We start from the raw sequence: 144,179 nt of genomic DNA, 5'->3' as shown, positions 1-144,179 counted from the left end.
AAAACTAAATTAGGGGCGCCTGGGTGGCTCAGTCATTAAGCGTCTGCCTTCGGCTCAGGTCATGAGCCCAGGGTCCTGGGATCGAGCCCCACATCGGGCTCCCTGCTCGGCGGGAAGCCTGCTTCTCCCTCTCCCACTCCCCCTGCTTGTGTTCCCTCTCGCTGTCTCTGTCAAACAAATACATAAAATCTTTAAAGATTTTTTTTTTTTTAATTTACTTATTTGAGACAGAGAGAATGAGAGAGAGAGAGAGCACATGAGAGGGGGGAGGGTCAGAGGCAGAAGCAGACTCCCTGCCGAGCAGGGAGCCCGATGCAGGACTCGATCCAGGGACTCCAGGATCATGACCTGAGCCGAAGGCAGTTGCTTAACCAACTGAGCCACCCAGGTGCCCAAAATACATAAAATCTTTAAAAAAAAAACCTCTAAATTAAAATCTTTAAAAAGATACACATACAATATACTATTAGAATATAATGTCTTGAGTGACCAGGTGACAGTGTCTGTGCAGAAAGGGAGAGATGAATTCTGCTCTTTGTGTGATCTGGACGGGAACTTACCCTGAAGGGAGGGCAAAGGCCATCTTGGAGAGAAACAGGAGGGTGGGAGGGGGTGGCATTCCCAGCAGGAGATGGGCGGGACCTGCCCCCCCAGGAGGGTGGGGCTGGCAGGAGCCCAGGACAGGGCCTGACGGGGAGGGGAGGGTGAATGGAGGGGCGCCTGGGGTCTGCAGAGCCAACTTGGCTGAGCTCCTGAAACACAGGGGAAGTTTCACCATAGCTGTTTCTGGGCTCCTTCCCCAGAGAGTTTAATTTAGTAAGTCTGAAGTTGGAAACAGGAACCTGTATTTATAATAAAATACAACATTTTAATTTTTTAATTTTTTTTTTAAGATTTTATTTATTCATTTGAGATACAGAGATAGAGAGAGCACAAGCAGGGAGAGTGGGAGAGGGAGAAGCAGGCTCCCCAATGTGGGGCTCGATCCCAGGACCCTGAGATCATGACCTGAGCCGAAGGCAGACGCTTGACTGAGCCACCCAGGCGCCCCTAAAATACAACATTTTAAAAAGCTCTCTAGTGATTAATCTTTTGGGAAACTATTAATTTCTCGGTGAGTCTTTCCCACTTAGGGAAGGGTCTTTCAGGGATTTCCCCCCCAGCCTTACTGAAGTATAGCTGACAAATTAAAACTGTGCATATTTAGGGTATACATGTGATGATCTGACACATTGTGAAATGATCACCACCATCAAGCTCATTACCACACCCCTCACCCCACAGGGTCACTGTGCATCCCTAGGGCGGATTCCTCGCAGCTGAATTTTGTACGCTGTGCCCACCAGCTCCCATTTCCCTCTCCCCCTAGTCCCTGGCAATCACCCTTCCATCCTCTGCTTCTCTTATTTCAACATTTTCAGATTCCACATATAAGTGACATCATACAGAGTTTATCTTCCTGTGTTTGGCTAATTCCACTTAGCGTAACATTCTCCGGGTCCATCCATGTTGCTGCAAATGGCAGGATTTCCTTCTTTTTTATGGTTGAATAACATACATATATGATATGTATATAATACACCTAATATGAATAATAGTATATGAAATTCCATCATTTTATATATGTATAATATATGTATAATGGAATATTATACACACACACACTTTATTCATCTGTTGACAGACACTTTGGTTGTTTCCATATCTTTCCTATTGTGAGTAAGGTTCTTTAGTTTTATGCTGATGCTACTTTAGAATTACTAATTTTGGGGTGAAAGAGGCTTCACTATGCTCTGTTTACTTTAAAAACAGGGAAGGCATACTAATTCACGAGATTTTCTAGAAAAGATTTTTGCTTAACCTGCATCTATATGGAAAGTTCAATTAACCAGAAAAGCAAATTTTCCAAATGTTAAACATTTAAAATGTGTGGAAACCTGTATCTTTAAAAATAAAACGCTTCAATTGTCCAAGTGACACAAAAAGGAAAATAAAATACATAAAAATAAAGATAATATAGAAAACGATCCTAGGAAACTAAAAGGTGGTCCCTTCCACGTTCAGTACGTATTAGGCCTTTAAAGTGCCCCATCATTTTCTGTAACTGTGAGAGCATTCCCTAAATAGTATCACCAAACACAAATGTTCTAGGAGCGTCATGTCTTTACTCTCTTATTATTCGAAGTCCGTCTTAAGTACAAATATTAGGCAACAAGAATAATCATGCTAAAAATGTGGAATAAATTACATTTTTCACTTTCAACACCTGTTGTCACCAGCATAACACAGCACAGGGCTCCTGCAGGCTCTGAGCCGGGTGTGCCCCGCGTAGTGGCGGCCGACGGGCCTCCATGGGGGAGGGAAGCCCAGGGGCCTGGTTCACACCCTGCAGAAGCATGATTTAACCACTCCCTCAGGCGGCTGAATTCCCAGGAATCACCCAGGGTTAAAGGACAGTCTTTAGGCTTGTTTTTAACTTTGACCACAATGATGCAAGGGAAAGACTGGAGTGAAGTAAACCTGAAGGGCTTTTGCTCTCTCTGTAATGTTCCACAAGTGATCGCCTGGGCACTTCCCCTCCCCCGTCCTGTGGCCCTGTATGTCTACTCCCCAAATTCACAGTGATTGGCCTGTGTGAGCCACAGGCAGAAACTCAGACTCGACTCTTCTGAATGTGTTGTCTACAGCCACATAACCCGCAGGATCAGTGATCTTGTTTAGATTGGCTTGCTGATGCCAGGCCTGAAACTAAAAAACACCAAATCTCCGTGAAAACATCATTCTTTAAAGTCACTGGTGTTCAGGTCAGACTTCAAACAAAGGGGGGACGTCAGGAAGGAGAAGCCATCCTTCAGAGGCCCTGACTAAGGATCACAGCGTTGACCGCCAAGAGGGATTGGCTAGAATTGTGAAGGCTGGTGCAGTCCAGCCGCCCGAGCCGAGGAACCTTCCATTGCCCCTTGTGTGAGATAAAATGGAAGGGATTGGTACAACGTGAGCCTGTGTTTTTAAAACGAGGTAACTGCCCAGCAGCTCTTTGTTTCCTGCAAAACTCTCTCTGCGGAAGCTGGTTTCTCACCACTGAGGTCCACGAACCAATCTGAACAATACGGAATGGGAAAGCAGCCCCTGCGGCGGCCCCGTGCGTGCCCGTACCTGGGAGGCACCACACCACCCGGTGCCCCAAGCCCTCCTTCTTCCCACCCTGACCGCTCCCGGGTATTGATAACAAGGTCCCTTAATTTATCATCTTGGATGGCCACCTCCTAAATGGTCTCACTGCCCCTCGGCTTGCCCTCCCCCACCCTCCCCGCAGGCGTGTGCAGAACTGTGCCCTCCCCGTTCCCGGCCTGGGCTCTGGGGGGCACCCTGTCAGACGGCCCCATCGATCCTGTCCCCCTGTGATCATGTCCTTGTGTGATTCCTGCCCCCTGCGCAAAGGCCCAGTTTAGTGACTTGCTTCAAGGGAACACAATACAGAGGATGCGATGGGCTGTGACTTCTGAGGTGAGGTTATGAAAACTGTGGCTTCCGTCGGGGGGCTCTCTGGTGCATTCTCTCCCTCAAACCCCTCGCCGTGATGGAGGCCAGCTGCCATGCTATCAGACTCTCTGAGGAGACACCCATGCGAGCGGAACTGAGGTCTCTGCCCAGAGCTGGAAAGGGCCCAGGGCCTGCTGGCTATCACGTGCGCGAGATCCTCCCCCAGTCAGTCTGGAGAAGAGCAAAACCCGGCCAACACCCTTCCTCACTGCAGCCTTCTAAGACCCCGAAGCCATACAGCCAAACAGCTCCCAGGTTCTCACCAGCAGAAACCGGGCAATAATGCATGTTGTCCGCACTCACTGATACTGCGGGTCATTTGTTACGTGGCTGTAGACAACACATTCAGAAGAGTCAAGTCTGAGTTTCTGCCTGTGGCTCACGCAGGCCAATCACTGTCCAGCCCCATTTTTCTCTTCGGCCACATGTAGGCCACGCCTTATACTGCTCTGTGGCAGGTGTCATCTGTCCCCTTCTTCACTCATAAAGCTGCCCTGAAGCAACTTCTTCCTTCCTCAACATGCTGCCTGGCAAAATCCTACTCATCCTTCAAGGTATCCAGGTCACTTCAAACGTCATCTCCCCTGTGCAGTCCTCCCTCATGAGCAGAACTGCTTCCGCCACTGAGTCCTCAGAGTGTACCTCCTTGCTTTCCGGCACAAGAGGTTCTCATCTTGGACGTTCTCTGCCCCAGGCCTGGAACTGGCCATTTCCCCAAGGAGCTCTGTTCCTACCTGCGGTGGGAAATGGTATTTAGAAGCCAAGATCTGCGTGTGAAGTGTGCCTGTTGGTCCTGTGGTGTTATTTGCCCAGACTCCCTCAGCGGAATACATACATGTCTATCTACATATATAAACATAGAAACACACACACACATAAATACATACATACATATTTACATCAGTGTGTACTGAAAACCATGAGTTCACATCCACACACCTGACCTGATTCATAGCACAGGGTTCAACCTAATTCTCGAAATTTCTGTACTGGCAACTCCCTTCAACAGCAGCAAACTGACTCACATTATCTTTAGTACAGTTAATTATGTGGTCAATCTTTGCACATGTAACTAATTTCCAAATTCAGTGACAACCATCTCGCCTGCAGGTAAGCCGTCCTCTTGCCACTCAGGCTCGGACACGCCACATCAAGAAGACCCACTGAAAGGAGAGCCTACTCGCCGCACTCAGCCTGGGACTCCCCACGCCAGATGCAAGGCGTGTAGACAGTGACTTCATCTCCTTACGTGAGGAGCTGCAAAGCTGCAATGCACAGGAGCACTCACGAGAGCACGGAAAGAGTTGGGGGCCACCAGGCTCCTGTGTTGCTGCTAGCATGTGGCTTCCGTTCTCAAGGTCCTCTAACGCGAAAAGATGGCTGGCAGTCCGTTGGCCATAATGTCTTCATGCACAGGAGTGGGAAGCATGAAGGGCAGGGTGAGGAACAGGACCGACTGCCAGGTGACTCGGGCTCCTTCCTTTGCAAAACTTCCCAGAAGTCCCACAGATTTCTGCATCCTGTCCTTGACCATAACTCAAGGCACACTGGCACTCTGAATAGAACTGCGGATCAGTAACTAAGGAAGGAGAGACTGGATATTGGGTAGTGACCACAATTTCTGCCACTCCTACTTCTTTACTTACTGGCCGATATCCTGCTTTCAGGAATAACTGAAGACCTTGAAGCATTGTCGACTCTCACCTATCGCTAGGTTTTTAAATTCCCACAGTGAGTCATCCTAAGGGCAGGAACTCTTAGAGAAGCTTAAATGGTGCTCAGCTGCTGTATCACTACTTCTCTATTAATCTAAACATCCCATATGTGAGAAAATGGTGCAAGGGGCCTTTACGAGAGCTTGCTGACACTCCAAGAAAACCACCACCTCTGAGGACATTTATAGCCCTTTACCTGTGTAAGAACACTATGCAAGGAGTAGATCAAAACTCCAACCCCAACCAGCACACGGTTCAAGAGAGATGCGGGCAGAGAGAAGTGAAACCAGTCCAAGCTCTCTGCCAAGCCAAAGGAAAGGGAAAAAGAAAAAGGGGGAAATAATACAGTGGGAGATAACCTCAGAAATGGGGGGGGGGCTGACACATGAGAACCACTCTTTTGAAAGTCCTAGGGAGACTTATTTTGTAAAATCACCCAGGAGGTAAGCCTTGATACACTGCAGATGAATTCATCTGAATCAATGCCGTTTCTCTGCAAGGAAGACCCGAGGACTGCTATTTAATGGAAAGGCACTGCATAATTTTTTCTATTTATAAATTATATAGCAGTGTAATTTCTTGATATTGTTCCAACATCCTTCAGATCATAGATGTACAGTGTTATTTCTGGAAGCAGGAGAAAGCATGGTGTATGAGGAACACATATACTTCTGAAATAGATGCATTTCACCTCACGGTCAGGTAAACCCCTGCTACCTTTTAGCTATGTGACCTGTTCAAGGTGTTTCATTTCTGTGAACCTCAGTTACATCACCTAAAAAATGGGGAGAATAATGCCCACCTCAAGGGTTAATATATGAGGATTATATGAAATAACGTATATAAAAATTCTGCCACACAGTGACTTAGTAAGTATTAGTCCCCTTCCAAGAGAAGGGCAAATCACAGAATTACTCTAAGGACTAAACAACAGAATGTATCACAGATATAAAAGTGCCTGGCATGTAGTTTGTATGTCCAATAAATGTTACTTCCTTTTTACTCATCCACACAAAAAGCCATGTTTTCTAGCATGATTGAATGGTGTTCTTGATAAGGAAGTTTAACCTTTTATGCACGGAAAATAATTGTATAAACCCTCACTGCGTTAGTAAACACTGTAGACTAAAAATGACGCAGCACCTCCTTGTTCATTGCAGCATTATTCACAAGAGCAAAGAAGCGGAAGTAACCCAAGTGTCCATCAATAGATGACTGGATAAATAAAATGTGGTATCTATATGCAATATTCAGCCTTAAAAAGGAAAGAAATGCTGTCACATGCTACAAAATGGACAAGCCTTAGGGACCTTACACTAAATAAAATAAGCCAGTCACAAAAAGAAAAATACTGTATGATTCCACTTACATGAGGCACCTAGAAGAGTCAAATTCACAGAGACAGAAAGTAGAATGTGGTTGCGAGGAGCTGGGGGAGGGGGGTTGCTGTCTAATAGGCTCACAGTTTCAGTTTTGCAGGAGGAGGCAGTTGTGGAGGTGTGTTGTACAACATTGTGAATATACTTAACTCTACCTAACTGTACACATAAAAATGGTTACGGTGGTAAATTTTGCTATTTTTGTATCACAATAAAAAAATAAAATTATCTTTTAGGTGATATGACTTGTAAGCTTTCCTCATCATGCAGGATCATCATACTGATTAATGACAGACTATGCTACAGATAAATCTATGCAGAGACGACTCCATATCAAGCCTCAGGAGTTACTCTAGAGTCTGCTTTCTTAAATAAATATCTGGGATTTGTTAGGATTTAGCTGCTAAAGGAAAAAGTGAAACTCGACATCTTTCGGTATATAACATGTGGTTATTACCGTCAGAGAATTTCAAGATGTGAAAGCTGGAAAGAACTTTCAAAATTACATTTTAAAGGTGAAGAAGTGAAATCTAGGCTGTAATCATACTAAATGATTCGCCTAAGGTCGTACAGGTAACAATTATGAACAGAGCCGGAAAGACAACATCTCCTGATGCCCCCGACAATCCTCTTGTACAACTAGGACTCGGCTCTCCAGAATGCCTCACCTCTGAACGGCACCGTTTAATACGCTGCCACCAGGGGGCAGCACGTGTATTAGTCTGGTATTCTGAAACCCCAACTTAAGGCCCCAATACATGTCTATTGCCCCTTCCTCCACTCCCCCAGTACATATGCGCATTTATAGCACTTTATTAATACCAACAGGGATAAAGTTTAAACAACATCTATAATAAGTTTTTAAACAAAACAAAGACTTAGGTCCAATGAAGGTTAACAACCTTCCTATTCTTTCACTATTTTTAATTTATTCCAATCCCAATTAACGTAAGGGTCAATTACTGTAAATTTTAAACCAAAAATGAATTAGCCATGGAAACCCTCCCATTCTTTACATTTTGAACCAAATTTTCCTAACACTTGGCCTCTTAGGCTTCGTACCACAACAACATCAAGCCCATCGGCAACTTGTCCTCCATCTTCCTTTGTCAGGCTTAGTTTTTCTTTCTAACGCCCCTGTGTTACAGAGGAAGCTCTCTCAATAGGCCTAACTCTTCAGCAACTTTTCAGAAGTCGAAGAGAGATTCTAGATGACGGTAATTTCCACTCTGTTTTTAAATGATACTACCAACTGGAAGCTCAAACCATAGCAGCTGATGGGTGAGACGTGACAGGGCCGTCCCTCAGCAACGACCCTGTCCACCCTGAGACTTCCACAGTTTCATCTAATTCGAGAAGGGAGGGACAACAACATTAGCAATGACATTTAGGTAATTAATCCTGGAGGCAACTCCACACTTTCAGGCAATAGCGACCAGTGAGACCATCCAAAGAGAGGACCATGATCTTTATTTCACAAACAAATTTCAAATGGTTTTCTTCCTTGAGCTCTCTGCTTATATCCAGCTGCTCTCATGTAATTTACTATTCACAGATCAATCTTTTTCTTTTTTTAATAAAGTTGCTGTTGTTGTTGTTTTTAGAGGCAGGGGTGGGGGGAGAGCAGGGGCAGAGGGGGAGAGAGAGAGAGAATCTTAAGCAGGCTCCACGCCCAGCACAAAGCTCAATGTGGGGCTCCATCTCACCACCCTGAGATCATGACTTGAGATGAAATCAAGAATCAGCTTAACTGGCTGAGCCACCCAGGAGCCCCCCGTCCCTGATCAATCTGACCTAACAGAAAACTGGGAAAAGCAGTTATGGCACTATTGGTTACCAATGATAAAATAGAAATGAGACATGCACAAGATGCATATAATGAATGGATCACTGCAAAATGTATTCAGATACTATTCTGTAATCCTCTGCCAAATACGATGTGTCAACTGGTGAGACTTAAAGTCTCCTCTCTAAATAACATTCTGATTTTAATATTTTCCATATAGAATATTTACCATATTTAAATATGGAATATCACCAGAAAACCAGAAATAGTTTTTATAACAGGTATATAAAGTAAATTTAATTCAGTAATTTATTCAAGAGTTATTAACTTTTCATAATACTCAAAAAACTGAAATCAGATAATTAAAAAAAAAACACATCTATTAGGAGGGCTTAAATTAAAAAAACCTGACAATATCAAGTGCTAACAAAAATACGGAGCAACTGGAACTCTCGTACATTGTTAGTTGAGATGCAAAATGATGGGATACAGGCACTCTGGAAAAGTTTGGCAGTTTCTCAAAAAGTTAAGCATACGCTTACCATATGACCCAGCCATTTTGCTCCTGGGAATCTGCTCTAAAAAGATGAAAAATTTCGATCACATAAAAACCTATATACCAATGTTTGTAACAGCTCTATCCATAATCCCCCCCAAACTGTAAAGGATCTGATGTTCTTCAACAGTACATGGATCCATAAACTGGGGTATGCCCATAAGATGGAATACACTCCTCAGCAATAAAAAAGAATACACACATGAAAGAATCTCAAAGATGTTGTCTGAGTGAAAGAAGCCAGTCTCAAAGGTTGCATACTATTTAATTTCATTTATGTGACATGTGAAAAGGCAAAACTTTTCTAGACGGAGACAGATCCGGGTACCTAGGTGGCTCAGTTGGTTAGATATCTGACTACTGATTTCAGCTCAGATCACGGTCTCAGGGTCCTGGGATCAAGCCCCACGTTGGAATCCGCACTCAGTGTGGAATCTGCTTGGGATTCTCTCTCCTTCTCCCTCTGACCTGCCCCCCGACCTCATGCTCTCTCTCCGCCCCCCTCAAATAAATAAATAAGTAAATAAACAAATATTTAAAAAAAAAAAAAAGATGGAGACCAGGTCAAGGGTTGTCAGCAATTAGGGGAAGGGTTTGACTTACAATGGGACAGAATGAGGGAGGGCTTGGTATTTTCTGGTTTTGTTTTCTGGCTTTTTTTGGTGGTAGAACTGTTCTGTAAAAGAACTGTGATGAGGGTTACATCAATCAATTTTAAAACTTGCAGAATTATACAAGAAAAAAGGCCAATTTTACTTTATATAAATTCTAGTAATAATGAAAATATGAGAGTATGTAACTACTCTAAACAGTTAAAAATAAGAGGTAAAAGTAAGAATAAGAGAACTCTGAATTAAGCTAATGCCTGGCATACATCAATATTTATTATTAAAAGAGACTTAGGAGATGTAAAAACCAAATATAATGAATGGGCTTTGTTTTGACTCTGGTTTGAATAAACCAACTGCACAGACCTTTTTAGGCAAATGGGGATATTTGAATATAGTATTAGATGATATTAAGGATGTTTCATTCATTGTTAGGTAGAACTATAGTTACGTAAAAAACTAAACATTAAAAAAATTCATACTAAAATATTTAGTAATAAAATGACATGATTTCTAGCATTTGCTTCAAAATTCTCCAGAAGCAAGCAAAAAAAAACCTCAAAAAAAAAAAAAAAACCCTCAAAAAAACAAAGGGAGAAGGGCAAATGGAACAGTGTGGCAAAGCCAGCATGGTGCATGGATTTCTGATGCTGTGTGGGTTCATGAAGGTTTAAGGTTTACTGTTCTCTCCTTTTGAGTACGTTCATAATAAATGCTGAGAGAGAAAAAAACAGTGACTTAATCTTCATAAATACTCCCCAAAATGCCCTAACTGTTCTTTATTCATATATAAGATACACTACAGTTGACCCTTGAACAACACTGGGGTTGGGGGCACCAATACCCTGCATTCGAAAAATCTCAGTATAACGTCTGACTCCCCCAAAACTTAACTACTAAGAGCTTATTGGTGACCAGAAGCCCTAGTTGTAACATGTATGTCAAATAATGCATATTTTGTATGCTATATGTATCCTATACTGTATTTTTACAGTAAAGTAAGCTAGAGAAGAGATGTTATTTAAAAAATCATGGGGAAGAAAAGTACATTTACAAATACTGTATCAAAAAACAAAAGCTGCATATAAGTGGGCTCACAAAGTTCAAACCTGTGTTGTTCAAGGGTCAATTGTGATTTCCCCTTATAGTTTTTACTAGGCTTTTATACTCTGTATTTAACTTCACAGAAAGCCAAGTTGAGGGAGAGAGTCCAGGCAGTTGTGATTCTTCTCACAATTAAGGGCTTCATGATGGTGCAAGTAATGGCTTAAAGAATGCTTCTCAAATCTCATTTAATGCTCATAAATTAGTAGAATCACCATGAGTTGAAGAAATACTAATAATTTTCATTAACTAACCTGCTGCGTACTCCTAAGTGCAGGTGACAACATCAGAAGAGGTAACTAACACTCACAAGTTTAAAGATAGATGCAGTAATATGAACACATGGAGGAGAGGACAGCATAATAGGAGAAGTCTAATTTACTCTTTGTCACTCTAATTTATTCTGACTTAACTCAAAATATCAGAGTTCCAATAACACTCTCAACCAACTGGAAATATCTTTCTTACTGGTGGCCTATTAAGTGGAAGATGCTATGTGGGAATCAAAATGAGGTTCTCATCTAATGCTAAATAGTTTAGCATGAATTTTGTTTGAAATAGTCCAGCGGCGTTTAAGGCTAGTGTGCAAAAACAACTACACAGGCAAAAATAGCAGAGAAAAGTAAAAGGCCACAAGCCACAAGCAACAATGGCCCCATCGGGGCGCAGAGGCAGGAGTGACCCGTGGGGAGGATGGGGCACAGGAGTGAGTCAAGGGTTCTGACTGCTGTTCAGTGGAGCTCATCTGTCTCCTTCACCCAGAGGCCTCTCTTCCCAGTGCTGAAGGAGAGTACCCAAGCCTCTAGAGTCACCGTGTCAGCAGGGACGAGCTGAGGCACCACACCCTGGGGATTACTAGTGCCTGGTAAGAACTATCTGACGGTCCCAAATGTCTGGAGCGCTGCCCTGATCCTGCAGCAGCTACAGCAGCATAAGGTGAGGTGACTAAATGAAGGCCTCCCAAAGATCCCCGGAACCTGTGACCATGTTACCTTGCATGGCATAAGGGATGTGATTAATGTTAAGGGCCTTAAAATGCAGAAATCAGCTTGGATTATCCAAATGGGCCCGATCTAACCACATGAGGCCTCCAAAGTGCAGCAGCTTTCCTGGCTGGGGGCAGAGAGAGCTGTAACCATGGCAGAAGGGCAAGGGGACAAAATGCCATCTGTCAAGGTGGAGGGAGGGGGCCATGAACCAAGGAATGCCGGTGGCCTCTCCAAGTGGGAAAAGGCGAGAAAACAGATTCTCCCCCAGGGCCTCCGGAGGGGACACAGCCTCACTGACGCCCTGATTTCAGCCAGTGAGACCCGTGTTGGCTTCTGCCCTAGAGAACCGTAGGACGAGTAAGTGTGTGTGTTGTTTAAGCCTTGTTCTGGCAGCACCAGGCAGTCCTGCTCCTGGTCTCTGGGCCTCTGCATGCGCCTGCACCCCCTTCTCTCACCTCACCAAGCAAGCGTATTTTCCTTGGAATTAAAAGACAAGATCTTCCACATCTCACATCTCTGCTCAAAGGTCTTTTCCCCTGAAAAGTTCTCCCAAACCTACTTACCCAGGACAGGTCATGACCCCCCACTCCATACACTCACTCGGCACCTACACCTCTCCAGCTCAGTGCTTGCTTGACTGCAGCTATTCTCTCCTTCAGAGCTTACGTTTATTGAGCATTTACTAAGTACTAAGTACCTAAAGAAGGATTTTTCATGGGTTTTCTCATTCAATCCTCCCAACAAGCCTATCAGGTAGACATAATTATTATCCCTTATTTTTTTTAATTAGAAAGGTCAAAATCACCCAGCTGGTAGGTGGCAGAGCCAGGATCTGAAGCCAGGTGGTCTGACAAAGGAGTTGTTGCCCTTAACCGAGCATTAACACCTGTCCCCCATGTGAGAAATCTAAGTTCCAAGATCCTGTGCATTTCTTAACACAACAGCTCCAGTGTTCAACGCAGAGAAGCTTCATAGTTGCTGAATATGAACAAATGGGACAAAGATGGTTTTCCCCCTACTATTCTTTTTTTTTTTTTTTTTAAAGATTTTATTTATTTATTCATGAGAGACAGAGAGAGAGACAGAGGCAGAGGGAGAAGCAGGCTCCCCGCAGAGCAGGGAGCCCGATGCGGGACTCAATCCCAGGACTCTGGGACCATGACCTGAGCCGAAGGCAGACGCTTAACCGACTGAGCCACCCAGGCGTCCCTACTCTTTTTTTTTTTAAGAAAAACTTTTTTATTATGGAAAGTCAAATCTATACAGAGGTGATGATAGAATGATCCTCCAGGCGCCTGGGTGGCTCAGTTGGTTAAGCGACTGCCTTCAGCTCAGGTCGTGATCCCAGGGTCCTGGGATCGAGTCCCACATCGGGCTCCCTGCTCTGCGGGAAGCCCGCTTCTCCCTCTCCCACTCCCCCTGCTTGTGTTCCCTCTCTCGCTGTGTCTCTCTCTGTCAAATAAATAAATAAAAATCTTAAAAAAAAAAAAAAAAAAGAATGATCCTCCAAACACCCAAATCCCAACTTCAACACTTATCAATGTAGGGTGATACTTAACACCAACATTTAATCAATTCAGTATTATATGATCTAGTAGAAAGAGCCCGCCTTCAATATTCTTTTTTTAAAGATTTACTTATTTATTTTAGAGAGAGAGGGAGGGAGAGAGTGCAAGCGGAGGGGAGGGAGAGAAAAACTCAAGCAGACTCCACACAGAGGGTGGAGCCCAATGTGGGGCTTGATCTCATGACGCTGAGATCATGACCTGAGCTGAAACCAAGAGCCAGATGCTTAACTAACTGAGCCACCCAGGTGCCCCTCAATATTCTTCTTTTACAGAATCACATGTTCCTGGTTCTCATCACATATTCATTTACCTGTGTTATTAATTCTTTCAAAAAAAAAACAATCTTGAAATGGACAAGTCTTTCTAAGCAAAACATAAATTGAGGGAACTATAAAGGGGAAACTGGAATTTTTTTCCCTATATAAAGTTAAATTTTCTGCACAGCATAAATATTGTAAACAAAGTTAAAAAATGGGGGAAACGGTTGTAACACATATGACAAAATATTAGTATCTCCAGTGTATAAAGAATTCTTACAAATCAATAAGAAAAAGATCAGTAACATGTTATCTGGAAAAATGAGTACAGGGATGAACAGTTTCACCTTTAACCTTAAACAACAGAGAGACAAGGACTTCCACAAGTGACACGGTACTTTGTCACCTTTGTCAAGGTACTTCCTCTGGTGCTCCAGGATTTAGGAGGAAGACACTAGGACAGAAGAAAAAACAATTCTTACCCGTAAACTTGTTTCTCCAAAACTGGGTCGCCCTGCAATCCAGCACCATAGGAAGTGTGAAAGCTTACAAAGCCTTTGACTTCAGAATCCTTGCCAAATGGGACAGCAGGGTAAGTTACTCACACCTCACGGCGTGACCAGTAGACCACGGACCGGGTATCCAGCTCTCAGTCCTGACGGGGGATGAAGAGGAGGGCAAGTGAAGAGAGTTGAGTGTTTCAGAGACCAGGGGCATCAAAACCAAACCAAACCACCAGCCCCTGCTGGATGGCATCTGAAACCCTGGGCCTGGGCCCAGGAAGGAAGGTATTTCCATTCAGTGGGAAAATGTGGTCCACCATCCGAGGGGCCACAGGGTGGCTTGAACAGAGCAGAGCTACCACTGACCTAGCGGAGGGGTTCAAAGTTCTCAACTTGAGAACCTGCCTTGAGAAACAGCAACCATATCCTCTCCTTCAAGTAAGGAAAATAAAATGAGAAAGAAAAAAGTGTATTTTCAGCCATCAGGCAAAGCCCATTTCAGGAATATTGAGCCTCTTGGATGAGGGTTTCTGAGTCTTTTAAAGTCATAAATTTATATTAAAAAACAATTCAAATCACCTGCCAAAAATGGAGAAACCAAACCTAGTTAACCTAAACCTTTAGATCTAACGTCCAGCTTAGAGGAAATATAGGGGATAGAGGAGCAATCTAAACCATACTATACAAAAAGCCAAATAAATCCAGAATGTGAGGCATTTATAGGCAACCAAGGGCCACCAGTAAATCATTGGCATTAAAGAACTCACTGGGACTGTGATAGACCAGGGTCAGCAAACCCCGGCCCTCAAACAAGTCCAGCCTACCGGTGGAGTTTAAACCAAAAAGCCTTGAAAACAAAACTGTATTGGGACACAGCCACGCTCATTCACGTCCATATCATCTATAGCTACTTTTTGCAGGAACGCACAGTTGAGTAGTTGCAACTGAGACCACCAGACAGCAAAGCCTGTGGGAGTTAGTGTCTGGAGCTTTTCACAAAGTCTGCCAAACCCCTGTCCTAGATTAAAAGAGGTAACAGCTACTCAACAAAATACCCCGTGTGGACCTTGTTTGGATTCCAAATCACACAAACCAATTGTTAAAGTGCATTTTTGAGGCGATCAAGGAACTTTGTGGACTGGGTCTTAGAAAACATTATGGAATTACTGTCAATACAATCAGGAGATGACAATGGTATTAGGGCTATATGAGAAAAAGACCTTTTGTTAGAAGCACATACTGCACTAAGGGCGACGTGATACGGCATCTGGAATTTAAACTGCTTCCACAACAAAAAAGATGAAGCAGATAATGGCCAAAGAAATTGTTTTAACAAACTGTTCGATCTATTTGTGGAAATATAATGGGGAGGTTCATTGTACTATTTCCTCTGCTTTTGCATTTGCTTTAATAAAAAGGAAAAAAACCCCAAACCTTGATCAAAAAGTAGAGCTCATAAGGATGCCTGGGTGGCTCAATGGGTTAAGCGTCCGACTCTTGATTTTGGCTCAGGTCCTGATCTCAGGGCTGTGACATCAAGCCCTGTGTCTGGGTCCATGCCTACTGTGGAGCCTGCTTAAGATTCTCTCTCTCCCTATTCCTCTGCCCCACCCCTTCTTTAAAAAAAAAAAAAGTAGGGTTTACAGCCAAACAGGCTTTCTCTTCAGGCGGGCCTCCCACCTCACCCATTCTGACATGGAGTCCGGCCTCAGCACACCCTTTGCTCCTCTATCTCTGAACATAGTTACATTTTAAGCTCCTTACTTCTGTTCATGGTGTCTGCCACCAGGAATGCCCCATTCCACTCCTTAGCCCATCAAAATTCTACTCCCTGCTCAAAGTCCAGCCCAAATGTGACCCCAGCCAGGTCCTCCAGTGACAATTCATCTCGCTGTGCCCCAACAGACCATTGCCTCTTTGAAATTTCTTTCATCCTTAACATTTCAACTCCTTACTGTGTCTGTTACCTCAAAATGGCATACAAACCCCAAGACTCCTAGCAACTGGGTCGTTTCTGTAATTCCACTGCAGGAGTTATAATAACACCCTGTGCACAGTAAGCTCTGCCTATACAGCTCTCAGGTCCAAGGCCAGGTCCAACCTAAACAAAGCTATCCTGCCCTGAGCAGCTTCACTGACAAGAGTGAGACCTTCAATTAAAGAATGAATTTCTGTTAAATAAGAGGCTGGTCATGTTTACCTGGTGCTCTCTTAATAAAATCTCTAATTGCTAAGGTTTGCCCCTTAATAGAGAATGTTCTAGAGAAGAATGCTAAGATTGCTTGAATGTGTCCTCTTATCATCGCCTCTCCTTGGGACCCGTCCCTCTGCAAACAAACAATGCTTCATCCCCCTCCATACCAGTCTGCAGGGGGCCCTACCCCCTGGTAAAACACCTGGCTAACTGTGGGTACAAAGCCTTCCAGCGACTCCACTTAGAAGAGCTGACACAGGCTGGAACTTTCAAGAGATCTCACTAGATTAAAAAAAAAAAATGAACAGATAATTTTAAAAACGGTTAGCTTCTCTGTTCTCTTGTACTTCCTGCTGCCCAATAGCTAAGGCCAGCATGAATAACCACCCTCTCTAGGTCTGATGCTAACGGTTAAGACACGCGTTGGCAAGGTCAACTAGTCCAAAATATTTCTGAACAAAAATCCACCAATTAGAAATTAATTTAACTTTACAAATTCAGCTTTTGAAATACAAATGCTCTACCAGGGTTGTCTGCTTATTCAGGAACTTCTGGCTTCTCCTGGGAGTCATTTCAGGAAAACAAGGCATTTTGGGAAAATGAGGGCAAACTGCAGGAGCTCTCCATACTAGCATTTCAATAAATTGAATGAGACCAGGGAGAATAGTCTTCTGTTATAGGAAAAAGTACATAAAGACAGTGTGAGACCTACTTTATATAGGTCAGTCCAACAGATTTAGAGGTGTCCTTTAGTTTTGTTTTGCTTTTTTTATGGGGGGGAGGGGCAGAGGGCGAGGAAGAGGGAGAATCTTAAGCAGGCTCCACGTTTGGGGCTCGTTCACAAAACCCTGAGATCATGACCTCAGCGGAAATCAAGAGTCTGATGCATAACCCACTGAGCCACCCAGGCATCCCTGTCCTTTAGTTTTTAATACACGATTTCTCCCTAGGACATTTGGCAAAAAGAATGATCTGCTTCTTAAAAAGTGGCTACAGGGGGCACCTGGGTGGCTCAGTCGGTTAAGCGGCTGCCTTCGGCTCAGGTCATGATCCCAGGGTCCTGGGATCGAGCCCCACGTCAGGCTCCCTGCTCCGTGGAGAGCCTGCTTCTTCCTCTCCCTCTCCCTGCTGTTCTGCCTACTTGTGCTCTCTCTCTGTCAAATAAATAAAATCCTTAAAAAAAAAAAAAAAAAGTGGCTACAGGGGTGCCTGGGGGGCTCAGACGGTTGGGCGTCTGCTTGGGCTCCGGTCCTGGCCTCCGGGTCCTGGGATGGATCCCCCGGTGGGGCTGCCGGCTCAGCTGAGAGCCTCTGCCTCTCCCCCTGCTTGTGCTCTCTCTCAAATGAATAAATAAAAAATCTAAAAAAAAAGCGGCTACAAGTCTCATGCATTTTCTCATCAGTTATTTAATAAGGCAAGCTTGGAGTCAAGAAGGTACGTTTAAAAAAACTGTGCACTGACAGGGTTTCACGGGCCATCACCGAGTTATCTTCGGCCAACGGAGTGAAAGCGCAATAACCAGACGTGCTCATTAGGGCAGCAAGAGACATTTCGCCCCATGATTCAGACATGACGTGTCCCTAACAGCTCCAGAGAAACCTCAGGTCATAAACTGACAAATGCCACTTTTGGATTTCTTTGGCAGCTTTTGGCTTCCTCACAAACAGGAATCTCCGGAATTAAAGACCGAATTTCCGAGAAGTGCTGCCCCCGTCCACCGGAGAGCTCGTCTTTTAAAACTACCTACTGGATAATCACCACTGTTTTCCGGCTGGTCCCGCAGGCCGCCCGCGGCCCCTTCGCGGCCAGGCTCGGTCCCGGCCTCCGCGTTCCCTCCCCGGCTCCCGCGGCCGCCGCCGCTCTGGGGGCGAACGCAACGCGCCGCGCAGGGACGGGCGCCCCGAGTCCCCCGCGTCCCCAAAGCCCCCGCGCGGAGGGAGCGGGGACAGGAGCCCCGCTCGGCCCGCGCCCAGCGCCTCACCTGCCGCAGAGCGCGGCGCGGTCGGGGACAGCCTGCCGGGCAGCGGGCGGAAATCTGCGGCGAGACTGGCGCACGCGCCCCCGGAGGCCGCCCCCGGCGGCGCCCCCTGCAGGCGAGACGCGGCACCCGCCCGCCCGGGGCCCGAGCACACACCTGGGCACGCGCCAGGGTCCACGCCGCCGCGCACGCCTGGGGCGCCCCGCCACCCACGGTTAAGACACGCGTTGGCAAGGTCAACTAGTCCAAAATATTTCTGGACGCTCCGCTCGAATGCGTGCCGCCTGGGGCCTCATGGCAGCCTTGGCTCTGTGTGGGACCCAGACACACCCGGGGGCACCCCGCGGATACACACGCAGAAATGAGCGCGCCCCTGAGCATGCGTCCGGGAGGACAGGTACACACATCACCAAAGGCGCACCCTAGAGCAGCCACACTCAGCGCTGGTATCATACTGGATACACGGAATCCTATAGTCGATACCAACACATATTCTCCTAGTCTCCCTTTTTATTTTTATTGTTTTAATTTTATTTTACTATGTTAGGTTAAGCACCATGCATTACATCATTAGTGTTTGATGCAGTGTTCCATGATTCGTTGTTTGCGTATAACACCCAGCGCTCCATGCAACACGTGCCCTCTTTAATGCCCATCACCGGGCGAACCCATCCCCCCACCCCCTCCCCTCTAGAACCTTCAGTTTGTTTCTCAGAGTCCAAAGTCTCTCATGGTTCGTCTCCGCCTCTGATATCCTCCCTTTTTAAAAAAGCAGTGGTTTTGTGCTCTCTCTCCCTCTCTCTGTCTCTGTCAAATAAATAAGTAAAATCTTTAAGGGGCGCCTGGGTGGCTCAGTTGGTTAAGCGACTGCCTTCGGCTCAGGTCATGATCCTGGAGTCCCGGGATCGAGTCCCGCATCGGGCTCCCTGCTCAGCGGAGAGCCTGCTTCTGCCTCTCTCTCTGCCTGCCTCTCTGCCCACTTGTGCTTTCTCTCTGTGTGTCAAATAAATAAATAAAATCTTAAAAAATAAATAAAATAAAATAAATAAAATAAATAAAATAAAAAAGCAGTGGTTGTAGGGGACAATGAAAGAAATGACTTCCCGTGGGTTCCCTGGCTCCTAGGACTAAACTTGAACCCCAGAAATTAGAAGAGTGAAGACCAAAAGCTGAAGGAGAATTTTTCTCTAGAGACTTTGTTCATTCTGGGTTTAAGCAGTGCTCCTTTTGGGACCCAGGTGACCAAGAAGGGCACAGAGATAGAGGTCCACTTCTCCTCAAAGACACAAATATATAAGTAGTTACTGGAATAGCGATAATCCCCCTTAATCTTCTTCTGCACCTTCCATTTTTTCATGTATGTGGACAAGTTGAAATTTTATTATGATTTGATTTTTAGCCAAACATTTCCGATAATGTAGATGTGGTTGTGTTTTGAATGGATGTACAATTCCAAAAGAAATCTAAAAGGTCAGATTCATAAGCCATAATTTATTTCATAGAGTTCTTTCTTGTCTTGAGAAGTTCATAATTACATTGAAATATTTAAAAAAATCTTGTCTAGCATATATTTTTAAAAACTTATTTAAAGAGTAGCAGTAATCACCTTAATTTTTTTATTTTTTATTTTTTATTTATTTATTTTTTTTAAAGATTTTATTTATTTATTTGACAGAGAGAGAGAGAGCGAGAGCAGGAACAGAAGCAGGGGGAGTGGGAGAGGGAGAAGCAGGCTTCCCGCGGAGCAGGGAGCCCGATGTGGGACTCGATCCCAGGACCCTGGGACCATGACCTGAGCCGAAGGCAGACGCCTAACGACTGAGCCACCCAGGCGCCCATCACCTTAATTTTTTTAAATGAAAAATAATTCCTTTCTTTTCTTTTTTGAGGGAGGACGAATTATGTTGGCAAAAGAAAACGAGCCAAATACATGAATAAATAATACCTCTGGTGAAGGAAAATTAAAGTTGGTGACAAGGTGAGCATTCAGTTGCATTTATTACCAGGTAAGGCTAAGGAATCTGATTCAACATAGATTAGGCTCTGTGGGATGAAGTCTTCAGCTAACTCTCAAAAACTCATAGACAAATAGTTTAAAGCAGTAGTTTTCCAAATGTGAAAAATGCAAAATGTGTAAATGCAAAAGGTGCAAAAATGCTGGACTCCAGTCAGCAATATCAAAGCACCTAGGAATTTAGAAATGCAAAATCTCAGGGCACACCGCAGACATTCTGAATCACCAATTCCAGGAGTGGGGCCTAGCCCTTTAATGTTTATGATGTACTTTCAAGTTTGAGAACCATGATTTAGTGAAGATTTGCTCTAGTGCTTCTCGGACTGAAATGTGCATGTGAATCAACTGAAGATCTTGGTTAAAAATGCAGACTCTGGTTCAGGTAGACTGGAATAGGATCTAGATTCCCAGGATTTCCTTGTGTATGAGCACACACACAGGGACACAGTGTGAATACAACTGCCCAGCAAAGGCAACGGTGTGGACTGCCTTTAGAAAGATGAGAGTCACATAGTTTTTCAAGGAAACTGAGTGGTCAGTTATGAGTCCATGGCTTGTCAGTTTAGTATTGGTGGGTTACACGAGAGTGCTTTACAAGCCAACTGCTCTGACAGGTTTAGGAACAGAGTTGACCGGTGGAGGCTATCAGGTTGCATCCAAATTGTAGAGGTGAGTCACTGGCCGAAAAGGGTTCACCTACCATCAGCTGTTTTTGTGCTCATTCTGGTCCATTACTTTGCCATCTAAAATCTCCCATATCCTCCAGGCTCAGGGTCAAGCCTGCAAATGACTTACGTAGGTTTAAAGCTCAGCAGACATTTCCTTCATCAACTCAAATGATTTAAACCAAGAAATTATCTTTAATTGGAATTATCCAGTTTGACCATTGTTGTTATCTAAATCCAAGCAGGTAACTGCCAAGCTTTGTTTTCCAGACTTCCGTGCAATAAGGTAGATAAGGTAGATGCCTGATTTATATTTATATTTGACTAAATACACTGCTACTTTATGTGAAAGGGGCTGGCCCCATGTCCTTCGCCCCTCCCACACGCCTCCAGCATTGCAAGTAACATACTACAGATAGGAACACATCTTCATCTTTTGAAACTGTAGTATAATGTGAAATAAATTACAGAGCAAGGAGACTATATAAGGAGCTTGAAATTTAAATAACACTACAAAATCTACTGAAATACTACCAAATTATTCTAGTAAATCATTTTAAAAAGTCATCCTTGGCCCCAAATAACCTGCAACATAAATCCAACACTTGTTTTTGTATGGCCCATGAGCTAATGAGTTTTGCATTTTTTAATGTTTGAAAAGAAAAAAGAATACTTTGTGACACATGAAAGTTACATGCTATTAACAGTTCAGTATTCATAAATAAACTTTTACTGAAAACATAGTCACGCTCATTCAATCGTGGACTCTGTGGCCCACAAAGCCTGAAGGATTTACCATCTGCCCTTTTATAGAAAGAGTTTATCTACCTTGCCCTATAGTTTTTTGCTCCAGCCTCTGTTACAATGCCTACCCCTCTCTTCTGTAATAGTTGATTTATACAACCGACTCCCTACTGGACTGAGTTTCACGAGGGCAGACTTGTATCCTTTGTATGAGTTTCCAGCACTTGCCACTGTGGTGCACAGAGTTAGGTATTCAATAATATTTATTTAAGTGAACTTTACTTTTTGATCATTTTCCCACTATGAACTTAATAAAAAGCTTTGTAGTTCAACACAGGATCCATTAATTAGACTAATTTAGAAAATTTGTGTGCAAAAAGTAGAAACAAATACATTCTGCAAATAATTGGATTCCTTGCTTCCTTTTCTAAACCTGGCTCTAAAAAACTGCTGTTAAATTTGAAAGTAGCAGGGTTATTTTTTCCTTCTTTTCATTCTGTCAAGTTATTTTACTTAGTACCAGAGATCTCACTGCTAAACAATCCCCATGGCAAAGAAATTAACGAACAGAGAAAACCAACCTCATGAAGCTACTTTCATTCACATTAAATTCAATCTTGGTATTTCTGGAATTAATGATTAATGTTTTAAAGATGATGTGCATTGCTGTCAGGTTTTTTTTTTTTTTTTTTTTGAGGGAGAGAGAATGCACACCAGCAGGGTGGGGAGGGGCAGAGAGAGAATCCCAAGCAGGCTCCATGCCCATCGCAGAGCCCCATGAGGGGCTCGATCTCATGACCCTGAGATCATGACCCGAGCTGAAATCAAGAGTCAAACACTCAACTGACCCAGCCACCCAGGTGCCCCTTGCTGTCAGATATTTAAAAATAAGGTGTTGACTTTTTCTCCACAAAAGAAATGCAGTATCTTTTCTAAAAAGTTTATGGACTATTCCAGGCAACTGGAATTGAAATGGTTTATGCTATTCTTGCCCAGCTTCTGTACTTCTAGGATAACAGGCAAAGACTAAAGAGATTATATATGTAAGATTATTTCATTAGTTTTGGTGAATAAATCCCTAATCATGAATTGGAAAATAATTGTAAGAACTCCCAGAAAAAGTAATTTGACCAATGAAATATGCCATCCATCATGATGGAAGCTAAGAACCATTGTTAGGCCACAAACCAATCTCTGAGCATATAATACTGCTGCCACTGTTCTTCCGAAAACCATAATCAAGCAATTTGGTCCTGCTCTCCAAACAGTAACTTTTTTTTTTTAAGATTTTATTTATTCATTTGAGAGCGAGTGAGAGCGAGAGAGATCACAGAGGGAGAGGGAGAAGCAGACTCACTGCAGAGCCGGGAGCCCGACGCAGGGCTCAATCCCAGGGCCCCACGATCATGACCCGAGCTGAGATCATGACCCGAGCTGAAGGCAGACACTTAGCCAACTGAGCCACCCAGATGCCCCCAAACAGTAACTTTTTAAAGGAAATAATGCTCACCTGGTGCCTAGAAATGTAGACATTACAAAATAAAATGTAGCTTGGGTTGACCAAAGTCAACCCAAGCTACATTACTTGGTGAGCCCCAACCCATGCTCTGTAATACGAGGCTAAAATAGGGAAGCTGGGTAGTATACACTGAGATGTATGTCGCCTGGGCTAATGGTTTCTTTTATATTTGAACCTTGTTGTGGGGCGCCTGGGTGGCTCAGTCGTTAAGCGTCTGCCTTTGGCTCAGGTCATGATCCCAGGGTCCTGGGATCGAGCCCCGCATTGGGCTCCCTGCTCAGCGGGGAGCCTGCTTCTCCCTCTCCCACTCCCCCTGCTTGTGTTCCTGCTCTCCCTATCTCTCTCTCTCTCTTTCTCTCTCTCTCTGTCAAATAAATAAATAAAATCTTTAAATTAAAATGAACCTTGTTGTTAAAAGTACTAATTCCAATGAACAACCCTGTATGTATAGTTCCAACCATGAAGAGCTTTCATATACATGATTATGCTGGAGGCTTACTCCTGCATTGGATGATAAAGACCAGGTAGAGAATTTCCTCTACAGATGAAGTAGAGAGCTTACGTCGCTTGCCCATTCTTACTGATGATTTCAAACAGCAATGTTTCTTATACTCAGAGCTTTTCCAGAACAAATTCTTAGTAAGAAAGCAGTCACCCACTGAAGGGGGCTATCTGACGTATCACTTCAGTGTATCCATGGGAGGAATGGGAAAGTTTCCTGTTTACTTCGCAGCTAATATACTCTGTGCTATCTCAGCCTGATGAATGGCAGAGGAGAATTTTCCTTTTTCAGTCTCAAGTATGTTTTGCCTTCAAAATATTTTGGAGGACTAGAAACCTTGCAAATATTTTACTTCCACAAAGGCGTTGGTATTTCAAACGTTCTTATGTTTCACAAGAAATTTTTAAATGACCATTTATATCAGCATCTGAAGCAGCTCACTTTTATAACTTTTTATGGTAGACTTCTTGATAAGATTTAGGTTTTTTAGGAAAAAGGGTTAAGCATCTGGGGATGTTTGAAGACCACTGGCATAGCCCAACCCTCTTATTTCATAGAGGAGGAATTAACAACAAAGCAGTAAACACCACTACCACCCCTAATTGTATTAGAAGCACCTTAGACATGACGTAAGTAATTAAGCGGCTCATTCCAGGTTCCTGGTAACAAGTGGCAAGTTGGAAGTGTTTGTAACTAACAAAAAAATGACTTATGCCTTCAACTTGGCCCTAGGATAATCTCACACTCCTGGTCTCTGTTCTTTCCACTTTATCATCTTGTTTGCTGATGTCTGTAGATTCCTAGACTAGTACTCTAAAAGCCATCATCCATTTACTTTATCAGAAAGTTCTAGAAATGAGTAGTTTTGATTTTCTTTGAGACAAATCTCAAGTCCAGCCATCAAAATTAGTGCTGTAGAAATGTAGCTGCTGAGGGGCGCCTGGGTGGCTCAGTTGGTTGAGCAACTGCCTTCGGCTCAGGTCATGATCCTGGAGTACCGGGGTCGAGTCCCGCATCGGGCTCCCTGCTCGGCAGGGAGTCTGCTTCTCCCTCTGACCCTCCTCCCTCTCATGCTCTCTGTCTCTCATTCTCTCTCTCAAATAAATAAATCTTTAAAAAAAAAAAAGAAAGAAATGTAGCTGCTGAGACGAATCTGTTTTTAAAAGATGGCTAAAAGTGCAATTGACATCTACAAGGAATAATATTTTCTCAAACACTTATCACAAGTTGGAAGCAGAAAGCTTTATTGGTCCTTGAAAGATGCCACGTATTTAAAAATAAAATTATTAGAAATGCAGGATGCTCAAGACAGTTTTGATAAAGAATGTAACATTTAAAGTACTTGCGGGGCACCTGGGTGGCTCAGTCGGTTAAGCATCTGACTCTTGATTTCGGCTCAGGTCATGATCTAAGGGTCATGAGATTGAGCCCCATGTCAGGCTCTGTGCTGGGCGTGGAGCCTGCTTGGGATTCTCTCTCTCTCTCTCTCCCTCTGGCCCTCCTTCCCCCCATCCCTGCCCCCCCTGGGCCTGTGCACACACATGCACTCTCTCTCTCTTTAAAAAATAATAATAAAGTACTTGCTAAACGAATCAGACTCAGAACATAGTGCTAAAAATATAAATCTGAGATTGTTTCTGGACATTTAATTACAGGAGAAAAAACTTCAAGGAAAGTGAGGGTTATCCCCCTTCGATTATTTATTGAATATTATTATGTGCCAAACACTGGTCTAGGGCTTTACATACCCTTTCTCCTTTAAAACTCCCAATAATTCTGTGAAAACAAGTAGTATTACCCCCCATTTTATAGACAAGAAAGCCAAATTGCTGAAAGACTAGGTTACTTGCTGAACTAGTTTCCTGGGCTGCCATAAATTACCAGGAAGCCTGGGGGCTTTAAACAAGAGATGTTGCCCTGGAGGCCAGAAGTCTGTACTCACTCACTCTGAAGGTTCTAGAAGGGATCCTTCTTTTCTCTTCAGCTTCTCGTGGCTCCAGGCCTTCCTTGGCTTGTGGCTGCATCACTCCCACCTCTGCCTCTATCCTCCCATGGCCTTTCCTCCGTGTGTCTCTCGGGGACCTCTCCTCTCATGAAGACACCAGTCTTTGGACTTAGGGCCTGCCATAAATCCAAGATGATTTCATTTCAAGATGGTTAACTGTATCTGTAAAGACCCTCTTTCCAAATGAGGTCACATTCTGAGGTTCCTAGTGGACATGAATTTTGGGGTGATGCTGTTCAACCCATTGCACTTGCCTAAGGTCATATGACTGATAAATGGAAGAATGGGATTCAAACCCAGATGTAACACATTTTCCTCTCACATGCAAGCTTTATGCACCCACATGCCAGCTATTTCCAGACAACCATGAAGACAGTCACACAGCATCTAGAATCTAGCAATGATGTAAATGGTTCAGAGAAAAGCCTACATTGCACACCTGTGGTTCAGCCGGTGATCGGGAAAATGCTGCCTCCCAAGTTTTTGCCACTCAGCATTGCTCTGGAGCCCCCAGTCTCCCCAGAACCTCTCTTGTCTGTTGGGCAAAGCAATTTAGTAACCATCTTGGTTGCTAAAGTTTCCCTTATGGTGTCTCCTTCCCACCTGTGCCCCACCAATGCCCACAGCTTTATTACAAACACATCCGTGGTTCTCTTAAGGATTTCCCTGTGAAGCCACACATGCAGTTCCTTTATTTGGAAGGAAAAATTATTTCAAATGATGCAGATATTTACAAAGTAGAAGGTGAAAAGTCTCTTTTGTTCCTACTTCTTATTACTCAGAATTGGCCAATGTTAAGATAAATTGTAATTCCTATGAAAGTTTAAAGAGATTGGGAAATGAAAGAAGCTGAGAGCCTTAATATTTAGTATCTTCTTTTGGCTTCTATCCCCACCATTATCTTTCCTTGTCTCCTTCATTCCAACCACGCTGTCCCACACGGGACTTTTGCTCCTTCTACTTTGAACTAGACACCAGCTTCCAATTTGTGTTTTATGGGGAGCATTATCTTAAAAGAGGCCATAGCCTAAATTAATGTCTTCTTGGTAGAATTTTAGAGGTGAGAGAGGTCATTCAAGACTCTGGGATTTTAAAATGAAGCTGTAATATTCAATAATCATGTTTGGTATTTATTAATGAACACTTCAAGTAATATGAAGCACCTCACTTTACTGAAAACCAGGGTTACTCAACTCTGGGGATCCTTCTGTTTGGGCCAGTATGGTAAGGGCATCCCCTTATCCATGTACAATATGGCTGACCCTCAATGGAGTTTATGCCTCAGTGTCCTCTTCACCGGGATGGCCAGTGAAGCTTTCACTATAAATATGAGGCCCAAAGGAGAAGGCAGAGGTGATTGAACCAATATCTGTTCCTGTGAAATAGAAAATTCAACTTGATTTTAAGTTTCATTGCCTCCAGGAAAAACAGATTCACCAACTGCTGGAGAATTTTGAACACGGAAGGAAAGAAAATGCCCTGGCAACGTGTGACTCGGACAGCTGCAGATATAGAAGACACGAATGCCTGACTGAAGGGCCTGGGGACTCCCTAGGAGAAGCCCCTGGAAAGGGGGCTGGTAACAGTGCTTAAGGCTGAGGTAACATAGACCGAATCTCCACAGGGGCGGGAATCCCCTCTGTTTGCACTTTCCATGGTATCCCCAGCAGCTGGTACAGATGATGCTCAAGAAAATATTTTGGTGGTCGTGGGGGGTGCCTGAGTGGCTCAGTCGGTTGAGTGTCCGACTCTTGATTTCGACTCATGATCTCAGGGACATGAGATTGAGCGCCACGTCAGGCTCCTGGCTCAGCAGGGAGTCTGCTTGAGATTCTCTCTCTCCCTCTGCCCCTCCCCCTTCTCTAAAATAAATAAATAAATCTTAAAAAAAAAAACCCTTAAGAATATTTTGGGAAAAGTAATGTAAGAATAGCACCAGAAATCCTCGTGGTGGGATTGTTCTATATTTTGACTGTGGTGACCACACAACTCACACATGGTAACATCTCATAGAGCTAAATATGCAAATGAGTACATATAAAACTGATGAAATCTCAATAAGGTTGGTAGATGTATCAGTATCGAACTGTTACCATTGGAGGAAACTGGGTGTAGAGTATTGGGAGCTCTGTATTATTTCTTACAACTGCACATGGATCGACAGCGACCTCCCAATAAAAAGTAGTAATGTGAAAAAAAAATAGTAATGTGAGAGTAAAACAATCTCAGGTGACAGCAATCCCAAATGTAGTAGAATGTGAGTCAAGATAGACTGGCTTTGAAAAGCTAAACCCTGTTTTTTTTTAAATTCCAGTCAGTTAACATAAGGTAAACCCTGTTTAAAAGGGAGAGGGCCCTGAGGGAGGAGACATACCAGTCCAAAAGACAGACACATGGATGGAAATCTAAAGGTGGAAGCTCCCCAGAAGGGGAGAAAGAGAAATGGAGAGCTGTGAGTTTAGTGCTAGAAATGCATGATGGATCCCAAAATACAAATCACCAAATTGGGACCAATGCCATGTAGAGTGAAGGGGGCTCCGGTGACCTGAACATCTGTTGGACATCATATTTGGCAGAGCCTCTGTGAAGATTCGGGCTGGCCTTGCTGATGCTTTTCATTCCCAAACTGGGGTTTGGCCAACCATACAAATGTCCAGATGTGTCTACATCTGTCACTATGTGGAACTTGTAACATACAGGGACTTTATTTCCTCTTCTCTAGAGCTATACTCCAACCAGGTTTGGGTCCTAACTCTTGGCTTTTATCAATCTATGTTTAACCGTACGGGAACACTACCATTCCCTCACCCACCACCTCCCGTCCATCACCAAGTGACTCCTAAGCATTTTTAGATCAGTTCGCATGTCTCCAACTTCACTGCCACTTGGTTACAGCAAGCCCTGATCCTTCCCCTGGACACATGGAGCGGTCTCTTCACTCCAATTCCTCCCCCACTGACAGCCCAAGCCATCTTTTCAAAACAGAAATCCCATCGTGTTGCCCCCCTGCTTTGCAGCCTTCCGTGGTTAAGGACGGCTTGGTCTGCAAACCCTGGCAAACCTGGCTCTAGTTACCTTTACCTGCTCCAGCGAGTGTCCTCCCCCGCCTCCTTAGACTTTGTTCGGCAAGGACGCTAGCTTTCTCACTGAAGGGCCTTTGCATGTGGGGTTTCTTATGCACGCAGTCCAGGTGTTCTCAGCCTTGGCCCTGCTGGCACTCGGGGCCAGACCATTTTCTTTGGGGGGGCTATCGTGTGCATCGTAGAATGCGCACTTGTAGCATCCTCCCACCCACCGTCCGTCGGGACAGGCACTGCCGGCTGTCACCTGGGGCCCAATCTCCCCTGGGCGGGAACTACTGGCCTAGAGTGAACTCATTCCTCTCTGCCTAGCAAATCTCAGTTCAGAAGCCCCCTTCTCAGGGATCCCCTCCAGGCAAGATTCAGTCTCCCTCGTCTCGCTCCCTCTTTTTTAAAGATTTTATATATTTGACAGAGAGAGACACAGCGAGAGAGGGAACCAAGCAGGGGGAGTGGGAGAGGGAGAAGCAGGCTTCCCGCCGAGCAGGGAGCCCGATGCGGGGCTCGATCCCAGGACCCTGGGATCATACCTGAGCCGAAGGCAGACGCTCAATGACTGAGCCACCCAGGAGCCCCATCCCTCTTCTCTTATTATCTATTTGATAATTATTGTCTCTCACGGTACTATCCCCTACCTGAGGGCAAGGGGCCATGTCCGCTTCCACTCACCACTGTATTCCCAGTGTCTAGGAGAGTATCTGGCACACAGCCAGTACTTAGATGCATTGAATGAGCAAATGAGTGCGTTTAAGGTCAAATCTGTTTGCTGCAAAATCTACACCCTCCTCCAAAAATCCAAACTATTATTTATTGAGGGTCTACTGGGTCAAGTACTTCATGACCATGAGGGAGGCCTTATTATCCCCATTTTACAGGTGAGATACTGAGGCTTAAGCAATGCTAAATGGCTTGCCTATAACATCACAGTGGGAGAACCCAGACCCAAATCTAGGTTTTCTCACCCCAAAGTCTAAGCTGATAGATGTGAATACAGACATGGATGTCCAATGCTTTCCTGCGGGGCTCAGGCTTTTATTCTGTGGGATATTTAAAGTCAGTAATTTGAAATAAATATAAAGACCATGCTTAAGAAATAGGATAGAATCAGAATCCCAAGGAGCCCCATCAAGGCAGCAGGCTAAGTCTAATGATGAAACTTTTAAGAGAACTACTTATAAGATGCATGTCAACAGGGAAGAAATGTAGCAAACAGACAATTACTGCAAAATGCTTTTCAGGATTTTGCCATTTCACCATCAGGGAGGTGCAGGATGAGGATCAGGACTCTGAGATTTCTCAAACTGGAAACTTCCCCCATGTCTGTCTGGACAAACCCCCATCCTACCCCCTATCAGCAATAAAAACATTAAAATAAAATAAGGGGGAACCAGGACACAGCGTCCTGCTTCTGGTGGCCGGTGGAATGTTGGGATAGAATCCCAAGAAGTAGAGGGTGGCCGCCACCAAAGGGTGGAGAAAGAAGGAAGAGTGCTCAGCTCTGCAGAGACAGAAGACTGCCTGAAGTATCAATCAAATTAATGACTGTTTTCTCTGGAAAGAAGACAGCCGTGATGGAAATCCCGAGAGATGGAGCGGTGACAGCTAAGGGGATTCCTCCTGCAGGCAAGGGTCCCAGATGTGCGTGTCTTGATTTGACACAAAAGTTTTAGTATCGGTAGAAAAAAAAAATCCTGAAGGAGCTTTCACAAGAAATATTTTTCTTTACTCTCAAAAGGCAAGCACTGTTTTAAAGAAAGAAATTTGCTTTAAAAACAAAAAAGACCAACAAGCCTGTAGTGCATCTGTTATCTGCCGAGCTGAGTACTGTAGGAACATAAATAAGAATAAGACAGCTTCTGCCCCCGAGAGATCTATAAATTGTTACTGTTATTTTGGGACCTTTTAAGAAATGTTTGAAACTTCCTTTTCTGATGTATGTCAAACACCAGGACTTTCTTTCCTGATGTACCTTAAACCATCCTAAGTTACAATTTCTAAATGGCAATTCTACGCAGATCTGCCCCCCAAAATGTGAGTGTAGAGAATTAAATACATCTCATTGTGGATCTGTTCATCCCATTCTCTAAACCTGGATAACTCCAGAGTGCAATCCTATTGCATGGTCCCTGACACCAAAGGGAAGCCACATACCAGAAGGACGAATTGGCCACTTCATTTTAAAGGGAAAGGAAGACAAAGTTCACTAACTCGAAAATCATCTATTAAGAGGGCAACACGCCATTTTTATACCAGTTTGTGTAATAATTTTACTGCATAAGAAATTAGAGAGATTGCATAAATCATTAGGTCAACAGCATATACAGAAGAATAAAACAAAGCAGACATGATTATTCTGATCCAGTAAGACAGGAAAAATTTCAATTCTTAAAATTATCACAAACACCCCAAATGTGGCTCCTTTTAAGAGAAAATTTAGCTCTTGCATTTTCTGGATATAGTAATGACTGTAGTTCCATTAAGCCAAATGGAAAACTGCTTCACAGCTAAAAACATAAAAAAGCAACTTACATAGATATGTAGCCCTCTTAATACTGGATGTAACAAAAAGACATCAGGCTGCCTGCTTTTGCCTAAAGCATGGCTTGAATTTTCTATTAATAATAACAGCTTATACAGAATACAAATACAACGTAATTTCCTATGTTATGAAGCTGAAATTGGGAGAATCCAAAAATTATTGCAGGAGTGAGTGTCTTCCAATGGGGAAAAAAGTATATAAATATACTAGATGTTAAAATTTCCTTTCTTCATTCAATTTTTTGCCCTGTTCAAAACATAAGAATACAAATAAATATATGTCCTTACAAGTGAAGTTCCTAGTGCACTGTTTAAAAAAAGATTAAAAAAAAAAATCTTAATTTACTCTTTCTTGTCATTAAATAAAAATTCTAATATACAGACACATTCGATATTTATATAAATTGTAGGAGTCAGTTTGTCATTTCTTGCTCACGACTGACATACAATAGTGTTAGTCCCTATACAACATGGCTCACACCCCAGATGCAGGTTTCATCCTACTGCAAGTCGCTCCAGAGAATTTTTTTTCTTTTTTCTTTTTAATTAAAAAAGATTTCATTCTTGGAATTTTAGAATTTACATTTGAGTCGTCTGAAAAAATACAATTTCAATGCAAAAACCACATCAAGCTTTCAAGAGTATACTGCTGGTGCTGTAATCTTTTTGCATGTCTTTGTTTTCACAGAAAAAAAAACAGAATAAAAAAAACAACATGTAAGACTTTTAAATGGTTAAACATAACCACATAATATTAATGATATGCCTCATGCACACAAACAAAAAATGCAAGAAAAAAGGATCAGACGTCTTTCTTTTGCATTTGTTCCAGCTTTCTTCTTAACAGACCATAATTCTCCTTAGTTCCTGATGCAGTGGGGTCAAGCTGCAGAGAGATTTCATAGTGTTTTTTGGCCAAATTGAGATGTCCCCAGCGATGATAAAGCACAGCTGAAACAGCAAGAGATGGATTTCATTGGAAATGCTTCTGAATACCTTGAAGTATTCCCAACCACTTATAAAAAAAAAAAAAAATATGACAGCACCTCTGCAAACAGTTTTCAAAAATCATTGTTTAAAATAATATTGTTTGTACCACAAACTTTATTTATCATAACCACACTCCCTGGTGATTATCCGTTTAACCATCTCCAGTTACTCCTGGGATTCTGCATATCAACAGACATGACCCATCTCCCTACAACAACATTATTACATAAAGAAGTAAAAGGAAGAGTACACTAAGGTTGCCAGGAAATTTCCAGAAAGTCAGGCTGCATAGGGCTGGGCTCCATCACTGCTCAGAGCCCTGCAGAAGTCCAGCATCTGAATAAAGATGCCCCTACATCTTTTGGCAAAATAATAGCTTGTTTGTTGCTAGCTGGAAATAAGGGCTCTAACATTAAGATCTGACCAGAGAAGGGTAACTAAAATCTAATTATTAGGATGGTAAAGCATCTGATTATTATTGTGATTTTGTAAGTAAAAGTAACTTTTTACATGGGCAGAAGGGCAACTGTTGCTGCTTCGTGATTTTCACAACGAGAAGCTACAGCGTCGGTAGAGAACAGATCTGGTAAAAACATATTCACATGTGGAGCATTCTAAACATTGACACTGTAACGCTCTAAAAATCTTAATTATTGAGATGTAAAAATGGAAGAAAGGAATTCTAAGGCATAGATTATTGTAGATGCACGTTTAGCCAAGACACGAGAGAATATAAGAACACAGAGGAGGTCAGTTATAACGGAAGGCCCACTAGGGAAGAAGGGAAAGGATGTAAATTAGACCAGAGACTTCCAAAGTACCTCTCAGTTTGACATTCTAGGATCTTTCAAAGGAAGAAAATCAAAGTAGATCATAAGAAGGGGATAAACTGAGTGGGGGATTATTGGGGTTGGTCTGGTCATACAATTATGATTTGTAAATATGACTATTATATACCTACCTTTTTAATGTGTTAATTTCTTAAAAAAAAAAAAAAAAACACATCTCAGAACCAGATTATAAAGGCTAATACAGGCTAGGCTTGAAAAAACCATTCTTCCAATATCGATTTTACAGAAATGCACCCATTTCTTTCAACTCACACAGAATTTCAACAGGATCCAAATGGAAAAATTTCCTTACCCAAATTGCCATGGTAACTTGCAGCATTTGGATGAGCTTTAATTGCTTTGAGGAATAAAGCTTCAGATTCCTGGAGAATGATATAAAAAATAAGGTATTACACTACGCAAAAGCCACACACAGTTTTGCTGCTTACGGTTTTCAAACTTTTAATGTCCTTGTTGTGTACCACTGTGTCCTTCTCCCAGCAACATCTGGGAAGGCCAGCGGGACCACACCCTGTTAAGAGGTTCTGAAGGGCAGGCAGGGAAGTGTGCGACAGGGAAAGGTGACAGGGTAGCAGTGAGGGGAAGATGGGGGGCGGGTGGAAAGCAGTGGGGGCAGCAGAGAGAGGGTGGATATGCTAAGGAGCTCTGTTACCCGCCTCCCAGAAAGGGATGGAATTTTGCAACTTGAAGTAAGTAGCTCTGTTCAGGGTGCAGTGAAGGATAAGCCAAAGTCAAATGGCCAGGAAAGGGCTGGGTGATTGAGGACACCCACAAAATCGTTATTTTCAGTCAGCCTCAATGAGCTCATTTCCAGGATTCTCAAGGTAGGAGCCGGGGCCAATTTAACCTCCCCCAAGAACTCACAACCCTCTCAGCAATCCATAAGTAGCCCATTCATCTGGAAAAAATAAGCAGAGAGAATGAGGGAGGGATGGCCATCTGCCATCTAAGCGGTCACAGTACTGTGTATGACCACGACCAAATGCCCCTGATGGGTGTGAACTGATTCTTGTATAGACTTGCATTTCCTCCAAATAGTGCTCATTTCCAATCGGGTTGCTATGAGGCAGGACCAAGTGTCTTCTCACCTTATCATTACTGGACCATGGCTTCCTGGATGGTCCCATTCGACCATAATACCAGGAAATAAAGATGCCTAACTGTTCTTTGCTGACACCTGCCGGGGTAGCTATTCATACCATATACATTCGTGTTCCCGAAGGGACACACATGTGTTAGTGAGTATCAAACACTAAGCTGAAACACTGAAGTTGTTGGTTCGGGATGCGTTTGCTCCTTCTAGCTGCACCTTCTGTGAGTTTTCCAAGCGGGCTTCCCACATCTAGGATCACACATTTTATAAAGTATAGGAAGACAGATTCTTTGTCCTGAGATGGCCTGTGGTACTCCTGAGAAGCAGGCTGGGCATTTGGGCAAACATCTCTGAAACCACAACCTTTTAGAGAGAGCTGGCAGAGAAAAACTTGTATTTTGGAAATGTCATCCAAAAAGGACTGAATGAAGACATCCGGGTAACATACAAGATGTCAGCAAACATCACTTCCAGAACTCAGAGTCAGTGTCTATGTGCCAAGTTAGAGTAGCTGAAACTCCTTCAAGGTAGTGTTAAGGTTCTCCTGCCATGTTAGGTGCATTGGAAAACACATCAAATGGATTGTATAGCTTTGTAGCTATGCTCTAAGTAGCTATGCTTTCTGACGACTTTCAAACACTACCATTTAGCTTGAGGAATAGGAAGGCCAGGGAATTTAAATCGACTTTAAAATTTCTCCTCTTTCCTTATCTTAGACTCAGCACCCTGGCCTAGACAATTAGGATGCAAAATGTATAGAAAAATAGGAAACCCACTTCTCCGTTCTGCTCTATGGAGTATTTTCTACTTTATCTGGGGAAAAAAAGAACAATGTGAACTGGAAGCCAAATATACCGTGGGTTCTGTCCCCTTAATAGAATTCTAGTTTATATAGACTGTGGGATGATAGAAAAATCAATACAGTGGTTACATAAGCTGTTTCTTGAAAATGACCAGCTGTAGCCGGTGGTCGCTGGATGCTCTAGAGCTGTCCCAGGCTGATGGAGAAGGCTGGAGAAGTCGAGAGACGGGAAAACCACAAACCTTACCTTCTTCCCCCAGCTCTACACAGGTAAACCCATAAAAAATAAAAATTAACCCCCTCAAAAACCATCCTCTGGAGCAAAAGCTAGAAATGTTAAAACATATACTGAAGCTATTAAACTCTCTGATATTTATTTTATTTTTTTAATTTTTAATTTTTTTAAACTCCCTGATATTTGAAAATGAGAGATGTGCATGCAATATCTTACTGTTATTGTGGAAAACTATGCTGATAATGATATCTGATGAGCAGAAGAGAAGTAAATACGTGGGACAAACATGAATTAATCACCTCCTTAGGCCTCATGTGATCAAAATCAGACATAGCTCTCGATTCCGAAAGAAAATCCTTCTGTCACGAAGGATTAAGGTCCTGCTTCTGGAAGTGTGTTTTCTGTAACATCTGCGTTAGAAACCCAGGATGCTAGTTAAAAGTGCACCATGCCTGACTTTACCCCGCCAACTGAGACAGCACCTCTTGTGGGGAGGCATCTGGGCCAGCTGCATCTAACACACTCCCTCCCTGGCTCTGACACATAAATTTAAAGTTTGAGATCACGGGTGTTAGGAACCCTGAGTCCCCTTAGGGACACAGGGCATCATGCCCCTTTTGATTCATAGTCCACTCCTGGCCAGTCCTGGGAGCCAGGTCAGAGAGAGCCCGGATCTCGTATCTTGTGGTTCCGTTGGTCAGCCTTTCCAGGGCCTTGCGGATGACCTACGACATAACTCTAGATGTGGAGAAACCTGGAGGCAGCAAGCACTAGTCCTGTATTCCCCATGGGCTGTTGTTCCTTTAGTGCAGAAACTGGCAGGCGCCAGGGTGGGGGCTGGGGCAGCTGCTAGGATGAGCTGTCACTGCCTCTTCTTTGGGGCTTCTCCTCCCCTCCCCACGTTTGCGCAACGGTAATGAACGCTGATGAGAAAGGACATGAAGTCTGACCCTGCAAATCCATCTTTTGGGCGGCTTCTCCAGAAAGCAAATTGACCAAGTCACACTGGTGCACGGCTCTCACTGTTTTGGCCTAATTCTGAATTTAACTGGGCAGAAATAACATTTATGGCTTCTGTCAGATGCTGGCATTGATCGCAAGAAATCGCGGCCTCCGGTTTACACACCTTGTATTTCTGGGACTTCCCCAGCACGTTTGCCAACGAGAACATCAGAGAGTGATCATTAGGTATTAATTCCAGTGCCTCTCTTCCAACTGCTTCAGCTTGGGCTAAATTACCTGCAAGGAAAACACAGAAACACTTAAGAAAACATGTTAACATTGTACTGGTATTTCATTCTAACAGTGCTTAATGTGCATTGTATACAATGATTAGGAATAACTCCTTAAGAAAATCAATGAAGAATGCGTAACATGGGGCGCCTGGGTGGCTCAGTCGTTAGGCGTCTGCCTTCGGCTCAGCTCGTGATCTGTCAGGGTCCTGGGATCGAGCCCCACATCAGGCTCCCTGCTCGGCAGGAAGCCTGTTTCCCCCTCTCCCACTCCCCCTGCTTGTGTTCCCTCTCTCGCTGTGTCTCCGTCAAATAAATAAATAAAATCTTAAAAAAAAAAAAAAAGAATGCATAACACATGTACACATACAGTATCTACACAACGTACATATGCACATACAACACACACATGCACGATACACCTATCCACACATACACACAAAATACACGTATATACACAACACACATACATGACGTGATCAGTTGCAAAACCACTGCAGTCCAGCACAATTCTGATATAATATACAAACAGCCTTTGATTAAATTCTGTAAAAGCACATAAAACCTAATTTTAATTTTTCCCCAGATACCAGTTACACCTAAATTGGAGAAAGCCAGTCTGTAGAATAACAGTATCCATAGTAACACTTTAATAACTGAGTATTTATCATGTTGAAGTACACATTTTATACCTTCATGAGAAGCAAGTGTGTATCTCTTTTCCACACTGCTTAGACGGCTCACTGGCTTGAAATTCTGCCAAATTAAAACTATTATTTCTTATGGGATGCTTGGATTTTCAAAAGTAGGGGAGCGGAGTAACTCCCAGTTGATGGGGCTAAGATCCTGGCTGAGAAACCACACTGTCAAGTCTGTTAGCATTATATCTCAACTAAGAATCCATGGCTCTGAGTGTAGGTTTGAGGGCATCTCCTTTAAGAAGAGTCCATGAACTGTAGAGCATGGACCTTGCATTTATTAACCCCAAAGCCATTATTGTTCACTTTTGGGTACCTCCAGCAGCCTAGACGACGGACAATGCTAGATTACAGGCTCCAGAAGAAATGAGATATTAGCGCCCATCTTCCCCTATGGCTCAGCACTAATTCTAAGTGTCATTTCCCCCAAACATACATATTTCAATATGTCAAAGGAAACTCTATTTTCTATAAGAATAATTTTTGTCATGTAAAATATTAGCCCATATTAATTTTTTTTTTTAACTCATACACACTAGAGAAAAAAAGCACATATAATCTGTTTCCTACTTATCCAGTGGCATGGTACTGTGGCGTCTTGTCCTCTGATGTATGCAAGGCGCCTTTCTGTACCTGTGTTATCGAGGAGTATGATCATGTTGTTCCAAGCCAAACTGTGTTCCGGCTTCAGCACAGTCGCATTCCTCCACGCGTTCAGGGCATCCACGTGGCGGTTTAGATCTGCATACTGAAAATAAAGCACGGCCCTGAAAAATCAATATTCCAATGTCGTTGCTTCATCTAAGACATACCCAAAACCAAACCCCAAACTAAACAAAGCCTAACTAGTGCTTACTGAGCTTCTAAGTTTTCACAGTAACTCATTTGATCCTCAAAATATCTCACTGAAGTAGATAACCATCCCCATTGTACAGATGGAACAACGGAGGCACAGAGAAATTAAGTTAATTTCTCAAAGTTACATGTTGCTCAAAGTTACGTGTCTAGAAATGGTAAACAGGAATGAGCATCAGGTGGTCTAGTTCCTGAGCCTACAACCTCTTGACTGTAATTCATAATTTAGCGATTCTAGGCGTCAACTAATATTTAAGACTCCTGGAGAGACATGAATTAAAAACCTAATCATTACTCTTTTTCTAGAAAGACTTCACATAGTGTATCTTTGGTAAGGTATTATTTAAAGCAGTAAATAAAATATTTAATGTAACAGCTACATATGTCAAATTCACCTTGTGAAGGATGCTTTAGTAGGCTCTTCCTGCCTACATCTAAGCTACATACAAAGTGATGAGTGTGTCAGACATATTAGTGAAGTCCTTGGAAAAGTCTTAAGTGGCAACATGAAACCCCTTGGCGATTTTTTTTTTAAAGATTTTATTTTTAAGTAATCTCTACACCCAACGTGGAGCTTGAACTCACAACCCCGAGATCAAGAGTTGTGTGCTCTACGGACTGAGCCAGCCAGGCGCCCTGCTTTGGCAATTTGAAGCCTGTTTGCCTCCTTTAGGAAGGAGAGAATTATCTGTTGCTTTCTTTTGAGAGGGCGTGTTGTTTAACACTGAAAACACCACAAAATGTGGGGCTCTCAATGTGCATGGTTAATAAGAGCATTCCGAGGGAGAAAGTGATGGGTTTTTTCTAGCAGGTGATCCTCTCGCCCTCTTTAACTCAGTTCAAATGCCCATCTTATTTGAATGAACTTAGTTCCTTTACCTCTGCAAAAACTACAAATGATAACAATTTATCCAAGTTTAAGGCAATTCCTTCCTAACTGGCAAGTCTTTTTATTAGACAACAGAAACATTTTGACTTTATGACCCACCCACCCACAGCAAACTGGTGGCATATTAGGTAAGGAAAATAAGGGTTTAATTATGGAAAACCTATGAATATCCATTTGCTGATGATGTTGTCAGATTTCCCATGAGACTCAGAAAACTCCAGTCACAATATTTCACCCTGTAAGTAAGGAAATGATGTGAAAAGTTCAAAAAGTAAAATAATTAAGGGTGTTAATTATACCAATATTTAATTGCTTGTATCGGAGTTTCCATTGATTTCTTGGTCAAGTCTCTCTAGTGAGTGACATGCATTTGAGGCAGTTGGACAAAATCTGTGGTGACATTCTTAATACATAGGCAAACCAACAAAACTTCATTTACACAACAACAAAATTCTTCACATATTTTATTATTTCTTCTTCTTATTACTATTTACTGAAGAACAACAGACTGAATCAGGTAAAATTTACTGTACTTTTATTTTGTCTCAACTCTCCCCTTCTTATAGCATCTATATGAAGTGAACCAGCACTTTAAGGGAAGCAGAGAAAAATGGTGATTTGGCCAGAACTACTCACCCAGACAGGGGACAGGTAATGCACACATTATTTACCCATGAGCTTTATGCCCATCCTTCCGTACTCTGCAAAACACATTTCTCAGAGTCCTTTGCCACTTGGCTCCTTGCTAGGTTTCTGCCAGCAGGAGTCATGGGTGACATCAGATGGTTGCAAGAGGGGCCCTTTCCCTCACTCTCACACTGTCCCTCCTTCTCCTTGGCCGTGCATCTGAAGGGGCTATGTCTCCCCCTCCACTGCCAGGCTGGAAGCAGTGGTCCTCCTTCATGATTTTAGCTCTTGAGATTATGGTGGCTCCTGAGATGGCAGCCCCTTTATATTCTAGTAGTGCCATTTCCTCCTGTTTGTTCATGTAACCCTACAGGGTTTCCTTATACTCTCAGAGTTAACATCATCTTTCCATTTCTGTCATCCAGCCTTCCAACAATTGTTTAAACAATTCCCTACATAGAATCTTCTCTATTTAAAATACTTAGCATGGGGGCACCTGGATGCCTCAGTCCAAAGAGCATGCGACCCCTGATCTTGGGGTTGTAAGTTTGAGCCTCAGGCTGGGTATAGAGATTACTATAAATAAATAAATAAATAAACAAACAAACAAACAAACAAACTAAATACAATACAATAATTGGCATGGTTTCTGTTTTTCTGAATGGCTCCTAACTGATACGATCAGTCATTGCATAATGAATCGTCTCTAGTTAATATCTCCAGTCACTATTACTGAAATTCTCTAATGGTAACATGTCGCAAATAATCCAGCTTTTCCCAATTTTCTATTTCACAAGGAAACTGCATTATATTCCCTTCTTATAAGGGTGCAGAATTCAAAGCACATTTCTGTCTCTCATTACTAAAGAGTGACTAGGAGGATTTTTAAAAAGAAAAATTTATGTTACTAAGTTCATCTTATTCACCAATATATAAATGTGTTGGTTGAGCTGTTAAAGATTAAGCTCTCAGTGCTTTTAAGCTGTCAGGCAGGCAAAAGCTGGATAATTAAACAACAATGGAGAGCAAAATCTTTAAATAAGAACAGTTGGCAGAAGGGAACACAGGAAGATCATTTCATGGTAGCATAATTAGTAAACAATATACACAAAGAGTGCTACAAAGTCTAATATACTTAATACTACAGATGATCCTCTACATGAATGTGGGAATGAATTCCAAGGACTGGAGCACATGGATAAAATCCTGACTTTTACAGTCTGTTTTCTTTTCTTTGGATCCAACTCTTACAAAGGGCTTATTTAGCATAAATTCTCTATTTTCCAAACCCCAAGGAACTGCAGTGATAGGCAGTTACTAGGGGAAGGAAAAATACTGCCAAGTATTAGAGCCTTAAGTGTAACCTGGAAGACTGTAGGCAGATACACTCTGCAAATAGTAATCTAAAAAACTACCTCCAGAACAGAAGAAAAAATGGAAGAATTCATATGGATATCAACTATAATGTCGTGCAAGTCTTAGTGTACTAGACACAGTAAATAGAAACAGTCATCCCTGCAAGTGTTCAGATAATACCCAATTTGCTCCCATCCCCCATTTTCACTTCATTGACTTTGCAAGGATCCACCCTGCCTTGTATGTGATTGAAGTTTTTGGTCTCTACTTGTATCATTATGGTGAGGTTTTACTGTCTTCTCACCCTCATCCCCACAGAGAACAATACAGAGGATCAAAATATGCCATCCCAAATATACCACTCAGATGTAAGGATTATTGCACTAAAGACATTTGAGATTTGACAGATGCAGAAAGAAGCCTTCCTGGAACTTCCCTTATCTGACTAAAAGCAGAAACACAGACATAAGGACTGCCATAAATCCCCCTCTCCTGGGGACGTTTTATGGCCATGAAGAAGGACCCACACAAACCTTCGTTAGTTTCCACCCGTATTTACCTTCTGACAATGTGCCACCCTTAGAAGCCTAAAACCTCTTCCTTTCTCTTGTCACTTCTCTACGAAGTTATTGTTCTTTGTTAAGATGCTATATAAGCCCAAGTTCTAACCACCTCTTTGAGTTACTCATCACTGAGTTTTTCCCATGTGTACGCACAATGCATGTCTGGATAAACTCTTTTTTTTTTTCTCTTGTTAATCTGTCTGTAGTCAGTCTAAGTTGCAGGGCCCCAAAGACAGAACCTAAGAGGGTAGAGGAAAGTTTTTTTTAATCTGCCTTCAACAGCTTCTCACTAGAATAATTTAAGCTCTCCTTGAATCTTCAGGTTTCACAGAGAAAGCTGTTTCAACATCCATGTATGTAACTAGATCGTAAGGCACAGAATTATAAAATGTAAAAAGAAACAGAAATGTGGGAAAGGCCAAGTGGCTCTAGAGAAAGTTATGTGGGACAACAGGAATTGCCTGCTATCAATTTTCCTTGTTTAAACATCTTGCTGTTACATGGATTCAGTCATATTACTGCCACCTTCCTCCAAGTCCAGGGAGAAACAATTCCTCTTTTCCACACTAGAGCATGCATATAGAGACAGTATCTTCCCAGGATACATCATACGTGAAACACGTTTTCTATTCTTTGAATAATAAACACAAAGCCACTTCACTTTAAAATTTATAACACATGCAGTACCTGCTCATTTAAAGGGACATATGCATAGTGGGAGAAGTAAAATTTCACCATCATTAGCCACACGTTCCTGTCACTTAGTTTCCTCCATTCATAAAATTCTGCCTCCACAACATGCAATATCACTGCTACCCAATCCAGAAACAAAGAAGTTTAGACCAAACACATTCCCATCATGCTAAGAACTGAAGCTTGGATTTTCAATAATCCTTAAAGCAACTCATGTTTTCTAGGCTGCCTTCCTCAAACAGTCTCTTCTGCTCTGAGCTGGTCAGTCTGTCTTCTCAGTGCTCAGATAGATCTGCTTCCCAAATGCAGGGCCAACAACAGGGTATTGGAATGACTGGAGAATTTTGTTGGTTTGTTTTGTAAATACAGATCATCTATGGGGCCTATAATTTCATAAATCTAAGATGGGGTGGGAGGACTTGGATATTCAACCAGTTTGGGGAACCACTCGTTTTGATAACACAAGGACTCCATAAAACCAAGAAGTCTCCAGACCCTTAAAGTGAGGATAAACAGGCATCTCTTTAAAACAACTTTGATGTCATCGTACCTGTGAGGCTAGGCTGGATGAAATCTGAAAAATTATATCTTAAACTTCTTTTAAAAGTCACATCATGGGCGCCTGGGTGGCTCAGTTGGTTAAGTGACTGCCTTCGGCTCAGGTCATGATCCTGGAGTCCCGGGATCGAGTCCCACATCGGGCTCCCTGCTCGGTGGAGAGTCCGCTTCTCCCTCTGACCCTCCTCCCTCACATGCTCTCTGTCTCTCATTCTCTCTCTCAAATAAATAAATAAAATCTTTAAAAAAAAAAGAAAGTCACATCACTATATGTGTATTCCACATATAGTGTGGCTAAATGAGCAAAACCTTTTCCCCTTAACAATTTCATTTAATCAAACTGAATATATTAGGAACCTATGTAGTTAGTTTCTTGAAACCAAATTAAAGGCTTAACTCAAGGGAGAATATAATCATTCTTATTTAAGGAATTTTGCTGTTTGTGGGTAAGTCTGTTTTCCCCCAGCCTTACAGAGATATAATTGGCGTAGAACCTTCATAAGTTTAAAGTGTACAACGTGATGATGTGATACCTGTGTATATATCACAATAAGGTTAGTTCTAACGCCTCCATCACCTCACATCATTGTGTGGCTGGTTCTTTTCTTCATTAAGAAAATCCAGAGCTGGGGCGCCTGGGTGGCTCAGTTGGTTAAGCGGCTGCCTTCGGCTCAGGTCATGATCCTGGAGTCCCGGGATCGAGTCCCGCATCGGGCTCCCTGCTCGGCAGGGAGCCTGCTTCTCCCTCTGACCCTCCCCCCTCTCGTGTGCTTGCTCTCTGTCTCTCTCATTCTCTCTGTCTCAAATAAATAAAAAAAAAAAAAAAAGAAAGAAAATCCAGAGCTATAAGGATTGAGCTGTGCATCCTCATGGAGGTTTTTCAGAAGCAATGACAGAATCCATGTCACCACCATTTACCAATACATGCTTTCACATTTTAAGATTACTGAACTTATTGTATTAACTACTGTTGCAATATTTATTTGAATAAAGAAATAAAGTGTAAGAAAGGAAAATCAAGAGCAATTAGATCTTTAGTCAGTAACTAAGAAAAGAAAGTCACTATGGAACACACTCTTTCCTATTTCCATTGGACAATCTCAAAACAGTTTCAAATAAATCCCCCCGAGCCTTCTGTTACAGAAAGAACAGTTAGTACGAACGTCTGGAGATGCAGGGAGCGGTCTTTGGAGGAGGAATATGGAAGCTCAGAAACCATATTATGGATTTGTTTTTTTATCTCAGCTTTTATTTGTGTTTTTGAAACAGAGAAACTGATGTTTATCAGGAAGTGACCCTCAGAGTACTGTTTTACAGAGCACAAGGGACTTAAAAAATTCGAATTTATTCCTTGGTTTAACCTGTGGCCTTGGAGAGAACTTACACTTGGCTAATTCAAGTTGAACTGCTCTCTACTTGGAGCTTAGAAAGTTACAGACGAGGAAATCAAACAGCTACCTTCAAGCGAGGAGCATATGCGAAAGAACTTTTCAAGGTGCAGGGTGCTAGCGTGAGTGGTGCTTCTACCATTTTATTATAAAAAGGGAAAAACCAAGCTTTTCTTCTGCAGCCTCTGGACACTTTACACTTACCAGCCGCCCGAGGTTGTAGTAACAATCTGGGTACTTCCTTCTGTGTTTGATTGCTGTCCGGTAACTCTGCTCAGCAGCTTCAAACCGTTTCAGGCTGTTCTGAACTATGCCTAAATTCATCCACGCGGCAGCAAAGTCTGGCCTGGAAAAGCATTTTTTAAAAAGAGAAACAAGGAGAAGAAAGGCTCAGACCCCAGAATGCCGGAGCTCCTCTCTTTGCCACTGGCGTAATTCTACAAACCCATGCTTACTGTATTTGTACAGCTAATGAGAGCAGCTCTTCCGCTTCCTGTAGCTCATTCCTCTCTTTTAAGATGTTTCCAAGATTATTCATGGCATGAACATACTTGGGATTTAGTCTGCAAGCGGAGAGAGAAACCAAACCGTCTGTTAACGCTCAGTGGCCTTCACTAAACTGTCAGGAATTGGCAAAGATATCTTAAAGTTGGGGTCTTTTTTTTAATCCTCGACAGTTAAAACAATACATGGATATGAATGAGACAAGACGCTTGCAGTACCTCACAGCTTCCCGGTAATATCTGATGGCGGCTGTCTGATTGCCTTTATCGGCCAGGTTCTTGCCAACATTGTAGTGAACCTGAAAATACAGAGACAAACTTGGCCATCAGCTGATAGGCTTCTTTGTTCAGAGCAGGGATACATATCGCAGCTTCTCATGGAAAACAAGAGTGAAAGGTAAAAAACAAAATAAAACAAATAACCCACGCCACTAGAACTTTGGCTAAATCCCTACAGAGGGCAGGCCAGGGTCATGCTTTAATCCCCCATCCTGTAAGAAAAGATGGGAAGGACAGGGTGCAACAAGCAGATGATATCACTTAGGTACAACAGAAAGATACTTACCTAAAGAAACCTTGAAAATTACAAAGTGGGATTAGTGCGTGCTCGCTTCGGCAGTACATATACAAAGTGGGATTAGTGCTAAACCCTCAGCTCCCCTCCTGCCCCATTAGGGCTGAGATGCAAAATCCAACCACACATGGCTGTGAGAGGGAGCAATGAGGATTCTGCATTTTAACAACTACAGCCCTTTCTTACAGGACACCTTTCTTCTGTAGCATTGCAAACATTCTAGTTTATGCTAATGAAATTCTCCCTCCCTCATTCCTTCAGCCCTGGCACTGCTGGAAGTTAGAGACACCGTGGCCAGCAAACCTGTCGGACCCCTGGCTCCTGAAGCCCCGGCTGTGAGTCCAATGACCCTGTTGGAAAGTGTGTCACTAGAAGGCACCCCGGGCTGTGGAGGACGGTGGGTCCCCAGGATGGCACCTGGTCCAGGCAGGGGGAGGGTTGTCCTGAGGAAGGGCCCTCCCTCCAGTGGAGATCTGCAGGGGGTCACTAGTTAAAGGGGCTGGAGTAAGCATGCCGGGCAGAGTGGGCAATGGGCAGGCTCTAGGGCTGGAGGAAGCCCAGTGTGTTTGCTTGAGCGACTACAAGATGCCCAATATCACTGGAATGCAGAGGGCAAGGGAGAGCAGGCCAGAGGGTGTGCGGAGCATGCTACACAGGGAACCCCAAGTGGTGACAGGTCTGGTTTGGTCTTTGCCCAGAAGCAGAAAAGGCCAGCACAAGGTCTGTAAGTGTGTGAGTTTCCTAGGGCCGCCATAACAAAATACCACAAGCTAGGGGGAGGGATGTGTGTGTGTGTGGCTAAGACAACAGAAACATATTTCCTCACAGTTCTGGAGGCAAAGATTAAGGGGCAGCAAGGTTGGTTTCTACTGGAGGTTCTGAGGGAGAAAGCTTCTCTCCTGTCTTCTGATGGTCACCAGCGATCCTTGGCTTACAGCTGTTTGGCTCCAATCTCTGCCTGTCTTCACATCGCCTTCTCCCTGTGTGTCTGTTTCTCTTTATAAGGATATCAGTCATATCGGATTAAGGGCCCACCCTGTACCAAGGCCCCCATTCATAAGTACCAGGGGTGAGGATCTGAACATGTCCTTTTTGGGGGCACAATTCAACCTATAACAAAAGCCAGGCGTAGGAGGATGGCCAAAAGTCATAATCAGAGTTGTAACAAGTTAGTCACACTGCGGGGGCGCCTGCGTGGCTCAGTTGGTTAAGCAACTGCCTTCGGCTCAGGTCATGATCCTGGAGTCCTGGGATCGAGTCCCGCATCGGGCTCCCTGCTTGGCAGGGAGTCTGCTTCTCCTGCTGACCCTCACCCCTCTCATGCTCTCTCTCTCATTCTCTCTCTCAAATAAATAAATAAAATCTTAAAAAAAAAAAAAAAGTCACACTGTGGGAAATGTGAGTGGGGAAGAAGCAGATGTCAGAGGTCCAGGGACAGCCTGAGGCTGCAGGCCCAGCAGGGAAGGGAGGACAGCAGACTGAACGAGGGTGGTGGTGAACGAGCAGAAGAACTGGAAGAACACTGTGGAAGCAAAAAGCACAGAAATTGCTGATGGATTGATAAGAGTGGGGAAGCATGTCAAGAATGAACTCGAGGTTTCTAACTTCCAGAACTGAATGGATGTGATGGCTTTGCAGGGAGATACGACAGGTTGGCTGGGCTTGCTTGGGGGGATATGCATCAGGCTGATTTTGACATCCTTGGAGAACCCAAGTAGAGAGACCAAGGTGGCCACCTGAGCTCAGGAGAGGAGCAGGCTGGGGATGCCAACGTGGCAGGAGGCCGAGGCGGTACAGCCACGGGTCCTGGGATCATGCAGAGCAAGCCAGCCAGGGGAGGAAAAGATCCTGTAAGACTTTCTTGTTTCAACCTCGCTAATCAAACTATCAGCTGGAGAAACCACCAGGGGATAATGTAGCAAAAGACAGAGAACCAGGTGATAAAATGTTCCAGAACTAGAGAGAAGTGCGGGTCTGGCCACATTGTGAACACTCTACATGTCACTGACTTGTTCTCTTTAAAATAGTTAATTTAAAAAGGTATTCAATAATGATTTTATTCTGAAAATCAATTTTTAGTTGTGGTAAAATAAAGTTACCATTTTAACCGTTAAGAACATTGTTTTTATTTGAGCACACAATGTTTCATTAGTTTTGGGTGATTATAGTTCAGTAGGGTTGAGTGCATTCACACTGTTGTGCAACCAACCTCCAGAACTCTCCCCATCTTGCATATTTGAAAGTCTGTACCCATTCCACAGTAACTCTCCCTTTCCCCTTCTCTCTGCATCTGGCAGCTACCATTTTACTTTCTGTTTCTATGAATTTGATGACGCTAGATACCTTACAGAAGTGTAAGCACACAGTGTTTGTCTTTGTGACTGGCTTGTTTCACCTAGCATAATGTCCTCAAGGTTCATGCATGTTGTAGCAGGAGCCAGAATCTCCTTCCTTTTCAAGGCTGAGTAATATTCCACTGCATGCTTATACTACATTTCGTTCATCCATTCATCTGTCGATGGACAGACGCTTCGGTGCTTCCACCGTTTGGCTACTGTGAACAATGCTGCTATGAACATGAGTGTTCACACATCTCTTTGAAATCCTGCTTTCAATTCTTTGGGGTATCTATCCAGAAGTGGAATTGCTGGGTCATGTGGTAATTATATGTTTAATTTTTTGAAGACCTAGAATGGTTAACTTTGTTATGAGAATTTTGCCTCCATGTCAAGAAGAGAGGAAGAGAGAACAAGGAGAGCATTTTTAATGATTGAAGAGGATGGTAAAGTTGACTAGAAGAAACTGGACTCAGAGTTGCAAAGCTACCAGAAATTCTCAGGTCAGCTTCACCTGAGGGCACCAGGGAGGTCGACCTATGGGCATTTTCTCAACTGTACATGGGCTCAGAAAAAGTTACAAGGAAAGGGGCTGGGACCCAAAATGACCCCGGGGCAGAACTGTAGAATCACAAGGACTATCATCAGAAGTATTTATGAGGCTTCTTTTTAGAGGCTTACGATGCTTAGGCCAATCGTAATCTCAGACGAGATGATCTCACAGAAATGTATTCAAATCGGGTGTGTTCAGCGTAGCTCCTGATAACAGTAATCCTGGTGGCTGGCGAGTGCCGAGGGTTGCCATGAGCCTGGGTGGGGCCGGCACCATATACGTATATGACTTCTCTGCATGGCGGCCCTGTCCTGTGGCTACTATCACCCACCCTCCCGAGTTGGGGGACAGCTGCAGCATCATTAAGCATCTCACCCAAAGGGGGTGGTGCTGCATTCGAAGCCAGGCTCCAAAACCTGTGTTTTTCTCACTATATCACACCCATATCCGAGGGCGCTGGCTGAGGATGGGGCCGGTTGCTTGAGGTGATTTCTAGACCCACTCATTCACGCCATCTGTTATTTTTCTTCAAGTAAATAATGTTCTTTGTTGCATGTTAATGGCTGAATTGTACCCCCACCCCCGAAATTCATCTGCTGATGTCCTGACCCCCAGCACCTCAGAATGTGACTGTATTTGGAGACAGGACCTTTAAAGAGGAAATTAAGCTAACCTGAGGCCATCGGGGTGGGCCCTGATCCTATCTGACCGGCGTCCTTGTAAGAAGAGGAGCTCTGCACACAGAGAGAGACACCAAGGTTGCCCGTGCACAGAGGACAGATCAGGTGAGGGTACCGTGAGGAGGCGGCCATCTGCAGGCCTCAGGAGAAGCCAACCCTGCTGACACCTTGATCTTGGACTTCTGGCCTCCAGAACTGTGAGAAGATAAACGTCTCTCATCTAAGCCCCCAGTTAATATATCATGAACTATGGTAATGGTTTAAGCACATTTCAAGTAGCATTACATCATATAGTTCAGAAACCCTTCTGAAAATATAACCACCTCCTGCCTTATCGATCTTCACCTAGAGTTACAGCTTGTCTTCAAAAATACTAGTATTTTTGGGAACATACAGGGAACAGTGCGACATTCTTTTAAGCACACAGGTACCAGAGATTTAACTGCCAATTTTAAAGTCTACACATTTATTTTTATCTAATCCGACAAAAGGAATCACAAGCAGGGCATAGAAATGTATAGTACTGAGCGGCACAGAGTGTACTTTAAACTTCCCGAACCATATTATCGTCCCTTCCTAGGCATCCGCATCTTCGGATTACAGCGAATGCCACGGGTACAGCACGTGCTCTGCAAAGTGTGCTCTGGACGGTTTCATTTGGTGCCTCCCCCAGCCCCAGTCTGGGTGTGCCATCTCACCTCCCGTGCCGCGCACAGAAGAACCCAAACTGGAGAATCCAACTGGTGAGCGATGCGCTTGTGGTCCCCCGAATACAAATTCAGCTTCTGCTCAACACACGACTCCCGCCTCTGCCACCCTTTTTTATGGGCAAATTCTGTTTTCTCAATAAAAAGCTCAGACAAAGAGATCAACTGCCCTCTGCAGTAGACACGGTGTTCTGTTAGACGCCCAGAAGGGCAGCAACCAGATCAGGGAGAAAGACGGAGCCCTCCGGGGGTTGAGACTGTGCTTATTTCCATGGAACGCGTTACAGATCTGATACAGCCCTAGAAGGCAAGCTGTCCGTAATTAAGAACCGAGATAAACAGGCTCACCCAGAGGCCGGCCTCATCCTATGGGTTATAGGGAGGGAAGTATCTGAATGGAAAACAGCTGTCTAGATAACCCATTGTAAACAAACCAACCCCCAAACCCTCATAAACCCTCGTAAGTTCCCTTATAACAGCATTTAAAGAATGAATGATTTTGTTCCCATACAATGGAAGAGACTGAAAAACCCTGTTTATTCTTGAACTTTCCCTCTAGCCTTTGTGATTCATATGCTGAGGCATCAAACCAGCACAGACACTGCAGACAAAACGACCACCATTGTAGCCCCATGACACGGACGTCAACAATGGAAGGTGCGTTAGCACCAGAGCTAAAGCCGGTTTGTTTCAAATTCTCTGCTCCCGGGCGCCTGCGTGGCTCAGTTGGTTAAGTGACTGCCTTCAGCTCAGGTCATGATCCTGGAGTCCCGGGATCGAGTCCCGCATCGGGCTCCCGGCTCGGCAGGGAGTCTGCTTCTGCCTCTGACCCTCCCCCCTCTCATGTGCTCTCTCATTCTCTCTCTCGCAAAAAAATAAAAATAAAAAATTCTCTGCTCCCATTTGATGTTAAAATGTTTTACACACAAAAATAATCTTATAAACCATTCTGGCTCATCCTTAACGAAATACCTCATTGGGGTATTTGATCCTCTTCCTTGTTAAAAGAACTTAGAATTGTTATCTCAGAGTTGATCCAAAGTGGCACATACTTTAAGCTTTAACAATGAAAAGTGACTGTAAATATAATTAAATACTTGGTATCTCATCCACTGTAGGCTAAAGGAATTTAATTTCCACGCTGCTCAGTTCCATCACTAATACTGAGTGCCCACCATCTGCAAGGCAGTGTGGGTGATCCCACCGTTGACCAGGCACTGGCACCATAATCTTTTGAAAAAGATGAGTCTCAGCTGTAAATCTGAGCCTAATCTAGAGCCAGGTGCCAAATACTTACTTAGTAGTCAATGAATATAAAGTGGAAGCCAATACAGAAAATGTATTTCCTGCAACAGAGCTGAATGAGACCAGTGTCTTCCTAAATGAGGTCTCTTCCCTGAAATGAGCCTTGCTTTTTTCCAAGAAGAAGAAAAAAAGGAAGTAAAGATGATTTAATTATACTGCAATTTATATTGGAAAGGAAAACAAACAAACAAAAACAAAAACAAAAAGCCCCAAGATTCTATCTTGCTCATAGGTAACACTGAAAAAGATTCTTAGAAAGGACTATCACCACTGGGTCCATTTTGAAGATGAGGTCTTGTATGTATGTCTTAAATTTTTTTTTAAAGATTTTATTTATTTATCTGGGAGAGAGAGAGAGTGGGAGGGAGAGGGAGAGAGAATCTGAAGCAGACTCCCTACAGAGCACAGAACCCAATGCAGGGCTCCATCCCAGGGCCGCGAGATCATGACCTGAGTCGAAACCAAGAGTTGGACGCTTAACCAACTGAGCCACCCAGGCGTCCCATGTATGTCTCACATTTAAAAAAGAAAACGACACATGCAGACATATGGTTGTGTGTGTGTCCATGTGTGCACACCTTGTGTTTTCTATCCTATTAACATAAGAAATCACTTCCTAAGGCAGACCTATAGGCTCAAACATCACATATGTCACCCCTCCCCCTCACTTACTGGGCAGCACATCATACCAGGTCTCTACCTACCACCGGAATTACTCATCTAGATAATATCAGTTCCATCCTTCTATGCCTCAGTTTCTCCCATTTGGAAAAATAAAGAAAACCCTCTCTCTCAAAACCTTAGAGGGAGGATAATAGAGATTAATTATAGAGCCTCTACAAAGAAATCGGAGTTCCTTGTGGGAAAGCACTATATAAATAGAAGGGATAATTACTGCTATTCAAACAGAAAAGCAAAAATAAAGCAGATCTATTAACATTTATGAAATTAAATCACAGGCAATTTATTTTTAGTAGCATAAAATAAATGGATACGTCAGCAAATCAAATTAAGAATCAAAGCTTGAAGTAATTCACTCTTTTATCTAAGTCTCTTAACTATAAAACATGAACAAGATCTTTTTTTTTTTTTTAATCCAAGAAAAAGACAAACAAGGAGTTAGCACTTTTTATACTATTCTTTACTTCAGGATCACAATACGATGCCAACTATTCATTAGATTTATTCAAATAATTTTGCCTGAAATCACTTCTTTCTCTTAAATATAGGATATGGAAATGAGAGAGAACTCCAGAGAGCTCTTTTTCTCCCCCTAGAGGATCACATTGAAGCATCCTAGGAACTCCTATTTTGATGACCTGAGAGAGAATATATCATTATTTAGCAGTAATCTATACCAATAGAAAATTCTTCTAACCAAACCCCTTGGCCTCCTATTTTGAGCAAGTAGAATTCTCTTCTTGCCATTTAACAAGAAAACCAAAACCAAAATGAGCCCCAGAAAGCTAACATTTCTTGAGCACCTACTACGTTCTAACTACCATATTAGGGCTCTTTGGATGCCATCTTTCTTTCTTTTTTTTTTTTTTTTAAAGATTTTATTTATTTATTTGAGACAGAGAGCATGAGAGGGAGGAGGGTCAGAGGGAGAAGCAGACTCCCCGCCAAGCAGGGAGCCCGATGCGGGACTCGATCCCAGGACTCCAGGATCATGACCTGAGCCGAAGGCAGTCGCTTAACCAACTGAGCCACCCAGGCGTCCCTGGATGCCATCTTTCTTTAAGGCCTCACAATAAGCCCGAGAGACAGACGTTATCTCCCTTCTATAGATAAGGGCACTGAAAGTTCAAAACAGTTTAGTTTTGCCCCAAAAGGCACAGCGGGTTAAATGAAGAGATTGGATTCATCGAGAATACAAGTGACACAAATTCCTACCGGCCGGCTTCAATGAAAACATTGCCAATTTTGAAGTCTACACGTTTATTTTTACCTAATCTGATGAAAGGAATCGCAAGCCGAGAAACCACAGGTGAGAGCAGTGTGTACTATGAAACAACAGACGGCATAATTTAAACTTCCTGAACCAAAGCGCTGCCCATTCGTTAAGTGGTGTCGTCTTCAAGTTACAGATTGGCGGAGGACTTAATCCCGTGACCCGAGCACAGGTTCCGAGGTGTGCTCTGAAAGGACTGACTCTGCCCCTCCCCCAGCCGCAGTCGGATGTGTGTGGTTACCGCCCTGCCACCATTTCAAAGGGCGGTTGCGTGGACCAACTGAAGACGAGCCAAACCTCATCTCAGTAATCCGAAGTTTCACTGACATTGTCTGGTTGTAATGATTTCTTTTGAATTATTTTGGCCCAGTGGAATTGTAGTAAGTTTTATCAAGATCATTAATAAAACCAAAGGAAAAAACCAAGTATTTGGTCATGGTCTTATGCTAGATTCTGTGTGAAGGTAAACATTTCTCTTACTCAGCTGTTGAACTGAAGTCTTTCTAAAGAAACATGGCAGCCAACATACCTTGGCATTGAGAGGACACACAGACAGGGCACTTCGAAAAAGCTCTTCTTCATTCCGCCACTCGCCACAGCGAATCATGCACCTCAGTATGTTTATGAATAAGATTCCCAGTACGACACCAGCAATCAATTTCTTAGGAATAGAGAGATACAGTAGGTGTCATTAGGAAGATCCGTCCATTCGTCTTGGTTATGAATGGCACCACTCTGGGCCAATACCTTTTTCTTAGTGTGTTTACTGAGAGCTCCAAATCCGAAAGTCAGCAGCAGGCAGTACCCAGCACTGGGGAGGTAGAGGACTCTCTCTGCAACCACGAAGCCCACTCGGAAGAACAAGTTACTTGCAGGAAGAAATGGGATAATGAGAAATCCCAGGCCCAGTGTAAGGATCCTGGAAAATGAGAAGTCATTGAAATGGCTATTTTCAGACCTTTAAAAAAAAATTCCTACTCAACATTAAAATAGTGATAAAAGCCCCCTTTCTTTCACGTCATCAGTTGAGGAAAGGTATCAGCAGTAGCAAAGAAATGTCATCAGTAGGGCCTAGGGCTTAGCCTGGCAGTATTAGGATAAGTCATAAAATCGCACTAACACCAAATGCAGGGATAAGACTTGTAAGTTGTCCCGTCCATATGAGTAAGGTTAGAATGATTACATTTTGTGAGATCTTATTAATTCGCCTACTCTTAACCCCACCTTAAACCATGTAGCGTTGAATAGATCAGTGGGTATATTAGTGCAATATAGTTTTCATGGGGAAAAAAACCGCCCCCGCCGCCCCCAACCTTACCAGGAATAATAATACTTGACTTTATAAACTTTATAAAATCTGCAATAAATGAAATCATTTTGGGGAGCTACATCACCGCAAATGTTAGTCAAGCAAAAAGAAAGCTGAACAACAAAGCACTTGTGGAACGAGGCAACATGTCCAGTGTTCCATGTGACATAAGAACAATTAAGAAGCCAGGTGAAATTTGGTGGCTCATCAGTTAAGCGTCTGCCTTTGGCTCAGGTCGTGATCCTGGGGTCCTGGGATCGAGCCCTGCCTAGGGGTCCCTGCTCAGAGGGAAGCCTCCTTCTCTCTCAACCCGTCCCCCTGCTCATGCTCTCCCCTCCCCCACACGTGCGTGGTCTCTCTCTCAAATAAATCAATAAAATATTTTAAAAAATACTATTGCACGTGTATAAGCGAACTGGGACTAAAGTTAGTTGCCCTTTAGAATTATGAACCAATGTAATAGATAAACTTAAAACCTTATTTATTTTGAGAAATTACTAATCTAATTCCATAAACACTTACGCTTAAAGGGAATCAATCACCTTAAATAGTTTTCGTTCTCATGAAACACATTTGCTTTTCCCCAATTATTTTCTCAATAACCCTCTTTTTCTCTTCTTTTTTCTTTCTTTTTTGGCAAGAAAGAATGGTCTCTTTGGGGCAGCAGTTTATTTTCTACGGAACAACAGAAGGACTCGCTAGGGCATCCACCAGGGCTTTCTGAAGGAGAACCGTGAAACAACGGGCACGGCACACATCAATTACACTCTCTGTTCTGACCATAAATTACTCTTTACCACCTACCTCGAAAAGGATCTCAAGATGCTACTTCGTGGGGCCTGCGGGAGCGGGGGAGAGAGCAGTCATCTGTCCCCCTCCTCCAAGGCCACTCCCCACCAGCTGAAGCCGGCAATGGATTCCAAAGGGACGGAACTCATCCTCGCCGGCAATATGTACGGGAAATAAATGTCCTTGGACCCTACTTCCGCCAAACTGTTAAAATGATCAGTGCTGGCTTGAGCGAGCAGCTCTGACTCGATCCCGTGTGGAAGTTAAAATTCAGTGCTGCCTCTTACCTTCTTTTGTGGCCGTCTTCAGAACACAGGGCTTGGCATAGCAGGCCAATTAGGCACAACCAGAGAGCGGCTGGTGCCGTTACCCTCCAGTCGCCGACGGACTTAATGAGGGGGACACAGCCCATTGACCAATCAAAACACAGCCACCAGGGACACAGCAGCAGCCAAGCGTTCAGTGAATAGTAGTAATTATAGTTTATGGCCTGTCAGTCAAAAGGAAAACAAACATGTACTTGATACAGAACATCTACATGTGTATGTAATACACACACACACACACACACACACACACCTTGAAGTTTCACTTTTGAGGCATCCATAGGCTTCCATTCACGGAGAGCAGTTGTGTAAAATAAAATATTGCCAATTTTGATAGTGGACACGAGGCCATCGTTTGCAACTTATTAAATGCGTTCAGAATGCAATAGACAAAATACAGCGAAGCCACCAGACTCTGCTATATACGTCCGTTATATTTCTGGTCGAAGTATGTCCCATTTACTTAGTGATGCCCAAAGTCTGTGACCCAGGAAATCTGAGGCCCGGGGGTCACCTATGCGTCTCACAATATTAAGAACAGGGCTTTCCCTTCTTTTGATTTCTGTCTCTATGAAATGCACAGCTGAGACTCTGTGGCTTGACACCCTCGCCTTCAGAAAAAGCAAACCTTTACAATAAAGGGAATCTTGATACTGCTGGACGTTTAAAGATATGTAACCGATGTGGTTGTATTTTGTCTTAATCCCGCTATATCAGTTTTCTTTACAACAAAAGTAATGGGGTCAGGGGACACTTTAGTGAGGCTAGCAGGGAACCTGATGTTTGAAAGAACCATTGCTCTTTAATTTTGTTTCGAATGGAAATGCAAAGGGCTTACACCCTGTCCATCCCCTAATAAAACTCGGGTCTCATCCTAGAATATCCTTAGTGAGAGCAAACAAATGTGGAGGTGTTCCGCCAATGGGGGATTTTGTGGGTGTGCTGGGAAGCGAGAAGTGGAGGACAAAGATGGTGGGATTTGGTGGGCAGAGAAGACAATCCAGCGGGGGACAGGCTCAGCACTCACCCTGACCAACATGCTGTCGGCAAAGGAGGCGGGGTTGTCCACCTCGGTGAACGCGGGCGGGCCGGTGCCCATGATTTTCCAGCGCACGTAGAGCATCCCTGCGCCCCCCGAGGCCAGCAGGGTCATTCTGAAGAGGAGGCCCCCGTTCCTGAGCACGCCAAAGTTCTGAAAGGACAACGCCAAGCCCCTGATGGCGCAGATTTTCAAAAGAGAAGTGCAGCCATGCTAGGTACAAACGTACAACAATTCTGCCAGAACTACGCGGACACGGTGGCTTAAAAGGGCCAGCTACTTCAAGATTCAAAACCGCAAGAAATATTTTGAAAATGGCATTTTAAATCAGCTGGTACTTGACATTTTCCATGTCTGGGCTGGAGACAAAAGTCTATACTCACCTCTAATGACTTGTCTTTATGTAGTATCTTCTGGACCACTTCCAGAACATTTAATTTGCCTATCACCAAGATGTCAAAGACTGCATTCAAACCCTGAGGAAGCAAAGCAAGGCAATCAGTAACGGGAGAGCCTCGCTCTGATTAGGCAGCAATTATACTTCACAGTTTTATTACTGAATCTCGACAAGAACTGCAGTGGATAAGATAATCACGGAAGGAGTTTTCATCTCTAAAACAGACACCCCAGTATTGTTCCTATAAAATCAGCTCATGGTAATATCTCAAATTTATTATCTAGTAAATCCCTCTTGGTCATAATTTCAGAGTCTGCCTAGAAGAGTATTAAAAGATTCAGGATGGCTGGACATTTGGGGTTCCCAGAAGAAGTTCTGCAGAGGTCCCTCTTCCCTTGTTTTTCCTTTACTATAGAACAGTCTCTTAGTTGATGTGACAGAGGGGTTACCTGCACCATAATTATGCCTCAGAAGAGAAAGGCAGCCATCAAACTCGACAACCCACCCACGTAAATAATTAATCGCACCCCCAGAGCGCCAAGTGCGTGCCGACTTCAGCAAGTGCAGTAACAGCAGGGGCATGACATACAAAATAATCTCTGAGAGGGCTTCAGAGATCTCTCAGGTTCGGACTCCTAGCCCGTCTGCTGGTTTTCAGTTCTTGCTGGGCACACAGCCAGACCGCACTTCCCAGCCAGTCCTGTAGTTACAAGTGGTCATATGACTGAGTTCCAGCCTCCGGAATGTGGGTAGAAGTGATGACGCACCATTTTGGAGGTTTGGTTATAATCTGGGCACTCCCCGCCTCTTGGTGTCGCCTTGCAGCTGGCTGGGATGGACACCACTGGGTCAACTTTGGAAACTACACTCCCAAGATGGCAGCTAGGTGAGCCTTGGATTCCCTTCTCTCGCGGCAGGCAACGTCATCTTGTGGAACTCCCTGCCCCATCTAGATAATGTAGTCACAATACATATGGCATATATGGTTAAAGTGCCCCCTAAATGACCCTAACCTTTTTAATGTGAGGCTTTGTGGTGAAGAAGATCAGAAATCATCAGAAGCCAGTGGTAACTGGTGGCTTCCAGAGCAAGGATGACATCCCTACTTAACCGTCTCCCATAAATGCTAGAAGCCATTAATTATCCAATACACAGGCCAGTGCTGGGTTAATTATGTCAAAGAATTCTGATTTCATCAACTCAGGCGATACAGGATTTTAGTGGGTCACAGCAGACCATTTCTGCCCGGCTGTAAACCATGTTCTAGAAGGCAGAAGCTCCCTGTTGAGCCGCTGCTGTCTTAAACCATTTGTTTTTCTCCCCAAGGAATGAGGGGATCTTGTCATCACTTCTGTTTGGCACTCTCCAACTTCCCATTTAAATGCATTATCAAAATGTCCACATTCTAATCACATTTTTGGAAATAGCTGAATTTTACCATATCTTTAGTTACATAAATTCAACCTAGTTCTTTAGCGCTTTTCAAACATTAACGGGAGCCACCTTGGACCTTGTTAAATGGAGATTTTGACCCAGCAGGCCTGGGGGTGGGGTTGGAGGTCCTAAATTTCCAATAAGCTCCCAGATGGTGTTGATGCTGCTGGTCTTTGAGAAGCAAGGGTTTAGAGCAGTGGATGGTTTTGCCACGTGGGGGATGCTTGACAATGTCTAGAGACATTTTAAGTTGTCACAACCAAGGGAGTCCTATTGGCATTTAGAGGGTAGAGGCCAGGGGTGTTGCTTAACATGCTACGATGCACAGGACAGCCCTCCCATAAGAAAGAGTGATCTAGCCCAAATGTCAGTAATGCCAAGATTGAGAAACATGGGCTTAGAACTTAAAAAAAAAACAAAAACAAAAAACTCACGGACTTCAAGTATCTTTGCACAATAATTCTTTCTATGCCATTTTTTAGCTATCTAATCTTAATCTTATAGACTGAGCCTGATAAAACCATGGATCTTTGCTTTGAGTTACATCAAACCCCATAAAGCTTTATCTGCTCTTTCTTTCCCAAGCTATTCCTATATGGGCCATTCAAATCCCATCTCTTTGTTTTCCATTTCTCTACCCCTAATCACAGCCCTAATTTCTAAATTTTCCTCTAATAAAGTCAAGCATAAAATTGGCTAGAAAGAAAAAAAGGAAAGTGGATTTCAATGCCTCTCCCTCCCTGGGGCCTCAATTCTGATCAGACATAGGAGGTGTACATCTGTACTCTTCAGAGGCTCCTCCTTTCCTCTTTGATATTTCCAGTCGAAGCTGAGCACAACATACACTCAATGCTTCTCTAACCAGGACCAGAAGCATGGATGGGGTCAGCCCACTGTTGTATTTAGAACTGCCGAAACAGGAGAGCACCGCAGAAAACTTAAATTGTTCTTTCCTCTTTTTCTACAGCACCTCTCCATGAGAGCTAATCACTGCCTTTCTTTTTTTTTTTAAGATTTATTTATGGGAGAGAGAGAGAGAAAGAGAGCAAGAGCACACAAGTGGGAGGAGCAGAGAGAGAGAGAATCTCAAGGAGATTCCTTACTGAGCTCAGAGCCCGATGCAGGGCTCAATCTCACCACCCTGAGATCATGACCCAAACCAAAACCAAGAGTTCGACACTTAACTGACTGAGCCACCCAGGCGCCCCAGGAGCTAATCACTCTTTTTTTTTTTTTTTATTCAATTAGCCAACATATAGTATATCATTAGTTTCAGAGGTAGTGTTCAATAATTCATCAGTTGCATATAACACCCCGTGCTCATCACATCGCGTGCCCTCTTTAATACCCATCACCCGGCTGCCCCATCCCCCACCCACCTCCCTTCCGCAACCCTCAGTTTGCTTCCCAGAGTCAAGAGTCTCTTGTGGTCTGCCTCCCTCTCTGATTTCTTCCCATTCAGTTCTCTCTCCCTTCCCCTATGATCTTCTGCACGATTTCTTATACTCCACGTATGAACTTCCCACTGCTTGCTAAAGATCATCAACTGAGACAGCCCATTTCCATGCAACATCAGATGTACTGAAAGCACAAGTAACTGGCGGAAGGGTCTATGACAGGCTTGCAATGGGGCTGGGAAACAGGCCGGGCCAGCCCAGGACATCTCTACCGCAGGGGAAGAAAGGGCAGGCCTGACAGCATCTCGGGTCTTACCAGCACGGTGATCCCTTGCTCTTTGCACAGCATGGCCACTGCTCCCAGAAGGATACTCAGCAACACCCAGAACGTAGAATGTGTTCCCTCCTTGTTACCTGCTGATTAAGAGAAATGACAAACATAAAAGCCATGCGATACAGCTCAGGCTTCTTAGCACCAGGAACTACAATTCTAAGCATGCACCTTAAAATAGCCACAGTTTAAAAAGAGTTTGGTCTCCCGATAGCATTTCTCTGTGGGCAAGTGTATTACGTTCCGCATTTCTGGTTAGACAGCACCTTCTAAATGATATACACATCCAGCCTCAAGGCAGACTCTGGCAGGTGCCCAGAGCCTTTGGGAGGCATTTCAGTGAAGCCCTGGGCACAGAGCTAGCTCACGGCAGGCTCGCAATGGGGCAAATTCCTTCGTCCCAACCTGCCAGGCACTTAAGAGGCCACTGTGACAAGTGGTACTGAGACTTGCCCCTGCAAATGTAAGCACTGCATCTGGTCACAGGCTGACCCCAGCAGCGACTGCTGTTCCCGGCACAGGGGGGATGGCATTGGCCGAGTGGCCCCGAGAAACCCTACGACCGCCCACAGAGGAGTCCAGGGAAAGGCGCAGGCCAGGCTGCACTGCTGACCTGCATGGGGACCCAAGCCAAAACATCCCTACGGATGTGAACTCTGTAGTACGAAGCCTGGGGTGAGACTGAGCTCAAGTCACCACCAAAAGTCCCTGAACTGCCTTCTGGAAAGGGAGGGTTGGGCTCCATACTGTTTCATGGGAGGTATTTGCACTTTGGGGGCCAGAGCTGAACTGCTTGAAAGGAGAGGAAAGGCCACAAGTGGTGCTCATCTCTGTTCTTCCTTTGGAAGGCCCTCACCTCCTCATCCACACGGACGGTAAACAAACATTTAAAAAAGACATCGGTAAGAATAATAAAAAAAAAAAAGACATCGGTTTGAAATAGGGTAAAGTGCACCTGCTTGGAGAGCCAAACCATTAGCTTGCCTGGGCTGCCTATGCATCTTGGTTCAGTTCTGATGAAAACTGAATTCCACATTCTAGCTCTGCCGTTTACTACGTGACCCTGAGCAAATTACTTACACTCACAGTCTCAATGACCTCATCTATAAAATGGAAGCAACATGACCTACCTACTGGTATATTTGAGAGGGGAAAAGTGAACTACCTGGCCATTTGTGTTAAAAATTATATAAACATTCTTGTAAATGCAAATCATATCTGGAAAGCATACAAGAAACCAACTACAGTAGTTTCTGAACAGTTCTAAGAAGAAAATTTTGGGCAGCGGAGGGAGAAAGTCTTACTTTGCGTTGTATAGCCTTTCACGTATCCTTTACTTTTTTTCTTTTAAAACTATGTGCCTGTTCGGTAGCATCTCTAGCTTCTAGCCCTTAGATGCCAGCAGTACTCCCAGCCCTCAGTGGTGACAACCAAAAATGTCACAGGCTTTGCCAAATGTCCCTGGGAGGAGGGGGACAGAAATCACCTGCAGTTGGTTGGGACCACTGCCCCGAACCAGCGGTACTGACAATGGGTGGTCTGTGCACCTGCCCTTGGATCCTGTTAGTCATGCAGAGTCTCAGGCGCCACCCACACCTGTGCAATCAGAAACGCGACGGTGGAGCCCATTTGGCCTTTTAACCAGGCTTCCAGGTGCTTCTGATGCTCGCGAAAGGTTGGAGAGCGTCACCCTAAAGAAGCAGCTTGCTCCCAGCCACATCCCTGGGGCCATGTGTGGCTTGTAGGAGCAGCTCAGACTTCTGCTGTTGGGATCCATGACACCTGACTGACTCTGGAAAGGCAACATGTGGTTGGTGAATAAAATTGCCGTCCGCTGTCTGCCAGAAAGGGCCGTTAAGTTAACAAATGGTAGGGCCACCATGCAGGAATAGTAACAGTGCCTCTTAGAAGTTGTGCAGATCATCTCCCTTGCACAAGTGATGGAAGTGTTGGAAGTGCTGGCATCCTTTCCAAGACGCTTCCAGCAGGAGCCACATGGCCTTGACTTCAAGACCTTCAGGGATGGGGATGAACTTTCTGCAAGAGCCCATCTCGGTTGGAAACTGTGGGTTGTCGGAATATTTTTTCTTAGGGTGAGCCCACACCTGCCTCCCTCGATGTCAGGTCTTGGCTCTGCTCTCCTCTAGCACCTTTCCAATCGTTCAAGAGGCACCGTGCCTGGGAGCCAACTTCTCATTACCGAAAACCATTCTAGAGGAGTACAGAGTCTCATCAAGCCAGCAAAGGGTCATTTCACTTGCAGAAATTAATGACATTCCATGGATGTGAAACCGAAAGAATACAATTACGAGCCAAAAGAACCAACCCCCTTAAACTAATGTGTATTTGAGTGTTTACATATTTATGGGAACTTACTATTTTTGGGGGGGATTTGCTAGTGATCATCAGCAAACAGCATCAAAGCAGATGCCATCCTAGACACCAAAGCTTTTACATAAAATCATGGCCAAAATAACCCTAAAGCTAACACCCTGGTTAGCTCCTTTTGAATGATGATTTTAGGAAAGGCCTCGCAAGTTTCGCCGCACAGCCCAGGGGTCCATCTGGCTGAATGGAGGTGACCACAGGTCACAATGCACCATGCCTTCTGACATGTGACAGAGATGGATGGCAGATGCCACCCTTAAGGCTTGTCCTCTCCATGCTGGTGGACATAATGGTCCATTGAGCGTTTCTCCCATCACACATCTTCCTGAGTCTGTATCAAACCACTCTCAGGATTTTCTCATGTTAGCAGTTGGTTGGTAAATAGGTACCTTTACTTATAAATGAACTCATGTACTACTGGGGGGGGGGGGTTTCCTCCACAGATAAAGGGAGTAAATGACCCCCAGCCCGGCTCCCATGTCCCTCAGGGAGGCCCCTCACAACAGGATCTACTCCAGGCCAGAGTGGGAGATGTGCTGTGGGCCCCAGCCTCTGCCTGCCCCTTCCACGTCCACGAAGCATTAGGTGTGGTGATTCACTAGGAACCAGATGGACCTCTCCCCTACTGCCTGGATTGGGTTTTTCTAAGCTTCCTGATTCCCACAATCTGTGCTTGGAACTCTTCATGAAACATAACAGGACTTCCCAATATAATGCTCCCTGTTCTTAACATGTAAAGAAGGTCCCTTGGGGTGCCTGCCTGGCTCAGTCGTAGAGCATGCAACTCTTGATCTCGGGGTTGTGAGTTCAAGCCCCACACTGGGTACGGAACTTACTTTAAAAAAAAATTTAAGAAAGAAGGTCCCTTAATCATTTTACATTCCCTCCTAGAAAAACTGAATTAGCTTGTATTTTACTTGACTGTGTAACCTGGATGAATTTACCCCCACCACGGACCAGTGGCTTTGGATAGGAAAAAAAACCCCAGGCCCTCCATTAAAACACCCAAAGGACGGCTCTTAAAGCACTCCATTAACACAAAGTTAAATTAGTACAGAAATGTGGAAGTAATGGGCTCATGTTCCACTTGCCTGGAATTTAAAATGGTTTTCTCCTTAGATGGCTAAATCAGAGATTTCAGTGAATACAGAAAAATAACTTATATAGAAAACACAGCTTTCAGATTTACTGATAATCTTCTCCCTAAGCTCACCCCATAATTTCATCACACTTCTCAAATCCCAAATTTCAGCAAGGGACCTGGACACCCCACACCTCTCAAATCCTCTATCATGATTCTTTTGGAAGAGTACCACTCTGTAATTATCTCTTACACTTTTGATTTTGTGCAGACATGTCTGGTAAAAGACGTGTGCAAGCGAGTATTTCTTTGCTGAAGAAATTTCTTCAGTTACAGTGATGATTAAATATTATGCCACTTCTCAACAGTGGCAATTTCTGATCAAAGGCAAAATTTCAGTCGTCAGTTACAAAACCCAGTGATGGCCTCACATTCAGAAAACCGAATTCGATTCCGCCACTGTCCAGAGGAGTAGGCATTCTAGCTGATGAGCGCCTGAAATCTATCTAGTCCCTAGTGAGATGTGTTGTAAGTATAAAATACATACCTGATTTGGAAGACTCGGTATGAAAAAAAGGAATATAAAATATTTCATAATTTTTATACTGATTATTACATATTGAAATTATCATATTTTTTATATATTTGGCTAAAAGTGTAGTTAAAATTCATCTAACCTGTGTCTTTTTATAATGTGGCTACTAGACATTTAAAAATTACATGCATGGGGGCGCCTGGGTGGCTCAGTCATTGGGCATCTGCCTTCGGCTCGGGTCGTAGTCCCAGGGTTCTGGGATCAAGCCCCACATCGGGCTCCCTGCTCAGCGGGGAACCTGCTTCTCCCTCTCCCACTCCCCCTGCTTGGGTTCCCTCTCTCGCTGTGTCTCTCTGTCAAATAAATAAATAAAAATCTAAAAAAAAAAAAAATTACAAGCATGGCTCATGCTGTTTTTCTTACTGTCTATACCATGTGCTCAGAGACCCAGTTCACAGATGAAATGATCTGCATGTGGCTTTGTTTGTATTCCAAGCCTTCGAAAGCTCAGAAAATATGAAGTGAGTTTGCCTGTTTAAATCCTTCTCCTGCAACTCTACCAGATTAGCCACCTGACATTACTGGGAGTCGTAAGATTAGGCACACACAAACACTTCACTTTTTCCAGAATTCAAACAGGAAAGCTTAATTTAACTGTTTTTCAATGATTTCATATAAATCAAAGGGGTCCTCTTTACAAATGTGTGGTATGCATGTGCATGATAAACCAAGGCCAATGTACATAATAGCACTGACAGTATTTCCAGTACAGGGATGGTCAAGAAAGGCCTTGTAAAAATTAAATACTCAACGGGGAAACTGGTTCTGAGCCCAGCCTGGTAGACTTCTGGTAATATGACCTGCACTAGCATAGTTTTTACCTGTGTAATTCTCCAGATTAAAGTTTTTTTTGAGTCTTGATTTGTCAAGGTGACCAACGCTAATAGTTGCCAAGATACAGCCTATCTAGATGAATTTGGACTTTGCATTTTTGTGAGTACACTCTTATTTAGTAACTAATGCAAGCCATTCTTTTATTTCCAAGTTTGGGCATTTTAATAGTACAGCTGAAATAGATAATGATAGGCCACCTGCGATACAGTTGGCACTCAACAAAGATTTGGGGAGTCAACAGTTTCATTTCTATGTCTACCAGAAGTCTTATTGTATCACCATATTTCTTATGCAATTATGATATGTAATTTATATACCAAAAAGTTAATAATGTGCTCCATGTGAACAAATACAGCCAGAAGTCACATCTTTTCATTTGACATTAATTTAATGTCTTGAAATCTCCTCACGATGGAAAAAATCTCCATCGTGAGGAGATGAAAAAAAATCTTTTAAAAAAAAATTTAACAAAAAAATGACATAACCCTAATATAACACTGTATGTCAATTATACTGGAATTAAATTTCTTAAAATTACATAAGGAATAATGAAAAGGTACAGCCAAAATTGATTGTTAATTTTAAATTTAGAGCTGTTAGAAACAGTAACAATAAATCCCGAGAGCCAGATGTCACCTCCGGTGCATGTGCACTTATGAATATTTTTATTCAAAAAAACCTTCCCCAAGTAGGGAGTTCTAACTGGGATGTAGCGACACGCAAGCATCTCGGGATGTTGCATGTACCCAGAGTTCTCGGTCTCATCTGCATCCAGTCTGCTAAATTGTAATCACCAGTGACCCAGGGGAAGAAGAAAAGAACCATTCTTACACCATGTGACATCTCTCATCACGTAAGACCGCCTGCTCCAGGATAATTATGCAGCGGTAGCAAACATCAACAGTTTATGATCCAGAACTTAATAAACTGGCTTAGAAAATGTTTTCCTTGTTTCACTATATGCCTGCAGCATCTAAGACCATACGACCACGTAGATAAATGGAGGCAAAGGCTCATGGAGTGGAGGGAGTAGAGGTGGAAAAAAAAAACCCACCCCAAAAGGCACGAACAGAAACACGCTTGTCAGCGCTAACACCCACAAGTGCCAACAGATGTGATCAATTTAATGAAGCGTGTGCCTTGGACTTGGCCCTATCATCTGGGGGCGAAGATCTTCTTTCAGAAAAAGCATCACATTGTACGAGCTACCCTGTTCACCGCTCAATGCCTGGCATCCCTACTGCCTCGGAACTGGCACGCCGTGTTGTGTGTGGGAACCATGCCACCCCGACAGGTGGCCCCGACTCCCTCTGCCAGCGAGACACAAGGAGCAGCAGGCTCCCGTTCCAAAAGTCGGGGCCGGCCAGGCCGTGCTCATCCCTGCCGAACGAAAGACGTCAAACGTGGCCGTTCTCAAACACCAGCCTGTTTGGGGGGAAATCAAGCAATGCAGGAACCAGAGAAACACGAAGGCAGAGAAAAGAAAATACACGTGAATACCACCGTCAGAACTCAGTCGGCAAGGACCCCAAATCTAGAAGCAAGAGTCCTAGGCTACGGGAGTTACACAGTCACCTGTTGTTTTTTGTTTTTTTTTTAGAGCTGCACGATTCTCAGTCAAAGAAAAACAGATGTCTTAAATCCGAATGAAAATGTGAGGACACGATGCCCCAAGAGTAAGAGTTATTCTACTTTATTTAGCTGCCTGAACTACCATAAGGAGGGCAATACAACAGTTTAAGGACTTGCAACAACTAATACTTGGGACCTTGTCTTTTGTAATAGCTTAGAATTTCAAATGGTTGTTCTTGGTATGTAGCAGATTCATTCCCCTCTTAAAAAGGTTCTCTCCTGCCCACCATAAATGAACTAATTAAATTTCTCTTATTATGGGGTGCCTGGGTGGCTCAGTCGTTAAGCGTCTGCCTTCAGCTCAGGTCATGATCCCAGGGTCCTGGGATCGAGTCCCGCATCGGGCTCCCTGCTCGGCGGGAAGCCTGCTTCTCCCTCTCCCACTCCCCCTGCTTTTGTTCCCTCTCTCGCTGTGTCTCTCTCTGTCAAATAGATAAAATCTTTAAAAAATTTTAAAAAATTACTTTATAAATTTCTCTTGTTAGTCCTCACTCCCATGAAACAAGTATTTTAAATTATTTGTTTAAAAGAGAAATTGCGGGGCTCCTGGGTGGCTCAGTTGGTCAAGCATCTGCTTTCAGCTCAGGTCATGATCCCGGGGTCCTGGGATGGAGCCTGCTCCTCCCTCTCCTCCCTGCTCATGCTCCCTGTCGCTCTCTCTGTCTCAATCTCATAAATAAATAAACAAACAAACAAACAAAATCTTAAAAAAAGAGTGAGAGAAATTCTTTTGGCTAGTCTACCATGTTTACTGTGCAGAGAGATTATCTGTTTTCAATCCAAAATACTAGGCTTTAAAAGAGGTGTCAATGTTGACAAGATGTCTCATCATAAGAATAACACTTTTTGTTTCGGGCATTCAGAAATGATGACCAGCGCACCGTCAACTTTATCTGACTGTGTTTTTCTTTTTTGAAGAAAAAGTATGGTTTTCCGGGGCACCTGGGTGGCTCAGTCAGTTAAGCATCTGCCTTCGGCTCAGATCATGATCCCAGGGTCCTGGGATCGAGCCCCACATCGGGCTCCCTGTTCAACAGGGGAGCCTGCTTCTCCCTCTCCCTCTGCCCCTGCTCATGTGCTCTCTTTCTCTCGCTCACTCTGTCTCTCAAATGAATAAATAAAATCTTAAAAAAAAAAGGTATGGCTTCCCTCATAAGGACATTTACTTTTTTAAAAAGGATTCTGTAGCAAAAGATCTGCATGGAAATATTCTAAGCACCCCACCACAAAAAAAAAAAAAAAAAAAAAAAAGCAGACAGAAATATTATGTGAGTAGTTTTTTTTTTATTTTCTGAAAATGTAAGGATTCTAGAGGTTAGCACAGAATTGCTTGTTAAATAAACTCTGGCAGTTAAAATTGTCCTAAGCTTTATAATAACAGACACTGCATCTATAAAGAAAGCTAATGAGGTTATCAAAAAAGAAATGTATCGTTTGAAAGAGCTTTTTAACTAGTTAAAACCACTAATTTCAGAGTACTCAATGTTTTGTTCCCTTATAAAATATATTAAAAACCTTTCTTGAACTACAAGTTTCCATGCACCCGATGCTAGGCCTTTCTTTGAATTTATGTTCAGATCCCAAAAGAACAAAGACCAGGTCACTTTAAACCTTAAGTTTAAACAATAAATAGCATTATTATTTGCATCCAATAAATACTGGACTAAACTTCTACCACAATGGAGCTCTGATTCTCAGTGGAACACTTACAAACATGTGGATAACATGAGCGCCTGGCACAAGGACTCGCCATCGCCATGACAATGTGTTTACCGCATGTGTTTAGTCCTCAGCTGTTTGTACAATCCACACTGATGAGACAGGGGAAGACAAAAAATGAGTGACTATTTCTTAATATATCTCAAAGTCCAAATGAAAAAAATATACACCTGAATGTCCATTAGTATCAACCGCTCTGCTCTGTTGGACTGAAGGAAATTTAACAGAGATGAAAGAAATTAGCAGCATAAACAAAACTACCATATGATCCAGCAATTCTAATTCTGGGTATTTATCCAATGGAAATGAACTCACTATCTCAAAAAGATATGGCACCCTCATGTTTACTACACTATTTAAAACAGCCAACACATGAGGATTGTGTCTACTGGCGGACGAATGGAATAAAGAAAAATTGTTTTATACACATACGTATATACAATTGTTTTATATACACATATACATACATGTTTATATATACACACATTCTCTCTCTCTCTAAAATACTATATGTTACATATACTATAAAATACAGGGCATATATAATACTATGTAATATTGTGGCACATTACTATATACTATATATATGTATATATACACGATATACTTATATACTACGGTATATTATTACATTTTATGTAATACCATAACAGTATAACATACTACACTATAATATATAACACTACAGTACAGTATTATACACATAAGATATACACTATAAACCACTGTGCTATAATATAGTATGTATATAAAATACATACTGTATGTACATATATGTATATATGCACAGTGCAAACAGAATGGAGTATTACTCAGACATAAAAAAGAAGGAAATCCAGGCGCCTGGGTGGCTCAGTTGGTTAAGCGACTGCCTTCAGCTCAGGTCATGATCCCGGAGTCCCAGGATCGAGTCCCACATTGGGCTCCCTGCTCAGCGGGGAGTCTGCTTCTCCCTCTGATCCTCCCCCTCTCATGCTCTCTGTCTCCCATTCTCTCTCTCAGATAAATAAATAAAATCTTAAAAAAATAAAAATAAAAATAAAAATAAAAATAAAAGAAGGAAATCCTTCCATTTGTAACATGTTTGGACCTTGAGGGCATTATGTTAAGTAAAGTAAGTCAGAGAAAAACAAATACTGCATGATCTCACTTAGATGTAGAATTAAAAACCAAACTCATAGATAGAATAGATTGGTGGCCGCCAGAGGAGGGTGAAGGTGCGCAGCCAAAAGGTAAAGATTCCGTTACAAACCCTGGGGATGGAATGTACAGCATGGTGACTAGAGTTAACAACACTGCGTTGCATACTTGAAAGCTGCTAAGAGAGTCGGTCTTAAAAGTTCTCATCACAAGAAAAGAAATGTGTAACTATATATGGTGATGGATGCTAACTACACTTGTTGTGGTGATCGATTCACAATATATGCAAATATTGAATCATTGTTTTGTATACATAAAACTAATAAAATGTGATAGGTCAATTACATCTCAAAGAAAGAAAAAAGAAAATGCACATTCCAAGGGAAACATACAAAAAAAGAAATTAACAGTACAAAGGCCATAGTCATCAATGCTGCCTAAATGCACTATGACAAGAAGGAACTACTACTTACTGAGTGCCCAGGGCGAGTTGCGTACAGGAAGGAAAAAGCTAACAAGGAAAACCAGAACATTCTACGCCTTGAGCATTGTGAATACTGACAGCTTTATTTTAATCAAAATATACTAGACTGTAAGCCCTTTGAGGCACAGACTGTGTCCTTCTAGTTTTTGTATCCCCAACACAGGACACAGGAGCTGGTAAAGGACACCCTTTATGTTTCATTATTGGTGAAAGAATGAATGACCAAATTGATAAGCCTCTATGCTAGTTTAGAATAGAATCAGAAAAAGTGTTATCATGGATGCCTTACCAGAATTACTTTTGCATATAGGGTTCTTTTTTTTTTTTTTTTTTTTAAGATTTTATTTATTTGACAGAGAGAGACACAGTGAGAGAGGGAACACAAGCAGGGGGAGTGGGAGAGGGAGAAGCAGGCTTCCCGCGGAGCAGGGAGCCCGATGCGGGGCTCGATCCCAGGACCCTGGGACCATGACCTGAGCCAAAGGCAGATGCCCAACGACTGAGCCACCCAGGTGCCCCTGTTCGGACTGCTTCTTCTCTGCACAGCTATTATTAGTATATGAGTCTTGCCCCTCTTTAAGAAGACTCTTAGCCACCATAGGTATGAAGTTGAACCTTAACATGATGTGTAAAGATTATTCCAGAGAGTTGTTCTCCATAAACAAAGAATTAGTTTCTATTCTTAGTATATTAAAAAGGAGTATGGAAAATCTGAAACACAGAAAAGTGGCTGAAACCAGAGTGCCTCTATCAACAGAAACTAGCAAACTTCATGGGCACCAGTCCTGGGGTGAGGGGGGGGGGTCGTGGTGTGGATAATGAAACAAAGGGGCATTTGAGAGAAAGGAGGGGAGGGGTGGCTGGCAGAGCAAAGGGGGCTGTCTGATGTGAGGGGAGCTGGGTGGGAGGGGGAGGCCAGGGCGGGGCATCTGGTCACCGTGTCCTGCCCTGCTCTGCCTGCTCCCGGGTCCACCAGGTGGGGCTCAGGGCACAGAGCCGTTGGCGGGGGGAGGATCATAGAACTGCTGTCTGTTTCAGACATGGGGCTTCCCCCCAGTAAGCTAATAACCGAGTGTAAGCCTTTCTCTTTCGAATCCAGGTTTCTCTGTGCCTCCAGACCTGCAAGGAACTTGGTAGGCCAAATTCAATCATGCCCTCCATACTCTGTGATGTGAAAACAATACATGGGAACTGAAAAGAGCAGTGAAAACCAACTCAGAATGATGGAGAGTGCAGATTGAGGGATGGATGTTTTCAACCACCTACTTTAAACTCACAAGAAAAAAAAATGATCATGATCTGTAACTCAAAGCCTACCTGGGCAGGTGGATACAATCAGAGGACAAAAAGGACACAAAAGACCACAGCCAATAATAACTTTCAGGGTCGAGACCCCGAGGCTGGATGCGCGGAGAGGGTCAACCTCCTAGCTTTACATTTTCCAATAGCTGAATAAGCTGACAGGGACTGTAAAAGACCATTCCAGTCTGGAATTAGGGCCACAGGCTTCATTTTAATCTACTCTTTCCTTTTCCTGAAGGTGGGGGGGTTCAAGTGAACAGGAAAACAGATCCTGGGAAGGTGTGTGTGTGTGGGGGGGTGCTGTAGATAAGAGGTCAACACTTTTTCAAAGACCTCCTAATTGGTCCATTTGTCTTCTGTTCTAAGTAACTTCAACCTAATGAAAATCTATTCATATATATTTTTTTTAGATTTTATTCATTTATTTGACAGAGAGACACAGTGAGAAAGGGAACACAAGCAGGGGGAGTAGGAGAGGGAGAAGCAGGCTTCCCGCGGAGCAGGGAGCCCGATGCAGAGCTCGATCCCAGGACCCTGAGATCATGACCTGAGCCGAAGGCAGAGGTTTAACGACTGAGCCACCCAGGTGCCCCAATCTATTCATATTCTCTCCGTAGAAGTCACATCTACCACCGCTATCTGTGTGCAAACATTAAATTTCCAGGTTAATTTTCTGGAAAACATTTACACACATCGCATTAAAGGCCCAACAATCTCTTTCCCATTTTAAAGCAAATATATAAACGTCAAAAGAATGCTAGTAGACCGAAAAAGAAAGGTCATATTGCTACTACAGTTAACATATTTCCATTAGGACTGGAATATACTGCACCAGTTTCTCAAGAATCAATGTATTTGTTGAAAAGTCATCACACATTAGAGCACTTTTACCTTTGGTATCAGTTTCCAAAGGCTTTATTAAAAAATGTATCTTCTGTAAAGATGGCTCTCAGAAATAATTTTGTAACTTACAAATGAATTCAAAACAGATGCATATATCAAAATATGTACATTGTGAAATAAAAAGGTCAGTATTGGGGCACCTGGAGGGCTCAGCCGGTTAAGCATCTGCCTTCGGCTCGGGTCATGATCCCAGGGTCCTGGGATCGAGCCCCACATTGGGCTCCCTGCTCTGCGGGGAGCCTGCTTCTCCCTCTCCCACTGCCCCTGCTTGTATTCCTGCTCTCGCGGTCTCTGTCAAATAAATAAAGTCTTTTAAAAAAAAAAAATGTGAAAATGGCACCTGGGTGGCTCAGTTGTTAAGCGACTGCCTTTGGCTCAGGTCATGATCCCAGGGTCCTGGGATCGAGCCCCACACTGGGCTCCCTGCTCAGCGGGGAGCCTGCTTCTCCCTCTAGCTCCGCTCGTGTGCGCGCTCTCTCAAACGTATCAATAATCTTTTGTTTTAAATGTATTTATTTGACAGAGAGAGAGACAGTGAGAGAGGGAACACAAGCAGGCAGATGCTTAATGACTGAGCCACCCAGGTGCCCCTCAAACGTATAAATAATCTTAAAAAAAATGACCAATGCTAAAGGAACCAAGAAAAGAATATGTCATGTCTTTAGTTTTGTTCCATTCTGCGAGAATACTCCACATTAAAGGAGGCTAATAAATGTATCAGTTCAGTCGACGGAAGAACTTTTAGTCTCCTGATAGTTTTTTCATTATTTCACCAAAGTAATCTTTAGAAGTAGTGAGAAGTTTTAGTCTATCTCCTAAATTATGTGTCCCACATGTTGAATCTATCAACATTTAGATTTTCTTCAAAAAACACTTCTGATGTCTTTGACATGCACTCAGAATAAGGAATAGATTCTTTAAGGCAGGGATATGTTAAAATTAATAAAATGATTCTTCGTGAAACTTTAAGAGTCATCTTTGGGAAAGGCCAACAGATTTAATTTTTAATTTTCCTTAGGAAAAATATGACTGATAAATTACCTTCTGTAATTGCAAATTCAGATTTGCCACCTGAAGAACATGTAGTACCACCGTCTGAAATGAGCAAGGGAGTGAGCAGTAAATGGACCCCCTCTCCCACTCCCACTGGGATCCAGTCTTACGGAAAAGCCACACGATGTGCTTTGAAGCTGCGGCAGGTGCATTCCTCCCCCCCCACCTTCCCCCACCAAATCCCTGGAGCCATGTGTCCTCAGGAATTTTATGATCCTGATAGGTAGGGAGGTCTCAGCCCCAGGAAGAGCTGGACATGGCTTATTGCTAAGTTAGCTTTCAGTCTCAGGAAGCAAAGTTACCACCAATATTCTCTGTACTGGAAGCTGTTCTATTCAGCTGTCCCCAACCTCTCTGCTGTATCAGAAACACGGGGAGTCACAAGAAAACTAGTGGTTTTATCTCAGTATGATAAAATAATGGTAACAAAAGGGGGTGCAGAGCGGTTGGGTGTAACCAAGTTCTGAGTGAGCCTGGTACAGTCTGGGGCCACTGGGGTCACCCTTTGGCTGTGTCTTAGCAGTGCCGTTGGTTTGAGAGAACAGATGCTCCGAGACAATCTGCCCCACGTTCAGCCTGTACAGGATGGGATGAGGAGGGACCGTGAGTGAACAATCTCACAGGTCCTCCCCAACCCGCCCCTGGAAACTATGGATAGTTTCTCCATGGATGTTCAAGGTATATAACTATAAATACCTAGAACATCCAAACTAGAAGAGTTTACAACCCTGCCTAAATCTTTTTGTAGAATAAAAGTAAGGGTTAAAAGGAAGTCTATTGGGTACACCAATGTTTAAAGCAGTATTCACAGTAGCCAAAAGGTAGAAACAACCCAAATGCCCACCAAGAGATAAACAGACAGATGAGATGTGGTATATACATACAATGGAAGTATTCAGCCTTGAAAGATATGCTGACACACACGCTCCAGCATAGAGAACCTTGAGGATGTTATGCTCAGCAAAGTAAGCCGGACACAAAAGGACAAATGTTGTATGATTCCACTTACATGACGTACCTAGAACAGTTAAATTCATGGGCAGAGAGCAGAATGGTGGTCGCCAGGGGCTAAGGAAGGCGGGGATGGGGAGTTACTGTTTAATGGGTGCGGAGTTTCAGTTTTGCAAGATGAACAAGTTCTGGACATGGACAGTGGTGATGGTTACAGAACAAGGGGAATGTATTTAGTGTGCTCAACTGGTACATGAAAAATGGTTAAAATGGTCACTTGTATGTTACGTCTATTCTACCACAATAAAAATAAGGGGAAAAAGTCTATTGGGGTTTAAATAATAGAACTAATGCTTTGCTTTTCACATCTGCTAGGGAACTCCCACTGGTATCCAGGACATTAAAAAGTCACAAGAGAGGAATCTGGTCGCTGTGCATTTTCACCTTAGGATGGCACTTCTTGAAAGGCAGACTGTGTTAGAAACTCTTTCAGAATCCTGAGAGCGGACAGTGTGGTGAAGCGGCCTTGCCAACATTTACCGTGGGGAGCGACACCACCTAGGAGTCGTAGGGAGGGAGATAAAACGAAGGAGATGCCGTTCAACCTTCTAAATGGTTGTCTTCCAAACCTACAGAGACCTGGGGAGAGGCAGAGCCCCAGGCCTCAGGGATGGTCCCACGTGGGCAAAGGGCTGGAGAGGAGGCGGTAGGGGAGGGGCAGGAAGCAGAGTCTTTCAACTGTTTTAATTTTAGAAAAGGTGTCTTTTTTAAAAATTGGGAAATGAGTTCACAGTTACTGTCTGGCTTATTATTTATATATCAACTGCATTCTTTTGTCTCAAAAATTCTGTAAATTTATTCTAGTTGCCTATTCTAATATTTTGAGCTTTTCATGTTTAATTGTCAAATTATATTATTATAGTTTGGTGTTAAATTTTCCCTCCCACTTCCCTAAGAAAAATATTAAGTCATTAACTATTCACTTGTTTCATGTAATGTTGGGAGGAAAAAAATTCTAAGGAATATATCATCTAGTTGTCTGAGATAAACCCAATGTTTTAAAGATTAAAAAAGCATGTCATCAAAATCTGTTGATTCTTAATCTGGTAACTCACCTGGCCTTTAAAAGAAAAAAACAAACCAACTCTTCTAAAAAACAAAAGCATACAAAAGTGGAGATATGGCTCTAGTGACTTTATGTCCCCTAACTTAGCTTAAATAATTATTGACTTCTGGCTAATCTGACAACATGCTTCCTGCCTCCTCTCAGAGTATTTTGAAGTAAATCCCAGACATTATACTGTTTCATCCATAAATATTTCAGCATGTGTTTCTAAAAGAAAAGGATTGTTTTTTAAAACATACCTGTGATGCCATTATCATGCCTAATATTTTAACAATTTGTTAACAGAATTGAACGTGCCTCCTGGTTTGTTTGTTTGTTTATTTATTTAAGAGGGAGAGAGAGTGCATGCGGGGAGGGGGTTTGGGGAGGGGCAGAGGGAGATGGAGAGAGAGAATTCCAAGCAGACTCCGGCTGAGGGTGGAGCCCAACACGAGGCTCCATCTCACGACCCTGAGATCATGACCTGAGCCGAAATCAAGAGTCGGATGTTCAACCGACTGAGCCACTCAGTGCCCACCCCCCACCCCCGGTTATTTTTCATGATGGTTTTGATAAACTTGGCCTCATCGGTCCAATGAGTACAGGGAAGCAGATGAGCACAAGGCAGCTGGCCTTGGCTTTGAAGTGAGTTAGACTCCAGTGAGTTAGACTCCAGTGTGAACCCAGTTCTGCCATAAAGAGCTATGTGACCCCCAACAAAGTTACTGCAACATCTGGAAAAATGGGAAAGTAATTCCACCTACTTTAAAGATTGTTACATAATTAAATGGGAAAAAATATACATACATATATATACAAGTGCCCATAGACGGTCAAGAAATGGCAGCTATTATATTAACAGCAAAGTCATCTATGTTCCTAAATAAAAACTGCTGGAAACCTCTGTTAATCATTACTAAAAAACTTTTGGATCCACTCAGATGGTGACAGCTACCGTGGGAATCACCTGTCTCAGAGCAGGGCAAACTTTGCAAAGGACCAGGCAGGAAGTGTCCCAGGCTTTAAGGCCAGCTGGTCTGTAGGGACGCTGAGAAACTCTGCCATTGTAAGGCTGAAGCGGCCAGACAAAATGAAAATACATGGGTGTGCCTCTTTCAATAAAACTTTATATAGGGACACTGGAATCTGAATTTCATGTGACTTTTTATATGTCACAAAAGGTTATTATCGTTTTTTATTTCCCAACCATTTAAAAGTGTAAAAAGCAGAGAGCTGAGGACGAGTCAAGTGCAGGCAGCCGGGACACTGTTACGTGTGGCATCCCCATGCCGGGCAGCCAGGGCCCGATGCCCGGAGGCCCCCATCCTGCCCATCCACCGCCTGCCAATCCCGCCTGTCCTCCAGGCTTCTTTCAACTCTCCCAGTGGCTCCCCAGGGGAATCCAGCTCCCCTGATCCAGGGTGCGCCCCCTCCTCTGGTGCCACAACAAGGGTATCCAGGATGCCAACCCCATGGTCCTCACGCAGCACCTACTCCGGACATGCTCCCTGTGAATCCCTCGGCACATGGCCTCGTAGTACCAGGAATGGTGATGGACAAGAAAATGGGGAAGAAAATGAAGAAAGCTCATAAAAAGATGCACCAGCACCACAAGCATGACAAGCATTCCTCCTCCTCTTCTTCCAGCACGGACTCTGACCGGATACAGAGCCTGGACCCTTCCCTCAAGCCTCTCCAGGTCCACTCTCCCATCAAGCTTCAGGTGCCTTCTCGTGCTGGGGAAAATTAGTCCTCGCGTCCCTCCTCCCTCCCCCACCAGTCTGAGCCTTCCGCTGGCTGCGTTCAGCCAAATGAGAAATGAATTACCATGGGCCAGCAAAGACTGTCTTTTCACTATCGGGATAGAAACTTTCAGCTGATGAGTTTAGCAGGAGAACGATTTTTTGAGGACAGTGAGACCTTTGAGCTAAATGCTGAAGACGAGTTTAAGATCTATAAAATGTGATTTTTAAACAAAAATTCTTTTGAATACTCGTGGTTGCGAGGTGTTGTGGAAGTTTAATTATGGAAAAAAAGAAACTGCACCATTTTTGCAGTGGTAAAAAAATATGTAAAAATCACTGTTAAAATTTGCCGCAGTGACCGTTAAATTAGATAGTTTAGATAAATTAGATAGCTCAATGCGTACTTGGAAAAAACAACTCATTCTTAGCTTGCGGGCCACATGAGAAGGGATAGCAGGCTGGATTTGGCTCCTGGGTCCCTTCATTTAGTAACCCTGACATTTCCATTTCACCAGCCCCAGCGCACAAAATTCTGAATGAGGGCTCTGCTCTTCATTATCAATAAGAGATAAATTCACGAGAGAAACCAAAGTACAAGTATTAGTATATGACACTAATACGAAAGGCCTGGCAGCCTGGACCACACCTGAGCTTTGAGAAACTCTGTGGAAAAGCCTCAAGCAGGCCAAGGTCCACGTGCGCTCCTGCTTAAAAGGCTCCACTCCAACATTCCAGAGGAAATCATCCCGCTCACCTTCCCTCTTGTCCCCTTCCCCCAAACAGAAACCTGTTAACTGTGAGATACAAGGAGCGTTCTACAATCCATACATTTCCGACTTCTCCAGGTAACAGAAACTGAGTGTAGAACTTTTGCTGGAGCTTGTAGGCATGACAGGTACATAAGCTGGATTCATCACATCCAGTGTCTACGATAAAGCAATTGGGAAGGTCCGACTTGACTTGGGGATGACTGGAATCCATACACTGAGCAGAGTCAGACAGGGATTCTGCAGCATCTCGGTCAATGCACCTGCTGTGCCACCCCAAGCCATTCCTCCACGCCCCCCCCACCCCAACACACACACTCAATGAGCCATTTCAACTCCAGCAACAAGGACTTTCTTTGTACGTATTAATACCAATGACAAAACCAAGAATTTCATAATCCAGGTCCATATCCACAGCTATTCATTCATTTTAGACTTTTTCTATTTTTCTCCCAGAGAGGTTTTAATAAAGAATAAACAAAAGTGTTCTTCCCCTGCAATTTTACTGCAAATAAAATGACAAAAATCAATCACAGCTGCTTTAGGGAACAGCAGAAACTCTTGGTTTCACCACCCTAGAAGGCTCCCGTGTGAATGCTAACGTATGAACTTTGTATTATTAAAAACGCAACGGAGTAAACACGTAGCTGAAGAGAGACCTTTTGGCCCACATTCTCTCAAAATGATAAAATTATATAAACCGATAATTTCCCATCTCAAAATTAAGAAGGCAAACATCATGCTTACTTTCTCTAAATGCTTTACAGTAGCCAAGGAAAGATAACAGAAAGAACAGGGCCCCAAGGAGGTCTGCGCGGCCGACAACACCAGCAACCTTGAAAGAAGAAGAAAAAAAGATTTACATAAAAAAAAAAGTTAAAAAAATCCTAAACTTAGGAAACATAAAAAATTTCTTAGAAATGAAAGGCAAAAACCTTACTAGATTCTGTCATCTATTAAAATGACTGTGCAACAGTCCTGTGGTCTTATCTTACAATAGGGTTTTCTTTTCCCTCTTTGGACTAAGACTCGAGCTAGTTGCTTCCGAGAGATCGGGATGGGCAGGATCGTACCGCTGGCTGTTCTGGGAGCAGGAGCCCCATCACAGCACCCTGCACCCTACAGCCCAGACACCCACGCTGCTGATAGCCCTCAAGTGGATTTTCAACGGAAAATGTTATCAGCTCAAAGGGCAGAATATTTAGTAAACAAAATTTGATTGGAGACATGGAGGAGAGGTGGGAAGTAAGTGTGAAACGTCATCAGGCAAACAGAAAAAGGTAGAGGAACAATCATGCAAAGCTACCTCTGCCACTGCTCCTCCCTTCAAGACCAAAACCGGTTCGGGGGGGTTAACCTGGAAAGCAGAATGCTTCAAACGTGATTGAGAAGGAAGACGAAGACAGAAGAAAACGTCTACCATTTCTTTCCGCCATGACTGCCCTCTCCTTCTCTACCTTAGTGATAACAAAGCAATGTAAAATTTGTGTCTCACATCACACCCAATAACCGTTCTCTACACATCTCCTGGCAGAGAAAGACAGAAAACTCCACTCGGGAGTGTGGGTCTGGCTTATGTAGCACATTTGGCTAACCAGCACTTGGAGGTGACACATACCAAAGCTTTACTGGGATTCTCTAGGTATTACTCCAATAGCTGGTAAGTTTATCTTTTCTTAAAGGATGGGGACTATGAAATGTGGGACAGAATAAAGACTAAGCTATAAATGGAGGTAAGAGAATAAACAATTGACGTGAAATTACTATGTTTACATTTGATTCCCAACTATGTGGACAAGCAATGGCTAAAAAGAATGCCTTTGAGCAGTAATTTCCCACTACCCTGGCTAGATATAAAATGCTGGAGGTGATTATCCATTTTGATCTTTCATTTCTGACAGCAGTGCGCGTGGCAATGCAAGGTGTCACACGATTGTTAAGACTGAAGGAGCTGATGAATCCAACCCACAGGGAAAACCCTCCCAAGAAGGAAGCTAAGGACAAACAAAGGTTCAACGGATCTGGAACAAGCATGCCAATATGTCAGAGGGTTAAGCAGTACAATGACTTCATGAGTGCAGGAACCACGTAATGAGAGTTCTTGAATACTCCAGCCTGCACCTCACTCAGTCAGGGACCTGGGAAAATCGGGGCTGCAGGTAAACTGAACAGTGCCTGGCACGCAGTAGGTGCGCCTGGCACGCAGTAGGTGCGGGCTCACTGTTAGTTCCCCACAAGAATCCTGATGCGTGCTTCTGTAAGCAGCGGGGGCAGAAAGGAATGGACAAAGGCACCGGAGCTCAGGGCAAGAGGCAGGTGTTGTGGTGAGGGCACTGTGGTGAGTGACAAAGCCAGGACACCGAGAGGGAAGGGAGGGGCATCTTCCATCTGCACCTATCTACAGCGCCCGAGAATGGCCCTGAATCCCAAAGCCTCACAGAACAGAAAGTAATCCAAACCCATGCAGAGAAGCTTATCCAAAGGGGTCCCTAAAGCAAGGGGCTCAGGAGAAGCAGGGGGTGGGGTGGTAACGGGTCGGAAAACAAGGTTTACTGAAATGAGTGAGGGCAGGGAAGTGTTTGGATAAATACCAGGGATGAGGCCAAAACAACCAGCCTTAACCACCTGTTATCTAGATAGCTAAGGTACATTTAAAGACCTGCACTAAAATGAAGGTTAAACATGATAAACTTATTTTTTTAAATGTATATTTATTTATTTTAGAGAGAGACAGAGCATGCATGTGCGTGCATGTGTGTGTGTGTGGGGGGGTGAAGATCAGAGGGAGAGGGAGAGAGAATCTCAAGCAGACTCCACAATGAGCACAGAGCCCAACGTGGGGCTTGATCTCATGGCCCTGAGATCACGACCTGAGCCGAAACCAAGTGTCAAACATTCAACTGACTTGAGTCACCCAGGTGCCCCCATGATAAGCTTATTTTTAAACAAACATTCTTTGGCTAGTTGGTGAAAATACTCCCAAGTGCTTAAGCAATTGTACATGACGTTATCCGACATAAAGAAAAACAGATTTTAAAAAGTATGGCAGGCGTTTTAAAGTAAAAAGAGATTTAGTCCTTACAAAGAATTTTTGACATTGTGATTAAAGACAGACTTCACAGAGAAAACATTTTTAAGGGCTATCCAAGGAAGCACTGAGTCCACTTGTTTGGGGAATGGGCAAGACTATAGAGAGATTTTATTTTTCTTTTCTGGTATTTGCATAGTATGTATTTCTAGGCAAAGGTCTTTATAACAGCCTTTGTAGGCTATTCTCTTTTTCTTACAAATGAAAGGGAGCAGACTCTGCCATCCTCAGATATGCCACTTTGGCATATTGATTATTTTGAATTAAAGGTACTTGAGAAATAGCCAGTTTCTCAGAAGGACGATCTGACCGTCCTTTGTCCCCCTGAAAGCAGGAAATAAATCTCTCCTATGAAAAGCACCCTCCCTCTATTAGCAGGCTAGAAGGCATCCAGAAGTAGGGAGTTTAGGGCCCGAGAAGGATGCATAAACAACCCTTGTTACTTCATTAATTCACTACCCCAAGTGCAAACCCCTTTGTCATGCCATTTCTTCACAAATTTAGAAATCCTTCCTGCTTTGGACACTTCTTTGAATCTCATATTTTTATGGGGGCTCCAGTACATTTTATGGGGCTCCAGAAATTAAACTTTTCTCCCATTAACCTATCTTATGTCGATTTAATTATGAGGCCAGCCAAAGAACCTAGGAGGGAAGAAGGGAAAATGTTTTCACTCCTACAGAGGTAACCGTTAACACTCATATTGGGGTTTTCTAGAGAAAATTCCCTCAAATCTATAGAGCAGGTAGTGTTGTTTCCCCACTAGGAACAAATTGCATAGGGGTTGTTAAAAAGGAATTAGAGGAAGGGAAAGGGGGAATCTTCCCTACCTAATACCTTCAGTATTAAACTCTGGGTTTGTGCACAGACAGACCTCCTAAGGAGGCCTGAGTTTCCCTCTTTGATACTAAATCCAGGCAACTTGAAATCCTTACCAATACTCTGAGGAAAAGGAAACCTATGGTGGCACTGGTGTCCTTGGGGTCTCCATCCTGATGGCCACAGACAAGGGGCTAGGCAACCCTCTCCTTTAACTTTCCTCCCTCCCCTAATGCCTGGCCTTATATGCCTACAAATATCCCAGAGTGGTTTGGGTGGTATACTTGAAAATGAGAGACATCCATATCAGCTGAAAAGTAAAAACACCAATTACAATTATTTCGTTACCCACATGAAGAATCATTTTATTAATTTTAACATATCCCTGCCTTACCCACTGGGGACCGGGAGGGGGGAAGACTGAACAATGCACCATGGTTTGCCTGGGACTGTCCCAGTCTTAAAGTGGAAAGTCCCATGTCCCAGAACCTCCTTAATAATGGGCAAAGTGCGTGGCTGGTCACCCTGGAAGACTGGGAAATTCAGGTTCTTATTTGCAGTGGACAAACACATTCTCAATGCTAACATCAAGAAGGTGTAAAGACACAAAACACACAAATTTAATACAAAGAAATTTATATTACTAAAACCTGCAGGGGCCCACACTGCCACTGCTTTCCCTTAATAAATGTAAAGAGAAGCACAATAACCACCCAACCCCCAGTCCTCATTCTAGATCACTGTTCAGTTTGGGGGCACTGTGCCAAGGGCCGTCATGCAGGGCCCTGGTCCAGAGTCCACAGCCCAGGGCTACTTCCCCAGCACTGGGCTGGGGGCTTCCAAGGGCTCTCCTTCCACCTAGCTCCTTGGGTCCTGCTTTCTGCTTATTTTTAAAGCTGGGTTAAATGTAGAATGGGGGATAACAGGGCGGGTGTAGATAGGAGGAAACTGAATACTCCCTATTTGCCAGAACAATGAAGGATGAACATACAAATCATTTGCTTTAAGAATGCTAATTTGGGGGTACTTAGGTGGCTTGATCAGCTAAGCATCTGCCTTCGGCTCAGGTTATGATCTCAGGGTCCTAGGATCGAGCCCCCGTGTTGGGCTCCCCACTCAGTGGAGAGTCTGCTTCTCCCTCTTCACCTGCTCATGCACTCTCTCTCTCTCCAATGAATAAATAAAATCTCAAAAAAAAAATGCTAATTTTAACGACTCATAATTTTTTCTTGCAATCTGAGTTTTAATGACTTTGATGGAATGGAGGGGTGGGGGAGATGAAGAGATTTTTCTCAAATATCCCCTTCTCTCCTACAGCCAGATCTTCCTTGGCTTCTTTTTAAATACCTCGAGTGTAGAATTTTCGGGGTAACATTTTCCCAGATTGCATTTACTGGGGCATGGGTGTATGCCTGTGTGTGTGCATCCACTTGGACTTGCTGGCATTTCAAACTTTTCTGTAAACTAACTTCTCAACGTTTAAAATCAGAATTTTAGAAAAATTCCTTTGATTACTAATTCAAATATTTCATTTTGCTTTAAGATCCCACTAAATTAGATGAGGACCCAAACTGTAAATCTGTACTTTTGCCAGAAATTCCCTATTTCTGATCAACGTGTACACTATTTCTGGGTCCCAACAAATACTTAAGCCATAGGAGGGCTCAGATGGAAGCAAATTCTAAGTTGCTCACAGTTACATATAAATAGTCTATGACAAATCTCTTACAACAGTTTCCAGATTGTCAGTCCTCCGAATTTGCTAAAGGAAAACATTATGAGAATTTTTTTTTTAAAGGCTTTAAAGTGATAAAATACTAGGAGAAGGTTGTGGTAACAGCTCTACAATCCCCTTCATACCGAAGAACAGAGTTTAACAAAAGCAGACGCTAAAGGGAGAAATTCTGTTCAATATTTTGAAACTCACTTCAAGACGCTCAATACATTTGGTTAAACGTGGGGATTTAAATACGCATGAAATGCAGAAATCCGTTGCGGAGAAGTAATAAGGACCATGTAGTATTTTATACTAGGTACTTCATGCTCACAGAATGAATGGCTAAAATCAAATCTTTCACCTCAGCAAACATGTGACTTTCATTTTCAAAGGGTTCCATGGTAGTGGGGATTGGGTGGTTCTTGAAATCCCCACACACCTAGTTAAATCCCAACACAGTGTGTACCAAATATATTCAGCAGCAGCTCAACAGAATAAAGGCGTGGCCCACAGGACAGTAAGGTTAGGACCCTCTGCCCCATCACCTGGGCCACCTGGGACGAGTCTTCCAAGGGGAGGAGAAGAATGCAGGTGGCGAAGAAGAGAAGGAAGGTGGGAGAGGTCCTGACCAATCCCCAGCACGGAGTGGGAACCACACCTTCCCAGGGCAAGCCAAAGTGTGCCGGCCTCTCCTCAGTGTGAGATTTTAAGTTCTACCCTTAGACAGCTCTCAGCGAACGTAGGAAAATGACATCCGACCCTTTGCAGAAGACAAGTTCCTCGCTTCTGGCCTTTAGGCCCCCAAACCAGGCAATATTCACCATCTGCCCTTTCCAGTGTGGCCATATAAGGGAAACAGAAAGTATCACCAGAGACCATATCATACGGTGACGACAAAGTCTTCACCGCCCCCCCCCACCCCGGGGACTCGGCATTTTTCATAAGAGAGACCTGTTGGATCCGCAAATAATTGTTTCAAGTGTCTGGCAGGGTGTGGCACCGTATCCTTTCTACTGCGATAAGACTATTCGAGGGAAGCCTGTTTTAGGGAACGAGCCAACGTATGACAGGCTCCTTGTCCTCACGCAAGGACAGACGCCACGGACGGACGGACGGACGGACGGACACTACTTACACACTCCGTGTGCACCGGATGCGTGGCGAATAGCAGAGCGGCCAGCAGGGACGATCTGGGGGCCAGGTTCAACCTCCGGCCTCTACTCGTGTACTGCAGGCCGCCCAACAGTACGGAGAAGACATCCACCATGAGGACAGAGATGCCACCGTGCAGGAGGATGTTGATCACGTGGAAACTCATGGGGTGGAAGCCTCCACACAAATAGTAGTTAATCCTGCAAGTGAAGGGGGTTCATACCAGATGCGCAGAAGCGTGCAATAGGAAATGCAAACCATCTGAAGGAAAACGCTGGTGAGTAATAGTATTCCGGGCAGAAGAGGAGGTTTGCCGAAAGTGACAGCAAGATAAATAATGCCTATCAAGCGAGGAAGGTTGAAGAAAGGGTGAGAGCATATAATTAACTGCAGGGGGAAAAATGGAGAAGAGCATCTCAGAGGAGTGGGAGATAATGTGGAGAGGAAAAGCAAAAGGAAAACTGGACAGATATTTAAGCGCTAAAAAGGCCAAGGTAATATAATATAGCACACATTCCTCCTGGCTCCCCATAGGGACCTGGGTTTAAGATAGTCCCGTAACTTGCTTATCCAAAAAACAAAAGCACTCCTTGATAGTTCGTCCATCAGCCTTCCATCCCAACAAAACACATTCTCACGGTCAGGGATTCTTATTCCTAACTGCCGCTCACTCCCCAGCCGTTCTAATTCATCATTTCTCTGCTTCGGAGAGATCTGTACACACGTGTTTAGTGCACCTGAGAAACAGCTACGAGTGGGAATTTTGGTGAGGTGAATAAATCTACCTAACGCAAATGGGGGGGAGGGGGAGGCTGAGAGTGTTTTTAGCTTAATTTTGTTTCTGCACATTGACTTGGTAACAGTAGGAAGATTTTTACCTTATTATTTTCGTAGTGGAAAAAAACCCACAATTTCATTAGATGCCGCAAGCTGCCTTGACTCACACTTTTTCTCCAGTGTTAACCAGCAAAGGCCCAACCTCCAAGAAATGTGCAAAATATGGAACGTTTCACTAATGTGCAGGTCATCCTGCACAGGGACCAATGCTCATCTTCTCTGTATCCTTCCACTTTCAGGATCCGAACCGGCAAAGCCAGCCCTGGAGTCAGGTTTCCTCATGCACATTCTCTCCATCTTCCTGTGACCTATTCCTAACAGCTGGGATTAGCACGTGCTTCTTGGAGACCCATATGAGTGAGACCATATTTTCCCCCAGGATCCCCTGGCTCGACTCCCCCCCACCCCCACCGGGAGGCTTATCACATTGAACTTGGTACAGCATCCACACAGCTTGCGCCATCACCTACCTGAAAGTGAGGACGGTCAGAGGGCGGTAGGACTTGTGGCTGGTATTGCTGCTCAGCCTACTGCCCCAGAAGTCATGATGCCACAGGTCCCCGAGGGGCGTCTCTGCTCGGAGGTCCTGCAGGAACGCAGCAGAAGGCATTCTGAACAAAGGAGTCCCTCCCCTCCCCCATCCCGCGTCTCAGCGCTCACGGCAAGCTCTTCCTTGGAGCTGTGCATTCCCCTCTGCTCCGTCCCTCCCACCAGTCCTGGCCCAAACCATCATCATCTCTCCCCCTAGGATACCGCCAGGCCTCCCAGCAGATCCACCGCGCCCTGTGACATGTTCTCCAGGCTGATCTCTCCAAAACGCAAATTGGGTCACCCGCCCTACCCTGCTTAAAACACTACGATAGCTACCCTCCTCCCCAGGACAGAACCTACGTCCTGATGTGGGTGCCCCAGCCCAGGGTGCTCGGGCTCCTGCAGAGCTCTGCCTGTTCATCTCCCTCAGACTCTGACCTTTGTCCTAACCCCACTCAGCACCTGCTGCCACCCATCCCAAAGGCTTGGCACGCATAGGTGTCCACCGGTTACCCCTCAGCTCTTCACAGCCCAGTTCCTCCCGCCACTCACATCTCAGCCAGCCAGCTGTGACCTTCCTTAGCTGATATAATTCCCTTCCCGTGGGTCTCCCGGCATCTCGCACCTGTCCTTACAGTGCCCAGCACACCGGCGGTTTATAATCTCTAACTCCCATCTGTCTGCCCCACAGGACTGAGGGTCAAGGAGGCCCGGGCCACATCGTGTAGGTGGGGAGTATACAGAAGGTACTTAATCTACGTTGAATGAACTAACGGATCACATAGCTCTTTCATATTCATAAGATAATTTCCCTAAAATATCCCAATTAAAACATGAGTGAACAAACATATATTGTTTATTTTTGATCATGAGCTAAACAGAAATGTTAAAGAAAAAACAACTTCCACATAATTTTTCTTTTTTAATTTTATATTTATTTATTTTTTGTTAAGATTTTATTTCTTTGAGAGACAGAGAGCAAGCACACAAGCAGGAGGAGAAGCAGAGGGAGAGAGAGAAGCAGGCTCTCCACTGAGCAGGGAGCCTGATGTGGGGCTCAATCCCAGGACCCTGAGATCATGACCCGAGTTGAAGGCAGATGCCCAACTAACTGAACCACCCATGTGCCCCCCCATGTAATTTTTAAAGATAAAAATCATTAAATATTAAAAAATGATACCTATCTTACTATTAAGGTAATTTAATTTGGTCCTATACTACAGATGCTTAAAAATGCATCTTTTTAAAAAACATTTAAATGTAAAATTAGGGGTGCCTGGGTGGCTAGTCAGCTAAGTGTCTGACTCTTGATTTTGGCTCAGGTCATGATCGCCAGGTCGTGAGATCGAGCCCCGTGTTGGGCTCTGTGCTCAGAGTGGAGTCTGCTTGTTCCTCTCCCTCTGCTCCTCCCCCCACTCATGCTCTCTCCCTTTCTCTCAAATAAATAAATAATAAATAAATACATAAAATCTTAAAAAAATGTAAGACTAAATTGCTTAAACTGTGTCTAACAAGAAGAGGCAGACAAGGCACCACAGAGTAAGCAACGAAAGTGAATGTTGATTTTCTCTTTAAAGCGTAACGAAACAGGGACATTTTAGAGACTAGCAATTATGACATGCTATGCACCACACAGTGTATCAGTCAAGACTCTTCGTAGCAGGAACCAGAATCAACTCTGATTAACATAAACAAAAAAGGACTGCTTTAAAGACGATGGCAAGGCTCACGGACTCCCAGGTGGGCTCCCAGTTTGGGGCGCCAGAGCCAGAAGCACACCCACAGATCACACCACTAGACACCTTGCTGAGGCTGCCCAGCTGCCTCCAGATCCTGTCCTGTGTGTGTGACTAGCTCCTGCCTCCAACAGGTGGAGTCTGCATCCAACCTGGACAGTCTCGGCAGCTTCTAACAACCAAGATGGGCAAAGCCTCAAGCAGAAATGCATCCAATATGGCCAGCCCAGAAGAGCAACCAGGGTCTAGAGCACCTGGGGGGAGCTCAGGAAGTATTAGGACTTCAGTCCTTACTGACTCAAAGGGCAAGGCTTGAGGATGGGTGATAGAGGCAAAGCTGGTCACCTGATACCCACTTGGAGGGTGAATTTCCCTTCCATTGTGTATCAGCTTCAGAGTCCTTAAGCATACTGACCCCTTTTCTAAGAGTCAGTTCGAGATTTCATGAAGGTCTCGGAAACCACCCACTAATTTGGTTGGCTCAGTTACAAAACTGGAAGTCCCTTTTCTTTTGCATTGTCCCAGAAGTACCTCTTCACTTGTGAAGGAGCTGGGCGGATGCTCTTTCCCTCCATTTGAGCAGAAAATGAACACCAACGAAGCTCTAAATATTTGATTAGGTGTAGCCTACACACAGCAGGGTGCACTACAGGAAGAAAGGTCAATTTTTCCTCATAATGATTTATGGAAAAGACATGTGCCTGAAATTCCTGCTAACTCCACTGTCTCAAAGAAAATCATCATCTCAATGAAAAAAGGCAACTCAACACTACAAGGAAGCATCTGGAAAACAGTCTTCAACACCAATAAAACCCAGGAACAGCCTGTTTCACATTACTGTGGGCACCGTGCCAACGAACAGAGCAGAGCCTTTCATTAGACAGGAAAGGAAAAAAGGAGGGCTAGCAAGTTAACAAAGGGGCACAGTGTGATGTTCTAGAAAACCCTGCCAAGACAATGTGCAGCAGAGCCACAAAATGGCTTCATCTGCCTTACCGCACACAGAAGGAAGCATTCTCACCGCATACCAGGGCATCCCAAGTACAACAGAGCTCGTGCCTTCCCCTGCCTTGTTCATCAGAGCCCTTCAACATACGTTCTAAGTTAACACCGTCTCTCCTCCACTTTGTCAAAGTAGAAGATCCAAGAAGCTCTCAAAGAAATGAAGAATGGGCTTTAAAATTAAGTCACATTCTCATATTTTCGTTCGAAAAGCAACTCTGGAGCGATGAAACCACCAATGGGACGTACTTGCTGGGAGCTACAAACTTAACAACTCTTGCTTTTAAGCATGATTCAAAAAAGAACGCTGCGTAACTTCGGGGTGAACCTGAGGAAAATGGCAAGGGAAGAACCTGGATTCATAACAAACATCAAGGATGCTGTAGTCTGTGTCCTCAAAATAGAGAAAATCAAGTACAGGTAATACGTTACAAACTCAATACCTGCACAAGTCACCCCCACTCCCACCCCGCCCTCACCCCACAGAACACATGTGAATTTTTCTCAACATTTTCAATATGAAAATGACTTTTTTTTTCTCATTTAGGAGAATCCATGACTTGATGGATTTTTTTTTTAATTTTTTTTTTTTAAGATTTTATTTATTTATTTGAGAGAGAGAGAATGAGATAGAGAGAGCATGAGAGGGGGGAGGGTCAGAGGGAGAAGCAGACTCCCTACCGAGCAGGGAGCCCGATGCGGGACTTAATCCCGGGACTCCAGGATCATGACCTGAGCCGAAGGCAGACGCTTAACCAACTGAGCCACCCAGGCGCCCTTGATGGATTTTTTTTAAGAGCATTTTTAAGAGCAATTTTAAGAGCATTCAACCACAGCGTTGCAAGGAGTTGCTAGAGTTGCATCTACCACAGAGAAAGAGATTCGTGTATTCCTTCAGGTTCTCTTCATTGGTTAAGGCACATGCGTAAAGTGTCTGCTGAGTAACTGGGTTGTCACAAAGACTCTAATCTGTGCCATCTCCCAGTTCTTTCTCCTCTGGGCTCTCCCTACATCCAAGTTTCTTGTTCCGACTTCCTTTTAGCTCACTTGAATCTTTTTATTCCCTTCCCCCACACCTATTTCTTCTTCCTTATCTCTAGCTAGTGAAAGACAGTGTCATTTTTCCTGCATCGATATAGCACCCACTGGTGAGCAAAACTGGCTGGGATTTTGCAAACTCAGCAAATTTGAGTCTCCAAACAAGAAATGAGCAGGAACTGCAGCTTCCACGGACAGCACACTCCTCACCCTCCAGCAGCTGCCAGCAGATTGTCCTGATGCTCTCAGCAAAGGACAAAGAAGATGCCAACTCGCTGGCTGCCTACTGCTGAGGACGCACCTCTTGGCAGGTGATCAGACTCATCCATCACGGTAGCAAATGCATACTGGGGTGGGGGGAGGGGCGGGGAGAACAGCTGTGGCCTAGAATTCTGGAAATTTGTCACAAAACCTGAAAGACTTAGTCTGCAATGCCTTGCAATACCCTTCCTTGCCTTGTAATCTGAGAGAAACGGTCTCTCTGATACACGTGTAGACTGGGTATGCGGGAGTACGTGGGGCCTCGGACAGGGGACGTGGGGAGAGTACAGCCTGCGGTCAGGCAGGGGCTGGAGACCCTGCTTCCAGCAATAAAAGGGACCCTAAGTCGAGGAGATGCGACCTAAGAAGTGGGAAATCTAAACCCAACAGTGCTTAACCAAAGTTTAACACAGAATTATTCAATGCAAACTTCGATTATTAATGAGAAACAGGCAAATGGTTAACCTAAGTTTACCGAAAAGGAGTTACAATACAGTACCTTATTGTTAATAATAGCTTCAGAGTCATCAAAGACAAAATCTCCATCGTAGCTACGCGCGAAACACACGAGGGAAACAAATCCCACCACTAACTTAGCCCAGAAAGGGGGAAGAACAGAAGACGGAATGATGCGATCCAAATCGGCGTCCAGCTCGGCCATTTTGCAAACTGCCGGCTGCCAGTCTCTCGCTCCAGCATTATGCTGGTTAGAAATCTACAAGAAAAATGACAAGACACAAGTATTCATCAACACGCTGTTAGGAATGTTTCTGCAGTGGGCATGTGTACCTTAAGTGAGTAAGAACTAGACAGCCATCTATGCTGTGAGTTTACAGGCTGTGATCATTACAAACTTTTAAGTTGTGGTTTTCTGTGGGCAGTAGAGTCACCTGGGACACATGTAAATTCGCCTGGGCCCATCTGCCACTACCAAACTGGAAGCCCTTGGGTTTCGGATACTGGATTATCTTGAGAAACACTGATTTCAGGGAATCCTGTATATATCAACCCCATAAGGTAAGTTGTTTTTATAGTCCTTTACACCAAAGTTAAAAAAAAAAAAGTTAGCATGTTGCTTCATCCAATCAAGAGAAATCAATAAATACTCCTTGTTGGGTCTTAACACACTGTGGGGGGGGGGGAGGGGGGGCGGCGGGGGAGGGAGAGGGGGGGAGGAGGGGGACCTAGTGTATAAACATGGTCCTGATTCTGAAAGAGCTTACAGTCTCTCTCAAAACTCAGACACTCATGCCAGTTAGATGAAAATCCAGAGAGAGGGGTTTTAACACAGATGATGAGGCAGAGCCCACGATCAAAGGCCAGCTGAGAGGTTCATACACAGAGGAAGGAGAGAACACTGTAGACTCATTGGTTTAGGACAATACCTTAGTCCAGAAAAGGCCGAGCTGAATCCTAAAGTAGAGGAGGAAAAGCTAGTCCAGGTAAGGATATAACCTTCAATGTTGAAGAAAGAGTCAAGTTAAAAATACACTCTTGGGCGCCTGGGTGGCTCAGTTGGTTAAGCGACTGCCTTCGGCTCAGGTCATGATCCTGGAGTCCCAGGATCAAGTCCCGCATTGGGCTCCCTGCTCAGCGGGGGGTCTGCTTCTCCCTCTGACCCTCTTCCCTCTCGTGCTCTCTGTCTCTCATTCTCTCTCTCAAATAAATAAATAAAATCTTTAAAAAAAAATACACTCTTAATTTTTTAACTTTTTTTCAAACAGGCAAAAATGTTAAAGTCAGAACGGGTTGTCCCTCTGCCTTGCCATTTATTAGTTCTGCGCCTTGTGCATGTCACCTGCCCTTTTGGAGTCTACTTCCTGTGCCACTCAGCAAAGCATAAAAACTTTCCAGTGGTGAGAACTGCCCAAGAGAGCTTCCTGCCTTGGAACTTGCCCGAATATCAAACTACCCTGCAAAATCACATTTTATCTGTCCCTATTCCCGCTACTCCCTCAACAGGTGCTTTCTTTGGATTTACAGAATCTTGTTTAGCTCAAACTGTTCAGGTTCCAATCTTGTGTTACCTTGGACAAGTTACTTAACCTCTCTGGCCTCAGTTTCCTAGCCTCTACAATGGGGATAACTGTTCTACCTTACGTAGTTGCCATTAAACAAAACACCCACCTGAAGTGCTTAGGACTGCTGTCTGGCTGTAATGACCGTTCAGGGGAGGTAACTATGATTACAAGCACTTTCTTTAAGAAGGGTAAAAACACAGGCACAGAACTATTTCTCAAGATCCCCTTTGGCGGGCACCTGGGTGGCTCAGTTGGTTAAGTGACTGCCTTCGGCTCAGGTCATGATCCTGGAGTCCCTGGATCGAGTCCCGCATCAGGCTCGCTGCTCAGCGGGGAGTCTGCTTCTCCCTCTGACCCTCCCTCTCTCGTGCTCTCTCTCTCTCTCATTCTCTCTCAAATAAATAAATAAAATCTTAAAAAAAAAAAAAAAATCCCCTTTAGCATTCTGGTTTATTGTCTACACTAGGAAGGGACCCGGCCCCCAGTCTTTTCATGCTAAGGTGGAAGAGAATCCCAGAGCCCTTGATTGGGAAGGCAGTTTAGATGTATTTAGATCCACCCCAGACGATGGAATCAATAAGAAGTCAGCAAAACAGGCCGAGGTCACAGACATCTTTTCTGTAGGCTTTTATCTGAGTGAATGTGGAGAAAGATCCAACAGTCAACGGGACACATTATCCTCTGATAACGTTGCCCCTCTCCAGGTGCTGGAAAGGGGTCCAGATTACAATCCAGAGAGGAAAGGCTCTGCATCTCCCTCACTGCTGGTCCCTCAAGCTTCTCCCACTTAATGGAACTCACACTCCCGCAAATGCTGGGGGGAAATAGTCCAGCTATTGTCTGCTGCCTTTTTTCTTTTCCACTGAAAGTATAGACCACTGGTGATATCCAAAGTACAGCCGCAAATACAATACAGGTCACCATGCAGGCCCCTACCACTATGTCTACGTTTCAGCTAAAGAAACTGCTACTAAAAAAGCAAAGCAAAACAAACAAAAATGTGAAAAAAAATCACAAAGACCATGCAGTTAGAAAGATACCACGACTTAACACAGAGGGAATAAAACTGTTCTTGGATTTGGAAAATTAAGATAGAGGAAAATACATCAGTTTTTGTTGTTGTTTTAAGTAAGTCTCCATTGAGCTCCAATGCAGGGCTTGAACTCCTGACCCTGAGATCAAGACCTGAGCTGAGATCAGGAGTCAGATGTTTAACCAACTGAGCCACTCACCCAGGCACCCTAAAATAAATCAGCTGTGAGCTGAGAATGGTCACAGAGCTGGTCTTGATGTTCCCTGCTTTAGGCCCAAATATTTGAATATTATTTCACAAAAGGCTGTTGTGAGGTTCCAATACCCATACGGGAAGAATACCGAAGCAAGAGATAATCTGTGCTCCTAAATTCGCTGTCCTGCTCCACTTTTCGTATCAGAGTATTTACAATAGAGGTAAATCGTTTTGGTACTCGGGCGACAGCCTGGATATACGGAAGGAAGACTGGGGACCCGAACATCAGCAGTACCCTGGTGGGCCAGGCCCAGACTCAGTCGCCAGGACAGTTGAGTCAATCTCAGAATGTTCTCCCCCTCTTCTGTTGCAGGGACATCAGGGAACCTAGAGTCCGCCCCGTTCCTTGCCCTCCACCTTATTCTTTTCTGCTGGCCTCCTGTCTCCTCATTGCGGCTTCCCTCCCAAGTCACCAAGGTTCTCACTACTTTGCTGTCCCTGAAAATACTCAAAAATGCCCTTTTCACTGAAGGCATGATGATTAGTGTATACACTGGGATAGTTCAGAAAATACTGTGGATTAGCAAATGCAATAAAAGCTCCAATGTGTTAGGAATCTATGCAAAGTTCTCAGGGTGTCGTTAAGAGCACAAGCTCTGGAGGCAGGCTGACTTGGACTTGCTACCTTTGAGACCTTGAGGATCAGTTCCTTTTCGGCACAACTGGGTACCACTGTATACTTCAGGAGGTTGTCATAAGGATTAGAGGACAGAATGTATGGAAACAATTAGTTCCCCTTACTGTTACTATTTTGGAGAAACTGGTTCCGTGCCTGGTCCCTGATCTCCCATCTGGGGAACACTGATGTGGCCATCGATTCTTTATTCCTGCAGATGGGCTTCCCAACCCAGGCCAGCAGTAGCCTATTTGGTGTCCTGGTATCACTGAGAAAAAGGTGCCCTTCTTTGGATGGGCCCAGGGCACTGCGTGCTTGGCTGGTGTATGTCCTGCACAAGCTGCAGAGTGTAACAAAGTGACCCTGCTCCCAACCTCGCTTCCTCCAACAGGAAATGGACTTTGTTCTGTGATGATCCCAGGCTTGGTGCTTAAGTAGAAGTCCTGCCAGAGTGAGGTGGTACAGACCAGTGGACCCACCCCTCCACCCCTGTGTTCGCAGGCCATGAAACAGGAAGGCCCACATTCTGTTTTTCTCTTGACAGGTCCCCAGCTGCACTGTCCCATTCCTCTCCTCCAGGTGTCCTGCTTGGGAGCCTTGGCTCCGGGGTGTGGCTGGATGGTAAATTCACCGTATGAGGTAAAAAGAAGGGAGCCTCATGGAGGCCTCAGGCTCCGTCCAAAGTGGTGCTGCGGCCAGTCTGACCAGTGATAGAGCTGCTGCTTTGACCCCTCTCTGACTCCTGTGCTCATTTCACACTGTTCAGAATTAACTGGCCCTAGAGGGAACTGAATTTGGAACAAAGCAAAAGGCTCTTTAGCCTCAATTTCGCAAAACTTCTAATATGAAGCCTCTATTGTTAGGGGGTTAAAACAAATTAATCCATCATCAATGGTGAAAAAGACCTCAAACAAGGGCCCCACCTCCCAAAACACATGTCACGAAGCTGTGAACCCTGGGGACCCAGCAGCCTGGGACTACAGGAAACAGGAATGGTGAGACTAAACCTAAAGGATTCACCCTGAAACAGTAGCGATAGCCACCTACTACAGAATATTCCTCCACATGCATGGAAGGGCCTGCTGGCCTCTGGCCGACCTTTCTACCTCATCAGTAACAATCCATCCAAACGCAAGTTGCCCTCTGCCAGGCTGAGCCGAGACAGGGCTTCTGGAAATCAGATTAAAGAACACCATCATTTCTGACCCAGCATCTGGAGACTTGAGCTAGCAGCTCCTCTCTTGGGGCCCTGGAGGTATGGGAGCCTGTCATCTCCACCGCCCTCCACCAGGCAGAGCTGGAAAAAAAAAAAAAGCTACTCAAAGTATCTTCCTCTTGTGATAGCCTTTCCTCTTTTAAATTCACTAACAGGCGAGAGCCATGCCTGCCTACCGCAAGAATGCCTGGGTGACGTTCGACATTCACAGTTACGCTGTCCCAGAAAGTTTCCAGCTTGCTAGTTTGTAGCCATTTTCCCATCTAAGTCAGCCCGCATCACTTCACCCCACGCCCATCTGGGGCTGTACCAGCCACGGTCAGGACTCGACTGCCGGGAGAGGGGACAGAGAGGAGGTCCAGTCAGTCGTTACTGTAACTGTTCCTCAAGGAATTCTCCTCATCCATCTGCTCTTCCAGAGATAACAGTTTTGGATGGTTCACTGCGCGCTGGCTTGATCTTTTTTTCTAACTCCTCCCTTCTTTTGTGTGTGGTTAAAAAAAAAAAAAAAAAAAAGGAACAGGAAAGGAAGAAACACACACACAGCCCACAGTCAAAACATCAACAAGACCAGAAGCCCCGCGGAGTTCGCAGGAGGTGAGGCGGCGGCTGCGCCACCTGCTCGGCTTCCCTAAACTCCAAACCCGCACGGGGCAGTGGCAGCTCGGTGGCCCCGGGCACCCCGGCCGGTGGCACGCGGCTCTCCCGCCGCTCCGCTCGGCAGCCAGCGCGGAGGAGCTGGCACTCGCGGCGCTGCAGGGGAGCTGCCTTTAACCCAGGGCAGGCGGCCAAGAGGCCCGGCTGTGCCCAGCCATCGCCGGCGCCGCGGCCAGCTGGCGGCCAGGCGCGGGGCCTCGCGGCCAGGTGGCCGCGCCGGGAACGCGCCGCAGGCGCCTGGTACGGAGCGCCCGTGCACTTGGAGCAGACAGGGGTGGCAGCGTGACCGCAGCCCGGGGCGGAAGGGGCGCAGGAGCCCGGGCGCGGGCAGGCGGAGCGCGCACCCTTCACGCCGCGCCCATTGTCCCGCGTGCAGCTTACATCGGGGCGCACGGTGCTCGGGGCTCGCGTCCCCCGTGACCCCGGCCCCGGCCGCAGCCCAGGTCCTGAGGCCAACTCCCAGTAGCACCGCCGCCGGGCCCGGGCCGGCCCGCGGGGCTCGGGGCACGGCGACAGCGGGGACCCCGCGTCCGCTCCGCGCCCAACTCCGCTCGCCTCGCGGCACGCTCGGCCGCTCCGCCCTGCAGGGGCCGCCCCGCGCGTTACCTGCAAGGAGCCCGAGCGGCGGCCGCATCTCCCTCCCGGGCGCGGAAACTCCGGCCGCTCTCGGCGCCCGCCCGGAGCTGGCCAGGGGGAGGGGCCTCCCGCGCCGCGCCCCCGCCCTCCCGCCGCGCCCCCCCGCCCTGCGCCGCGCGCCGCCCGCGCCGCCCGCACCGCCCGCAGCTCCCCACGCGCGCGGGCGCTCACTCTTACACTCCCGCCTCCGCCCGCCCTGTCCTCGCGGCCATTGGCTGCTCCGGCGGTCACTTTCACGCCGCAGCCCGTCCCTCTTCAGCTCATTGGAGGACGCGCCGGTGACGTCGGGCCAGAGGGCGCTAGTCGGCGGCGAAAGAGGCGCAGGGACAGACGGCGTCTGCGGGAGTGCAGGAAGCGGAGTCCCAGGCGCGGAGGCCGGGCGGGGCCCGGCGGGAAGGGGCGGCCCCCAGCCTGGTCCCGGGGGGCGGGCTGCGCGGGCGGGCCCGCCTCCTGCCGTCCGCGGGCGAGGAGCCTGTCCCGGGTCTGTCTTGCGCTCCCTGCGCTGTCGGTGGCGCTCCGCGGCGGGACTGCAGCGTTCCTGCAGGAAAAGGAGCTGGATGAGAACCATCAGGACTCTTCCTGTCGGGGGAGGAGTTGTTTTAAATTTGTGTGTCTCCACGTTCTGCCTGCCTGACTTCTTCCTGTCTGGGAGGAGTTGTTTCAAATGCGTAGGTCTCCACTTTGTGCCTCTCAGCACGCAAGTGAAACTGCGTTCTTCCATCCGAGGCCCTGCCGCCTATTGTTATTAATGGGTCCTCTTCCTCGGCTCAGGTCTTCATTCTGCTGATGCACGAACCCTGCTGTGGCACTTCACCTGGCCAGATCCGACATTCAGGCGTCCGTTCACCAGTAGCCACTTTGCCCGAAACTTTACTCCCAACCAGCTTGCCACTCCGCCCGCCAGTAACGCCCATCTCAGTAGATCACTTGGCTGCCTCCGCAAAAGGAGAGAAACCTTTTGCGTTTTCCGCCGCCTAACACACAAACTTCCTTAAAGCACGGATTCCACCCTCCTTTCCCCGCTTTCCCCCCAGTATCACAGAGTCCAGTCTGAGATCAGTCTCTCTCTCGACTGGATCCCAATCATCAGCATTTCATCAGTCCTAAGCCTTCCTCTGCCCCTCACCCCGCCCTTCCAGCTGCCACCCGGTCCCCTCTCCTACTCCGCATAACTGAAAAAAGAGCTGCCGGTCCCCACGCCCCCCCCCGTTCTAGTCTTTCAACTCCCCTTTCTAGTCGTCTTGGTTTCCACATTCCGCTGAAATTGCCTTTCCTGTAGTCACCCATAATCACTAAATCCAAAGGACACTCCTTTCTCATTTTACTTGATCTCTCAGCAAAATTCTTCCTCAGACACACTTCTTCTGGTGATAGTGGTCGGCTGCTCTGTTTCCCCAGTCTCCTTACTTTGCTCATCTGCTGCTTGATGACTTCCAAAGGACATATTTTTACGGTCTCAGCCCTTTCATGCCACAATTTTTCCCTGTATGATTTAATCCACTGCCAACGTTTCAATCAATAGATCTCAGATTTACAGTCCAGTCCTTATTTATCTGAGCTTCAACCCCATTTATCCAGCTTCCCCCTGGTTGTGTCACTGGCACCTGGGATGGAAGACGTCCCAGATAGAATGCATGCTTTCACTGCTTTCTCCTCCTCGGGTCTCCCTGTAATAGTGATGTTACTGCCACAGTATTTTCCAAACCCTTGGCATCTAACAAATCACCAAGGTTGTACTTGCTAAATGTCTATCAGGTCTGCCCACTTCTTTCCATTTCCACTGCCATATATAAAAATGTCATGCTGCTGTGCGTGTGTCTTCCTAACCCACATTCAGTGATGTCACATTGGCAGATTGCAATTGGTCATTGCGAGGGTATTTACACCGTAGAAATTAGCAAACACTATGAATCAGGGCTTAATTTGTTTTGCTGATTGTCTCTAGGCTTAAGAAAGTGATGGGTTAATAATGCAGATTAAACTTTAAAATGTGTTGTGCTTAGTGCTGAAGCTGAAAGATTTTAGTTTAATGGGTTTATTTATACAGGGTAAAAAATAGCTTAACAGATCACATATCAGATTTAGTCACAATAAATTTATTGGGAAAAGAGCAGATTGAGATCCAATCCTTCCGTGAAATCATGGTTGAATTACAAGCAGTGGTTGGATAAAGATACAAGACTTCAGAAAAATCAACAAAGGCATAATGTGAGAATGCCTGAATGATGCTGCATGACCTGGCCCCGTGGGTCTCTGCGCCTGTCGCCTGTGTTTCCTGAGCTCGGCCACATTGGCCTTTTATAGTCCGAGAGTGTTACGCTTCTTTCCATCTTGGGCTGTTCACATACCCTGCAGCACTTTCTCCTGCTCTTCTTGTGACACTTGGCTAACTCCAATTCATCCTTCAGGTCCCTGCTCAAATGTCAATTTCTTAGAAAAGCCTTCCCTGAATTATCTCCCCAAACACCCTTAGGTCCCTCTTTATATGCTCTCATTGTTCTTATCACAAGTGTAGCTAACTATCCATGTGATCATTGTATGAAGTCTATCTCCATCATTAGACTGTGAATTCCACGGAGGTAAGGGCCATGGCTGTCTTAAGTACTATATCCTTGCAGCTGCTATTCCTCCCACAGAGCAGGCACTCAACAATGTCTCTCCAAAAGGAGTACATTTCTGAAAGTCATACTGCATGTTATTGGTGATGCTGGAGTTACAATTGGAATCTCCTGACTTAACGCAATGGAATTCTACTCCATAAATTGCTGAGCCAGCCATGATCAAAATGTTATCCTACTACGTGTCAAGGAAGAGGCAGGCTCTGTGAATATTAAGGTGAACATGGTGCTGATTCCAACTTTTACAATCTTACGGTTTATTTTTATTATTTTTTTTGAAGATTTTATGTATTTATTTGACAGAAAGCAGGGGGAGCAGCAGAGGGGGAGGGAGAAGCAGGTTCCCCGCTGAGCGAACAGCCTGATGCTGGGCTCGATCCCAAGATCCTGGGATCATGACCTGAGCTGAAAGCAGACGCTTAACTGACTGAGCCACCCAGGTGCTCCAATTTTATGGTTTATTAAGAAGTATGAGATGCAGGGGTGCCTGGGTGGCTCAATCAGTTAAGCAGCCAACCAGCCAACTCTTGATTTCACCTCAGATCATGATCTCAGGTTCCTGGGATCAAGTTCCTCATCGGCCTCCACACTTACTGGGGAGTCTGCTTGAGGATTCTCTCTCCCTCTCCATCTGACCCTCCCCTCACTCGCACTCTCTCTCACTCTCTCTAAAATAAGTCTTAAAAAAAAAAGGTATGAGATGCAGGTTCATACACTGACCCCCCCAACCCTTGACTCCCAGATGGGGGTCACCATCACACATAGAAAACAGGTTGGTTGAGTGCTTAGTTTGTGGCAGGCGCTGTGCTAAACCCTTTGCATGTTATTTTAAAAAATTCTCACAGAAACTCTAACAAGTGAATATCATTATCTTAATCCTATGGATGAGGAAAAAGAGGCACAGAGGTCCAGAGTCAAACAGCCAGTGCATTTTTTTTTTCTTTTTTAGAAGCCAGTGCATTTTTCTTTCTTTCTTTCTTTCTTTCTTTCTTTCTTTCTTTCTTTCTTTCTTTCTTTCTTTCTTTCTTTCTTTCTTTCTTCTTTCTTTCTTTCTGAGGAAGAATTTAGTGATTCATCAGCTACATATAACACTCAGTGCTCATTACATCAAGTGCCCTCCTTAATGCCCATCACCCATTTATCCCTTCCCTCCACTGCCCCCCTCCAGCACCCCTCAGTTTGTTTCCTAGAGTTCAGCATCTCTTATGGTTTGCCTGCCTTCCAATTTTCATCTTATTTTATTTTTCTTTCCCTTCCACTATGTTGATCTGTTTTGTTTCTTAAATTCCACATATGAGTGAAATCATACGGTATTTGCCTTTCTCTGACTTATTTCACTTAGCATAATAACCTTGTAGTTCCATCCATGTCATTTTTTTTTAAGATTTTATTTATTTATTTATTTATTTATTTATTTGAGAGAGAGAATGAGATAGAGAGAGCATGAGAGGGGGGAGGGTCAGAGGGAGAAGCAGACTCCCTGCCGAGCAGGGAGCCCGATGCGGGACTCGATCCCGGGACTCCAGGATCATGACCTGAGCCGAAGACAGTCGCTTAACCGAGCCACCCAGGCGCCCAACCAGAGCATTTCTTAGTGGAGCCAAGACTGGGTGCACAACTGAAAGATGTAGCTGGAGATTTAAAGAACCCTTGAAATGCCTAACAAGGTTGATATTTGGGGCTGGAGAGAACTAGAACTGAGAAGACGGTAAGTATTGTCTCCCCCCACCCCCATACATTTTCCCTTTCTCTTTTCTTAGTAGCAGGTGTCAAAAGTTGTCGGAGGGAGGGGTGCCTGTGTGGCTCAGTTAGTTAAGCATCTGCCTTCAGCTCAGGTCGTGATCTAGGGGTCCTGGGATCCATGCTTGGTTGGGAGTCTGCTTCTCCCTCTCCCTCTACCCCTCCCCCACCGCTTGTATACGCACACTCTCTCTCTCTCTCTCTCTGTCTCAAATAAATAAATAAAATCTTTTTCAAAAAAAAGTTGTTGGAGGGAGATGAACCATTTGAGCCTTTTGGAGGGAAACTACTTTCCCTAAATCACAGGGGGTGGGGGCAGTTGGTGGGCTGGCAATTTAGAGTTTCTTTTGGGAGGAATGGATGTTGGAGAGGTAGCCATTAGGATGTTTTACCAGATGGCATTTGGAAGGGGATAGAGTGTCAAGGGAGAATTTTACTGTTAATACATGAAAGATTTTAATTTGTTTATATGCTGAGAAGTAAGAACCAGAAGAGAGGGCAAGATTGAAGGTAAAGGAGGGAAAAAAAATGATATGGACCATGGTCTCTGAGGAGCTAAGAAGAAAATCTAATCCAGGGTACAGGTTGGAATAGATACCTTTTTCCTCTTAAGCTAAAGAATATTTAGTGATGCTAAATAATATAAACCTCCCTTTCATATGTTGTCTAATTTTGGGGAAACATATTTTCACCTGTTTACCCAAGTTCAACAAGTTAGCCATCTGCTCTATTCTTACATTACCTACCTGCTTTCTTTAATTTTTTCTAAATTTTCCTTTTTTTTTATTTTTTAAAAGATTTTATTTATTTACTTGACAGAGAGAGACACAGCAAGAGAGGGAACACAAGCAGGGGGAGTGGGAGAGGGAGAAGCAGGCTCCCCGCTGAGCAGGGAGCCCGATGCGGGACTCGATCCCAGCACCTGGGATCATGACCTGAGCCGAAGGCAGACGCTTAACGACTGAGCCACCAGGCGCCCTAAATTTTCCTCTTTTCAAGAGGCCCATGATCATCTCTGTTTTTAGAATTCCCAAATTTCACAAGAGATGTTTAAGAACTTTTGTAGGTCAATCAATATTTGCAAGTGTAGATATTTTTGGTATAAACACTAAAAATGCTTTGGAGAGAAAGGCTAAATGGTTTTTATTTGCTTAATCTCAAAGCATCGTATTTTGCATAGTATTTCCATACATTTTCATTTTTAATGTGCATTTTCAACACTAGGTGTGTAATAATACATTAAGCAAACAAGCTTGTCTAGCCAGTGTAGTTATATTTGAATCTCAGCTTTAAGCCCTAAAATAACTGGAGAAAACAGTATGATGTCAGAAGAGAGAATAAAAAAGTGCTTACTCTGTGCAGGACTGCCCTAAGCATGTTATGTATATTATTTCATTTTGTCCAGACAACACCTTAGAAGGTAGACCTATTATTGTCTCCTATTTTATGGATGTGGACACTGAGGCACCAGAGAAGCTAAGTAACAGCTGTATTGGGTAGAGCTAGGATTCAGGGCCAGGTGGCCTGGCCAGGAAAGGGACATGATTTAACCAGTTCTCTCTTTTGCCCCTACATGGCCTGGGGTGCACATCAACCAAGAATTTTTGAGACTCCTTCTCAAAACCTGCATCTTTATCTCCTCAGCCTTTCTTCTTTTCTTTTTTTAAAAGATTTTTTTATGTATTCATTTGAGAGAGAGAGAGAGTGTATGAGCAGGGGGGCAGGGTCGGGGGGGGAGGGTCAGAGAAAGAGGGAGAAGCAGGCTGCCTGCTGATCGGAAGCCCCACTCGGGGCTCGATCCCAGGATTCTGGGATCATGATCTGAACTGAAGGCAGACGCTTAACTGACTGAGCCACCCAGGCGCCCCTCCTTTCTTCTTTTCAATCTTCCTTTGCCTGATCTTTAATATTTCTTTGCTCAGCAGCTTGTTCTCTTTTCCTTTTCCCTGTCTCCTTCTCTCCAGCGGTCTTACCTTAAATCTCTACTTAAAATAAATATTACAATCATAGGATAATTAACAATAATAATGGCTAATCTTCACTGATAGCTTAGTATGTGTCAGGCACATACATATATGATACATGTGCTCATGGATGATTTTATATGAACCTGATAACCCTTGGAGTGTGCTAATTTCCCCCATTTGACAGATGGGGAAGTCGATCTTAGAGATGTTAGGTAGCTTGTTCAAGGTCATGCAGAGAGCCAGGGGCAAGGCTGGGATTTGTGCTGGGCAACATGGCACCAGATCCCATTTTTTGAGTCATTACTAAACAAGATTGCCTCCTGTTTGATTACTGTTTCTTCAAATTTTTGCTTTTCTCCTCCAAAATACTAGAATCTTTCCCATATGCTCCTCTTTCTTTGGATTGACAAATTCTTGCTCTTAAGCTCAATGTTTATGGTGTTTGTGCAGACCACCACCCTCCTGTCTCCATTTTTAGTAATGGGTTACATTTCCATGATTATAATTTATTTTTCATGAATTACATTTATATTGTTGCAGCTCTCATGGAATTTGGAGGGCACTCTACTACCTTGTGAATATCTGAGGATTTTCCCTTGGTTTTTTGGTTTTTTTCTACCTTTGTCCAAGATATCCATCATACCTTGACCTTCCAGAGACTTTCCACTTCATTTAAGAACCCAGTTCAAGGAGCACTTTCTTGGGGAAGTCAGCCTTTCTCAAACCCCCAGGTAGAATTAATCATGCCCTCCCTTAGGTCTTCATTGGATCCCATAAAGCCGTGAGACTTTTTCCAACCTATTAGTTGTTCTTATAAAGATTTGTTTATAAATGTAGCATTTTCTCCACAGTTCAGGTGGTGTGATTCCCTTTCTATGCCTTTAGGGCCCAACATTATAGAAGGTCAAAATTGTGTTTGTTGAATTTAACTTCCAAATTCAATAGGGCTACCTAAGAGGGATACTCTAGTGTGCATCTATGGAATCTAATCTAATATAATATAATATAATCTAATCTCTGTTTAGCCCAGGGAAGAAAATACCAAGAGGGGTATGATCTCAAATATCCCAAGGGCTGTCAGATTCTGTGCTCAGTTAAACACAATTAAAACTAATGGGTAAGAGTTGGAAAGAGAATGTATCTCAGTTTGAGAAATAACTTTCAAATAATAAATACTTAACCATGAAAGGGTTACCTTAAAAACAATCATGAGTTCCCCATTAAGTAACATCTCTAAGCATAGGCTGAACAAACCTATCAAACCTACAGAGGAAGGAATTCTTTCCTGCATTTAGAGGGTCACTGAATCAGATGACCTCAAAAGGATGTTTTGACCTTGATGATTCTGGTGCTGTTAAGGTATAATTTTCTTTCTTTCTTTTTTTTTTTTTTAAAGATTTTATTTATTTATTTGAGAGGGAGAATGAGAGAGAGAGCACATGAGAGGGGGGAGGGTCAGAGGGAGAAGCAGACTCCCTGCCGAGCAGGGAGCCCGATGCAGGACTCGATCCAGGGACTCCAGGATCATGACCTGAGCCGAAGGCAGTCGCTTAACCAACTGAGCCACCCAGGCGCCCAAGGTATAATTTTCAAAAAGGTTGAAAACATGACTCCCATACATGTATAGAATGAAGAAGTGTTAAAGATTTCATTCAGCTTTCTAATGAGAGAACTAGAGAAGTGGTAAAACCAGTTCAGTAAGAATTAGAGGAATAGGAATTACCTTCACAGGAAAAGACATTCTGATACAACTTTGCTAAGTGTGAGATAAAACTGGTTAATATCTCTACAGGGCAATAAAATTGTAACCTTTAGGATTATCCTTTTTACTAGATGGAAGTTATTTGCATCTCTACTGGACAAGGTTTACAAGTTAATAGTAACCACACAGAGATGGACCTCTTATCTAATAGTAAGTAGAAAAAGCAAATAAAGTGACAATCCCCTAAAAAAGTTAATAATTCTTGGATGAGCTTGTTAAACAATGCCCCAGTGTATTAAGCTTCCCAGATTGCTGTAACAAATTACCAAAAACTGGGGGGCTCAAAACACCAGAAATGTATCCGCTTACTGTTCAAGAGGCCAGATATCTGAGATCAGGGTGTCCCCAGTGCTGGTTCCTTCTGGAGGCTGTGAGGGAGGATCTGTCCTATGCTTCTCTCTTAGCTTCTCCTGGTTGCTGCCCATCCTTGGGGCTCCTTAGCCTGTAGACACATCACTCCCATCTCTGCCTCTGCCATCACAGGGCATTTCTTCTCTGTGTGTCTGTTTCCCTGTCTTTCTTCTCTTCTAAGGACACCAGCCATATTGGATTTAGGGCACACCCTACTCCGGTATGACCTCATCTTAACTAATTACATCTCCAAAATCCCTATTTCCTAATAGGGTCACATTCTGAGGTTCAGGGAAGGACATGAATTCACTCTGTGTGTGTGTGTGGTGTGTATTCAACCTAATATACCCAGTAAGAGAGTTAAGGGACACACCACCTACTTTTTTTTTTTTTTTGGCCTTATTTCCAAGTTTTAAAGACTTTTTCTTAACAACAGCAGTCACTTCCCCAGTCCCACCTCCACTGATGTCTCATACATTGTAACCGGAGTCATCCAGCTGAGGCTAGCTCTATATGTGTTGATATGATACAAAGGAAAGACACTAAGTATGTATCTAATAAAAAAGTAAGGTCTAGATCACATAGGGATGCTTGAATATAATCATACAAAAGGCTTTGATAATAATAATAGTGCAGGTCTCAGGTCACTCAGTTACCATTTTGGGAGAAGTCATTGTCATGAGCTGTTTGGGTATGTAATGTGTCCCTGGAATTATTAAGGCTGATTCAGGAGAGTAGGTCTTGACACACATTAAGAACAGAGGAGGAAATTTTAAGTTAAGTTTTAGGCTTCCCTGCCCTTTTTTGTTTGTTTGTTTAAATGATAGCTTTTTTTTTTTTTTTAAGATTTTATTTATTTGACAGAGAGAGAGATAGTGAGAGCAGGAACACAAGCAGGGGGAGTGGGAGAGCGAGAAGCAGGCTTCCTGCCGAGCAGGGAGCCCGATGTGGGACTCGATTCCAGGACCCTGGGATCATGACCTGAGCTGAAGGCAGACGCTTAACGACTGAGCCACCCAGGCACCCTAAATGATAGCTTTTTAATAGGATATCCAGTTAACCAGGATTTAGGATTTTTTAACAGAGGCGCTAACAGCACTTATCTGGGTTAGCCTCTGTAACAAGTGTCTTTAGAGTAAATTTTGGGGGGGGCTGGAGAAAGGAGTCACGTCAAGGGCTCTTCAGCCATACAAATGTAATTTGAGTAGGGATCCATTCTCTGGTCATTTAATAGGAGCCTTTTTAGCTAGACTTTGTACTGGAGAACCCTGGCTGGTGGAGACAGTTCCTGAATTAGCAGGTGGGTAGATTTGGGAGTAAGGGGAGTGAGGCTCATCTGCTATCCTTTCACTCCTGAGATTCCATGTTGAGGCTTTTTCTGATGAATCAAGATGGCTCTGACCCAGCTGAAGTCAACTGATGGGAAAGGTCACCTAGGACTCAAATGAGAACCCATTTATCTATCCATTCACCTACCTACCTACCTACCTATCTACCTACCTACCTATCTACTTACATAATCTATTTATTTGGGTGAGGATGTATCTGGGCTGGTGAACTAGGCTCACCACAGGCATTAAATATTTGTGGTCTTCCTAAATCTGTTCTAGCAGAGTGTCATGCTGGAAAAAATGGCTGAGCATGTAGTTGAACTAAAGGTGATATAACCTTAAGGTCCAGGTGTAGAACATGACTGTGTTTGAAACCAAGAAGCCATAACTGCTAACTGGGCATCCATCAGGCATGGTGGCAGCCCCAGAGAGATGGTGCTGGGCTTGAGCTGCAAAACTCAGACTTTCCTCTGCCTGGGCCTAGGGGGTGGGCAACTGAACTTTGAATTCTTGGCACTGAGATGGCAGATATAAGGAAGTTTTCCAGAAGGAGGTAATGAAATTTCTGATAAATAGGGCAGGTAAGGGCTCAAGGAAGAAATTAGAAAAATAAAAGTGATAATGACCTTGGTTCTCCCCCAGGTTGGTAATATGGCTCATCTGGTTAGAGGACATTCGGTAACATTTTGCCTGATTTTCTTCTTGATGCAAGTTACCCCCAAGTAAGTGAATCTTTCCTTTTTTCTCTCCTTGATACAAAAACTCTGAGTTTCTGCCTAGAATTGTTATTTTATTCTGGAAAAACATTCAAGAGAATTGGGTAGAATTATTTTATTCAAAACAGATGATGATATTCTGTTTGTTTGCTTATGGCATTTGCCAGAGTGAGCTTTGTGTTACTCTTTATGGTATTTATTTTATAAAATGCTGTCATCTCTCCCAAGTAGTTGATATACAAAAGGACTAGGTATAATCTTGAACTGTTGCAAATGCTGTTATTGTGGTTTCGTAGCTCTTTTCAAAGTTGGCTTTATATTTTAAAAAGTTACTTATTGTAAAATATTTAAGTAAAGCGGAAAAATTAAGAGAGAAGATACTGGAAATTGTACTCATCATGATGACTATGTTGGTGCATATAGACACATGTAAGTATGTGTATACAGCTTTATATAAACACTGGTATTTTGCAACCAACAACCAGCATCATCACACAATAGTTTGTCATGGACACCTTTCCATTTTCATAAATGTGGACCTAGAGATCACTTATAATGATTGGAGGTTATCACAGTGTCTATAGCATAATTTACTTAATTAGTTCCCTATAAAGGCCATTTAGGTTGCTTCTGATTTTCCATCATTATAAACAATGCTGAACATCTCTGTGCCTACATTTTTGACATTTTTTGTAATTGTCATCTTAAGGTGGGGGCACCTGGGTGGCTCAGTTAGGCATCTGACATTTAGTTTTGGCTCAGGTCATGATCTCATGATCTCATGTGTCATGAGATCGAGCCCTGTGTTGGGCTCCTTGCTCAGTGGCAAGTCGGCTTGAAGATTCTCTCCCTCTGCTCCTTCTCCCACTTGTTCTCTCTCTCAAATAAATAAATCTTTTTTAAAAAAGAAAGAGCAGAAAATCTTTAAAAAAATTATCATCTTAAGGTAAACTCCTAGAAGTGGTATTGCTAGTAATAATATGCAAACATTTTGCAAAAAACATTTCTGAAAGGGTTATACCTGTTCATGTTTACTGTAACAGTCCATAAAAGCCTATTTCTCAATACCTTGCCCAAACAGGTTTTGTCAATATATTTAATCTTTGTCAGTCTGAGAGGCAGAAAAAGTTTACCTTTGTTTCAAAAATATTACAAATAGGGGCGCCTGGGTGGCTCAGTTGGTTAAGCGACTGCCTTCGGCTCAGGTCATGATCCTGGAGTCCCGGGATTGAGTCCCGCATCGGGCTCCCTGCTCGGCGGGGAGTCTGCTTCTCCCTCTGACCCTCCCCCCTCTCATGTGCTCTCTCTCATTCTCTCTCTCGCAAATAAATAAATAAAATCTTTAAAAAAAAAAAGTAAAAAAATATTACAAATAAAATATTTAAAAAATTTTAAATTCATGTTTTCTGTACCCCCTTGGTGTCCAGTTCTACTCTATAAGATCCTCTATTTTATAGGGCACCTGGGTGGCTCAGTTGGTTAAGCGTCTGCCTTCGGCTCAGGTCATAATCTCCGGGTCCTGGGATGGAGCCCAGCGTCAGGCTTCCTGCTCAGTGGGGACTACTCTCTCTCTCTCTCCCTCCTCTGCCCCTCCTCACCGCTCGTTCTCTCTCTCAAATAAATAAATAAAATCTTAAAAAAAAATCCTCTATTTTAAATATTTCTACTTTTATTATTCATAATGACTATTTCTGTAAGTTTTTTTTTTTAAAGATTTTATTTACTTATTTGACAGAGAGAGCGAGCGAGAGAGAGAGATACAAGTAGGCAGACAGGCAGGCAGGCAGAGGGAGAGGAAGAAGCAGGTTCCCCGCTGAGCAGGGAGCCTGATGCGGGGCTTGAGCCCAGTATGCTGGGATCATGACCTGAGCCGAAGGCAGATGCTCAACAGACTGAGCCACCCAGGCGCCCCTATTTCTGTAACTTTTTAAAAAAGATTATTTATTTATTTATTTATTTGAGAGAGACAGAGATAACAAGAGAGAGAGCACGAGTGGGGAGGAGAGGGAGAAGCAGGCTCCCCACAGAGCAGGGCGCCCGACAGGGCGCTTCATCCCAGTACCCCGGAATCATGACCTGAGCCAAAGTCAGATGCTTAACCGACTAAGCTAGCCAGGCGCCGCATCTATTTCTGTAACTTAATACTGTTATATCCCTATGTATTTATTTATCAGCTTTAGGGAACATATTGACTTCCTTTGAATTATCAAGGACATGTGTTCTCATGGTCCTTTTCTGCCTGTTTTTCTGCATCCATCCCTGCTGTATATCTATTTTATCCTACATTAATCTAGAGGGAAAAGTCAGTATTTGTTTGGATTTTCCAAAAAACCAAAAAATCCACTTATACAAATCTTTTATAAACAATATACATTCCCCACAGAGATTGGAGATAAGTTTACACTGAAGCAAAGCAAACAATTTTAATGGGCACAGAAGACATTCCCATTTTTAAAAGCTCCATTAGCTATCTATAGTTAATTAAAGATGGCAACCCGTTCTTGGTGATTCTCCCCACTAGAAGACAGGAGTTTATTTCCCGTCCCTTTGAATCTGGGCCATCCTGGTGACCACTTAACCAAGAGAATGCAGTGGAAATTAACCAGGGTCAGTATGAGGACTGGCAGAGCCTCTGCTTCCTCTCTCTTAGAATGCTTGTCCTCAAAACCTGGCCACCATGATGTGAGATGCTCTGTACAATATGCCCACCCAAGCTCCCAGCCAACTGCCAGCACCCACTGCCAGCCCTGTGAGTGAGCCTTCTTGGACATTCCAGTCTAGTTGAGTCTCCAGATGTTTGCAGCTCCAGCTGCCTGTGATAATGTGGAAATGGAAACTATATCCTAATGAACATGTGGACTTGGCTCAGCAGATTTCATTCGAGCTCCCAGATGTCTTCAGACCCAGCTCACATCATTTGGGGCAAAAAAAGCCTGCAGGTGAGTTCCAGACTTAGGGTAGACTGTGCGAGAGATGCATCGCTGAGGCATGCCCAATCACAGGCCCTCTACTTCATCTCACCCCAACATCACCTTCTTTTGTGGGCTCCTCCCCACCTCTAGTCCTTCTGCCGACGCCACCATCACTTCTCTTCCTCTCAAGAGGCAAACTAGCCAAATTCCTCCTCTGGTCTCATTGAAAATATTTTTCCCCACCCTGGATAATTTAAGCCTGCTGAGCCAGGTTCTCAGTGAGCAGGAACTTACGGAGGCAGGAAATTATTTTCTTCCATGTAATGTTAGTTCTCTCCCAAAGGAGGATTGAGGAAGTGAAACTTTCTCTACAGATAGATCAGGGATAAGTGACACTCACTGCTTCCCACACATTCATAACTGAACAACTTCTCTTCTTTCCCTTTTTCATCCCCTCCTCTTCTCTTTCCTTCTCTTCTTCTTCCTCTTGTCCTGCCTCCTTGTTCTCCTCACCCTCATTCCTCTCACACCAAGAGGAGGTAAAACTGCACATGATGGGATGCCCAGTTGCTTTTTCAGACCAATCACTGTTCCAGTTTCAAAAAACAAATGACCTCACTGCAGAACCCAGAGTCCATCAACAAGTGTTAGATGATGATGGAAATGAATTAATCAACACATTCATTAAGCACCTGTTCTCTGGAAGGTACTGAGCTAGCCAGTGGGGAAGAAATCAAAGATTATGTGACATTGGCTCACACATTTCTTCTCCCATTTTTATTTTCTGCACCTCATGTACATGGCAGTGACTCTCATTCTAGTCTATTAACTTAAACATGTTTACTGAGTGCTGCCGATATCTCGGGAACTATAGAGGTAAGCGCCTTTAGGAGGGTTCCTTTAGCTCCTTACATTCTCTCCCTGTACCAGTTTCCTAGGGCTGCTGTAACAAAGTACCACAAACAATAGAAATTCATTTTCTCATAGTTATGGAGACCAGAAGTCTGAAATCAATGTGTTGGCAGGATCATTTTCCTTCTGAAGGCTCTAGGGGAGGATCCTTCCCTTCCTTGCCTCTTCTACCTTCCGGTGGCTCCAGGTGTTCCTTGGCTTGTGGTGGTGTCCCTCCAGTCTCTGCTTCTGTCCTCAGATGGCCGTCTTCCTGCTGTGTCCGTATCCAAATGTTCCTCTCCTTATGAGGACACCATCCATGTTGGATTAAAGGCCCCTTCTGTTCTAATATGGCCTCCTCTTAACTTGATTAATTCTGTAAAGACCTTATCTCCAAAAAAGGTCATATTTTTTTTGGCAGAGGACACAATTCTATAACTCTTCTCCCCTTTCTTCACACATCTGTACCCTCCATCCTCATGTGTCTGCACCTCAGACCAACCTCCTCTTCATTTCTAGCTGTAAACCAAACCCTTCGTCTCTCCTGGTGGTGATGCTGCCTTCTTTGGAGGTGGATCACAGAGGCCCAGAGGTGAATAAAGGAGGGAAATGTCTTTAGAGTGACAAATGTCTCAGCAATTGCTTTCTCTCTCCCACTCTCTCGGTGTCCTGCCATCTTGAACATACCACCCACTGGTAAACACCCTGGAAGGAAAGAGCTGAGGAAAAAGAAGGGAGATAAAGATTAATAAATTCTTTAGATAATTATAGCACACAATTAATCTAATTAAGCAAGTATTATTCAACCACTTTCATAATACCTGCCAGAAGGGTGTCAGATTTTGATGAAGTGCAGCAGTAGATTTCTAAATAAGTAGGAAAGGATTACAGTTCTTGACTTCGGCAATAAAACTTTTAATAAATCCATCAACTCCATCTCACCCATTTTACGTTTCCTCCAGTGGGTCCTGCCTTTACTGACAAGTGGGGTTTGCAATTGGACAGCAGGTCATTGGTGCCTAATACTTGAGTGATTTCAATCAGATCAACCAAAGCGCTGGCTCATGTAAATGCTGATGAATACAGTTTATCATGCTGAGCCAGCTTCTGGTATGGAGAAGACGGTGCCTCTGGTGTCTGCTGTCTTCACTCATTCACACGAGATTGAGGGCTTGTGGTCAGATTTTAACGGACACAAGTGTATTATCTCAATTGTTGACGATCTGTTTTCCAGTGTCTCTTTCCCATATAAAGGGACATTAATGGCCTTCACTGCCCTGATTTCTGGCATCCCGGGTGGGAAAATGAAGAGAGCCATATTGTGGTGACACATTTCAAACCAACTCCTACAGACGGTGAGCTAGCTCAGAGGCAGGTAAGAAGGGCTGTTTTATTAGTTTGCTAGGGCTGTCATAACAAAATACCACAGACTGTGTGGCTTGGACAACAGATAGTATTTTCTCACCATTCTGGAGGCTAGAAGTCTGAGACTGATGTGACAGTTAATTTGGTTTCTTCTGAGACCTCTCTCGCTGGCTTGCAGATGGCCACCTTCTTGATGCATCCTCCTGTGATCTTTTCTCTGTGTGCACCCCTGGTGTCTCTTCTTGTGTTCAAGTTTTCTTTGTCTTATAAGGACACCAGCATGATTGGATTAGAGCCCACCCTAATGGCCTCATTTTAACTTTATCACCTCTTTCAAGACCCGATTTAAAGAACCAAAAATAGTCACATTTTGAGGTACCAGGGGTTAGGGCTTCAACATAAGAATTTGGGAGGGACACAAATCAGTCCATAATAGCTGAGCTTGCCAAGACTCATTGGTTTTGGAAGCAGTATAGAACTCTTAATGTGGCTTTATTTCCTTCTTCCTGTCGTTACCCTCACCATCCAGAGCATTGTAAATATGTCTTAGGGGTGGTACCTAAGAAGACCTGCCTAGGTCACTCTAAGGAACACGGAACTGTGGGGTATCTGTGTCACTATCAGTTGGTGATAGCTGATTTTACAAAACCAACAATTGTTCACTAATTTTTTTTTTTATATACTGACACGCTCTTTGATTAGAAGTTGCAGAGAGAGAGAGACAGCAAGCCGCTGTGGGTGAACTGTGCATAGCCCACGCTATTTTACTGATGTTGTGACTGATACAGGTGGACCATTACTGAAGCATTTAACAAAGAGTTGTGGTGATTATAAATTATTATAGTCTAATACAAGAAGTGCCACTAGTGTGTGTTGGGCATGAGAATTTTATGCATCATGTAGTTCTTCATAGTAGAATCAAAAAGCATAATTGTTCTAGACATCTTTCCTAAAACCAATGAGATTTTATATACTTATCTATATATACAGCATTATAAATGTAGGCACATATGTATGAATAGGTATATCCTGGTATGTGTATATATGTGCACACAGATACGTAAATACATATGCACATATGTGTATGTGTGTGCACACATTTCATGTATAATAAAGTATTAAGCACCCCTAACTACAGACTTCTGAGGATTTCCTTGGAGCTTCTGATCCTACGCTCTTCCCTAGTTCCATATTCCAGTATTAATTATCTCCATCTTGAAGTTCTTTGCCTAAACTCAGCACAGAGAATAGCTCACTTGCCAACTTTTTCATAAAGGTTGGCTTTCCTCCATGTTGCTTGGCCGCCTCTCTCACCCTGTCTCTCTCCTTTAAATTACTTCCCATGTTCTAACGTCCACTCCAAACTTTTTCCTCCAACTCCCTGGGCAAGACTAAAAAATTTATGTGACTGAATTATATACAGCAATTTAGCTCTCTATCCTGATCCCAGGCTGGGTTCTGGGCCTTCCTTTGAATTGAGAAAAATCATTCCGCACATATTTATTGAATACTTACCAGGAGGCACTGCTGGAGGTGCCTGAGGGACTCCTGAAGGGGTTCGGCTATGGGAGGAGAGCATCCACTTTCAGAACAGAGAATGGGTTGAAACTTAGATTTTTTTGAGATATCCTTATATTTGGATGAGGTAAAATTCTTAGAACCCTCACCTCTATTTATTAGGAGCATTTTTTTAAAGTTCTTGCTGCACTTTTAAAAAAATTCTTGTGATCTTCAGAACCTTTTCATCATCCCCATCTGAAACTCTACCTATTAGACAGTAACACCCCGCCCCCACTCAAGCCCCAGGCAACCACCATTCTACTTTCTGTCTCTACAAACTTGCCTATTCTACCTACCTCATATAAGCAGAATCGTATAATACTTTCCCTTTTGTGTCTGACTTATATCACCTTAGCATGACATTTTGAAGTTTCATCCTTGTTGAAGCATGTACTGGAATTTTGTTCCTTTTTAAGGTCAAATGATATTCCATTGTATGGATATATCACATTTTGTTTATTCATTCATCTGTTCATAAACATTTGGGGTGTGTGTGTGTTGGTTAGGGAAGACGGGTTGACATTCTTAAGCTGGGCTGTCAAACTGGCCATGCTTTGGGGAAGTGGAGATGATAAACTCTGTCCTGGCCACAGGAGGAAGATACCAAGTCGGTGTGGTAGACATTGTTACCACTCCACCCAAATCCTCTAGGTCCCTATACCTTTTCTCATCTTCCACCCCATGCACCCACCCCCCTGGGTCAAAGAGTCTGCACCTGTGACTCTTTGAAAACTGCCTTTAAACCACTTGGGCCAGTTTTGCCTCCTTGCACAGAGATCCAGAAATGCCTAGAATTTACATCTCACCTTCACTGCCCCCTGCCCACCCAGCCCCTAGCCAAGGACTTCCTGGTGCAGGAGTAGGAAGACCAGTAAACTTTGCTTCTGAGGCTCACTTTAAAGCTGCAGACTTCCTCTGCTCGATCAGCCTCATGCTCCCATAGCTTCCCTCCATGGGAAATTACACCCCATCTTTTTGGAGGGAGGCATTTTCTCCTCCTGTGTCTAGCTTCTTCCATAAGCCGCCTGCCCACTAATCTTCATGTCAGGGACCCTGGGGAACCCCACCGAAGAGAGTAGGAATGTGTGTCGGGAACAGAAATAGTTCACTTTAACTGTAGTGAGGAAAGGTAAGTTGGGGCCAAGTTACGGAGGGCTTTGAATACCCAGCCAGCCATTATACTTTATTCTGGAGGGAGCGGGCTGTCGTTAGCAGTTTCTCAATATGAATTAGCTTTCCTGTGAGGCGGATTCATAAATAAGTTAGAGTGCAGGGCATCTGGACGCCATAAGCCGGCTAGAAGGCTATTTCAATAACCCAGTTACCGTCGGCTTAAACTGTTTGTAGGATGTGGCAGCAGGAGGTGAAGGATGGGACACACGTGAGGGGGCTTTGGAGGCTGTGTGGGCACAGTGTGGAAGCTAACACTGAGGACGAGACAGAAGGCACCTAAGCTGATGCCTCATCCTGAGACTCGGCTGTGGGGAGACGGGGACACCATATACACAGAAAGAAGGGCGGGTTTAGAAGGAGACGGTGAACTTGGTCTCCACGTATGGTCCGCCACCCTGAAACCACCCATTTTAACCCAGAATGAATATTTCTTCCCCTTGCATGCTTCACAATTTATCTCTCAGGAGCAGACAGTCCTTGCCTAGTCGTCCTCTTGCATAATTCTTCGATCGCGGTGGCTTAATCAGTGTCTGATCATTCTTAGCCTCAGCGTCTCAACATCAAGGGAGAGTTGACAGCGGGGAGAAAAAGATCTCCTCATTCCAACGACAGGGAGTTTCACAGAACGTCATGTTGTCTTCATGTGCAGGTCCCTGAATGGCAGGCATCATATTCAGATAACACCTAAAGCCAACCAAGCAGCAGCTGGGACTGAGCTCCATTTCAATGTAGGGCTGAGTTTACTGCACATTTAAAAAACTGTGTCCTTCTCCATGATCCTATAATATACTCATTATTCTGCAGAGGCAGAGTGGGTGAACTTGCAGGCCAAACGTTCTGAACAATAGAAACATAACACAACCAGTGTATCACTGACATAATTTTGCCTAGTCGTCCTCTTGTTCTTACAGACACAACACTTAGCTTTATTGTCAGTGTTATCTAAGATTGTATTTTGCTCAAGATAATGAGTTCTTGTACTAAGAGCTGAGAAATACTTAAACGCGTTTCACTTTTAATTTAAACACAAGTTAAATGTACTGTCCCGAGCAGTGATGTCGTCCTTGTTATTACTACATCTGGGGTTTATTGCTTTCCAAATTTACATGCCCCTCATGTTAGATGATGGTGCTGTGCCCTATCAGCAGCTCTCTGTGGGGGATCCTGAGGAGAAATGGTGTTTTTAGTAAACAAGGACCAAAACACTGAAGGATGATGTCTAAATTAATCATTCGTGAGTTGATTTAGACTCACCAACATTTTTGAGCTCCTACTATGTGCTAGGCACAATTAACACAACTAAACACAACACTGGCTCTTGCTGTACAAAGACTTGCAGGCTAGTCAGGGTCCCTGACACTGGAGATGGATAATTTTGGTGCATTGTGGTGTGGTACACGGAGGTCTTACTGCGCAGCAGAGAGGAGGGGACACTGCTGGAGGTTACAGAAAGCCCATTCCAGGTCTCCATCCCCACCAGCATGTTTCAAATGGATTGAATACTCCTCACATCTGGCACTTTAAAAAGCAAGAAGGCTCCTCAAAAAGTTAAATATAGAATTTTGATCCAGCAATTCCACTCCTAGGTAGACACGAAAAAGACAAGAGAAATGAAAATGGTCTACACAGAAACGTGTTGCTGCATTATTCACAATAGCCACGGGGTGGAAACAGCTCAGAGGTCCATCACTTGATGAATGGATAGGCACAATGTGGTCTATCCGTACAAGAAAATATTATTCAACTGTAAAAAATAATGAATTTCTGACACATGCTACATGGATGAATGGATGAATCTTGAAAACATTATGCTAAGTGAAAAGCCAAACATGAAAGAGCATGTATTGCATGGTTCCATTTATATGAAATATCCAGAAGGGATAAATCCAGAGACAAAAAATAGATTTGTGGTTGCCTGGGACGAGAGGGAGCCGGAGTGGGGATAGGCATGGAGTTTCCTTTTGGGTAATGAAAATGTCTTGGAACAAGATAAAGGTGAAGATGTCTTGGAACTAGATAAAGATGATATTGCACAACACTGTGTATATACTTATGTCACTGAATTGTATATTCCACAATGGCTAATTTTATGTATGTGAGTTTTATCTCAATTAGAGACAGAGAGAGAAGAGAGTCAGAGAGGAGAGACCTAGTTATTTGTGTTCAGACCAAAGCTATAGGGACAGCAATTAGGCAGTCTGATTCTCTCACCTGGGAAAGCCATTAACAGGGGAGAAAAGGGCCTCTTTAAAGTTATCCTTGGTTCAGCGTATTTTACATCAAAATATACTGTCTTTGAAATATAAACAAAGGTATTCTGATTCTTACTGTTCCTTTTGCAAGGGGAGAAATGTGTAACAGGCTGACCTCTTGTTCTCCATTCTTTACCCTCCCTTAAATTCTAGAAGAATCTCTGGGTCAGTGGGATTTCAGAGGAAACGTTCCAGAGGAGAAAGTTCCTGTCTGAACTGAGCATTGAAGGGTGAATTGGAGCCATTTAGATGAAGACTTTGGGAAGGAGTGGGAAGAAGAAACTGCAGTCAGAGGAAACAGCATGAACAATATAGCATAGCATGAAAAACATGCTGTAATTGGAGGAATACAAGCGGGTCATTATTCCTGTAAGGGAAGGGAAGGCAGGGACTGGAAGATGGGGCTGTAGAGGTAGAAAGAGAAGGCCTTCTGTGTGATGCTAAGTACTCTGGGTACTGGAAGCAGTGGTATTCTGGAAATGGCTCACCTGTGCACAAGCTGATTGTGCATATCTCCCAACTCAGAGTTCATTGGCCAAAGCGAGTGCTCCTTGGGTGTGAAATCTGTGTCTTTGCACAAGAACTCATGTTTGGTTAAATGCTTTCTTGTTTCTGTCTTGACGTTCTGAATAATTTTTAACAGTCAACCCTACATGTTCATTTTGCAGCAGGCCCTATAAATTATGTAGCTGGTCCTGGATGGGAGAGTTTATACTGCAGAAATTGGCAAATACTACAAAATAGGGCTCTGTCCTGCAGGAGAACCAGTTACCAAACAAAGATCAGCACACCATTGTCTGGAGGGAAACCACCGAAAGCTGTAGTTTCCGAGGTGTGACTGGGTGTGAAGCAGGATGTTAGGGGGCTTAGAGGAAAGATATCTAATGAGTTCCTAGTTTAGGAGCTGCATGAGCATAATGTAAATTGTGCATCTGTTTATTGTATCAAAGAAGTAGGTAGTGACCGCCTGTTCTGCCCCAGGTACTTTGCTAAGCCAATAGAACTCAGTCTTGGGGAAAGAACATCAGGGAAGACCAGCCACTAATCTGAATCATGAAGTAGAATGAAGTTATGTGCAAAAGCAAGTGAGCAAGAGAATCTGGGTTCTTTTAGAGCCTGGCACTTTGTCCCATGTGGCTGAAGTTGGGTGATTCTAGGGGGACAGAGTGGAGACTAAGAAGGGGTCAGATGGTTGTTAGACCACCAAAACCATGGTCACAATTTTGGCTTATTTGGCAGGTGGTGAGGAACCATGATAGGATATAAGTAGAGTAGTGATGTGCCTAGATGTTCAGTGTGGAAAAATCTTTGCCAGTGTGGGGCATTGACTGGAGTCAGGACACCGGGCAAGATGCATTTGTAGCTGTCCAGGATTGGAGTGAGGGGTGCCTGCAACACCAAGATGGTGGTCGTGGGAAGAAAGAGAAGAGAGATGTTTGAAATATTTAGGTAATACTGGCAATATGATGCCTGGGTGTGGGTAATGACGGAGGGGCGAGAGGCTAGGATCACACCCAGGTTTGTGGCATGAATATCTATGTGGAAAAAGAAAAAAGAAAACAATTTTTAAAAATCATGAAACCATCTCTTTGATCCCTGAAACTACCTACCTTATTTTTCTTAGAGAGGGTTATGTTAGTCCCATACAGGCAATCAAAATAAAGCTGTAAAAATGTATAGTTCAATGAAAACATACTCTAGAAAGAAATTACACAAGGAAACCTTGGTTCAATACAAATACATCTTGTTTTTAAGCCAACTTGGGAAAGGTAGATACAGTTCTGTTTCATAACAATAAAATGCTGATTCATGAACCCTGTCAGATGGTATTCTGCATCTCATTGGTGACCTGTCACCTTAATTTCCACAGAATCCAGGCAAGGGGAGATATACAAAGCTGATAAGAGGACAGTTATGTAATTGAGGTCAAATCGGCCACAAGTGGAGTCTGGAGAGTTTTTAGCAGTGGGAGCTTGCCTCAAATGGAGGATGGTACAGTACTGGGCGTTTAGAATTTTGTGTGAAAGGGAAAAATAAACCCCATGACTGTAATAGGGAAAGTGGAATATAGTCAGTTTACTTCCAAAAACATATATGTGAAACTGATTCAATTTAATTTTCAAAATAATTGTCTTAGACTCTTGGCCTTGGAAACACAAACACAAAGATTTGATCTCTGTTCTCAAGGAGCTTATAATCATGAACATAAAGAGCCAACTATAATAGATGAGAGACTGAATATAAAATGGACAATGGCCAGACCTATGGTAAAAAAATTAAGCTATAAAAATAAAATTCTGACTTCAAATCTGCAGCAACCAGTTCAGGAAACCAATCCACCATCACGGTAACCAGCTCAGAAAGCTGGACTACTGTCTATAAGTTAAACTTGCGGGAGGGAGGTCAGACCACTATTTCTGGCAACCAGTCCAGGGAGCCAAATAATAACCCCTATAATGATTGGCCCCAAGTGGCTAGGATTTAATTAATATCTGACAGTTCCCTAATTTTTTTTTGGTCTCTGCTTCCACCTTAGTACCAACCAGAGTAAGCCAAATAGGCACCCCTAACCAATTTGGGCTCAGGATTCTGTGCTCCCAAATGACCTACCTCCAGCTTCCCCAGGCCAACAGCTTCCAATCAGGGCAGCCCTAGAGCCTTCCCTTTTTCCATTATAAAGTGCTTCCACTCCGCTGCCTCCTTGCAGTCTCTGTGAAATGCAAGTGGTGGTGGCTCACTCCCTTGTCACAGCCAGCTCTAAATAAGTAGCCTTTTCCTGGGGCGCCTGGGTGGCTCAGTTGGTTAAGTGTTTGCCTTTGGCTCAGGTCATGATCCCAGGGTCCTGGGATCAAACCCCATGTTGGGCTCCCTGCTCAGCGGGAAGCCTGCTTCTCCCTCTGCCCCTGCTCATGTGTTCTCTCTCTTGCTCACTCTCTCTCTCATATAAATAAAATCTTTTTTAAAAAAAATAAGTAGCCTTTTCCTGTTCTTAACTGGGTGGTCTTCATTTATTGCCACACAGAGAAGGCAGAATAAAGTAAGTGCTAAAAATACCTACAAATTTCCCACTGTGTGGGAATAAAGGAAAGAGTAATTCATTCTGTCAGGGAAGGTTGGGAAGGCAAACTTTCAGCAACTGGCTGAAAAACACTCATGGATGGTGCTTTCCTAAATAATCTCTCTTTTAAGTTTTTGTACACTAGTGCTTTTGAAAAAGGAGAGCTGCTGTTTGACCTTCAAGGGGAAAGAGCAGTTTTGGCGGCTATGACTTAGCTATCCCCTCCTAGTTCAGGACCCAAACAAAACTTGAATTCCTGAAACTGGCAGGGGCTCATCTAGACTTCAGGCATTCTCTGTCAAACATCAACTGTTTTGACTGAGAAAGGCTGTGTATTGCATTATTATTGGCTAAGTAGCATTTTGAGATATTTGTATTTCAGCCCAATTTTCTCCCTTTATTCCCCTTATTCAAACAGATAGTAGACCCTGATGTTCCATGTTCAGAGAAGGCTTGGGGCTGACTGATTTGTTTCCAAACCCAAGCCATTGAAGAGATAAGACTGTGGATCCCTGATAAGGGACCCCCACTGAGACTGTTTTGCTTGGAGATCTGATGCCGCGGAGAAGAGGACTGAGAGGTGTGATGGAGCTTTTCCCTCTCCATCTGAGCCTCTCCCCACCACAGATTATAAAGAATTTAGATAAAAGGAGAGGGAAGTCTGAGGGTCTTGGAGGAAGACGTCTTGGTTATGGCTTCCCAGAAGTACTTGGACCCAAGGAAGAAATGGGAGCGGCAAGCCTTAGCTTATTTAGGCAGATGGGCTGGTGATAACTTGCCCATCTGCCTAAATGCAAGTGATAACCTGATAACCCTTGTCCAGAGGACTAATCACAGAACAGTGACAAACCTCCATAACCTAGAGAATGCTCCAAGGAACCATCGGGAAACTCTGAAAGTGATCGAGGTTACATTTTCCACCAGACTTGCATTATTGGTATTGAATCAGAAATAAGACTGATTTATGTAAATAAAGAGATGGGGGGTTTTTGCACCTGAGTTTCTGGACTGTGAGTTGTGGATACTTACATGAAATTAACACAAATACAAGGACCACAGAATAAATACTTACAAATTATGTCACATGGTTTGTGTTCAAGGTCACACGATGGACTGTGTATATGGAAACACTCAAGACTTGGGGGGATGGAAGACCAAGTAGGAGAGAGAGATCAGTTATCTAGCCACCACTGGCTGGTGTCCAGGAGCATATTTGTTAACATTTGCATGCAGATTTTTTGCCCTTCCTATCCCTTCTTATTACAGGTTTTGTGGCTGTTCTTTGTGTCAGGATTTTGTTTGTGAATTGGGTAAGAAGTTAGACTCCCTTAGGGAAATATATTGAGTAGGAGTTGAAAGCAGAGTAGAAATGATAAGGAAGTTGGGAAATATCAAATCTTTATTATATAAATTCTTGGCGTGTTTATATCATCTGGGTTTAGAGAAAAGAGAGCCAGTACATATTTCTTATAGGGGAGAAACGTTTCAAAACAAGCAAGATTTAGGGGAACACATCACCTACATCCATAGATTACAAAATGTGGTTTCATTAAAAATATTGATTGGATTTCCAACAGAAAAACACTGGTTCTGATTTATGCTTTACACAGGCAATCCACAACTTTGCAGCTTATTATTGTTCCTGCTCTTCTGCTGCCAGCTATAGAGAGGAGAATCTCTTTGGTGGCCATTGTGGGGAAAGAATGGAGGCTGATTCTGGCAATTGTCAGTACTGGTGCTGGATCCTGGGGGCAGGGCATGTTGGATAAAAGATGTTCGGGAGGTATCAGGCAGTTCTGGGAGTGCTGTACAATTATAGCACAACACCAGTCTGTGGGCAAGCTCCTAGGGAGGGAGGAGGACCAGCTTCTCAGATGGGTGCTCAGGTCATGCCAAAGAGACCAGAGCCCTGGCAGGACAATGGGTCGGGTTGAGGAATCAAGGTGGTAGGTAGATTGCAGGGCTTGGTGTAGCACCCAAAGGCTTTCCTGTGTGTAAAGGGCTTGCTCTAGGCACAATAGATTCTGGATCTGCTTGATAGCAAAGGAAACTTGGGGTGGTGGTGGTAGACAGGATGGTCCCCCAAAGATGTCCACACCCTAATTCTTGGAGCCCGTGAATATGTTACATTACATGGCAAAAAAGATTTTGCAGATGTGATAAAGATTTCTAATTAGTAACCAGTTGACATGAAAATAGGGAGACTATCCTGGATCAAGTGAGGGAAGGAGAGGGGGAACCCATGTGGTCATGAGTCTTTAAAGCCTAACACTTTCTCTGAATGGAGTCCAAGAGAAAGGGCAGAAGAAGTCAGAGACTCTCCAAGAGCGAGTAGAATTCTATGTGCCACTGCTGGGTTGAAGAGGGAGGGGGAATCAGGATGAGGAATGCAGGTGGCCTTGGGGAACCTGGGTGACTCAGTTGTTAAGCGTCTGCCTTCAGCTCAGGTCATGGTCCCAGGGTCCTGGGATCGAGCCCCATGTCAGGGTCCCTGTTCCACAGAAGGCCTGCTTCGCCCTCTCCCACTCCCCCTGCTTGTGTTCCCTCTCTCATTGAGTCTCTCTCTCTCTCTGTCAGATAAATAAAAATAAAATCTTAAAAAAAAAAAAAAGGCATGTAGGCAGCCTTAGGGAGTTCAGACAGGTTTCCAGAAACAGAGCTTGGCCCTATAGCTGCAAGGCTGTGAATTCTGCCAACAACATCAATGAGCTTGGAAGCAGATTCCCCCCAGGGCCTCCGATGAGAGAGAGCCCAGGCAGGCCACCCTCTAGATTTTGCCTCTAAGACCCAGAACAGAAACAGCTGAACCCACCCAGAATTCCACGACTGAATATGCATTTTTGTATTGTCTTAAGCTGCTAAGTTTGTAGTAACTGGTTATAGTAGCAATAGAAGATGAATACAGAGTAAGAGGGGATTGGGCATCTTAGTAAATTCTGGCTGCTATAACAAAAATACCACAGGCTGGGGGGATTTAAACAATAGGAATTTATTTCTCACAGTTTTCGAGTGTGGCAGTTTGAGATCAAGGTGCCGGCATGGTTGGGTTTTGGTGAAAATCCTCTTCTGGTTTGCAGATGGCTTTTGTTGCTATGTTCTCACGTGGCAGAGAGAGCGAGCTTGGGTGTCTTCATCTCCTTGTTGGCACTCATCCCAACACAGGGCCCATCCTCAAGACCTAATGACCTCCTAAGGGACCCACCTCCCAATACTGCCAATAGGGGGTTTAGGCTTCAACACATGAACTTTTTGTGGGACAATTTCAGTCCATGGCACAGAGTGATGGATCCAGTCTAGCTTGATGGTGGGGGTGGTTTGGGCAATTCTGGGGTGTGGGACTGAATCTTTGGAAAGGAACATCTGTAACCCCAATGCCAGAAGGCAGAGATTCCAAAAAAAAAAAAAAAAAAGCAAAAGAGGACAGTAACCCAGGATGACAGAATTCTCTGCAAGTTCAGGGACTTTGAACTCAGCTGACTTGATCTGGGTGGGTGGCAGGTTAATCAAGTTAGCACATGGAAATAGCATTTGTACCGATGGCATAGGAATCAGTTATATTTTGGTTACTCTTCATTCTCAAGCCTAACTGTCCTATGTCTAATTCTCTTGCAATCTGTTAGCACTTTTCCGGGAAACCAGTTAGGAACACAAAACATCAGATTGAGAAAGGAAGGGTTTTTCCAGTCATCATTTACTTTCCTTGATACAGCATTTTGGAAGATAAGAGACGTCTCTTCTATATCCTATGTGAAAAATGCTGGAAAATTTGGTCAGAAAAACGGAAGTATTAAGATTTATATTGTTGGGGCGCCTGGGTGGCTCAGTTGGTTAAGCAACTGCCTTCGGCTCAGGTTATGATCCTGGAGTCCCTGGATCGAGTCCCGCATCGGGCTCCCTGCTCGGCAGGGAGCCTGCTTCTGCCTCTGACCCTCCCCCCTCTCATGTGCTCTCTCTCCCTCATTCTCTCTCTCAAATAAATAAATAAAATCTTAAAAAAAAAAGAAGATTTATATTGTTGGGCGCCTGGGTGGCTCAGTTGGTTAAGCGACTGCCTTCAGCTCAGGTCATGATCCCAGGGTCCTGGGATCGAGTCTCTCCCACTCCCCCTGTTTGTGTTCCCTCTCTCGCTGTGTCTCTCTCTGTCAAATAAATAAATAAAATCTTAAAAAAAAAAAAAAAGATTTATATTGTTTTTATCTGAAAGAAAGTTCCAAGAACAACAAAAAGATAAAGCCTAAAACCAACTTCCATCTCTCTCTGGTGACGTCACTTTGAAATATTTAAGATTCAAAGGTCTGTTTGTAATTATAGTGGCTGCTTGATGGAAAGCCAATGAGAGGACATTAAGGGCTGCTGGTGGATGTGAGGGACCACATGCCTTGCTTCGAATTCAGCGCCAATACAGCCTTCCCTGGTTCTCAGCGACTGTGAGGCAGCTGGGGTGCCCACTTCTTCAATCTCAAAGGTTGAATAAATCACTGTGCTACCCAAGCGACCGTGCAGCTTTTCATCAGCCACACCTGCACAGAATGTAGGTCATGACCTCTCAAGAGCTAATCTATTAATTAGAACAGGAAATTGCTCTGGAGCGCCCAAGGGCGGTTCTTAGAACAGCTTCTGAGAACTCTCTGTAATTCTGAAGGAATAGTTCTTTCTTTGCAAATTTGAGCCATCTATAGGATGTGAGATGCCATGCCCAAGATTTTATTGGCATATTTAAGTCTGCATTGTCCATGTGAGTAAGGGACAGACGAGGCAAGGTAGGGAGAGACAGGTAGGGGGTGATGTGACTAGACTCATTCAGGGGACCACGTAACCAGGCTCACAGAAATCCCAGATGTGGAGAAATGTTAGAGACACAAGATATTAGCCAGAGAGAAGGGAACATAACAAATCCACCTTATTTGTTCTAAATATAGATGAGATATTTTCATGATATTTACAAATCTACCTTGTTTGTCATCAGTGTTATAGACAAGATATTTACCAAGTTCCCTGGTCAGTTTTCTATAAAAGACCTGCCATAAAAGTTCTCAATGGCAACCGTTCCGGAGCTCTCTCACTCTAAAGAGCCTTCCTTTCTGTTCTCACCTTCCTTTAGTCAACATTCACTTCCCTTTCCCCTATTGTCTGCAAGATTCCTTCTTGGAGTTGGTGAGACAAGAACCCGCAACACAGGGATGGCTCGCAACTCCAAACATTAAAAATAATATGGCTGATGCTCCACTGGTCTGTATGTTCTAACACAGAACTGAGTGTTCCTGGTGATGGCGCCAATGTAACCTGACTCCTACCTCTCATACATTCTGACTGAAAATCCTGTCATTTGTCCCTTTAAAATCTCCCCCAATAGGGGGTGAAATCGGTGAGGGAGATGAACTATGAGACTACGGACTCTGAGAAACAAACTGAGGGTGCTAGAGGGGACAGGGGTGGGGGGATGGGTTAGCCCAGTGATGGGTATTGAAGAGGGCACGTTCTGCATGGAGCACTGGGTGTTATATGCGAACAATGAATCATGGAACACTACATCTAAAACTAATGATGTAATGTATGGGGATTAACCTAACATAATAAAATAAAAAAACATAAGCTATAGGATTCCACTTAAATAAATTTAAAGACCAAAAAATAAAAAAAATAAAAATAAAATTTCCCCCAAATGCTATCACTGCCATTATTCCCACAAATCCCACCCTAATCTGAGCCCCCATCACACATTGTTTGGACTGACTCAGTAGACTCCAAAGTGACCAACCTCTATCACTCGCCAGCTTTTTCCTCTTTTTTTTTTATTTTTTATTTTTATTTTTATTTTTTAAAGATTTTATTTATTTGACAGAGAGGCACAGCGAGAGAGAGGGAACACAAGCAGGGGGAGTGGGAGAGAGAAAAGCAGGCTTCCCACGGAGCAGGGAGCCCAATGCGGGGCTCGATCCCAGGACCCCGGGATCATGACCTGAGCCAAAGGCAGACGCTTAACGACTGAGCCACCCAGGTGCCCCTTTGTTGTTGTTCTTAAATAGCACCCCTATGTGAGATACCTATTGGTTTGTGTCTGTTTCTTTTTTCTTTTTATAAAAAGATTTTATTTATTTATTTGAGAGAGAGAATGAGAGACAGAGCACGAGAGGGAAGAGGGCAGAGGGAGAAGCAGACTCCCTGTTGAGCAGGGAGCCCGATGTGGGACTCGATCCCGGGACTCCAGGATCATGACCTGAGCCGAATGCAGTTGCTTAACCAACTGAGCCACCCAGGCGCCCAGTTTGTGTCTGTTTCTTTACTGGAATGTAAGCTTCTGTTCATTGTTGTCTCTACTGCCTATGATCATGCCTGTCATGAAGGATGCATGTGATAAACACGGTGTTGAACTAAAAGTACCTGTGTTGTATGTATCAAACTCATAGACGTGTTTGGATTTATTCCTGCTGCCTTATTTGCATTTGTCTTACTATGCTTTTGAGTTGCTTTAACTGGGTTAACTGGTATTTTTTTGTTTTCCACTTTTCCCTTCTGTACATTTGGAAATGTACATATCTTAAATGTGAACTTGTAATGCTTACCCTTAAATGCTTAACATTGCCTAGAAAGCATAATTATCTAGAAATAATCTAGAAGTAATAAACTTTGCCTGGAGTTAGTTTTCTCTTCTATCCTCCACACTCCCAACAAAAAGGTAAGAGCTTTATTGCCCTTTGAGTTCCGCTACCTACTCACAATCTCACTTGTCTCCGTGAAATCCCACGCCGCACGGGATGTCTTCCTTAAAATTTAAGTATTTAATACTTATGTTAATGTAACAATTTTACCACTGTGATTGTAACTTGTTCCTTTATAAATCTCCCCTCTTCATCCTGAACCTCCTTTCTTCCTATCCTCATAATTTTCATCATGATGCTTCCAAGAAGGGTGACTGAATAGTAAACTTCAGGAAAGCTTATGTCTGTAAGTGTCTTTATGTTAAAGCAGACGTCAGGAAACTTTTCTTTTTAAATATAAGCTCTATGCCTAATGTGGGACTTGAACTCAGGACCCCGAGAACAAGAGTCACATGCTTTACTGACTGAGCCAGCCAGGTGCCCCTAGGAAACTTCTTTAATGGTACAAATAATAAGTGTTTTAGGCTTGCAGGCCACACGGTCTCAGAGCCACTCAACTCTGCCATTGTAGTGCAAGCAGCCACAGACTACGTATGTAAAGGCAACAGATAAGTGAATGGGCATGCTGTGTTCCAAGAAGTTTTTATTTATAAAAACAGACGGCTGGCCCACTGGCCATACTTTGCTGACCTCTGTTTTAAAGGATAGTTTGTCTGGGTATAGATTTTTAGGCTCAAAGTTATTCTCCTTTAGATACTGAAGATAATTACTTCAGGGTCTTTATATATTCACTGCTGTTGCCACGAAGCCTGACATCAACCCGATTCTTCTTCCTTTGCAGGTAACCGGTTTATACCTCTCTAGAAGGTTTAAGGGTGTTCCTTTTATTTCAGTGAAGTTTCTCCATGGGTTTTCAATAGCCAACTCCCCAAAATGTCTACTGAAAGTAACTTTGATAAAGCCACGCTGAGTTTATTAAACCTACTGTAGGAAGGGAGACCATCACTTTGAGAGGCTCTTAGTGGTGTCTCAGAAGGGCAAAGTCAGGGGGAAGATATTTACAGGGTTCTGGAGTCAGGGCTCATGTGATTTAAGGAAGGTCTTTCAAGGCAGGGAACTGATTAGGACTGGGCAAAATTCCTAATGAATAGTTTAGTTTGGTGGACACAGTGAAGCTCAAAGCAAATATTGATATATAAACTGTTGTTGATAAATGAGCTGTTTGCTCAGGTGTAAACACTCTTGTTCAGAGAGGAAAACTGTTTGCCCAGATGCACATACCTTTTGCCCAGACAAATTGGTTTTCAGGAGTTTCCTGAGGTAAACAGCAAGTATTTATTGATTTACAGCCTTATCTTTCTGGGGAAGGATTTCCTGAACACATAAGCCATGTTTAAACAGGTGGTCTTGGTTCTTGATCCCAATAGCTAAGCTATGAGGACAAGACTGTTCTCTAATATCAACTGTGTCTGAATAATTTTTTTTTAAAAAATGATCCTACTGGGTATGAGTTCTTCCAGAGACCTCACATTTTACTTTAGTTCTGTAAATTTCTAATCAATTATTTCTTTACATTTTAATTTTCTCTAGGCTCTTTTGTAATTCCTTTATGTAATGGATGCTGGAATTAGATTTATTCTATGAAGTCTCTTAATTTTGTGTCTTTTGAGCAAATTCTACGGCTTCATTTTCCAATTGATTTGCTCCTCAGCTGTGCCCATTCTGCTTCTCAATGCATCATATTAAGTTTTCAATTTCAACAAGTATAATTTTAATGCCCAACAGCTTTTATTAGTTCTAGCTATTCTTTTGATTACATTATTTCTTTAAACCTTTGATATAGTTACATGTCTTTAAAAAAAAAACCTCCTATGATTGCACTATTCAATCTACTTCTTTAGTTGTACGTTTTCCTTTTTCCATTCATCTTCCCGCTCCCTTCTATGTTATGGTGTTGGCTCTCCTCAAACATTGATTCTTGCTTAGGTACCTTAATGTTAAAATTCCGTGTTACAGATTTGCTGTAACAATTTATGCAGACTGGTTGAAGGGGTGTAGGAACAGCCATTCAGGCTTGTACTCACTGTTTTCAGTTAGCGTGGCAGAAGCTTCTGTGATGTGTCAGGATAGGCTCTTTCACAGCTGGTCCTTAAGGCATACCAAGACCCTGCCCTCTATTTCTTGCTCCCGGAGTTCCTGTGCCCACTGCTTGGTGGAAGGTGAGAACGTGCACCATGACTGCCTGCTGCCAAGCCTGGGGAAGAGGTGGGATGCTCGGGGGCTGCCCTCCTGTTCTCACCTTGGTCGCTCTCAGCTGCCGCCTCCTCCTGGATTCCCTCCCAGTTGGTCTGATGTACCCTTGAGGCTTTTAGCAGGTTTCTTCCACCATCATCCTGGGCTGCAGGTTTTCCTCTTTATTCTTGCCTACTTCGTAATTTCAAGAGATTCTTTACAGTTTCTGATTGACCCAGAGTTTTCTTCCTTTCCTCCCACCCTCTCCCATGCAACCATTTTCTTCCTTTCCATCTTTGGGATGTAATCTGCAGAAGAGCGATAGGGTTCCAGAAAAGTCTACTTTTAAGGAAAGGAAGCACAAAAGCTTTCCTGGAACTGGCAAAGAAAAATCCAGCAAATAAAATACATAGCTCCCATTCTTATGCATTTCCGTTACTATTGTCTCATAACCTGCCACACAATTCAGGAGTATAAAATAACCCTTCCAATATATTCACAGATTCTGTAAAGCAGGAATTTGGACAGGAGAAATGGAGCTGACTTGTCCTTGCTCCATGATGTCTAGATCCTCAGCTGGGAAGACTGGAAGCTACAGGGTAACCCAAGGGTAGGGGCTAGAATCATCTGGTAGCATCTTCAGTTACATGTTTGGTGTTTGGTGCTGGCCGTCAGCTGGGTTCTCAGGTAGGTTCTTAGCTCAAACACCTTTATGTGCCCTTCCCACAGCATCTCTCCACACAGGCTAGTTTGGGCTTCCTCAAGCATTGTGGCTGAGTTCTGGGCACCAGCTTCCTAAGGCAGGTGTGTATGGCATTGTTAAGCCTTGGAAGTCACAAAGAGTCACTTCCACTTACTATATTGGTGAAGCCTTCAAAGTTCCACCCAGATTCATGGGGAGAGGGCAGAGACCCTCCCACTATGGGAGGAGCGTCTAGGTCACATTGTAAGAAGAGCACATTGGACAGGACCTGTTGTGGTGGCAATGTTTGGAAAACACAGTCTGGCCGAGAACACCTTTTTTTAGTTTTTATAGTTTATTAATGTAATTTAGATTAGCTTTTATTTATTTTCTTTTTTAAAATTATTATTATGTTCAGGTAGCCCATATATAGCACATCATTAGTTTCTGATGTAGGTTTATACACTACACTGGGTATTATACACAACTGATGAATTTTTGAACCCTACATCAGAGGACACACTTTGGTCACAACAATTCATATGCCTTCCACATGTAGGATATATTCTCTCCCTTCTGCAAGAACCCTCATACCAGCTCTTCCACAGCATTATCAAGGGGTGGCTTGAGTAGGAGAGATTTTGCCTACTATGTAAGTCATAAACTTCCTCCTGAAACCTGCCCAAAACAAACAGGCTAAGTAAAAATGGTAAGCATTTTGCAGATATTAGAAATATTAGAAATGTCTTCAGGACCTTAGAAAAAAAACAAAGCTACCTAAATATACAATCTGATCAAAACCAGGGTGCTTATTATATGTCTTTTACCATAATTAAAAAAAAAAATATGTGCTCCATTTCAAAATGAAAGGGGGCGGGCATCCCACGGTTACATCATGTTTGGAAAAGCTAGGTATTATAGTTGTTTTGTTTTTAGATTTACAGTACACAAGTCTTGAGTAAAATGCCCCATTTCTTCTGTATAAAACCATTTTCTAGAATGACCTCAGCAAGGAGAACACAGTTTTGAATGTAAGCGAAGATAATCTCTAGAGTCCATTGTAGTTCTAAGTCCTATGATTGTTTTCTGAGTCTGAAAAGAGTAAACCCCAGACGGTATTAATTCTGACATTTATTTGCTGCCTTTTCCTGAACTCAGGGATTCTTTCTGCCACAGATGTGTCTGGATCATGACAGATGGGAAAGAATCTTCTTCAGTGACCAGAATCTGTGCCAACAGACCTTGGGATCCCCAAGTAAGCTGCATTTATTTCCTTGGGCTCCCTGAGTATTTCCTTGGGCTCCCTAAGTATTTGTACTACTTGATTCCTAGCATTGAATTGGCCTAATAAGAAACCAAGGAAATTATTTGATAGTGTAATGATACCTGACCTTCTATCAAGGGGTAGAAGGAGGCCCCTCAAAGTATTTGAGGGTTGTTTGAGTGCAAATATTTTGTGTGTGACTAGTTTTCAGTTGTTTTCTTTATTTATTTTATTTTATTTATTTATTTATTTATTTTATTTATTTTCTTTATTTCTTTATATATTCCTAAAAACTGTTCAAATTCTCTGTAGAATGTTGTTGTATTTGTTGTTATTTTATTTGAATGTTTTATGGGCTAGAGCATTTTTACAAGGAATTTTTTTTCTTTGTAGCTATGTTATTATAACAAATCTGATTTGTGATAATCTGATACAAACCTTCTTTAGTCAAATTGTATATAAGCAGTTGATCCTAGATTTCCTTCAAAAGGTTAATTATAATCTTTTAAAAAATAAATAAAATGTGTAATGAATGATTCTTCCTGGATTCATTACACATTTTATTTTTTATTTTTTTTATTTATTTTTTCTTTAAAGATTTTATTTATTCATTTGAGAGACAATGAGATAGAGAGAGAGCATGAGAGGGGGGAAGGTCAGAGGGAGAAGCAGACTCCCTGCCGAGCAGGGAGCCCGATGTGGGACTCGATCCCGGGACTCCAGGATCATGACCTGAGCCGAAGGCAGACGCTTAACCATCTGAGCCACCCAGGCACCCCACATTTTATTTTTTAAAGATTATATTTATTTATTTGAGAGAGAGAGTGCAGAGCAAGAGAGCAATCGAGCGAGCGAGCGAGAGAGAGCATGAGTAGGGGGAGGGGCAGAGGGAGAGGCAGACTCCCCACTGAGCAGGGAGCCTGGTGTGGGCTTCCATCCCAGGACCCTGGTATCACGACCTCAGCCGAAGGCAGACGCTTAACTGACGGAGCCACCCGGGTGCCCCTACACATTTTATTTTAAAACAATACTTCAAGGAGCTCAATACAAATAAAAAATTCCAGAGCAATGATTATATTCAGATGACACTTGAACCAAAATAAGTATTTGTACTACTTGATTCCTAGCATTGAATTGGCCTAGTAGGAAACCAAGGAAGTTATTTGATAGTGTAATGATACCTGACCTTCTTTTTCTTTATCTATTTCCCATCACAGGGTCCAAAAAGGGGGCTTCTGCTATCTCAGCCTCCTTGCAACTGATCGTGTTTGACCTAGCTGAGAAAACAGGAAAGCACTTGAGGACATGTCACTTACAGCATGGCTATTGCTGCTTCCTCCTTTCGATGTGAGGGTATGAGTGGGGCTGTGGCAGCCACCTTGCCAGCCATAAGGAGAAGGCCAGAACCTCACAGAGTGGTTGATCCAGTGCCCTGGATGGACTGGCTTTGGAACCATTGTCACTGTGGGTGATAACTAAACGCCTCTGTTATTTCAACAAATTCAATTCAGCAAAGTTTACTAAAGCATGTCTAGTATGTTGGGAGCTGTTCTAGGTACTTTAACAGATCTCAATGAACAAAGATCCTTGACCTCCTGAAGCTAAATCTGGCCCTTCTTAGCCAGATACTATTACCTGTAGTTTAAAGCATTCCCTACTAACGTTGGTGTTGTAACGTAAGATTCTGTGGGTTGGGTGCAGTTGTGTGCTGAAGCTGGCTCCTACCAGCTTATAAGAACTTATGGCTAAATTCAGAAATTTTGAGGACCAACGGTTAAACACAGCCATTATTGAAAATTAAATTGTATACATTTATAATTAAATCAGTTATATTAAAAAAACAAACTCATCACTTCCTGTTTACTATCTAACCTTTTGAGGTTTTAACATCTACTGTATTTATATGATATGAATAGTATATAATGGTGTGCTACTGTGTATCTCTCCCCAGGTTCACATTCAATGTCACTTTGGTAGCTTGAAGTCTGCAATGGTGGGAGTATTTATGACATGGGAGTTGACAACTGCTATAAGTTAGGGCTTGATTTATTGGTTTAATGACTGTCTAGACAGAAGAAGGGATGGAGGAAATATTAACAATGCAGATTAAACTTTAAGACTGTCACATCTGTAGCCATTACATTGTGAACAGCACAAAAATTTGAGGAAATATTCTTCCTGCATTAGAAAATTATCTGATTCAACAAGGAAGTCAATAATGTCCACGATGATCAAGTAAAAGTTTGAATATCTTCATTGTTTCACCTTACTTGTTAATGTAAATAAAAACATCAACCGATATTCTTGTTAAAACTACATTTGCTTATCAGTTGCAACCATGGGTTGACGTAGACACAAGAGTTTGGCAAAAGATCAAAGGAAGTGTTCTGTGAGAATCAACTGACTAAAATTTACAAGGAAGAATATTGTATACTTTATCACTTGCAAACTGTGTGATATATGTCCTTTAAAACATAAATTTTTTAAATGGCAATAAATTTTTGTACAAATATATTTATGTGTTTTTTGGAGAGACCACTGCTTGAGTGGGATCAAGGGGGAAATAGGGTAAGGAAATGAATAAGAACAAGGGGAATTGCCTGGCCACCCAATCCAAACCATTATGTAGGATTGCTTTGGAATCCCTCTTCTTAGAAGCCCACATATGAAGCCAGACTTTGAATCTAGCATTGTGAGCAACTGTGCAACCAATCAGAAAAGTTAATCTCATCCTACTGGTTACTAAACCCACATAGTCCCTCATCAGAAGAACTATAGAAACTATGGACCAGATGCTTTTGATATAACATGTGTGATTTGGACTATAAAACTGTCCTGAGTATATGACCATAGTCATTGAAAGTTGGGAACATGCTACTAAGAGATCGTTCTGGCACCCAGTGTGTAATGTGTCTTCCTAACATACCCCACTATGTGCTGTTGTGGCCTATGCCCCATCGAACAACTAGCATGTTGAGAACATAAGGTAAAGCAGAGCACACAATGAAAACACATACAAACACGAAAAGGTGTTATGAGACTTCCTTGGTCAGATTCTCCTTTATGAACCAAGGACTTCACCCACACATTCTATACATGTGATTATTTTTTCCCCTTGGGGGAAAAAAGCTGGAATGAACAAATTCTAATTCTTATTATTTTTAACAATTTATTTATTTATTATTTTAGAGAGAGGGAGAGCATAAGCAGGAGGGGCAGAGGGAGAAAGAGAGAATCTCAAGCAGACTCCTTGCTGAGACTGGAGCCCCATGCAGGGCTTGAGCTTAAGACCCTGAGATCATAACCTGAGGTGAAACCAAGAGTTGGTTGCTCAACTGACTGCACCACCCAGGCGCCCCCAAAATTCTAATTATTAAACAAGTTACCAGGTGGGTCTTCTGTATGCCCTTCTTCAAAGGAGAAATAATCAGCAAGGGAAGAACATGCAATATTTACAAAATCCCTTAGATAAATTTCTTCTTTACCTAACAAGTTTGGTGACTGCTGGTCAATGGAGCCACTGGAGAAAAACTGCCCATTAAAACTTATCAAATGAGTTAAAAGAGCGATGACTGGATTCACCATGGCCCAGATTACCAGCATGGGAGTAATAAAGGGTAAGACACCTTCTCTTTGTGAAGCAGCTGGCTGAGAGTGCCATGGAGTTGGGCTGGGACATGCCTACAAAAGCTTCTTTGCCCATTACCAAGAAGAGTCCAGGTCTATTTGGATATTTGAAAAGAAAAGAAAAGAAAAGAAAAGAAAAAAGAAAAAAGAAAAGAAAAGAAAAGAAAAGAAAAATTCATCTCACCAGCAGAGGGCTGAAAACCAGTGTGGATAATTTGTGCATGCTGTTATCATTGTCTTAGATGGAGAAATTTTTTTTAAAAGGACAATAATCATTGACTGTTTTCACTATCTTGGTGTATTGAAACTGTTATCTAATAACCTTTTGCCCCATCCCCTCAATTTTTATTAAAAAAAAAAAAATCCTCTGTCTCTATTACAATTACCATGAATGTATGAACTTGAGTTCCTGTCTGTTATTATAATATCTACTTAATTGATATGTGCATGAGAAATTAAAATATTCCTTTATGTTGACATTAGAGAACCTTACTTCAAAAAGTAATTGTAGCTTATACTAACAATACCAAGAGGATTCTCATCAGTGAATGTGTAAAATTGAGCTGTGATGGAGAGATTGACTTGATTACATAGCTCTTTTACTTACCACTGGAGACAGGAGAGTGTTTAATACATCGCACAACTGCATTCAGGACCCATTCTTTTGTTAAAGCTTTTGGTAGGCAAAGCCTAAGAGATGCAATCTCCCTTGATTTTAGCAAGACTTAAAATAAGAAGTTAGGAAGTACGGAAAGAAAAAAAAAAAAAACCGTTGTGAAGACAGACAATGCTACCTTCTAAATGGTAAGCATTCACCCCTTAGAGATGAGCTCGGCTCACTCAGAAATCTCAATGGATTCAATGCTGCTTGCTTACTGTGCCCTTATACCCCATTTCTACCTTCATGGGGAAAGAAATCACAGTGGATGGAAGGATGAGTTGGCTAGATCCAGGTCTATACTTTCCTTCCGCTACTTAACTGTGTAACCTTGGGCAAGCCCCTTGATCCCTCTGAGCCTCTGTTTCCTCATCTGTATAGTGGGGATAATAAGAGCTACTGCATAGGTTATTTTGTTTATCACATGAGAAAATGCTGTCATGGCCTGAGACTCAGATGTTGAGCCAGACTCAAAGTTGGGTAAGAAATGACACTTGCCTTTAAGCAAGTTATAGTCTAGCAGGCATTTGAAAACTGATTTACTATGATTCAGGCATAATATAGTGATTTCTTGCCTGCTGCTGTTGGATATTATTGCATTATTCTAGTGAGAGATAGTATGGTTGGAACTCTATAGGGAAAAGTGGGAAAATGTCCTTTGGGACAGTGTGAGTGTGCTTACACCTAATCAAATAAAACATTTCAAGATTTAAAACCTAGTAATAACCTTCCTCTCTCCTATTCTATCCCTACCTTCACCTCTATAAAAGATAAAACCACACAGTCAACATCAAAACTCACAGTGGTTACTACCCAATTGAAAAAAAATGGGCAAAGAATTTAAATAGACGTTTGTTATGGGTTGAATTGTGTCCCCTCCCTCCCAAATTAATATGTTGACATGCTAACCCCTAGTATCTCAAAATGTGACAGTATTTAGATAAGGTCTTTGAAGAAGTAATTAAGATTAAATGAGGTCACCGGGGTAGGCCTTAATACAGTAGGACAGGTGTCCTCATAAAGGAGATTAGGACACAGATAGGCACAGAAAAAAGACCGAATGAAGGCACAGGGAGAAGACACCCTCTAAAAACTATGGAGAGAGACCTACCTCAAAAGAAACCAAATCTGCCAACACTTTGACCTCAGACTTCCAGCTTTCAGAACTGTGAGAACATAAATTTCTGTTGTTTAAGCCAGCCACCTAGTCTGTGGTACTATGTTATGGCGGTCCTAGCAAACTACTACATTTCTCCAAAGAAGATCTACAGATAGCCAATAAGCACATGAAAGGATGCTGAATATTACTAGTCAACAGGGCATGGCAAGTCAAAACCATGAAACGCCACTTCACACCTACTATAGTGGCTGTAATTAAAAAACAAACAACCCCAAACAGAAGATAAGCAGTGTATTGGAACCCTTACACATTGCCGGTGGGACTGTAAAATGGTGTAGCTGTGGAAAACAGTTTGGTGGGTCCTCAAAAAGCTAAATTAACATATGAGCCAGCAATTCCACTTTCAGGTATGTATACCAAAGAACTGAAAAGAAACTCAAATAGATACTTGGGGGCCAGTGTTCATAGCAGCATTATTCGTAAGAGCCAAAAGGTGAGAACAACTGAAGTATCCATCAACAAACGAATGGATAAACAAAATGTAGTGTATACATATTATGGAATATTATTCAACCATAAAAAGGAATTAAATTTGAACACACACTACAACATGGATGAACCTTCAAGATTCTATGCTGAGTCAAATAAGCCAAACACAAAAGGATAAATATTGTATGATTCCACTCACATGAAATATCTAGAATAGGCAAATTCAGAGGGACAGAAAATTGGTTAGAGTTTACCTCGGCCTGGGGGGTAGGGGAAGAGGGAAGGATGGGGAGTTATTGCTTTATGAACAGAGAGTTTATGTTTGGGGGGATGAAGAGTTCTGGAGATGGATGTTGGTGATGGTTGCACAGTGTGAATGTACTTAATGGCCCAAAACTGTGCACTTAAAAATGGTTAAAACAGGAGTGCCTGGGTGGCTCAGTCCATTAAGCACCTGCCTTCGGCTCAGGTCATGATCTCGGGGTCCTGGGATCGAGATCTGTATCGGACTCCCTGCTCAGCGGAGAGTCTGCTTCTTCCTCTCCCTCTAACTACCACTCTCCCTGTTTGTGCTCTTTGTCAAATAAATAAATAAAATCTTTTTAAAAAAATTGTTAAAACAGCAAATTTTATGTTATACATATTTTACGATAATAAAAATGATCCTACCTAAAATGGTTAAAATGAAAGATTTTATGTTATATATATTTCACAACTTCAAAAAAATGAATAATGTGGGACACCTGGGTGGCTCAGTCGGTTAACCGTCTGCCTTCTGCTAAGGTCATGATCCCAGGACCTTGGGATCAAGTCCTGCATCGGACTCCCTGCTCAGCGGGGAGCCTGCTTCTCCCTCTGCCTCTGCCTTGCCGCTCTGGCCTGCTTGTGCGCTCTCTCTCTCTCTGACAGATGAATGAATAAAATCTTTAAAAAAATGAATAATGCAATATAGCCAAACCTATCTAATTCGATACACTTTAAGTGGGTGAGTTATATGGTATTTGAATTGGCTGTTAACAAAACCCTCCAAAAACCCATAGTGGTTGAGAAAGGGAAGGCAAGGAGAACAGGTGAAAATGAGGAGCCTCTGGGATTTTCCTCGATTTTCTTCTGCCCTCTAACCCACCTCGGAGGCTCTAGGACCAGGTGGCGAGTGGAGACTACAGGCTTTCCTCTGTTGCAGTCCTTCTGTCCTGGGTCTGAACAATTTCAAGATTAGGCAACACCGTCCAGGCGCTGCTTCCTGGGCTGAGCAGCCCTCTGCCCCAGCGGAGATGGGCTCAACCCGTGTGTCTCCACCAGCCTCCCACAGGGTCAGGTGGAACCTGCTGTCTGCCCCCGCCCCCGCACGCACTCCCTGAGACTCTCTAAACGTGGACTGAACATCAATAAGGAGCCCAGCGTTGGGGGCTCTACGCGGGATTGTTATTTACGGTTATGTAGGCTGATTTTGCGTATGTCCACGCCCCCAGGGCTGTAGGACAGTATTCGCTTTCGGGGTCTGACTGAAAGGTAGTTTTTCACGATCATAAAAACAAGTTGAAATCATCTCCTGTGATCCAGCCTGCTGCTACCAGCTGCATTCTCTGCTTTTGCATTATGCATGATTCTTGACTGCTCATACTGGAGGAAAAGAGACACAATTCCATTAGTGCTTCTCAGCGTTATGCTAAGCATTTCCAGGCTACTGCTGCTAATTAATGCTAATTTGGAACTGCTTACATATTTATGTCGTTAGCACATGCATCACGAAGGTGGCACAATGGTCCTCTTATTTAGGACCCATCAAGCCAGTTGAAGCTGATTGCAAAGCTAGAAAGAGATGGCTTCGCAATGGATGGCTTTGGCAGTGTCGCTCCGGTTATTAAACAGGAGTCAGCGGTGTGGGTGACTTTCTCTCTGGGGCACCCACAGATGAGCTCTGGCTGCTTGGTACTCTCCCTCTTCCCTGCTCCTCCTGCCACGCTTCCGGCATTTGATAACCAGGGTGGGTCTGGTACCTGCGTTCACTCGTCCACGACCTGTCCACCCGTTCAGGTTACAAGCTCTCCCCTGAATCACACACATCGTGCACGTAACAGCAGCAAACAGTGATCTCCCTCCTCCTTTTGCCGTTCTAACCTCCCTTCCCTTTTGTCTCCCATCTACTTTCTGCTCTCTTCTCTCCATCTTCTTAATTGTCCTCATTTTTCAAAGTCAAAGACTAGAAGTGAGGGCCAGGGAGAGTGAAAGAAGCAAGGCAGAAAAGCCCGTAGAAGGGAGGGCTGCTGGGCTTGTCACTGCTGGGGGTCAGCGGGATCAGTCTCCTCAGCCCTCGTGAGCCGCTATAGCAGAACTGTGCACTCAAGCATTGTCTCGGAGGAGCGTCTGTCCTGTGGCTCCCACCCTGGGCTGTCCCGAGGATAGTAACTGCTCCCGTAACTCCCAAGCTCTGCACAGAAATGGACAGAGTGGGCTCCTTCCCAGTTCCCTGAGAGGTACGGGGTGAAGGGAAGGTCCCTGGGCAGACACTAGATGGAGTGAAAGCTCGATCTGGTTGGGGCTGCTGTCTACACATGCAGCAGGAGTCCAAGGTGAGGTGGGCCCAAGAGGCACCTGCTGTCATCTGCTAAACAAGAAGCAGCTCCATCTCAGCTATCCCAGTGAGCCTGGACCACCCGAGGATGTCTGGGTGGCTAGGTTGGAATTGGTGCCTCATTCTGTCCCCTTTTCTCATTTCCTACCCTGAGCTCCCTTCACTGTTAAACACAATCATAGCCCTTCAGTCATCCATTCGAGCATTTGTTAGCGCTAGAGCAGGCTTCGCTGGTGCCGGGGGAAAAGGCAAATCAAGGAAGGGACTATGTTTGTCTTAGAACCAAGACATGAAGACATGGTCCCTGAAACAGACTGCAGTGGGAGACAGGTCCACCAGGTAAAAAGGCTCCCACACTTATCTCAGGTATTTACCCCCTCCCCTCCCTCTCCCCCCTTTCTCTCCCTCTCCTGAGGACACAGTGAGAGGGCAGCCATCTGCAAGCCAGGAAGAGGGCTCTCACCAGGAACCTAACTGGCTGGCACCTTGACTGGGACCTACCAGCCTCCGAACTATGAGAAATTATTGTCTCCTCTGAAGCCCTCCAGTCTATGGTGTTCTGTTATGGCAGCTGGAGCTGACTGAGACACCTTACAGATCCGCATGAGGGGGTGGGACCCAGGGACCTGAATGTTTGAAGTTCCCCAGGTGACTCCAGTGCAGGTCATAAACCTGCCTTGGTAAATACAGACAGTTCAGTCCTTTCATTTGACAGCCAAGAAGATTGGCCCAGAGAAATGATGCCATTTGCTCAAATCTCCTGCCACCGGGACCGCCTCCCCATGGTCCTGCTTCGAGCCATTTCCCACAGAGCGGTCAGAATGATGTGTAAAGACCTAAACTACAGCAAGACAGTCCTTTTGTCAAAACGCATTAAGGGTTTGCCATTATTGTACCTAGGATGAAATCTAAAACTTAAACAGTACGAATAATTCTTACATGCTTTTCGCCCAGCTTCCCCAAATGACAACGTTTTACAAAATGCAGTCCAACTGTCAAATTCAGAAATTTAACAGTGATGCAATAGTCTTCTCCAATATGCAAACCTTGACTGAATGTCACCAACTGTCCCATAATGTCATTTTTTGGAACTGGAATCACACGTTTAGTTGTCTTTTCTCTTCAAGTCTCCTTTCATCTGGAAGAGTCCCTCAAGCTTTCTATGTCTTTCAAGACCTTGACATTTTTGAAAATTATGGGCCACTTGTTTTGTAAAATGCCCCTCATCTTGAGTTTGATTATTTTTTTCATGATTAAGTCAGGTTATGCAGTTATGGGCAACAATACCAGAGAAATGATGTTACGTCCTTCCCAGTGCATCCTATCAGGCGGCATATGATGATTATCACATGCCATTACACCTGTTAACTTTGATTAGTTGTTTAACGTGGTATCTATCAGGTTTTTTCACTGTAAAGCTACTATTTTCAAAATACAAACCTGGTACCACGATGGAAAGACCTGATATGATCTGGCCTCTATTTACATCTAGTTTCTATCTCCTTCCACTGTTCCTTTCTGTCAGTTCCTCAAATACACAATCTCTTTCCTACCTCCTGGCCTTTGTTCAAGCTGTGCCCTCTTCCAGGACCTCCCTTTCCACTCCCTTTGCCTGCTAGCTCCTTCTTAAAATTTAGGTCTCAGCCTTTTGGGGCCCCACAATTTAATCTAGGTCCTCCCCTGAGTCTTTCTTGAAGTCTTTTGCATTGTTTCTTAAAACGTTTATCTACATTTTAAATTATATATAATCTGTACAATGTCTTTCTCCCGGGCTAGACTTCAGGCTACTTGAGGGGAGGCACCTTGTCACTTTTGTTTGCTATTATGTATCTAGAACCTAGCACAGTCAGTGCCTGCCATACAATAGTCACTCAACGATTATTTTTATGGAAATGTGCATACTACAATTTTTAGATCCACTTCTAAACTTTAGTGAATATGCTCTATGCAAAAATCAGGAATTTGGTTTAATCACCCCAACTTTTACAGCAGTTATGAATTGGTCTGTATTCTTTCTTAGGTCTTTTTAAGCTTATTGCTCTTAACACAGTAATGTCAAGGACTGGGTAGATTGGGGTGGGTAGCAAGGTGCTGGTATTTCCTAATTATGAAAGCAAGAAAATCACCCAAATATGAAACAAAGATTATCTTCTACCCAGTCTCCTGCCCCCCTCCCACACATAGGCACCCACATGGCACACAAATAGACACACTTTCTCACACACAGCTGCCACAAAGATAGCAATCATGGTGGTTTGATTTCAGATCGATGTAGTCTGCATTCCCTGTCTTAGGCTCTTTGCTTTGAACAGAGATATAGAAAACCTCTTTTCTTCTTCTTTTTTTTAAGGGCAATTCCTTTCTTTTGCTACCTTTTCAGCTATAAATCAAAATGTCCCTATTGGGTTTTGATGCAAAGGAGCAAGACCATGGGCCTCCGTGAGCTTATTGGCTGCTATGTAGCTAGAACTTGGGCAAAAATAAATGACACAAATCATATTTTCTTATTCTCCTTTGGTTCCCATAATCCTACATGTCACCACCCCCCCCACACACACACTAAGGAAATTCACCCACAGCCTGCCTAAAGGTTGACGATGGTGCAGTGTTCCCTCTCCTCAGCCTGTTGTTCCATTTTCCACTTTCACTACCCCCCTGGGGCCCCCATCCATCACCCTGGTGCCTCCCGTAGCTCCCACCCTCCTCCATGGGGCCTGGGGCCACAAGGAGAGAAAGACTTTCATGAATTTCTGAAGCATACACAGCACGTTAGGCTTCTGCCAGAGCTTCCTCTGAAGGCTAAAAGCTTGGAATTTCTCCAAGACGATGGCCAGAGGGTTGGGCTAAGGTCAGTGAAACATCATTTTTCATTTTCCTAGGTGGTGTTTAATGTCAGTGTTGTACCCTTTGCCCCCTCACTGGGTGTTCACCTCTTTGCTGCCTTTGCTGGTGGTCTCAAGCTGGAGAGGTGGCCATACCTTTCACTGGGTGGGGGGCCAAGGGGCAACAAGATCCGCACCCATTGGTACTGGGGGTTGCCAGGCATTCAGGCTGTTCCTGCTGCTGGATGGCAGCTGTCAGAAGGCCAGACGAGGCTGCATAAGGTGAGCGTACATGTGTTCCCCTGCCCTGGAGACCGAGGGAACCCCAAAGGTTGTCCGGCTTCCTCGTTTAGCAAGACGACATGCCCTCAAGTAAAAGATGAATATCTGCAGAATCCCATCATCTAACCCCCTGCCAAGAGGACAGTGCTGGTGAAGACGCCTCCTCAGACAGAACTGTCAATGTGCCAGCCAGTGCTGGGGTGAATGGCATGTCCCCAAAGTTAGGGACCTGTGACATGCATTGCACTGAGAACCACGAGCTGTTGGTGCATCCATGACAGCTGCTGGCTGTTTTCCAGTCCTGCAGGGCGCCCGGCCGCAAGAGATAGCTAATCATGAAGAATGCGGAGTTGATCCGTATGGGAAGAAGACAACCTTTACATTGCCAACATACTTACAGCTTTAGTTAGCTCACACATTGCTGACTGGATGGCATTGATACAGCCAAAATGTAATCGAGAATTGAGGCAATTACCCACATTATTCAATTCCCAGAAAACACTTTTGCATAATCAGCAGGATATTTCTTTCTAGTGAAAGTAATTGGAAACCTTGAATTATAGAGCTAATCCCCTCAGTTAATTTGGCATTTGGAGATATGGCCCATATTTCCAGAACAAAACAGCTTCTAGAGGCACTTCCCCTAAAAGATATGGCTTTAGCTTGTCCTCTTCTACCCTCTCTAGTTCCTTTACACTTCTTGGCTCCGATATATTGTGTGCAATAAATATGGATTTAGGCAAGGCATTTGTGTTCTACCAAAAATTAAACTGTGCTTTGCATTTGGTTTTTCTCAGTGAGAACTGTGAAAGTCCTGTTTGTAAAGCCTTGATGTTAGCCTTTGGTATCTGCCTGGCAGCGTAAGCATCATCCTTAGCAGGCGTCTCAGTCTGCTGGGGATGCTGTAACAGAAACCCATAGACGGTGGCTTATAAATAACAAACATCTATTTCTCACAGTTCTGGAAGCTAAGAAGTCCAAGATCAAGGCACTGGCATGTTTGCGGTCTGCTGAGAGTCTACTTCCTAGACACTTTTCTTTGTAACCTCACATGTTGGAAGGGATGAGAGAACTCTCTGAATTCTCTTTTACAAAGGGCACTAATCCCATCGTGGGGGCTCTGCTCTCATGACTTAATCACCTACAGAAGGCCCCACCTCCTAATACGATCACCTTGAAGGTCAAAATTTCAACATGTGAATTTTTTTGGGGGGGGGTGGGACACAAAATTCAGTCTATTATAGGTGATGAATTATATCAAGGTAGAGCTTATGACCATGTTATTAGGTTAGAAAATGAGTTGCTGGAAGTCTTCCATCATGTACACAATAAGATGGTAAGAATCATCACTCCCAATCTCCCCTTCCCTGAGGATGGGAGCCACAACCAAAGGTTTTCTTTCTCTTCCCTCTGGCAGCCCCTGACAGCTAGATGGTGGTCCCAATTGTACCACACAGGTCCTCAAAACATACCTGTCTTTTTCTGTGCATGAATTTCACAATTTCACATCCACTGTTAGAACCAGAAATATAGTTTTCTTGCTGTCTTGAGTTTAAGCAATTCTGGGGATGTTATGGCAGAAGAACAGTTTTCTCTATGGTAATATGTCAGGAATATTGTAAAACCTCAATATTGTGTTGGATTGCATTGAACACAAACACACACCATGAGCACTTAGGTTGGCATAGAGCATTTATTTTCCAAGTGGTCATTGATCTGTCATTGATCTGTCACCTTTGGCCAACATGATCAGGGCTCTATTCTTCCAGAACAAAAGAATTCATCTAAAAGAAGTGATGGATTTAATTATAAACGACACTAACCATGATAATCTATGGTAAGAGTGGGAAGTTCCCTATACTCAGGAGGGGGACAGCAGTTGTGTCCATCTATTCAAAGGACAAAGGATGAGTTCAGTAATTACGGAGCAGCTCCCTGTACCTGCTGCACCTGGATGTGACTAGGATGTGTCGCCCCTCAATCAATTTGTGATCACACAGGTCAGCAAAAGGTGATACAGAATAATCAGGCTTGCTTTGTGTAGAGTAGATGAATTTTTTCTACAAGAGAGAGAAGGGCTGAACAGAATGAAGTGTGTGCACCTTTCC

At 43.7% G+C, this 144,179-nt stretch overlaps 2 protein-coding genes and 1 non-coding gene across 6 annotated transcripts in view; all 3 read right to left on the bottom strand.

The window, feature by feature from the left end:
• The window catches only part of GGACT (gamma-glutamylamine cyclotransferase), a 69,875-nt gene extending 51,784 nt beyond the window's left edge, over positions 1–18,091 (bottom strand). For 2 of the 3 annotated variants that reach the window (XR_004678860.1, XR_004678861.1), the window contains exon 1: positions 13,988–14,724. The gene's annotated coding sequence lies outside the window, so the exon portion shown is untranslated. Of the gene's footprint in view, positions 1–13,987; positions 14,725–17,949 lie in introns of those variants that run through there. The other variant, XM_035003109.1, reaches the window with a different exon arrangement.
• Positions 18,092–31,976: 13,885 nt separating this feature from the next.
• TMTC4 (transmembrane O-mannosyltransferase targeting cadherins 4) lies at positions 31,977–96,080 on the bottom strand. 2 transcript variants are annotated; one of them, XM_035003105.1, is made up of 18 exons: positions 95,996–96,080; positions 90,091–90,306; positions 85,494–85,609; positions 84,170–84,386; positions 78,158–78,245; positions 59,697–59,797; positions 56,536–56,628; positions 56,141–56,305; positions 55,075–55,277; positions 53,437–53,608; positions 53,219–53,350; positions 44,800–44,879; positions 44,533–44,640; positions 44,282–44,423; positions 37,782–37,896; positions 36,345–36,457; positions 33,381–33,450; positions 31,977–32,198 (listed from the first exon to the last, which is right to left on the bottom strand). In XM_035003105.1, exons 2-18 carry the CDS (start codon positions 90,250–90,252, stop codon positions 32,050–32,052), a joined length of 2,226 nt encoding a protein of 741 aa, XP_034858996.1. In that variant the 5' UTR covers positions 90,253–90,306; positions 95,996–96,080; the 3' UTR covers positions 31,977–32,049. The 2 variants fall into 2 exon arrangements, 1 of the variants encoding a protein (XP_034858996.1); XR_004678859.1 differs by lacking the exons at positions 31,977–32,198; positions 33,381–33,450; positions 36,345–36,457; positions 95,996–96,080 and adding an exon at positions 39,053–39,128 and having other exon boundaries at positions 37,811–37,896; positions 90,091–90,725.
• LOC118009708 lies at positions 85,180–85,286 on the bottom strand. Its single transcript, XR_004678996.1, has one exon. It is a non-coding gene; the product is annotated as a U6 spliceosomal RNA (small nuclear RNA).
• Positions 96,081–144,179: the final 48,099 nt, after the last annotated feature.

Source organism: Mirounga leonina, unplaced genomic scaffold, assembly GCF_011800145.1.
Source record: "Mirounga leonina isolate KUSES-001 unplaced genomic scaffold, KU_Mleo_1.0 Mir_127, whole genome shotgun sequence".
In the NCBI taxonomy this organism is placed as follows: Eukaryota; Metazoa; Chordata; class Mammalia; order Carnivora; family Phocidae; genus Mirounga; species Mirounga leonina.
The sequence above is the reverse complement of the archived record's forward strand: the minus strand, read 5'-3'. Positions and strand labels throughout refer to the sequence as shown.

Bases quoted from the DNA above. Each gene is read 5' to 3' on its own strand.
- TMTC4 (XM_035003105.1), bottom strand. From the start codon at position 90,252: ATGGCCGAGCTGGACGCCGATTTGGATCGCATCATTCCGTCTTCTGTT. The intron at 56,629-59,696 runs GTAAGACCCGAG...TTGCTTCCTCAG, and splicing joins AGCAAGGGATCACCGTGCTG to GGTTTGAATGCAGTCTTTGA. The intron at 55,278-56,140 runs GTGAGTGCTGAG...TTTGACTGACAG, and splicing joins CCGACAGCATGTTGGTCAGG to GCCATAAACTATAATTACTA.